The 144,179-nt window shown below is 43.4% G+C and overlaps 1 protein-coding gene across 1 annotated transcript; it reads right to left on the bottom strand.

Annotated features, from left to right (window-relative positions):
- Positions 1–34,947: 34,947 nt before the first annotated feature.
- Positions 34,948–134,853, bottom strand: LOC126267216 (peptidoglycan recognition protein 1-like). The gene is made up of 3 exons (XM_049972189.1): positions 134,748–134,853; positions 65,815–66,009; positions 34,948–39,237 (listed from the first exon to the last, which is right to left on the bottom strand). Exons 1-3 carry the CDS (start codon positions 134,782–134,784, stop codon positions 38,660–38,662), a joined length of 810 nt encoding a protein of 269 aa, XP_049828146.1. The 5' UTR covers positions 134,785–134,853; the 3' UTR covers positions 34,948–38,659.
- Positions 134,854–144,179: the final 9,326 nt, after the last annotated feature.

The following is a 144,179-nucleotide window of genomic DNA, read 5'->3' as shown; positions in this document are numbered from 1 at the left end:
AATTTTATGTTTTTTGTTTTTTCTTGTTCTTAAATTAATATTTCCTTTGCTAAAATTTCCAAACTTTTTAAATAGCTCAGATTTGTTTGTCATCTTTGTTTCCATTATATTTATGTAGAATTTAATTTTTGAATATAGGGAAATGAGAACTTTTGCTGGGGGGAGCTGGAAAATTGGATTTTGGTTGGCGTACTGGAAATTTGATTCAGAAATGCTCTTTGAGCCAGAATGCTCTTAGATATTCTTGTACTAGTACCGACAACTAATGCCAAACTCTGTCGATATCCATAGAGTGAAATTATTGTACCTGAGATCACTAAAACTTGAAGAAAAAAAAGAAAATGGCTGCAGAAACAAAGTGGTTATCAAAAACTTTCAGACTTTTAATGCTTTAGACTTGAGTGTGTTTCAGAATATGTAGAACATAAGTTACATCTATCTGCAATGGCATAACGACACCCAGTTCCTTAGTCCAAGGGTCAGCGACCAGTGACTGTGTGTGTGTGTTTGCATGAGGGTTCAAAAGATGAATGGAGTCTATGGACGTTTTAAAACGCTTTCTAATGCTGATAGGAAGACGGGAGTTGCACTACTTAGTAAGTTTTTATGTTTATATTTTGGAAGAATCATGTGTTATTAAATAATAGTGTTAATTTAATCACACTAACCTTACATGACAATCAATGTATCTCTTGTATCATCTGTTCAATATCGAGGTTTAGGGGTTGCAATTCAAATAAACAATAAGTCGTTTGTTTCTGGTGGCCTTCTAAATGCATTAAAAATAAGGATAACGTATCGTACGACAGACCCATTAGGGAAAAAAACGCTTGGAGGGTGGAAATGTGACTTCAGAAAGCAACACTGAGTCTGAGAGAAGGTATAGAAGCAGATGAAGACACTACAAAAGAACTGGAAATCCTGGGATATGATGCCACAAAAACGTTTGGGGCTGTTTTTGAGAGAGCAACTGAAATTTGTCAACAGCCAGACAATTAAATCTCGTGTTCCCAGATGGCTAAGATACAAAAGAAGAGACCAAACTGTTTGATGTGTAAGCCTGAACAGTGCTACCGAGGTGCAGTCTTTATTCCATGTTTTGGTTAACAGAAGGTAACAAAGTTCTGTCTGCATTTTTTCACTGTTCCCAGTTTCAGCCAGCGAAGTACTCTTAAGTAGTGGAGAACGAAAAGAGTTCAAGGCTTTAATTGAATTCTACATCGAAGATATGGTATGTAGAATTGAAGACCTTCTTGCAGAATTGCATTTATGGAGAAGGAAATATGTGAAAGGAGATTCCAGATCTTTGTGAGTCATGGAAGTGCTGTAATTGTACAACAGAGACATGTATCCAATAATCAACAACCTGAAAACAACTACAGTAGAGAGACCATCTCCGCTTTAGATTATCATTTATCAACATTTACAAGTTCTAAAAAAGAATATTGTATGCTTCTGTATCGATTAAATTAGGTTTATAAGTGTGTTTCATCCTTTCAGAGAAGACTAAATAGATTAGCATCCTTGTCTATTCATCGTTCAGTATCTATTACTCCATTAGAGGTGATAGACTACCTCTCCAAGAGAAAGAACTAACTGGATTGTCATTACAGGGAAGATGATTACTATATCCAGGTGCCTTTGTTTTACTTTTAACATCTGAAGCCAGAATTTATGTACTTATTCATTTGCAGGATAACATACTTGGTATGTAAGTCGTCAGTACACCGCACAATGCTTCTTATATTTAGTCTTAAACAACTTTTCAGAAACACTTATCCTCAGGCTGACTAATTATTTGCCCTTGTTTTCAGATGAGTGCCATGTTTTGTTAAGTGCTTTCCTTCCACATCAACTATGCTGAGAAAGAAATCATTTGAAGTAAACTGTGGTATAACACACAGTTCATAGACGCTAAATACGCGCTATTTAATGTCAACATCAATACGCGTCGTTATTTTTCTACTACAGTGCTATCATCTTCATTCATTTTTGTCTGTGACTTTAGTTCTGTCACGGGCCCGAGCCATTTTGAACACCTGTCCAACGGTTACGGTGTGCCCTGCACGCGCCGCCGCAGACGTTCACACGCTAGCCGCAACGCCCCTGATATATAGTGATAAGAGGACCCACTGCACAACCCATCAAAAACTGAACACATACCAAGGATGAAACAGGAAGATGGTGTACTGAAATATAAAAAAAAGTGAAACTGAAGCAGTAAACGGTCCAAGCACAAGCAGTGCAACATAGAGCAACGTTGCGTTGCGAAGTTCACCATCGTGTGGTAAAGTGGTTACGGTGTTGGGCTATACAGCGGGCGAGCTGTGTTCATAGCTCCCTCGTGCCTGTTTGTTTGTTTCCACTGTTCGTCGTATTCAAATTAGTGTTTGTGTCGTGGTATAACATCCGTTTGCAATAGGGAGGTATAAGGAAGGGATATTTACTGAAAGTTGATTCTGCACAATTACCAGGAAGTGGCTCTCGAATGGGAACCGCAAACATTTAATGAGAAGGCGACAAGTTAACCGAATCCTCCACCGGGAAACACGTCTGGCGTTTCATACACAGCATTAATGACAGTAAGTTCAAATGGCTCTGAGCACTATGGGACTCAACTGCTGTGGTCATCAGTCCCCTAGAACTTAGAACTACTTAAACCTAACTAACCTAAGGACATCACACACATCCATGCCCGAGGCAGGATTCGAACCTGCGACCGTAGCAGTCGCACGGACAGTAAGTGTGCATCTCTTATTGAAGCACCTAATTTGTACGCATGGTGAGTGACTTAGGTATTCAGATTAATGTGAATGTGATCACTCCAAGGAAATGATGAAAACATAGTAGTTTGTCACATAAGATGCAACAAATGAAAGCAACAGTTTCACAACCTCACAGTTTCTCTGTGTTCTGTCAAAACATTTGTTTCTGACGCTTCAGACGTTGCGTTCCGTTTTGACAGTTTTGACTGTTAAATTCCTTCCTTGTAACAAATTTCATTCCCGTTTATTTGTTGTTTTCATTTCTGTGAGACCTCTGTGTGGTATATCGCCTGCTCTCACTATTAATCACATTCACTTCCGACAGTAATGTATTCTTACCTCATGACTCACATTCTATAGCCAATGTATAGCTTGACAATTGCAGAGAGTAGAGAAGGAGAAGAAACATTTCAATGACAGCAGGGATGGTTGATAATGTAGTGGGTAAAAAAATAAATGGCGCGAGGGAGTTTTGAAGACGTCTCGTCCGCGTTGCAGTCCAACACCATGACCACTTAACCGCGACGCTTTGCTTCTGCCTTTCCGCTTGATGTTTCTCTTCTGGTCTAGGACGGTTCATTGTTTCTATTTTGCTATTTTTTTATTACAGTTCAGTACATTTTCTTCTTGTTTTCATGCTAGAATTCTGCTCAGTCTATGACGGGCTACTCACTGGGACTTTTTACCACTAAATCTGACGGGGATGCGATGGGGAGTTTCCTTTGTGAAGGGCCACTCCGGGGACAGTTCCGAAGGCCCGGCTTTCCAAGCGGCTCTCCGCTATCGAGCTGTCAACAAGAAAATATCGCCTGTCATCACACCGGCGGCCCATGGGTCGAGTACGCCATATGCCTCGACCTGCCGACGAGTTGGACTCACCAAAAAGATTAGCAGTCGACATGTTACCTTGAACCGGTGTCGGCACAGTCTGGTTTGTATGAAATGGAGCTGAAGTGTATCGGTCCACGTAAGACAGTGCGCGGTACTAATATGTTCCAGAAAGCTGCGGGCCAAAATGCGATTTTTCAGGAGGTAATACCTTTGGTTCTGTCGATCACAGAGGTAAGAGGTTAAGTATTTTGGATATCCTTCAGTCTAGCGATCATTTATACACCTATTGGAAGGACGAGGACACTCTAGCTACCCTACTGACTGGATCAAAATTTAAATATACTTGTCCCCCAGTCCAGGCAAACACAGCAAATTGGATCTTTTGCACAGAACAGCCAAGGAAACCAGTACACCTGCCCCGCGAGAACGCAGAAGTGCCACAGCACGAGGTGGCTTGGACTCCACTGATGTCTGAAGTAGTGCTGGAAGGAACTGACACCATGAATCCTGCAGGGCTGTCCGCTAATCCGTAAGAGTATGAGGGAGTGGAGCTCTCTTCTGAACAGCACGTGACAAGGCATCCCAGATATGCTCAATAGTGTTCATGTCTGGAGAGACTGCTGCCCAGCGGAAGTGTTTAAACTCAGAAGAGTGTTCCTGGAGCCATCCTGTATCAATTCTGAACGTGTGGGGTGTCGCATTGTCCAGTTGGAATTGCCCAAGTTCATCGGAATGCACAATGGATATGAATGGAAGCAAGTAATCAGACAGGGTGCTCTCGTACGCGTCACCTGTCAGAGTCATATCTCAACGTATCAGGGGCCCATATCACTCTAACTGCACAAGCCCCACACCGTTACAGAGCCTCCTGTTGACACGCAGGGTCCATGGGTTCATGAGTTTGTCTCCATACGCGTACACGTGTACACGTCCATCCGCTCGATATAACAAATCACTGATATTTTAACTAAATTTCTTTAGACATCATCTAAAAACGCCATTTTCCCGTTTTCATAAATCTGTGTCCGTTGATTTTCGCATACCAAAAGTACCTGTTGCGGTGTTGGCCATTTCTAAGACTTTTATTTCTGATAAAACGTCGAAATTTCACCATATCTTGTTCGGGTGATGTTCTTGCCGAATTCTGAAACACTTTTCGATATCATTATCCGTTACCAAGATCCAGAGGTTCAAAGTTACCATACTTATACACGTAAAATACGCACATAATAATGGATCTCTGACGTAAAAGTAGTTTTAACTGACGTGACGAACACATGGCGAGGCTTCTAGGGTCTTCGCAAGTGATCTGAGATGTTTGTGATGATGTCTGGATTGTGGGGCGCTCGTCTGCGCGGTTATCAGCGCACGTACAAATTCTCTATCTTTGCTCAGCCCAATCTAGACACTTTCATGAACGCTGATGAAATGATGAGGACAACACAAACACCCAGTCATCTCGAGGCAGGTGAGAATCCCTGACCCCGCCGGTAATCGAACCCGAGACCCCTCGCTGGGGAAGCGAGAACGCGACCGCGAGACTACGAGCTGCGGGCTGAGATGTATGTGTGTTTGCAGGTGGGATATTCAGCCTCCAATCAATAGTTAAAATTCATGGCGAAACCTTCAGCTGTCATTTATTTTGCACAGTTTGCTACCAGTTTCAGTCAATGACTATTATCGAGCTTCACTGGCATAAAAGGCAAAAAGTTATACCATAATCTGAACAAAAGAGCTAATTACTGTTGTTCAAATTAAGGTATAAGCTTCCTGCCGTTTATGCCAGCTAAGCTTAATAATGGTCACTGACCGAAACTGGTACCGAATTGTACAAAACAAATGACAACTGAGGGTTTCACAATGAATTATAACAAAGACCTCAGATAACCTAACGAAGCTTTCAGTCAGCGTTTTTTCACTAAAAAACGTCATGATGCACTGCCTCCGTATAGTGAGCACATCACGCCCATGCAAATGTGCTCACTGAAGCATTGCAGTGATAAACAGTGGACTAAAAACGGTGTCAATATGTCTGACAAAAACTTAAAATGACTGCCAAATATTATGTGAAACCCGAAACACTGCAAATTCAGTGAAATAGTTCTAATAACGCTTTCACTTTTTTAAAACATGAACCATAAGTTGAGCGTTTTCGATGAATTGCGTTCGATGAGCAAAGTATCCAGAGAAAATGTGAAACAAACGATTTTGTGGTATCGAGTGTTTCAATCGGTATATCAACACAGCGTACCGCCAGTGCAGCAGAAGGCACTAATCACGCGTTGCCACACAACATCTGAGGGAGGCAAGCAGATGAGCAAACACCGCAATACATCATGACAGGACAGTGAGCCGTGCTGGCTCTTATCGATATTGTGCGTGATTACGCTCTTTGGCCATTGCAGAGCGACGGCTTCGCATGTGGCGCGAGCGCGGCGAATTCCGAGCCTTTTACAGCAGCACCCGTCTCGCGGAGTGACGTCTCTGCCTGATAGATCGAAAAGGAAGGTTCCAGCTGGAAACAGGAGTACCGAGTCCATTCCGAGCGGAAAAGGGAGTGGGCGCCTCAGGAACAGCACGTGGTCGAGTGTACGATGCCTATGCCACCGTAACGACAGAAGGTGTAGTGGGTGGCTCTACATCTACATGGATACTCTAAAAATCACATTCAAGTGAATGGCAGAGGGTTCATCGAACCACCTTCACAATTCTCTATTATTACAATCTCGTATAGCGCGCGGAAAGAATGAACATCTATAACTTTCCGTACGAGCTCTTATTTCCCTTATTTTATTGTGGTGATCGTTCCTCCCTATGTAGGTCGGTGTCAACAAAATATTTTTGCTTTCGGAGGAGAAAGTTGGTGATTGGAATTTCGTGAGAAGATTCTGTCGCAACGAAAGACGCCTTTCTTTTAATGATGTCCAGCCCAAATCCTGTATCATTTCTGTGACACTGTCTCCCATATTTCGCGATAATACAAAACGTGCTGCCTTTCTGTGAACTTTGTCGATGTACACTGTCAGTCCCATCTGGTAAGGATCCCAAACCGCGAAGCAATATTGTAAAAGAGGACGGACAAGCGTATTGTAGACAGTCTCCTTAGTAGGTCTGTTACATTTTCTAAGTGTCCTGCCAATAAAACGCAGCCTTTGGTTAGCCTTGCCCACAACATTTTCTGTGAGTTCTTTCCAATTTAAGTTGTTCGTAATTGTAATACCTAGGTATTTAGTTGAATTTACGGCTTTTGATTAGACTGATTTATCGTGTAACCGAAGTTTAACGTGTTCCTTTTAGCACTCATGTGGATAACGTGGATAACCTCACGCTTTTAGTTATTTTCGCAGCATTCAGATATTTTTTTCTAAATCGTTTTGCAGTTTGTTTCGATCTTCTGATGACTTTATTAGTCAATAAACGACAGCGTCATCTGCAAACAACCGAAGACGGCTGCTCAGTTTGTCTCCCAAATCGTTTATATATATATAAGGAAGAGCAAAGGGCCTATAACACTACCTTGAGGAACGCCTGAAGTCACTTCTGCTTTACACGATGACTTTCCGTCAGTTACTACGAACTGTGTCCTCTCTGACAGGAAATCGCAAATCCAGTCACATAACTGAGACGATATTCCGTAAGGACGCAATTTCACTAAGAGCCGCTTGTGTGGTACAGTATCAAAAGCCTTTCGGAAATCCAGGAATACGGAATCGATCTGAAATCCCCTGTCAATAGCACTCAGCACTTCTTGTGAACAAAGAGCTAGTTGTGTTTCACAGGAACGATGTTTTCTAAACCCATGTTGACTGTGTGTCAATAGACAGTTTTCTTCGAGGTAATTCATAATGTTAGAACACAATATATGTTCTAAAACCCTGCTAGATATCGACGTTAACGATATGGGCCTGTAATTTAGTGGATTACTCATACTGCCTTTTTTGAATATTGGTGTGACCTGTGCAACTTTCCAGTCTTTGGGTACGGATCTTTCGTCGACCGAACGGTTGTATATGGTTGTTAAGTATGGAGCTAACGAATCAGCATACTGGGAAAGGAACCTAATTGGTATACAGTCTGGACCAGAAGACATCCTTTTATTAAGAGATTTGAGTTGCTTCACTACTCTGAGGATATTTACTTCTACGTTACTCATGTTGGCAGCTGTTCTCGATTCGAATTCTAGAATATTTACTTCGTCTTCTTTTGTGAAGGCATTCCGGAAGGCTGTGTTTAGTAACTCTGGTTTGGCAGCACTGTCTTTGATAATATCTCCATTGTTATCACGCAGAGAAGGCCTTAATTGTTTGTTGCCGCTAACATACTTCACATACGACCAGAAGCTCTTTCGATTTTCTGCCAGGTTTCGAGACAAAGTTTCGTTGTGGAAACTGTTATAGGCGTCTCGCATTGAACTCCTCTGTACATCTGGCGAAGGAATCAGGGCGCAGATAATTTGTTCTTCTGGTGGGAGGGGAGGTGTTGAGTTCTGTTGAAGAGCGAGCTATTCATTCAGATAAGTATTGCAAAATATCATCAGCTGAGCAGTCATAAACTGTTTCAACGTTTCAAAATTCGAACAAAGATTGCGTCTGCTGAAAATTCTGTTACTAAGGTGGTGAATGGTGGTGCCCGATTGAGACGCGTGCAACAACATTCAGGAAACATTTTCGTTAATCACATTAACTCTTAAGTGACAAATCAAAACAGAGAGACTCCCCTTACAGTTAACCGTAGAATACAACAGCGACGTCAAAACACACCGATTATAAGAAAAATTCAGAACAGAATAACTTATACAGAAATCTATCTCACTGAATTCTCACAATGACCATTTGCGACTGCCGCAATTAAAATACCCTGAAAATCTCATATGTATGGCGTCATTTACATTTGCCTTTTTAAAACATTTAGATAATGAGCATTATTAATTTTTGAGAATATTTTTCGTGGAGAAGAGCGGTTATCAGTAGTACTTTAAAATGAACATAAATAGTCTCGACCGCAAGAAACCTTTATTTTTGTGGTCACTGGCTGCAGTCAATTACTGACCATCTTCAGACCTCATACCATGAGCAGTGGACGTTTGTGGAGTTCGGCTTCTCCGTTCACTGCCGCCGCCTACCAACGTGATATGAGGTCTGAAGATGATCAGTAACTGACCGAAACAGGTAACCATAAAAATAAAGGTATCTTGCGGCCGAAACTGTTCATGTTCATTTTAAAATGAACAGTATTATTTCAAATCCAGTTAGATCCTTAAAAACAAAGCAAACCTCCTCAAACACTAACCATCAGATTTTTTGAGAAACACTGTGTAGTCAAAATAGGGCCACCCAAAATACTTAATACGCAAAACATTAGGAACAAGGACGGCTACCAATTATCACAGAGGGGCTTAGAAAAAAGCAAGCACTGCCTTTCAATTGACAACGTAAGTTAACGTGGAACTGGCATGATGTCAGTAATGAATAGCAAAAATTTGTACAAGTAACGAACAAACTCACGTTACTTGACGATGGGACGTTCGTAACCGAGTGCCCCTAACATTCAACAAGTTTCTAGCGAGATAAAAATGCAGCTAGCGGAAAAATGCTTCTATCAGAGCACAAAAAAGGCGAATATTTCCTCTTTAAAAGACTCTGACAGAAAAGTAGGCAGCCAACAGCTTCAATTCTCATTCCGCCTTTCTCACCAAAACTTTCGCTCTACATCTACATCTACACGGTTACGCTGCAATTCAAACTAAAGTGCCTGGCAGAGGGTTCATCGAACCATTTCCATACTACTTCTCTACCATTCCACTCTCGAATGGCCGTGGGAAAAAGGAACACCTAAATCTTTCCGTTCGAGCTCTGATTTCTCATGTTTTATAATGATGATCATTTCTTCCTACGTAGATGGGTGTCTACGAAATATTTAAACATTCGGAAGAGAAAAAAAATTTCAAATGGCTCTGAGCACTATGGGACTTATCTTCTGAGGTCATCAGTCCCCTAGAACTTAGAACTATTTAACCATAACTAACCTAAGGACGTCACACACATCCATGGCCGAGGCAAGATTCGAACCTGCGACCGCAGCAGTCGCGCGGTTCCAGACAGATCTGAAGAGAAAGTTAGTGATTGAAATTTCGTAAATAGATCTCCCCTCAAAGAAAACCGCCTTTGTTTCAGTGACTGCCTCCCCTACTCGCGTATCATATCAGTGACACTCTCACCCCTATTGCGCAATAACATGAAACGAGCTGCCCTTCTTTGCACTTTTTCGATGTCCTCCGTCAATCCCGCCTGGTAAGGATCCCATACCGTGCAGCAATATTCCAGCAGAGGACGGACAAGTGTAATGTAGGCTGTCTCTTTAGTGGGTTTGTCACATCTTCTAAGTGTACTGCCAAAAAAGCACAGTCTTTGTTTCGCGTTCCCCACAATATTATCTATGCCGTATTTCCAATTTAAGTTGTTCGTAATTGTAATTCCTAGGTATTTAGTCGAATTGACAGCCCTTAGATTTGTGTGATTTATCGTATACCCAAAATTTATCGGATTTCTATTAGTACCCATGTGGATGACCTCTCACTTTTCTATGTTTAGTACTAACTGCCACTTTTCGCACTATACAGAAATTCTCTCTAGATCATTTTGTAATTGGAATTGATCGTCTGATGATTTTACTAGACGGTAAATTACTGCGTCATCTGCAAACAATCTAAGGGGGCTGCTCAGATTATCACCTAGATCATTTATATAAATCAGGAACAGCAGAGGGCCTATGACACTACCTTGCGGAACGCCAGATTTCACTTCTGTTCTAGTGGATGATTTACCGTCTATCACTACGAACTATGACCTCTCTCAGTGAAATCACGAATCCAGTCACACAACTAAGATGATACTCCATATTAACAGTCGCTTTTGAGGAACGGTATCAAAAGCCTTCTGGAAATTTAGGAATATGGAATCGATCTGAGATCCCTTGTCGACAGCACTCATTACTTCATGGAAATAAAGAGCTAGCGGTGTTGCACAAGAACGATATTTTCTTGGTTATGCATCAATAAGTCATTTTAGTCGAGGTGATTCGTAATATTCGAGTATAGTACATGCTCCAAAATCCTACTGAAAATTGAGGTGAGTGATATGGGTCTGTAATTCAATGGGTGACTCATATTTCCTTTCTAGAATATTGGTGTGACCTGTTCTACTTTCCAGTCTTTAGGAACAGACCTTTCGACAAGTGAGCGGTTGTGTATGATTGCTAAGAAAGGCGCTATTGTGTCTGCATACTCGGAGAGGGACCTGATTGCTATACCATCTGGACCGGAAGACTTGTCTTTCTTAAGTGATTTGAGTTGTTTCGCAACACCTAAGGTATCTTCCTTTATGTTACTCATGCTAACAGCTGTTCTGGTTTCGAATTCTATTAACAAAGAACATTCTGTCTTTTTGTAATTCACCCAATCCGTCTTTGTAATTAAGGATTCATAAAAGCATCTCTCACTGCTGCTGTCTACAAACATCTTTCTTAGATTATCACCTTTTTCTTCCACTGATTTCCGATGTATGCCACTACCGCTGTCTCCTCTCTCAATTACAATCCCTCATTTTTTCTTTCTTTCCCACTGACACTGTCTCCTCCATACCTAGGCACCTCAAAAATTCTGGGAAGTACAACTTGTGTTTTTTCCTAAATCACATGTTAAAAATTTCGGTTCAAAATGCGCACTGCCCTACATCTATTTGTTACAGTTCGCCAGTCAGGGAGAGTCCAGACCCCCTAGCTCCTGTAGTGAGAGGATATCCGTGGATGGAGTGACAAGCACGTCCCCGCGACCCGTCGCGCACATTGGAACGGGTTGGGGACACGTACTGCAGCACGACCACATCACCAACCAACATCCATCAGTTGTTAACAGCGTTGGTGGGGTACTGGATCGACCTGTCACAAGAACAACTTCTTCGCAATCTTGTGGCCAGCCTAGGAGCACGTCACACAGCGTGCACTGTCGTCAATGGTGTTCACGCACCATATTGAGAACCATGTCCCGCCTTTTGTAATGCCCGTGGGACCAAAACAAATAGCGGTGACTTCAGTGTAATTATTGTCTCTGAATAAAAGTGTCATTCCAGTTCGTCTCACTGTGTATTGCTTTCGGTTACCTTCTGTACTACACTATAGCAGTTCTTTCTGTGGTCCAAATTTCATCGAGCTATGTTCCCTAGCAGTGACACATCATACGAAAGTCACTTTCGTCCTTAGGGTTTTAGAGCACAGTCCGTTCAGTCTTGGACTCAGTCTATGTTCCTCCTCAACTGCTTCGTGGTGCAGCTCACCAATGGAGACGGCTGCACTGTGTACGCAGTTCTCTGCAGTGCGCCACAGACTTCCTTAAGCCCGTTGCATGAGGCGATCTCGCTGTACTGCATTTTGAGAAGACATTGTGTAGCCCTTAGGATGAGGCTGGTAGCTGACCAGTGCAAGCTGCGACTAAGGAACTATCTGTTGGCGATTTCATCCACTGCACTGTCAGCAGGCCACTGGAGACAATTAGTTTGGTCAGAAGCCTCTTAAAACACTCGCTTCCGCCTGTTTGGTGGCCCACAGTGCCTGACTGGTGTGTTAACGGAAGAGAAACCTTGGCTAAATTTATTTATACGTTAAGGACATTTTATATAAAATTCTTTAATAGTCCAGATCGCAATATCTTAACAGTCATTGATTATCACTTTCGGCTGAGTAATCAGCCATTTTCAGATCAATTAATAAAACTGAAAGAGGACATGTCACTATTTCACTTATTTTGATATTCAAGGCTATTCTTTATTGTCGTTATTACATCCCAGACATGATTTTCTGTGGGGCGACAGGAGGTTATCAACATATGTTGGCACTGATGGGAGCATGTAAATTGTTAACGCATGCAGGTTCTTTATGATAGCTCTCCTTTAACACTATATCTTCAGTGGACATTTGGGCTTGGAAGTCAGATGCAACTGTTAGGGAGAGGAACATCTCACAACACTTGCTGGGGACAGAATGCAGTTCCTAAGAATTTCTCGCACTGGTTTGCAGACAATGCTTTCGGCCGAAGAGGTGGAAAACAGCCTACCTGGGTCTACCTGTAGGCGTTTCTGCCCACAGGAGCGACAGGGGCTCACAAGGGAAAGTAGGTTGCCCAGCTGAGGCGTTTAGACAGTGTCATAAATGCCCATTGGGTACAGCCTCCATAAACATCTGCGAATTTCCATGTTTACCTTGGACCAGATACTACTGACAGAGCCATCAGGTATCGTCCCTCTGCCTGCTGCGGTTTTTGGGAAGCCTCAGGCCTTCAAAGAATTTCAGGATGGAATGCAACATTTATGCCAGCTTTTAAAAGGTCTATGTTGGGACACAAAAACACTTCTCTTAGTTTAGGCAAGGCCCCTGGCTGGACATGCTGTAATGTTTGGCCCAACAAGATAATAATCTCTGTGACAAATGTATTGTTCGATTTAGGCCTAAATGAAAACTCTCGCCGGACGCTGTGAACGAGCGGTTTTAGACGCTTCACTCCGGAACCGCGCTGGTGCTACGGTTGCAGGTTCGAATCCTACCTCGGGCATGGATGTGTGTGATGTCCTTAGGTTAGTTAGGTTTAAGTAGTTCTAAGTCCAGGGAACTGATGACCTCAGATGTTAAGTCACATAGTGCTCAGAGCCATTTGAACCATTTTTGAAAACTCCCAAAACATGCTGCCTAAAGAGGCCATGGGAAACACAATTCGGGAGAGTAACGTCTTTTCCTTCCTTGGTGGAAATTTACGGGCCAGGGATTGCCTGCTTCTCCAGCAGGGAAAAGAATAGTATTGACTTTGGTTAGCACTGGCTAGGAGGTTGAGCAGATGAGCTGGAAGGGAGATGTGGCGCTCTTGGAGTCTTGTGATGGCATGAAACCCGTGTTGGGGCAGTTGCATTGGTGGACTTTTCGAGTTTATCGAGTTTTGATGGAAAGACAATGAGGGGAGAAATGGTCTTCTGATTCAGACTACGGTCTGGAGAGGAATTGCTGGTCTTGACTTTCTCCCCCGAATGCGAAAATATTTTGTTGACACCGGCCTACATATGGCGGAACGATGGCCACGATAAAATAAGGGAAATCAGAGCTCGTACGGAAAGATATAGGTGTTCATTCTTTCCGCGCACTATGCGAGATTGGAATAATAGAGAGTTGTGAAGGTGGTTCGATGAACCCTCTGCCAGGCACTTAAATGTAGATAACTCTTGTTATGAGTGGGTTGCATTTGGGACACTCGTCCTGAGCGTGGCTTTCCAGTGACACTGGTCTGGACTGGGGCGCCTGTGGTGAAGTCCGAGCTGTACCGACATGTTGGACTTCAGTCATCTCGGACAACTTGTATGAGGTCTGCCGCCTTGGCGAATGATCTCCTTGTGTGCACTGCCGTATATGTGAGTCACGTTGGTCCACGGTGTGACCAGTGAACAGGAGCGTCACAGGATGGGATCAGCCGAGATCTCAGGGTTCCATTATAGAATACTTGCGATACGTCTGACAGATCGCCTGCCCACGAGTTCGCACATTTCGTGCCCACGATAACGAATTACAGGCGCCGCATGTCGCTACTCTGGCAACGATTGCGCCACGACGTTCGCCTGGGACAGCTATATGCACCGAGAAAGGTGTATAGTACTGCTGCTCCCACTTGTTAGGGCAAATCAGAATCACAGTCTCGCCACTTGTTCTTAGCTGCACCAACACAGTGTAATTTCTACGTGGAACAAATCCATCAAAGTCCATTCAGCGTTAGATAATTTCAGATTGCGTTATCCATGTTTTGTGCCGGGGTAAATCGATTAAACAGATAAACCGTAATCTTTATCAACCATACGCCTCCCAGTGGAATGCTAATTGTTTGTTGCTTCTGTTTGTGTTGACAACAGTTCATGGTTTATTTGTCATCTCACTAGCTTTTATGATTAATAACTTTTGCCATTTTTATGAAAGATTAATCCCGTGTTGGTATATTAATCACCCATCACTAATTGAGTACGATTTTATTAATTTTTCTCAGAACTCAATTTTTATCTAAGATTCTGATTAAAGTGACAACCTCCAATGCAGGATAGCAATAATAACCACTGTCAGAGGGCAGACTTAATTCAGCAGACACACAGCCAGGTAGGCAAGTGGAAGGCTTACGAGTCGAAGCGACTGCTGTCCGGGTGTAAACTTGCAGCCGCCTGCAGTCTTTCAAATCAAACCACAAGACCAGCGTATTCTTGCAAACTGAATGCAGTGTCCAATCACAAGATTGGGTGAAGACACGAAGTCAATGATTAAACGCTGCATTCATTCAATTAATTGATCTGAAGATGGCTGACTGCTCGGCTGAAACAAGTAATCAGTGACTGTTCAAGTACTGCAATCTGAACTATTAAATGATTTTATTAAAAATAATCTTTAATCTTTCAAATCTTCATAGCCCGGTTGACCCCAGCCTGACCATCTCACGAAGTAACAAATTAATTGAAATTGCCAAGCTTCATTGGCTTCTTCTGTGTAATGGGAGTACAGTCTAGCCCTAATTGTGTTCTTAATATAATTTTCGAAGTTGCAAATGACTGCCATGCGGTTTGATATGTGCAGGCGCAAGATAAGTTAGATGTTATATGAATTATGTTCTAGATTCTTTGCTCGTTACTGACTTTTCTATGGTTTTTAAAAGTTCACTGAATAATACAGATTTTCGCAAATAAAATAATAGGTGCAGACAAGGCTGGCAGGGGTCGGAACCCGAGGCCTGGCCGCGATGTCTCCCCCCTTCCGTCCCTGAATCACTCCCTCAAAGGAGCTTTTTGTTTTATTTTTATTATTTTGTGTGTGTGTTTTTTTACCAGGAACAGGGTAAATGAACAAAATATCTTTATTGGTACAAACTTAAATACAACAGAAATGCCATTCTTCCGGCGAAAATAACACAAGACATTACACTTTTACAAGGCCAGCATTTTTTTTATGAACAACCTGTAGGAAAAAAAGGAATAATAATACTGATATAAGCTAAGAGGTGTGAAGCAATATACAGTGGAGTGGGGGGGAAACCAGTGTGTTCTGGTATAGTGCATAAAAGAAAGGAGGCGCGTGTCCATGCGCCTACTCCACTGTGGGTTACAACATAGAAAGTAGCGCGGAGAGTCTCAGATGTCAGCAGAGGGGGCGGGAGTGCTGTCGGCGTGTGGCACCATCCAACACAGCAGGGGTGACGTAAAGATCGCATGTAGGTAATTGGCGAAGAAGGCGCGGTAGCGCGGTCGGTGTTCGACTTCAGTGTGGGCGGTTTGTAAGTACTGCCAGAAATCAAGACGTGATTTGTCGCCATCGTTATACATGTAGGTAATCGTTCATCAGTTGACCCATACAATCGCATGATTTTTTGTGGCGGGGAAATAAGTATCCTCAGGATGGATAAAAGTTCATGGGTCAATCGAGTCCGGCTGAACGCGGAGGTAACAGGCAATGAACTGCCGGGCAAGTTTCCAGACGTTACTGGTGGCAGCACAAGTCAGTTGATGGACATCGTCATCCATGAGGATGCAAATGGAACAAAGTGGAGAGTCCGTTAGTCCGATGGTGTGAAGTCGTTGAATTTTGGCAATTTTTTCATTTGAGACTTGGCACCATATTGCCCGGACGTTGGAGGGAAGAAATGGCTGGTGGAAATGACGCCAAACCATGGGCCACCGCTTGGACGGATGTCTCAGTTCGATATTGTTGCTGGATATGGAACGAAGCAGTGGGGTGTAAAAATCTGTAGGTCGAGGAGAACGCGTCTGTTTTCGTGTGTCTGAGCATAACTGAAATCGACAATGAAATCAGAAATGCGCGTCAGATGGTGCTTGATGTGTCCGACTGGTACTGGTGGTGTTGTGGTCGCGGGCACAAGAATTTCCAGCAAGCTGCTCGTAAGGGAGGTGCCCCCGTGCCACTGCTTGTGCATGGTGGACATGTGCAAGGACGCCGCGCGGAGTCGCACATTGACAAGGCCGAGGCCTCCCGCTCGCGGGGGAAGGGCGAGCGTGTCGTAGCGGACCTTATAGACCATACCGGCCGTAAGAAAGTATCCGAAGGCAGCCTATAGGCTGCGTCCAATAGTTGATGGCAGCGGGAGGACCTGTGAGATGTGGACCATTCTGGACGCCACATATTGATTGAGGTATTGAACACGTTGTAAAGAATCGAGTCGTCGGAGAAGATTTTGTCGCACCGTCGTTCGGATTGTTTGGAGTGTACGCCGAAAATTGATGGCAGCGGAACGGCGCACAGTGGAGGTGAAAATGATACCAAGCTATCGTAGTTTCTGTACACACGGGAGAGGTGCTAAGTCGTCGTGTGAGAGGCCGCGTCCAATGGGCATCGCCGCGGATTTAGTCACATTCATGTTACTGCCCGCTGCAGTGCCGTACGTTGATATCAAATCAAGTACCGTGTGTCTTTCACTCCGTGAGAGGATCAAGAGAAGGAGTTGGTCCGCATACGCACGACATCGAAAACTGTGCTGTCGCAAAGTGAGACCAGAAAGGTGGCTCGTCGGACTCCCGATGAGTGGCTCCAGGCTTATGGCATAGAGTAGGGTCGAAAGTGGACAGCACCATCTGAGCTACCCAACACGATTCAGGCGCCGTCCTCAGAGCCTTACTTCTACCAGTACCTCGTCTCCTACCTTCCAAACTTTACAGAAGCTCTGCTGCAGACCTTGCAGAACTAGCACTCTAAAAGAAAGGATATTGTGGAGACGTGGGTTAGCCACAGCCTGGGGGATGTCTCCAGAATGAGATTTTCACTCTGCAGCAGAGTGTGCGCTGATATGAAATCTCATGGAAGATTAAAACTGTGTGCCGGACTGAGACTTTCGCGGGCAAAGGTCGCGAGTTCGAGTCTCGGTCCGGTCAGCACACACTCCGCTGCAGAGTGAAAATCTCATTCTGGACTTATCCAGAGTTCTGTAACGTCTGTCGTTTTACATTTTCTGTGTGTGATCTCAAGTAGTCTGTTTTCGTATTTTTATTACTGTCTGCTTTTTATTCATTGCTATGTTTAAAGAGAACTGCCTTCTGAATGTTGTAGCTACCATGTATCGCGAGTCAGCTGCGCGAAATCTTCAAGTGTGCCAGACGGAGTGCGCGTCCAGTTCTGGTGAAAGGAGCCGGTTCTTGATTGTAGACTGCCTGCACTGAAACTGTTGTTATAAATTCTTTTGTCTGTCGGTCTGGCATGTGATCATTTCCTTGTATTTACTGTGAAACCTCACAGCAAATAAGTTGTGCAGTTTTATCCTTTTATGCACAGTACTGGCTTCAGGAAATACTTCTTTTAAAATAAACAGCTCCTTGGCCCAGCAATTTTCACTGCAGCTCCTCGCTCTCAACCTTCCAGAAAACATAAATCTGGATGGCCAGGCGGGGAGTTCAACAGCGGTGCTCCCGAACACGGGTCCAGCGTCTTAGCACTAAGCCGCCTCGATCGCTGCAGTACCATGCGTATCCACGGTCACACTTTGGGCTGGCCGCTGCAGACGCACGAGGTTCGGCTTACTGTGTATAGGACGCTATGTAGGCTGTCTTGGTCCATCTCTCCATGGTCACACAAATGGACATGAATGAAATTTAGCACCCATTGCTTTTTTCAGTACATCACTATGAATAACAGTTGCTTTCGGTACTAGTTTAATTTCCACTAGAAATATGTTTATGTGAAACTGCTTCTGAGCGCGGAAACATCAACCTTCAATACAATACTAAAAATAATTGTGATGCAGCTATTTCCCTCAGTACTTTTACAAAGATTGCATATAGAAAAAAAATCCCACACTCCAATTTTGGTATGGCTTGCTGGCACTTAACTCGCCATTGGTCTGCAGTCTGTTTCTTACTTGCTGTTTGCTATTGGCGCTGGCAGACATGAAAAGATTTCCTGTTATCGTGGGTCATAATTAAATGTTATTTGCCCTAGGTTTAAATTGACCATTTGTTCCGTTTGAATGCCAGCGTGTAGGAGGAGAACAGATTTTAGAGGTACAGCTGGTCTAAACTTGCTCCGTGATAGAGCGCGGTTTTAAGATTTTTATTATGAGCGTATTGGAAGTTGTCCAAGTCCATGCTGTGCCTTTCGCTTAATCCTGTTCGAGAAGGCTTCCGTAATCATTACCGTTTCTAGCAAGCGTCAACCTAGCTTGTTCTAAGTTTTCCAGAAGTTGCTGTTAGTGGTTTATTATTCAACAGTTGGCACAACTTCGAAATATCGAAAGGTAATGATTACCCAGTTATTTATGAAGCGTAGTACGTTTCAAAATCTCATCATCAGACAGAAGTGTACAAAGAAATTAGCTATAACAGATACATACACACTAACATAAGTACGCACGTTAATGATACATACACTGAAGCGCCAAAGAAACTGGTATAGGCATGCGTATTAAAACACAGAGATAGGTAAACAAGCAGAATACGGCTCTGTGGTCGGCAACGCCTATAAATCACAACAAGCGTTTGGCGCATTTGTTAGATCGATTACTGCTGCTACAATGGTAGATTATCAAGATTTAAGTGAGTTTGAACGTTGTGTTATAGTCGGCGCTGGAGCGATAGGACACATCTCCGGGGTAGCAATGAAGTGGGGATTTTCCCGTATGACCATTCCACGGATGTCCCGTGAATATCTGGAATCCGGTAAAACATCAAATCCGCGACATCGCTGCGGCCGGAAAAAGATTTCACAAGAACGGGACCAACGACAACTCAAAAGAATCGTTCAACGTCACAGAAGTGCAAACCTTCCGCTAACTGCAGCAGATTTCAATGCTGGGCCATCAACAAGTGTCAGTGTGCGAACCATTCAACGAAACATCATCGATGCGATTTTTCGGAGCCGAAGGCCCACTCGTGTATCCTTGATGACTGCACGACACAAAGCTCCACGTCTCTCCTGGTCCATAAGCACCGACATTGGACTGTTGATAACGGAAAACACGTTGCCTGGTCGAACGAGTCTTGTTTCAAGTTGTATCGTGTGGGTGGACTTACACGGGGCTGGAGACAATCTCATGAATCCATGGACCCTGCATGTCAGCAGGGGTCTGTTCAAGTTGGTGGAAGCTCTGTAATGGTGTGGGGAGTGTACAGTTGGAGTGATATGGGACCCCTGATACCTCTAGATACAGCTCTGACAGGTGACACGTACGTAACCATCCTGTCTGATCACCTACATCCATTCATGTCCATTGCGCATTCCAACGGACTTGGGTAATTCCAGCAGGACACTGCGACACCCCACACGTCCAAAATTTCTACAGAGTGACTCCAGGAACACTTTTCTGAGTTTAAACGCTTCCGCTGGGTACCAAACTACCGAGACATGAACGTTATTGAGCATATCTGGGATGCCTTGGAACGTGCTGCTCAGAAGAGATCTCCACCTCCTCTTGCTCGTGCGAATTTATGGACAGCCCTGCAGGATTCACGGTGTCAATTCCCTCCAGCACTACTTCAGATATCAGTTGAGTCCATGCTAAGTCACGTTGTGGTACTTTTGCGTGCTCGCGGGGGCACCACACGATATTAGGCAGGTGTAGCAGTTTCCTTGGCTCATCGGTGTGTATAGAATTTTCAGTCATCATACTTACATTGAAATCAGTTAGTAAAAGGTTCACAGAAGTGAGCACATAGACAATATAATACAGATCTCATCTTGTATGGGCATATTTGGCAATGCCATTGTCTATTCGAAGAAAACCAGTGACAGACTGACTGGCGATTAAGGTATCTAAGTAGAAAACGACGGTCGATAGGTGGTGCTAGCATTGACCACAGAAATGAAATCAAAGAGTAACTTTACAAAGAAACCGTGAATAGCGGTGAACTACACGTCGCGAAAGTTTTGAAAAAGGCTAATGTCAATGTTTCGTTAAAAACCAGAGGTAAATTGTACATGCAATTAAAGCATGACATAGGACAGAAACCAGAAATACCTTTAATAAACCAGGTAAAAAAAAAATTAATGATCGTATGGCATTGTCGCCCGGGTTGTCCCTTTCGGGACAGTCGGCGCCACATTGGGCGACTTGCGGCCGATGATGATGACAACACAACACCCAGTCAACGGGTGGAGAAAATCTCCAACGCGTCTCGGAATCGAAGCCGGGCCTGTTGCATAGGAGGCAAGCGCGTTACCACTCACCTAAGCAGGCGGACAATAAACCAGGTGTATATAAGATACAGCATGGTGATTGCGATAATTTCTATATTGGTAGGGATGATAAGGATTTCATTACTGGATATAAGGAGTACTCATATCCCAGTAACAATAATGCTCTGGGACAGCATTTAAAAATGAAGAAGCATAGTTTGTTACCGACAGCTGATAGATACTAAACTTGGCTCCACTCTGTGGGCTGTGATTAGTGCCTCCCAGATGCAGACCCTCTAGCGCCTGGTCAATAAGGTTCTTCAGTGCAGTCTGCATGCCCCTCCTGTCATAACGGTAAATACACTCTACGAGGAAATGGACATGGCCACTCTCAAGAAGTCCATGCGAGAGAACGGACGATTAATCTGGTTTGGCAATAAACGTTTCCTAGTAAATTTACGGATCGATGCTTACTGTTAGTTGTCTCCCGCATCACACATCGCCAACAGTGCCTATGCTTCTGTGGCCGAGCAGTTCTAGGCGGTTCAGTCTGGAACCGCGCGAACGCTACAGTCGCAGGTTCGAATCCTGCCTCGGGCATGGATGTGTGTGATGGCCTTAGGTTAGTTAAGTTTAGGTAGTTCTAAGTTCTAGGGGACTGATGACCTCAGATATTAGGTCCCATAGTGCTCTGAGCCATTTCCACCATTTTTTTCTATGGTTCTGGCCACGTCCGTATTGGGGGATTTTGCGTGGTGCCGCAAAAATCCGAGAACAGTTTGGAAGGTTCATTCTCAGAGCCTCTCGCAGTTACACGGAGATGTAGTATTTCAGGGCGACCAGTGCAATAAGCCAGTAACAAAGGTGTGGTATTAATCACAAGAATACGAACATTGCGATTCTATATGAACGTAGGCTTCCGCCGCAATTGTCACAGTCAGTAAAATTTTTCTGGGTTTGTGACCACATTGTACGCTTCAAAATGGTTTAAATGGCTCTAAGCACTATGGGACTTAACATCTGAGGTCATCAGTCCCCTAGACTTAGAACTACGTAAACCTAACTAACCTAAGTACATCACACACATCCATGCCCGAGGCAGGATTCGATCAGCAGAGCTGTTCCAGACTGAAGCGCCTAGAACCGCCCGGCCACATAGGCCGGCGTTGTAAGCCATCCTGGGCTTACATCACAGCAAGATAATGCCCTCCACACACGGTGAAAGTTTCTATTGGTTGTCTTCGTGCTTGTCAAACCCCACTTTGCTCAGCAAGGTCGCCGGATCTCTCCAGAATTGAGAAAGTTTGGAGCATTGTGGCAGCGCTCTCCAATCAGCTCGGGATTTTGACAATCTAACGCGATAGTTAGACATAATGTGCTACGATATCCATCAGGAGGACCCCAATTACTCTATTAATCAATTCTAAACGAAGTACCTATTTGCATAAGGGCCAGAGACGGGTCACTGCGTTATTGGCTTGCTCGATTTATGAAGATTGTACATCACATCTACTAATTTCCAATCCATTTGCATAAATCCTTCGTGATGCTTCGTTTTCTTTTTTTCCGCAGAGTGTAGTACATTTGAAGAAATGAAAATCGTTAAGTGCCATTTTTTGCACAAAACGCATTTTCAGGTGATACTGTGTCTCGGTACTGTGTTTCAGGCACCTAGGTTTGTTCCAAGTGTCAAATCATGTCAGAAGGTTTCAGACGTTCATTACTAGCAAGTGCATTGTCGGTGTGCTAAGCATTACTTCCTTCAGGAGTTCCAAGCGCAATGTGTCGTAATCTTTGATCCGCAAGATTTACAAAGATTCTTAAGTCGCGTAAAGCTACGAACACATTCTATGCAATTCCAATGGATACAACAGATGTCTTTGATTTTCAGAGATACTGCTGAAGCTCTGTAACATGATGAAAGTATCTCATACTCGTCCATCTCAAATAACTATTAAAAATTGTTGCTATGCAGCAGAAGAATGGAAAAATGTGGATGTATTAGTAAGAGGAAAAATCATGGCACATATATGCCTTGCCGTACTTCATCTGAAAGACCAGCCATACTCACCAGCTACAAAACTGAAAGACCTGTTGGCGATAGCCGGCCGCTGTGACTGAGCGGTTCTAGGCGCTTTAGTCCGGAACCGCGCTGCTGCTACGGTCGCAGGTTCGAATCCTGCCTCGGGCATGGATGTGTGTGATGTCCTTAGGTTAGTTAGGTTTAAGTTGTTCTAAGTCTAGGGAACTGATGACCTCAGATGTTAAGTCCCATTTGTTGACGATGTTGCCATTTCTTCCTCAACAGTACAAGGAGTTTTACAGTAAAACGTGCAAATCTTATCCAAAAAACGAATTTATACAAAAAACAGAAATAGTAAGAAATTTTTCTCTTGGATCTAATTTTGTTATAAATGAAATGAGACATGATTTCTGTTGACGGTAGTTCCATTAGTTAAAAAATTTGTTGTATTTCTGTGCTTGTGTTATAACAAATAAAATGTAGTGCCTCTATCTTAATGGCACTGGAACATAAACATTTTTATGGGCACTTACAACCAGTCAGTTCCTGGGTTGACAGTTAGGGATGACTGTAGAAAGCATTTGACCTTGAATTAACACAGAAAATGAATTCAGATCAAGTTCAACTTTGAAATATGCGTCGTGTAAACGATAATCGTAGATAACATTGCCATTAATCACGGTCAACTTTGAGAGGATAAAATTCACGGTTCAGAGTTGGATTCAGTAACATCACAAAGAAACGATTTTGTTTTGTGCAAATACAATAATAAAGAATTGTCTGTAAACAGGTAAATACACTGATCAGCCAGAACATTATGAGCATCGACTCATTATCGATATAGACCCGTCCAGGCTATAGCAACTTCACCTGGCGAGGAATGACTGCTAGTCAGACACACGCACGGTGCATGTAGTATTAGTGAGCGTATTGTTCGCATGTAGAATGGGGAAAGCACGCGATCCATCTCAGTTTGACCCAGGACAGACTGATGACTCGGAGACTCGGCACGAGCATTTCGGAAACCCTCCGACTTGTCGGGTTTTCGAGGAATGCTGTGGTCAGCATCTTCAACACGTTGCGAAACCAAGGTGAAACCACGTCCAGATGTCGTGGTGGTGATTACACAGATTTGGCTGGATACTCTGGTAAAACAGGACAGACTGCGAACTGTGGCGGAACTAACATCAGACTTTAATGCTGGGCAGAGTACCGTTGTGTCTCAACACACAGTGCACCGAAGACTCCGAACGATGGGCCTCCACAGGCATGAGCCATTCATGTGCCAGTGTAAACACCACAACATCGGCAAGTACGACTGCAATGGGCACGTGACCATCGGCACTGGATGTTGACGCAGTGACAGAGCGCTGCTTCGTCTGCTGAATCCCGATACTTCATCATGCCGACGAGAGGACGCGAATCTATCACCTTTCACGGGAACAGCTCCTTGACACCTATACTGCGGAGCTGAGGAACGCTAGCGACAGCTGTGTTATGGTCTGGGGAATATTCACGTAGCCACTCAAGGGTTCAATAGAAATTGTGCAAGTCTGCCGCTGTGACCGAGTGGTTGTAGGCCCTTCCGTCCGGAACCGCGCTGCTGCTACAGCCACAGGTCCGAATCCTGCCTCGGGCATGGATGTGTGTGATGTCCTTAGGTATAAGTAGTTCTAAGTCTAGGGGACTGATGACCTCAGATGTCCCATAGTGCTTCGAGCCATTTGAACCAGAACTCGTGCAAGGCACCATGACGGTCCAGGAGTATCGTGCACTGGTTACAGACCACGTACACATGTTCATGGCGATCATGTTTCCCAACGTCAGTGGCATTTTCAACAAGATAATGCGCAATGTCACTAAGCCAGTAGTATGACGGAGTGGCTCGAGGAACACAGTGGTGAGTTCCAGTTGATGTTTGAGACCCCCAACTTGCCAAATCTGGACCCGATCGAAAACATCTGGGATGTTATTGAAGGTGGCGTCAGATGTCATCGCCGCCCTCTCCCCGGAATTTACGGGAATTAGGTGACTTGTGTGCGAAAATGTGATCCCAGCTCTCGACAGCGATCTACCAAGGACTCATTGCTTCCACGCCACTGGTATCCGTTCCAAAGGTGGACATGCCGGCAATTAGACAGGTGGTGGTCTTAGTGTTCTGGCTGATCACTGTATGTGACTATGCCACTCCAGCATTGTTAAAGCTCGAAATATATCTTTCAATCTGTAAGGTTAGTTTGAGGAAATTATCTTCTATGTAGGTCATGCATGACTGTAGGTAATAACTGATCTCACAACAACTCTTGTAGATGTCTCGTAATTTTATAGACACTGAGCTGCATCGCAAAGAACGGAAATTCCAAGTGATTGCCGATAACACTTAAGTATGTTCATTTGGCAGCCGCAACAATGATTTCTCTTAAATGTGCTCTGTCAGCGCTAGTAGTAGTAACTATATAACGGGTATTAATTTTGTTTAAACACCGAACACGTGCGTAAACTGCTATGACAGCTGAACGTGCGGTGATAAGTGAAACATAAGCAAATATTAGTAAGTTCTTTATCATCGTGTTTCAGGGGTTGTTTTTGTTATTTTTTTCGATAAATGAGACATCACATTCTCCTGTACAGAGATACTGTGTATCTACGATATACAACAAATGTCTACATTAGAAGTGCGATAATTGTGTCGATAGCCGATTTTAGCGATGTTGCCAAGCATTTTTTGTGTTTAGATCAACGCTGAACCTCCCTTGGTGAATTTAAGTTTAGTGTTAAGCAATACAGAGGAGCTCTGGACAGAGTTTAGTTTCCGAACTAAAGTAAAAATTGACCTCCAGTCAGCTTTGTTTATCTTTTTCCCACTTCCATTCTTCGTCTGTTTACAGTATGAACGGATAACAAAGTATAAGTGATTACGAATTAATAGCACCAAAGATGCAGAACTGTTTATTCCCTTCTTTATTTATTTCAACAGAGCGAAGTGGAACACGGGCGCAGCTTTTCCATTCGGCCGCAGTTTGGTCCCATAAGACCTTACCACAAATTTTCAATTTTTTTTTTCCATTCGCTGAAATGTGTTTTCTCGCATGTTGCAGGGCTTTTGGCTGTAGCATTGCCATAGTAGAGATTGTTCAGGAAGTAGTGTCTAATATTAAAGTGCTATAGCACAAACAATATTTATTGAAGTAACTTCTCCCATTTATGTATGAAAAATTATATCCTCCATATAACAGCCCCAGGCCACGTGGCAACGAGCAATGCGTTCATTGAAGTTCTCGATGACGCGTTCACAAACGTCTTGTGGGATGCCCTTAACAACCCTTTTCATTTCATTCTTCAGTTGGTGTATTGTCTGTGATTTGTTTACATGCAGTTTTGGTTTCACAAATCACCACAAAAAAGTCAGACGGAGTATGATCCCGCGATTTGGCAGGCCATTTCTGGTTGCCACGCAAAGAGATGATTTTTTGAGGAAACTTTTCATTCAGCAGATCAGTCGTTGCACGGGATGTGTGACATGTCGCAGCATCTTGTTAAAACCAAAAATCGTCATTTTCATCAATAAGAGTGAAAAACCAGTCAGAAGGCATGTTGTGGTAACAGTCGCCTTTCACAATGACGGCAGCTCCCTCATCATTTTCATAACACTAGGGGTCGATCATTCCTCCAGCCCAGAATCTACACCACACAGTCGTGCGTTGTGCGATGAAGTAACCACTGACGTGGAAGTGTGCCTCATGAGAAAAAAAATTTTTTGTGTGAATTTCTCGTTCTCCGCTTGTCGAGCGAAGATCCATTGATCAAATCGATGTCTCTTTCTATGATCTACAGACTTCAACTCTTGAGTAATCGAATCTCGTACGCATGCAGTTTCAGACATTTGAAAGGATTTCTTGGGGTGAACATGGTGATAAATTCAACTGTTGAGCTCTTCGGCAAACCGATTTTATGGGGCTTAGCGCTCACATTGGCACGCACGACATCAGGTTTTCTTGTGTTTGAAGCGAGCGTGATCGTCCTGTTTTCTTAGCGTTTGAAACAGAAACCGCGATGTCAAACTTCCAGATCAACTTCCGAATTGATGATTCGGTTGGAGCAGCATTACGTCCGAGTGTTCACTGTTCTTGTAATAATTTCTTATCACTTGGATACGTTACTCAGTTGTCATCTGCTCCATGACGAAGAATATACAACAAACAACAATACTCATCACACGAATGCTATCAGGTTACTAATGAGAATGATCGCAGGAAACAAACGCAAGAAACCACGGCTGCCAACTGTCATATGTAAAATGACGTAAAATTCAAATTCGTCCTTACTTCCCGGACACCCGTCAGTTCATATTTTGTGCACTAGATGCAGCAGGAGTCGACTTACAAGTCTACCTTTACTGAACATGTTTTGGTAACATCAAGAGACACTAGCTGTCGAAACTGTCCAGAAGAACAGAAAGAGCTTATATATAATGCGTAATGGAAAAATGAACGTGATGTACATTGCCTTTCTGCAAAACATCAGACAACCACGAATAAGGTTTTACATTAACAATAAAGCCAAACACTCATAGAGTAACATGAACAAGACTGGTATAGAGCGTGACAATCAGCTTTACATCTAATACCCATTCGCAAGACAACAATGAAGAGGTGGGAAAGACTTTTCGTTCAATTTTCCTATTCTCTACTGTGAATGATTTCAATTTGTACAAGGATGTCACCAAGCAAAACATATCTCTAGCGGAATTTATATAAAAAAAATTTTAACATGGACATGGTAGCTGCAGGAGGAGGTATTTGATCATTGGAAACAATGTTAACCACTGGCCCAGAAAGAAATTCTGGTCGCTATTTTTCAGAAATGTACTACCCACTGGCAATCAAGTAAACGCTACGCGCTATTACACTCCTGGAAATGGAAAAAAGAACACATTCACACCGGTGTGTCAGACCCACCATACTTGCTCCGGACACTGCGAGAGGGCTGTACAAGCAATGATCACACGCACGGCACAGCGGACACACCAGGAACTGCGGTGTTGGCCGTCGAATGGCGCTAGCTGCGCAGCATTTGTACACCGCCGCCGTCAGTGTCAGACAGTTTGCCGTGGCATACGGAGCTCCATCGCAGACTTTAACACTGGTAGCATGCCGCGACAGCGTGGACGTGAACCGTATGTGCAGTTGACGGACTTTGAGCGAGGGCGTATAGTGGGCATGCGGTAGGCCGGGTGGACGTACCGCCGAATTGCTCAACACGTGGGGCGTGAGGTCTCCACAGTACATCGATGTTGTCGCCAGTGGTCGGCGGAAGGTGCACGTGCCCGTCGACCTGGGACCGGACCGCAGCGACGCACGGATGCACGCCAAGACCGTAGGATCCTACGCAGTGCCGTAGGGGACCGCACCGCCACTTCCCAGAAAATTAGGGACACTGTTGCTCCTGGGGTATCGGCGAGGACCATGAAGCTGGGCTACGGTCCCGCACACCGTTAGGCAGTCTTCCGCTCACGCCCCAACATCGTGCAGCCCGCCTCCAGTGGTGTCGCAACAGGCGTGAATGGAGGGACGAATGGAGACGTGTCGTCTTCAGCGATGAGAGTCGCTTCTGCCTTGGTGCCAATGATGGTCGTATGCGTGTTTGGCGCCGTGCAGGTGAGCGCCACAATCAGGACTGCATACGACCGAGGCACACAGGGCCAACACCCGGCATCATGGTGTGGGGAGCGATCTCCTACACTGGCCGTACACCTCTGGTGATCGTCGAGGGGACACTGAATAGTGCACGGTACATCCAAACCGTCATCGAACCCATCGTTCTACCATTCCTAGACCGGCAAGGGAACTTGCTGTTCCAACAGGACAATGCACGTCCGCATGTATTCCGTGCCACCCAACGTGCTCTAGAAGGTGTAAGTCAACTACCCTGGCCAGCAAGATCTCCGGATCTGTCCCCCATTGAGCATGTTTGGGACTGGATGAAGCGTCGTCTCACGCGGTCTGCACGTCCAGCACGAACGCTGGTCCAACTGAGGCGCCAGGTGGAAATGGCATGGCAAGCCGTTCCACAGGACTACATCCAGCATCTCTACGATCGTCTCCATGGGAGAATAGCAGCCTGCATTGCTGCGAAAGGTGGATATACACTGTACTAGTGCGGACATTATGCATGCTCTGTTGCCTGTGTCTATGTGCCTATGGTTCTGTAAGTGTGATCATGTCATGTATCTGACCCCAGGAGTGTGTCAATAAAGTTTCCCCTTCCTGGGACAATGAATTCACGGTGTTCTTATTTCAATTTCCAGGAGTGTATAAGGTTTGCTCCGGTAAAAACAAGAAAGTGACTGGTAAGTGGATCTGGAAAGAAAGTGGATGGTTTACAAAGACTGCAATGTTGAACTTGATGTACCACCGTTTCAAGACTACCATTTGGAGGTAAATTATGTATAAATTACGAAGGTCACTCCAAAAGAAATGCACACTATTTTTTTTGAATCCATCTTTTATTCTACATGTTTGAAAGTTTTACAGTGTGTTGATACATCCTTTAGGAACAATATTTTCATTTCTCCACATAATTTCCATCCCTCTCAATTGTCTTACGCCATCTTGGAACCAGCGCCTGTATACCCGCATGGTGAAAGTCTGTACCAACCTATTGGATATAAATATCTTATTTTACGATATTTTAAACCAGCATCCGGACCATGTACCTGTATTCACAGATGGCTCTAAACAGGGGGACTCTGTTGGTTGTGCTGTTGTTTTCCCTGATCGAGTCGTCAAGTTACGGCTTCCTGCGGCGTTTACCATCCTCGATGCCGAATTGTTTGCAATCTTGCGGGCATTGGAGCAGATGAGATGTGTTCCCAGTCTTAAGTTCCTCGTCTGTTCTGACTCCCTGAGTGCCCTTCAGACCATGCAACACTTGTACCCAGCGGATACGGTCGTCCAGAACATCCATGATGCCCTACTCCACCTGCAACGGCAGGGGAAGGAGGTTTCTTTCTGCTGGGTGCCGGGGCACGTGGGTATTAGGGGAAACGAACTGGCGGATGTGGCTGCCAAAGATGCATGTTCCCTCCCTCACGTTGTTGAATGTGCCGTCCCCCTCCATGCTGTAACCTCCCTTTTGCGTTTTCGTGTTATGCATTAATGGGAAGAGGAGTGGCTGGCAGTTTCTGACAATAAGCTGCGTCTGGTAAAGGCCACTACGCGACCATGGCGTACGTCCTACCAGTCATAAAGGCGGGATGAGGTTCTCCTCACTCGCCTCCGCATTGAGCACAGTCCCTTAACGCATGGTTTTTTACTCCGGCGGGAGGACCCCCCAATCTGCAGTGCTTGTGGCTTCCAGATTACTGTCCGCCACATTTTACTTGACTGTCTTTTATTCTCTGACCAGAGGGCGGTGGTTTCTTTGCCACCGGACTTGCCCTCTATTTTGCAGCGACTGTGGTTAAGGTCTTACGGTTTTGTGTCCTGTCCAATCTGTTGCCTCGGATTTTAGGGAGAGGGTTTTAATGTGCTGCTGGGTGACTGGCTCACCCAGGTTTTAGGTAAGAGGTCCGCCAGTCACGATTACCTCCTTGATTCCCTTCTGTTTCTGTTCTCTTTTCCTTGTGTTTCCTTTCCTTTTTTAGTGTGTTTCTTCTCCTCTTGTTTTGCCTCTGTATGTGAGCATTTGGAACTGCGTCAGGCCTGTGTCTTTTAGCCGTTCTCCTTGTTTGGTGTCCGTCTTCGTCCCTTCACCGCATGTGTTCCTGTTTCTATGCGTTTAGGCGCTGATGACCACGCTGTTTAGCGCCCGTAAATCTCAAACACACACACACACACACACACACACACACACACACTGTTGGAGCCACTGTTTGGAAGCGTGCACAAGCGAGTCATCATCTTCAAACCTTGTTCCACGAAGAGAGTCTTCCAGTTTCCCGAAGAGATGATAGTCATATGGAGCCAGATCAGGACTGTAAGGCGGGTGTTTCAGTGTTGTCCATCAGAGTTTCGCTATCGAGTCCATGGTTTTTTTGACTGACATGTTGCCGTGCATTGTCGTACAACAGCAAAACATCCTCCTTTTGCCGATCTGATCAAACACGACTCAGTCGAGCTTGAGTTACTTCAGTGTCGTCACATACGCATCAGAATTTATGGTTGTTCCACTTGGCATGATGTACACAAGTAAAAGTCCTTCGGAATCGAAAACACTGCAGCCATAACTTTTCCAGCAGAAGGTGTGGTTTTGAATTTTGTTTTTTTCTTGGGTGAATTTGCATGATGCCACTCCACTGACTGCCTCTTTGTCTATGGTGAAAAATGATGGAGCCATGTTTCATTACCTGTCACAATTCTTCCAAGAAATTCATCTCCACCATTATCATACTGATCCAAAAGTTCGCTGCATACCGCTTTCCTTGTTTCTTTGTGAGCCACTGTCAACATCCTGGGCACCCACCTGGCACAAACCAACACTTTCAGTATTCTGCAAACACTTCCTTCCCCTATTCCAACGTAGCGTGACAATTCGTTCACTGTGATGCGCCTGTCAGCAGTCACCAATTCGTTAACTCTCTGCACATTGTCTGGAATGTGTGCAGTACGAGGCCTGCCGCTGCGAGGACAATCCTCAATATTCATCACGTAACCTGCTTGCCCTACCGACTAACTGTACTGCGATCGACAGCAGCATCTCCATACACCTTTTTCAACCACTTGTGGATATTTCCCACTGTCTCGTTTTCACAGCACACGAATTCTTTGACAGCACATTGCTTCTCACGAACGTCAAGTGTAGCAGCCATCTTGAAGACATGCAGTGACGGCGCCACTCACGGGAACAGGTTGAACTAAGTTTGAAAAGAAGCGGGAAGGATGTATTTACACACTGTATAACTTTCACACATACAGAATGAAAACTGTATTTTTACAAAAATAGTGTGCATTTCTTTTGGAGTGGCCCTCGTACTTGAAATCATTTGTTGTCAAAAAATATGAAATAAGTATGTACTTGTGAACCAAATTATTTGTTTTTATTTCCGAGGGAATGTAAACCTTTCTTCGGCGGGAGTGAGGGTTCAAATGGTTCAAATGGCTCTGAGCACTATGGGACTTAACATCTGCGGTCATCAGTCCCCTAGAACTTAGAACTACTTAAACCTAACTAACCTAAGGACATCACACACATCCATGCCCAAGCCAGGATTCGAACCTGCGACCGTAGCAGTCGCGCGGCTCCGGACTCGAGCGCATAGAACCGTTCGGCCTCAGCGGCCGGCTGGGAGGGAGGGGGAGGGAGTTATTTCATGTTTTTGGCAGCGCTTATTCATCAGTACTGATGCGAACATATATACTCAGGTGAGTAAAGTCATGAGATACCTACCAATATCATCTCGGACCTCCCTGTGTCTGCCGTAGTGCAGCAACTCGACGTGGCGTGGACTCAACAAGTCGCTGGAAGTCTCCTCCAGAAATACTGAGCCATGCTGCTTCTACACCCGTCCATAGTTGCGAAATTGTTGGCAGTGCAGAATGTTGTGCACGAACCAACCTCGCAGTACTGTCCCCTAAATGTTCAATGGTATTCACGCCAGGTGATCTGAGTGGCCATATCATTCGCTCGAATTGTTCAGAATTGTTCTTCAAACCAGTTGCAAACAATTGTGTTTCGGTGACATAGCACACTGTCATCCGTAAAAGTTCCATCGTTGTTCGGTTACATGAAGTCCATGAATGGCTGCAAAAGAAATGAGTCTAAGCACTATGGGACTTAACATCTGAGGTCATCAGTCCCCTATACTCAGAAATAGTTAAACCTAATTAACCGAAGGACATCACACCCATCCATGCCTGAGGTGGGATTCGAACCTGCGACCATAGCAGCAGCGCGGTTCTGGATTGAAGCGCCTAGAACCACTCTGCCACATCGGCCGGCAAATGGCTGCAAATGATTCAACTGGACCAGAAGACCCACTCCATTCCATGTAAACACAGCCCACACCTTTATGGAGCCACCACTGGTGCCTTGTTGACAACTTGTGTCCATGGCTTCATGGGGCCTGCGCTACACTCGAACCCTACCATCAGCTCTTACTGAGTGAAATCGAGACTCGTCTGACTCAGATACTGAGTTCCCTAACGATTTCCGAAATAGAATGTCCCATGCGTCTAGCTCCACCTACCACACCGCATTCAAAGACTTGATTACCGTCGTGCGGCCATAATCACGTCGGAAACTTTTTCACATGAATCATTCGAGTCCAAACGACAGCTCCGCCAATGCACTGCCCTAATATATCTTGTGTACGCAATACTACCACCATTGCACATTTGCATATCGCAATGCCATGATTTTCGTCACCTCAGTGTATATAAGCAAGCGTATTTCCTAATCTGTAATGCATGGGGTTCAAAGTCATGCTAGACATGCGGCTATAAGATACTTCACTATTTTGTGATTAGTCTTTAAATTTTCTAGAAAATCACCAGTCCACCTACGCGCTGTGTTAATAGACGCGACTCACATTCCGAAAGACGGCAGTTCAAATCTGTATTCGGTTAATCAGATTTAGATTTTCCGTCCTCTCCCTTAACCACATAAGCGCCTTTTGTAAAAGGTCATGGCCGAACTCGTTCCTAGTGCTTCCCCAATTTGAGATTCATGCTTCGCTTCGAGGACCTCATCAGCGACGAAACAATCTAAGTTTCCTTCCTTTCAATTTTAGTTGTTGTTGTTGTTGTTGTTTTTTCTTTTTTTTCAAATCAACATCACAGAATAACTGGTTATACCATTTGCGGTTCAGTTTGATAAGTGGTATGTGGTAAGTTCCAATGGGACCAAACTGCTGAGGTCATCGGTCACTAGTCTTACGCACTACTTGATCTAACTTAAACTAATTTACGCTAAGGACAACGCATACACCCATGCCCGAGGGCGGACTCGAATCTCCGATGGGGGGAGCCGCGTGAACCGTGGCAAGGCGCCGAAGACCATGCGGCTACCCAGCTCGGCGCTTGATAAGTTGCAAAATATGGTAGATGTGACGAGGAGAGCCTTTAGAATTGTATCGTATGCAGGATGCTGACTCAATTTCCATGGCAGCAATGGTCTGGGTATTGGTGTTGTCTCAGCCACCTGCCACAAAGGTCTTACACATGGGCGGATTTCGTGTGTTGGCAGCGTGTAGTGGTTTGCCGAGGGAATCGGCGGCGATCCGCAACGTCTTTGAGGCAACTACGCGCAGGCGCGCTTGTCATGAGTTTACGTGTCACACCAAGTGTGCGTATGCCGTGTACAACGTTCATGGTATCGCAGCAACATTTGAAGTGATGGATATCAGAAACGTAACGAATAAAGTGGAAGGAAAAGGAAAGGAATTTAATTGTGTCATTTCTTATTACGAGGGGCATTCAATAAGTAATGAAACTCGTTTTTTTTATCGACCAGTTTCGGTTAAAAAAGTGAGGAATTTGTAGTGGGATTCGCTGATTATTCCCGCTTCAGCCGCAGTAGTTTCATAAAGTTCCGATAGGTGGCTGTGCTTTATGTAGCCTTCAAAATGGCATCTGTAACGGAGGTGCACTCCAAGCAGAGAGCTGTCACTGATTTTCTTTTCGCAGAAAACCAGAGCATTGCAGGTATAGGCGCTTGCAGAATCTCTACGGAGATCAGGCAATGAACAATAGCACAGTGAGTCGCTGGTTGAGGCGTCTGTCATCATCGCAAGAAGGTGCCGTAAAACTGTCCGATCTCCCACGTGCTGACCGGCCGAACACAGCTGTGATTCCTGCAATGTCGAAAAGTTCGGACACTCTCACGAATGAAAGATGCACCCTGCAGGAAGCAGCCCGTGGATGATGGGGAGGTTATTGATGGCGCAATACGTTGGCTTCGACGTCGACCACTGGAGTGGTACTGTCCAGCCATACAGGCCCTCCCAATAACGTGGGGTAAGGCCATCGCATTGAACAGAGGCTATGTTGAAAAACAGGGTTTTGTAGCCAAAAGAATGGAGATAATATGGCGTATCGGAATCCTCAATAAAACCAACCTGCTTTAAGAAAAAATTATTGCATTATTTACTGTACGCCCCTCGTATAATTATTTTACCTGATGCTGATGTGATGTAGTGTGAATGTCCAGTATGAATTATACATTTAATTAATTACAATACTTCAGAATGCAAAGCATCAAACTGTTGTGGAAAGCACGAAGACTTCCTTCCAAATGATTTCCCTGAAAATTTGCCTGATGAGGATAGCAACATGATCCTTTTAAAAATAAATCTGCTCCTTCATAATTTAGAAAAGTCTGTTTTTTTTCTCATCGATGTACATAAAACTGCAGAAGAAATAAAGGTAACTGCATATTGTAACACAATGAAGGTGAAGACTACAATAAGAACTCTACACACAAAATGGACTAATTACCTTCAAACATAAAACTGACAGGTAAATCTGGAAAAATTGATAGTACAAATCTCTTACAACACATTGTTGCTGGAAATAATGGAGAATACGTGTCCAGCGCTTTTTTTATATAAAACTTATATATACAGACATGTATAGACATTATCACAGAACAACACAATACAAACAGGCATATTTTTATGTCATTTTAAAATGTTTATTACAATTAAACGAACACAGAACAAGAAATCATAAACAGTTCAACATTCTCAAACACCTACCAGTGATTAATGGAAACATAATGTTAGTTGTTACAAATTTGTGAACAAAATTCAAAAAAGGGGAAATTGAGCAATCAATTAGCATTCGTTGTTTAATGTACAGCAATATTAAGAAAAAATACACGACTATGGCATGGAATGGACATGATTTCGACAAAATTGATAGTTGCTCAGTTAAGACTAACATAAAAAAATATCAGATCTTAAATGAAAAATACATTGGAATTGTAATACAAATTACACATAGTGAATATGACAAACAACAGTAATACAATTTAAAAACTACATATGTGCACACACATGCTGGAAGGGCAGTATTTCATTACGAACATCAGGCAAAATTTCAAAAATTTTATATGGCTAATAAGTGCCACTACAACTACAACTTCGAAAGAACAAAATTTGTAATACTAAAAGGAAAACTCATATAGTAATACAAAATCAATGTAATAAATTTAAACGGGATGCTATTTTAGTATGTACGGGAACTTATCGAGGTGATTGTAATGTTTAAAGTGAAGAGTTAGTTTGTTATGGGTGACGGGCCATCGGCCGAGAATTCCTCTAGGGTCGACTACTCGCATTGACTGCATGCAAATGACTACCCCGAGAATCAGGGAAGTAGCTAACGTGAGAGGATGTGGGGTTTGGTGACAGCATACCATAACCACTCAATTACAAAATATTGTTTTCTCTCATCGCTTATTTTTTCATCTCAACTCCCACAGTAATTAATTATAACAGTTGTGACATAATGCTCTCATATGATCCCATATCAGAAACGTCTCGTTGGAAGAAACATTTTATCACTGGGATATGGTCTTTACGTAATACTGTTAACAGTCTCTTTCTTCTTTTTATTCAGATCTGCACTTGACAATGTAATTTAAATTACAAAACCGATCATGCGTTTTGTATGGGATTAACAACAACAACTGCAGCGCTTTTTATTCAAGATCCATGTGAAAAGTCTTGTACGTGTGACATGTCCTTACACGAACGCTCACTGAGTGTAGTAATGCTTGAGTAACATGAAGATACCGGCCCGGTTAGCCGTGCGGCCTAACGCACTGCTTTCCGGGTGGGAAAGCACACTGGTCCCCAGCACGAATCCGCCCGGCGGACTGGTGTCGAGGTCCGGTGTGCCGGCCAGTCTTTGGATGGTTTTTAGGCGGTTTTCCATCTTCCTCAGCGAATGCAGCCTGGTTCCCCTTATTCCACCTCAGTTACACTATGTCGGCGATTGCCGCACAAACACTTTTTCCACGTACGCGTACACCGTCATTACTCAACCACACAAACATTGGGGTTACACTCGTCTGGTGTGAGACATTCGCGAGGGGGTGGGGGGAGGGGACGAACCGCACAATAACCCTGGGTGCCATGTGGGGGCGGCGGAGGGGTGAGTGGACTGCTGTAGCCTGTTGTGGGGTTGTGTACCACTGAGGCTACGGCGAGGACGAAGCCTCTCCATCGTTTCTAGGTCCCCATTTTTATACAACATAATACAACACGAAGACGCTGAACTGAAACGAAAGACATGTGTAAGGAAAAGTTATGGCTGCATAAAAGTTATGAGGTACCACTTCGAACAATTGTGAATTTCGCATTTTGTATAAATTTTAGACACAAATGTAGTGTGGAAATGTTTCTACGTGGATTTTTTCATCAGAAAGAGCAGAGGAACAATAAACGTGAAATTTTTTTCATTTTCAGCTCGTTCGGTTCCGGTCCAATGTCTCAGTTTTGTACACCTGCCTTTCTTCTCCTTTTCTGAAAGTTTGTTCCGTCATCACGGAAATGCCCTGTGTTGCGAAATTGATCAAGGTGTCATATTATTTTGTGCCTGTTATTTAATGAGAACTGATTTCACTGTTTCATATTAATATCATAGATTAAATATTAGAGATTCAATCCATTAGAAGCATGCATAATCGGAATTTAAATCCGTGTTTTGCAAAGGACCCTGTGACTGTAAAATTATTTATCTGAAGAACCAGGTATTGAAATATCGGCCGTATGGCCGTTATTAAATGGAAGTAATTGAGCTTTACGCCAGGTCACTAACTAAAAATCGTGCGACATACGTGCATGTCGTCTTATTCTTTTGTTTTGTATTCAATTGTAACAATGAATCTATATTAGACGAGCGCAAAGCTACTAGGTATATCGTGAAAATAGCATTAATCACACATACTTTTATCGTTGTTAACATCATTTAGATATAAAAGTCAAATGTAGGAGCAGCCTTGGAGTTAAAGATTCAACAGACGAATGTCACGACGACATGCATGCATATCAGATGATTTTTAGGTCTTGACATGTGCTAAAGCACAATTATTTCAACTTGACAATGGTCACACGGCAGAAATTTCAATAGTGAGTTGTTCAGACGATAAATTCCACCGTTAAAAGTGACCATGGCGCCTTTTACAAAATTTTACACGACTACGAACACTACCTCCGAGACGTTACATTCGTATGTCATTTTATATTTAACCGTTTATCGATGACGACAAATGTACGGTGTGACGTCACATGTGGTTCGGAATCGTCCACCCGAGCGAGTTCCATTGTAGGATGAGAATGTAACAGACTACAGCCACGAGACTATTCCCGACGAAATAAATTACATATTTCCCATCCTTCTTTTGGATCCGCAATTTAGACCGGTACTGGCTATGTAAGAACTACCTATATATGTTGAGTGTTAGGTTTTAACTTGCAGATTACTGGTACTTATTATTACTTTTAATATGCAATATAATATTAATTTTTAATAGCAAATGCGTGTACATGTTACTAAATTTCGTTCCTGTAAGGTCACACTATTTCGTTTTACTATTAACCGACAGTGTATAAACACAAGAAGATACTTTAATATAAGTATGACCGAAAAATAGGTTGTCATAAAATGAATTTTCAAAAGATGGAAGAAACTGAGACTTTGAAAGGCTGTGTTACATTTAATAAGTACCTCTTCACAATCACGGAATATACTAAAATATTTGTTTCACTCGCAGTGTGGCAAACTTCCATCGGTCCCTCATATGACGGTTCTTGTAGCGAGGTCAGCTTAACGTTGGTTCGTCGTATGGCCTAGTGCCTAAAAAACTAAAGGGTTAACAATATCGTTTAAGAATGATGCGCTTCAGATCTGCTAAAAGTTTACGCGTCAATTTCGTCGTTCTCTTCGTAGATACACTGGACACCCACGTTGCATTCATATAGACACCGGTGTGGCCACGTATCGATGACTAGTAGTACGTTATTTCCGGGGCTAAGCGAAGCGTCCACCTGGTTTTGCGCCACCAACCGGTAGTTCGGATCCAGTTTGCCCAAACTCAGTCCCAGGTCCAGCAACTGTTGTAGCGTTTGCATCATCGTAGTCGTCACGTTGTCCGTCGTAAAGTCACCCATCAGAGTCACACCAAGGTTGCAACGCTTTGCCCAGGATAGGTAGTTATTGGTGGTGTCCCAGCCGCGACCCTCGTAGACATTGCCCTCCACGTCTATGAGAAAGTTGTACGTGATGTCCGGCTGTAACCACTTTGCACGGTGTTCATCGCGGTATATGCGCAACAGGACGAAGCACTCGTCTTTGCCTCTACAAACCTTATCCGCGGTGTGCCCGATGATCACATACGGCGTGGGGTGTCTCAGGGTTCTCCGATAATCTGGCGGCACGGAACTCCACTCCGACCTGCGTATAATTGGTCGCCCATCCGGCAGAATAAACTCTGCATCTGCAACAGAAAAAAAGTCCTCTTTCTTGCCTTACAACTCGCTGTCTCTTCTAAAAGTAGTATCTCTAAATCAGTAACTGAGTGAGCTGCTGTGTGATGAGACTCTAAATTTTATTTCATTCACTCCGATTAGCCAAAACATTACCACCACTACCGGCCGTGAGATTGAAAGTCTGCTGACGGCCTTGTGGGCGCGTGACGCAGTAGAGCAAGTGCAAGGTGGGTCAAAAAGGACTTTGCAATTCTGAAATGATATAGAAGTTCATTGAGATTCTTACAGAATTGGTAGACATGTCATTTGGTAGCAAATAACATCAATTTTGATTCACGTAGTGCATCAGTGCCCGTTTCTGCCACCAGGAGCGCCAGCATAGTGCACAGTTAAATGGCTACTTTCACTTGCGCAGTGTGTGCTCGCTCTGTGTTTTGGTTTCAAGAAATGAACACAGCAACAACTGTTCAGAGTAAATTTCGTTCCAGATATGCTAAAGAACTTCCAAGCATTCCTATAATTTACACTTGGCACAAAAACTTTGTTGAGACAGGTTTTGCACAAGTTATTCCCGATTTGCTGCAAAGAGCGTTGGAAGAAATTTATTACCAGTGGGATGTTTGTCGCATCACAAATGATAGTCACATCGAACCAAAACGACATTTGACACATGGGTGTGAAACTTGAGGTTGTTTACTACAAAATGGTACAAATGGCTCTGAGCACTATGGGACTTAACTTCTGAGGTCATCAGTCCCCTAGAACTTAGAACTACTTAAACCTAACTAACCTAAGGACATTACACACATCGATGCCCGAGGCAGGATTCGAACCTGCGACCGTAGCGGTCGCGCGGTTCCAGACTGTAGCGCCTAGAACCGCTCGGCCACCCTGGCCGGCACAAAATGACACATTTACCGATTCTGTTAGTTAGCTCAACAAATTTCTACATCATTCCAAAGTTGTAAAGTCCTTTTTGACCCACCATGTATAAGAAGCAGTCAAATGGCAACAAGAGAGATGGGAAAAAAGTAAGCAAACGGTTTATTATTTTTTTAAAGTAACCGCCATAAATGTTAATTAATTTATCTCACTGTAACATAAGATGGTCAATGCCTTCATGGAAAAATGTTTGTGATTGCCTACGAAATCGTAGTTGTATCCAGGCGTCCACGTCTTCATCTGAAGCAAATCGGCGGTCACGAAACTTCTGCAGTGCAGTCGAAACAACAGGCACGCCACCTCTGGAAAAGTCATGATGAATTTTATCTTTCACTGCAAGGGCCCACTGCGCATTTACTTCCTGCAATACGGCGCCAAAATTAATGCACAGCGGTACATGGACACTTTGCAAAAATTGAAGTGCACCATGAAGTCCAAATACCTAGGAATGTTGGGGGACGGCACCATTCTGTTGCAGATTGGGAAGCTTTTACACATACTCCGTACGGTCCCGATGTCTCCCCATGCGATTACCATGTTTTTGGGACGTCGTGCCTATTAATTTGCTTCGGACGAAGATGCGCACGCCTACGTACCAAGGTTCAATGGTTCAGGTGGCTCTGAGCACTATGGGACTTAACATCTGAGGTCATCAGTCCCCTAGAACTCAGAACTACTAAAACCTAACTAACCTAAGGACATCACACGGTCGCGCGGTTCCAGACTGAAGCGCCTAGAACCGCTCAGCCACACTGGCCGGCAGTGAAATCAATGTTCTGTAGTGTAATGAAGTATCACATGTTAACCGAAATGTTCATTTCCGTACAAATTTTGGCATGACTTGGGTTAATTTTCTTACTTAAATTACGTATTTCTCATCTTTAAATATTTCTAAACATGTTTGATGCCAAAAATTACGTATATCAATCCATGACATAATATCAGTCTTCTTCTATGAAAATCAGTAATCACAATTGTCACCTTAAATAATCTAAAAACAAATTTACCGTTAATACAATATTGTTGTGCTTAAGTTTTAATGTAAACATTATTTCTATCTACGTTTATAATTTTTCTAGTTTTACGATCGAAAATGAAATCGATTTTATAAAATAGCAGGATGCTACTATTTTTCATATTGTCAAAATCTGCAACAGTTATTATTAGCAATTAAAGTTATAAGGCAGAAGAATCAGCAATGATTGAGGCGGTGAGGCTCCAGAAGGCAATGGCAACTTCTGTATTAAAGGCAGGACATTTGGCCCGTAATTGAAATAGTGTCATGATGATCTCTCCACTGGCAAAAGATTCCCTAACAGTCCCCCGTTCGGATCTCAGGGAGGCGACTGCCGAGGGGAAAGTGACCATGACAAAAAGATTGAATAACCAACGAAAGAATAACTTTCTACGTGGCAGGGCATGGGATGTCAGACGTTTGAACGTGATAGAGAATCTAGAAAATCTGAAAAGGAAATGCTTAAGGCTTAGTCTAGAAATAGTGGGGGTCAGTGAAGTGAAGTGGAAAGAAGACAAGGATTTCTGGTCAGATGAGTACAGGGTAATACGAACAGTGGTAGAAAATGGTATAACGGGAGTATGATTTGTTACGAATAGGAAGGTAGGGCAGAGAGTGAGTTACTGTAAACAGTAAAGTGGTAGGGTTGTTGTCATCAGAATCGACGGCAAACTAACATCTACAGCGTAAGTTCGAGTATATATGCCGACTTCGAAAGCCGAAGATGAAGAGACGAGGAAAGTATATGAGAGTATTTAACAGATAATTCAGTACGCAGAGGGAGATGAAAAACCTAAGTCATGGGGACTGATATATGGTTATAGGGGGAGCAGTAGAAGAAAGGATTACGGAATAATATCGGCTTGGTACTAGAAATGAGGGGGGGGGGAGAAAGATTAATCGATTTCTGCAATAAATTTCAGCTAATAATAGCGAATATTCTGGTAAAACTCACAAGAGTAGGAGGTATTGTTGGAAGGGGCCAGGAGATATGGGAAGATTTCACTTAGATAACGTCATGGTCAACAGCGCATCAACCGGAGGAGGGTGGGCTGAAGGGTGGAATAGGCAGTCACCCACCCCCTCCCATCAAACTCTGGGAGGGGGGGGGGGGGGGGTGGGAGCGGGTGGGATACGGTTTCTGGCCTCCTCCTGCTCCTCCAAATTCACTTGGCGTTTTATTTGATCTATAGGCAGAGCCAGTAAATAAACTATGCTGCTGTCAAGAAGTATAGGATCATTATTTTTGTTGGTAGCGATTTTTGCTTTTGAAGGCATCTTATAACACCTTTGAAGTGGTCGGCACGAAAATAGGGCATCAAGATCATCTCGCCGTCTTACAGCATTGCCAGTTTTCTTCATAGTGATAATTTCAAATGTTTGTAAAAATTCCAAAAAATATTAGGCAACTCTATTTTTAGTCTAGAATTTGAAGAAATACTTTCCAAAAAAAGTTCTCAGTAGCTGCTAGGAAAAAAATGAAAACTAATGTTACAAAAATTTTTGAAGGAAAGTAATTTTTTACTTTAACCTGTGGTAGTAACAGAATCACTAACATTATTGGACTGAAAAAAATACGAACATCTTCAAAGTTTACAGATGCATATGCTGTGTCTTTTATTTCGGAAACATAAAAGTATTCTGAGATAAAAAAATAAAATATTATAAGAGATGTGAAGCTGTGCCGAGTGCGTAGCGAAAACTTTAGTCGCTTATGAATTTTCGTTGTGTAGGACTGCGAAGAAACTTCCCGCGAGAAAGTTGTTAAGAAAACGACAAAATTATTTTTGGTAACATTTTAGACATCATTACTGTATCGTAAAAAAATGTTCAAATGTGTATGAAATCTTATGGGACTTAAATGCTAAGGTCATCAGTCCCTGAGCTTACACATTACTTAACCTAAATTATCCTAAGGACAGACACACACACCCATACCCGAGGGAGGACTCGAACCTCCGCCGGGACCAGCCCCACAGTCAGTGACTGCAGCGCCTTAGACAGCTTTTTTATTTTAGAGTTTTGTTCGGACGGGTCGCTTTAATACGACCGAGAATATTCCCTACTTCCCGCAAATATTTTACTGGCTGCTAATACATATCCTTCGGCATTGCATCAATCACTCCCAATGCCAATACACGCTACGAAAAAGTAATTGTAGTTATTTTGAATCCAATATTTTCATTGAAGTCGAGCAAAATATTTGTTCGAAAGGTTTTGTGAAACCCAAGTTTTATCTAAATTTGCCGTAAGCCTATTATTGTCAGCACGCAATACGTGTTTGGTACACAAAAACCTCGTTCTTACTACTGCAATGTCCCTATCTTGTGTTACAAACTTCGTCCACCATTACAGTTTCTGAATTAAAAACCAAGTGAGCGGAGAAGACAGTCCACTGAAGTGACTGGCCAGAATAATCAATTTTATCGCGGACATTACGCTATATTTCTTTAGCCATCGGAAACTATCCTCTGTCATACTGAAGTAATACATTCTAGCTTTTTGTGAAAGTCGTCAGATATCATATATTTCTATGCTCTTCTCAGAGAATCAGAACAGGTCTTGGTACTGTTCTGATTTTACTGCACTGTTTATATATACAGTCGATACAGAAGCACCACAACGTTTTGTCATTTTATGAACTGCATTACCCTTACTACGAAATAGCCTGTAAATCCTTCTACGAAAAAAAGGAGCTGAATTTCGAATGTACAAGTAAGCCGAACGCAGTAAGATTAATCCCAATGTAAAGACATTCGATACAGATTTTTTGGAAAACTGTTGTTAATTAATGCGGAATTGACAATCTTATTTTAATTGACAGTTACTGTCGAGTAAACTAATCGCCACCACTTGTGATAAATTTATCAGACGTCTACTGTAAGGGGAAACATTCGCAGTATGTCCTCTATAACTGAAATGAATTGACAAACATTTAAATCAAGTGAGTTTTTTATATATACAGCACTTACCTAAACTGGTTTCGTTTCTTCAGATTCACTGTCGCTTGTTTGAACCAGATGTATCATCACAGATCCCGCTACGGTGTCTTTTAAACCCTGGTTCAAGAAATCAGTTTCTTGCAATGCTTCTGCGTGTTTTACGCACCTTTCTCAGTCCTGCTGAGTACCATTGTTAAGAGCTTCGTATGTTAGCTTCTCGACATCAGCATGTTTGAAACTAGTATTTATTTTCGCTACTTCTCGCTTTACTTGGGCCCATATCAATTCAGTGGGATTATACTGGCAGTAATACGGTGGTAGACGTACCACTTGCTGTCCCATTTCGTTTGCCAGTTGATCTAATTCGTGATTCTTTTTGGCACCTACAATTTCTTCCTTACACAAGAGTTCAGCTTTCGTTTCATAGACTGAAAATGAAACATTCTTTTTCTTTAGCCACTCCATAATATCTGCCTTGCGCCAATTTGAACGTGGCAGCTTTTCTATCTCAACGGAGAGGTAGCTGGTGTTATCCATCTTGATAACTGACCTTATTTTCAGTGCAGACAACAGTCGAATAAACCAATACTTAAGAAATTCTACATTCATTCCTGAACGGTAATCGGGTTGGCAAGAACTTGTCCCACCACGGAAAACAAGCTTCGCCTCTGGTATGAAGCCTGTGGTTAATGAACCAGCGTGGGCGAAGATTAATCGGCCACCTCTACCAGTAAGCACTTTCACACCGCCGATTCCTTTGGAGTCGTGCTATATATAGTTATTAGTGTGGTTCTGTGAAACCCAAGTTTTCATCCAAGTGCATTACAGGCCTGGTGTCTTCAACCAGAAGGAAGTGCACTGTGCACAAAACTTCGCTCTTGCTGCTGCAATGTCTCTGCGTTCCATTAAGAATTTCCGTCGGTCATTACACATCTTGAATCGGAAACCAAGGGAGTGGAGAAGACGAAGAACTGAGGTCTCTGAGCCCGAGTAATTAATTTTTTCACGGAGGTCAGCCTGTCTCTTTTTAGCCGTTGGATACTCTCCTCTGTTGTAATATCCACGTACAGTTCTACGCACGAGCTCTTTCTTAAAATCGTCAAAGTCGGTTGATTTCCGTTCGCGTTTGAATCTCCTTCTTGGAGAATCGAAACACTCATTCATATCTGTAGATTCTTCCAATGACACACTAATATGGCCTACAGTTGACTTGTGGACACCACATGCTTTAGCAGTAAGTTTATGAATTTGCGCGAAAATTAAGTTATTCCTCGCTTCTTCATTGTCGGGAAATCAGTAAAACACTTAAGTACATTGGATATCATAATTTTCGGTTGTTTACGAATGTCTTTCCGTCCTTTACGCACAATGATCGGAGGAGAACTACAAGCAGGCCGTTGCTCCTGCATTATTGTTCACCACTGAACACACGTGAAAGCACATTTCTAAAGACAGTAAGACACTCAGATTAGACGTCAACAATCGATATAGCACGGTAACACAGAGTATTCAGCTGGTCTGACCAACCGCACCGCTGACGGTACCTACATGACAACAAAGACGAAAGACGGGCGAATCACAGCCCGCAGACAACGCCACCTAGCTGTAGGCGGCGTTGCCGCAGCCCCTGCTGGAGGCAGGCAGCAGCCGTGACCTTGAGGACTTTACTTTCGTGCCGGCCACACTAATACGAGGGCCACGCCAAAAGAAATGCACACTGTTTTTCTAAAAATACAGTTTTCATTCTGCGTGTGTGAATATTTTACAGTTCCTAGATACATCCTTCTCGCTTGTTTTCAAACTTAGTTCAATCTGTTCCCGTGAGTGTCGTCATCACAGCATGTCTTCAAGATGGCTGCTACACTTGACGTTCATCAGAAACAACGTGCTGTCGTAGAAGTCCTGTGCTGTGAAAATGAGACAGTGGGAAACATCCACAAGAGGTTGAAAAAGGTGTATGCAGATAGTGCTGTCGATCGCAGTACCGTTAGTTGGTGAGCAAGCAGGTTACGTCATGGAAGCGGGCACGGCAATATTGAGAATTGCACACAATCCAGACAATGTGCAGAGAGTTAACGAATTGGTGACTCCTGACAGACGCATCACAGTGAACGAATTGTCACACTAGGTTGGGATAGGGGAAGTAGGTGTTTGTAGAATACTGAAAGTGTTGGCGTTAAAAAAGGTTTGTGCAAGGTGGGTTCCCAGGATGTTAACAGTGGCTCACAAAGAAACAAGAAAAACGGTATGCAGCGAACTTTTGGAACAGTACAAGAAAGGTGGAAATTAATTTCTTGGAAGAATTGTGACAGGTGATGAAACATGGCTCCATCATTTTTCACCAGAGGCGAAGAGGCAATCAATGGAGTGGCATCAAGCAAATTCACCCAAGGAAAAAAATTCAAAATCACACCTTCTGCTGCAAAAGTTATGGCTACAGTGTTTTTCGATTCCGAAGGACTCTTACTTTGGGACATCATGCCAAGTGGAACCACCATAAATTCTGATGCATATGTGACAACAATGAAGAAACTTCATCCTCAAATGAGTTGTGTTCGACCAAACCGGCAAAAGCAGGACGTTTTGCTGTTGCATGACAATGCACGGCCACATGTCAGTCAAAGAACCATGGAATCGATCACAAAACTTGGATGTACAACACTGAAACACCTGCCTTGTATACCTGACCTAGCTGCATGTGACTATCATCTCTTTGGGACACTGAAAGACTCTCTTCGTGGAACAAGGTTTGAAGATGATGACTCCCTTGTGCACGCTTCCAAACAGTGGCGCCAACATGTTGGTCCAGAATTTTACTGTGCGGGTATACAGGCGCTGGTTCCAAGATGGTGTAAGGCAATTGAGAGGGATGGAAATTATGTGGAGAAATGAAAATATTGTTCCTAAAGGATGTATCTACACACTGTAAATCTTTCGAACAAGTAGAATAAAAGATGGATTTAAAAAAAATGGTGCATTTCTTTTGGAGTGACCTGTGTACATTCTGCTTCTCCCTTCGTCCCATTTTTAAGTCTATGACTCCTCTATATGCATATATAGCAAATTCTGCAGGGCACTTTCGAACAGTACTTGTGACTGACCGAGGCCTCAGGGTCGGCTGTGGTGTACAGGCGAGCTACAGAGTCGCCACTACGCCAGCTTTGCGGCAGGAGCAGAAATCTTGACTGTAAAAAATTAGGTTTGCTGTCCCTTTACGTTGTTAACAGTTATCCACTGCACCTGCGTAATAATATACTGTTCAAAACAAGGATTGCCACCCCCTCATTACTTACTGTTCGGTTCCCCTTGATGTTAGTTCACACGTTTGCAGATCTGCAAGTGGTGCAAAAAACTTTTTTTGATTGGTTTAGTCTTGCGGTCAGGCGGGAACAAGCCACTTGCAGTCCTATCGAAAGACAAACACCGGCCAACAATACCCAAACAGCAGTCGGTACGTCGAACCTGGCTCGCCGCTACGACCATGTCTGCCGCACTCTACGAACAATCCAATATTTAAGAAAATAAAAACGACATGATAACCCAAAAATGAAGAGGTGCAGTATTCTAACACTCCCCTCTCTTATCTCCCTTCACGACCACCATGACTTCACGCCGTAGCTACATCGCTATGGATTGTTGCTCTGGTGACGAACGTGGAACGTGTACAGCGTAGCCAGTGGTGTTTCTCCAGTTTTCTACACAGAGATAAAGACACACACATTTGATTTGCAGTTTCGAGGCGATACGAATGACCCTTTGTGGTGAAAGGTATGTAATTATTTTAACTCAAATCGACTGTTCTCAATAGTTTATTGAAGAACGTAAAAGTAATTACACTCCCACACTTCCCAGTAAGACTTTTATGGGAAGGAGGGGGGGAGGGGAGCTATGGCGTACTCGAAAGTACTTGCAAAGGATATCAGTTATTTTCGATACAGCGGAAATGCTTTCCAGTTCTAGGCGGCAGCAAATCTCGATGCAAAGCGATAAACAGTGCCTGGATCTACGTTTGAATACTGAGAAATCGCTTGACTATCCTACCACTGCAACAGATCAAGTAGAGGTTCAGTCAACAAAGGTGTCGATAATCACTGTGCAATAATGTAAGTTGAACTCGTACTGAAAGGCGCAGACTACTTATTATAACATCGTATAGAGAACTAAGATGGGATAACTCTTGAAAGGTGCAAAAAAAAAAACAAAAAAAAAACGGAACAAAAAAGACTAGTATTTGACGCATTCGTTTCAGCTACGTGTGGTACTGCATGAAAATCTCTCCGTAACCCATTGGCAGCTTGTCCTGAAATTAGATATCATAACAGTGAACCCAGATCATCCTTTCATTTCACAGCAAGAGAAGGTCCACTTTTATTGCAGGATCAGAAAAATGAGGCGCATGTTCCGAAAAATTACTATATAGCAAGTTGTCATGAAGACCATAGTTCATGACACGCACTACATTCACATTTCACTATAAAATTTTAATTAATTTGACTATTTACAAATATCCCCCATTTATGTCTCCTAGGACTACATAATACATTCATGATTTGACACACGCTGCTTTGTTTAGGGGCAACATTTCTCATAGTCAACCCTGCGATAGTTGTTAAGTAATGCACTCCATCAGTCGTGGCAATTATTGCTTAGATAATGTCTTTGGCGATAAAAACAGCCCTCAGTTTACTAAGGCATTATAGATAATTTTATCGTGAAGTCTAATACGCACTGATTCATCACCAGACTCATTATCTCAATTCGTTATCTCTGGCCCATAGAGCCGGTATTATTGTTGCGGACTGACTATGGAAAACTCTTTCTCGCTCTGCAATACAAAAGAACCGAAGCGGAAAGCGAATTTTCATTCATTTGTGTCATTGTTTTATATAACTGCGGCAAAGGCCCCGAGTTCGAGTCTCGGTCCGGCACACAGTTTTAATCTGCCAGGAAGTTTCAAAATCAGCGCACACTCCGCTGCAGAGTGAAAATTTCATTCTGGGAAGCTATATCCTTTTATGAAATTAGTTTGTTTGGAACACGTTGTACTATTTGCACACAAAACTTCAGAAAATACTGTTTTTGGATTTTCGTGGGGTTTTTCTTTTCGCTATGCAACGTTTCTCAAGTGATTTCATAAAAAAAAGATATATTATAGCCGAACATTCGTGCTAGGCAGTGAAGTGTCTCCCTTTCCGTTATTAGTCGCAATTTTTACCAAGTTTATAAATGGAGTACCATAACACATTGGACGTAGTTTGAAGATTTTGAAGTGAAGAATGTCACTGGCTATGTCACGTTTTGTGCACTTTAGTTCATGTATTGCAGTGTACCAACTGAAGCTAACGTACCAAATGATTTTTTTTTTTTTTTGTAGTCGTAGGAAAGCTGTATCTTGCCAGTGACGAGTAAATGGATTGTAGGTGTTGGTTTTACGCCGCACATAAGTTTCTGCACGCCTTGCAGAGTGCAGCGTAACAAGTCACTACACATAAACGGTTCAAGATACTGAAACAAGGTATTCAACAAATAACAGTACGCAAAGAGATGAGTAGTTCTTTGTACGATACATACTGAGATGTTTTTATCTGTCATAACGAGGAAGTATATTAATGCCATTCGTAAGCTTATGAAAGGAAAAGTACAATGCTACAATGCAAGTCAATGTTGTCGCAAAAACAGCAGCAAGTAAAAATATACAGTCGCTGTGGGCAAGAACATTTAACATACTGTGAATGCAGCCACTGAGAAAAGCATTCGTACACAGAAAATGAGATTTAAGTTTTCTGTACTTCATACCAGTTTCATCACAAATGTTACATGTAACAGGACAAACATTGTTCAGTTTACTTAAATTGATTTAACAACTAAAAGTTGAATGCCAAATAACACAAAAAACAGTGCCTTACACCCCAGTTCATCTTCGAACACATTATCTTTATAGCTGAAAATATTTTATTTGCCATGTGAGTTTCCTTCTAATAAATCATCAGTCGCAATCGATTTGGCATGCACTGTGGAAGTTTGTTATGTCTGATGTTAATGTTGTTCCATTTACACTGCAGTACTGCTTTAAGGTCTGATTTTCACCCTCTTTTAGAATGTTCAATAATGTTTACAGTGATTCCTCTTACTTGCAATACATACAATCAGTGAGCTAAAACGTCATTTTTAAATTTCAGTATGTAACTTTTCGTTCCCTTTTCATGTGTACATAGTTTCATTGGTCATCGCTGATATTAATATGTGATTATTGCTATTTTAGGCGTGGTACTGCACAATGTCACAAAGACTATTAAGGAATTTTTTGGAGGCGGTAGTAGCACAAAAAAATCTCAGATCGTTTGTATTAGCGTTACCCATGGCAGTGGCCAGTCTCAGTCTGATAGTAGTAAAACTACTTCAAGATACTTACAAGAAAGCACACACATTGACACTGGTAAGACAACTCTTTTATGGTCAAGTATGAGTGTTTCTTCTTATGCTTGTGGTATTATACTATGTGCTCACCGTTAACATACTTTGCTTGTTGAAAGCTTTTTTTATGTTAGTGTGATGTGTGCGAGATGCGAGGTGTGATTGGCAAGTTTTAAGAATGGGTTTGTAGTTCTACAGTAGTGGTACTTACATGCTACTGTGATGCATCTCCTTCAAAATAGTCCCGTTCTCACTGAACACACCGACTCCAAGGTGTTTCTATTTTTGGAAACATTCCTGGAATTTTTTTTTCCTGAAGTGTGTTAAAGACGTTCTCCGTATTTGCCTGGATAATACAATCGAGTCAAATCGCTTCCCTTTCAATGAAAATTTCAGTTTAGAAAACAGGTAGAAGTTCACAGTGGCCAAGTCAGGGGAATATTGCGGTTGTGGAAGTACAGTAATTTTGAATTTGGTCAAAAATTCAACGATGAAGAAGGCACAATGAGCCGGAGCATTGCCATAGTGTATCACCCAATTCCTGTATTTCTACATTACAGGTCTTGTCTTCCGCACCTTTTCATGCAAACGCTCAAGGGCACATTTGTAGTATTCCTGGTTAATTGTCTGCCCTCCAGGGGTAAAGGGGTAAATTCATGATGCACAATACCGGTAGAATCGAAAAAAATCACCAACATTGTCTTTACCTTCGACCAGCTTTGTTGTGCTTTTTTCGGTCATAGCGAACCTGCAGTTCTGCGAAAACTGCACTTCGGTTTCAGGATCACATCCATACACCCACGATTCGTCACCTGTAATTACCCTATTTAACAAATCTGGGTCATTTTTAGTACGATTAACCAGTTCTTGGCATGCTTCAAGTCGGTATTGTCTCTGGCCACTTGACAACACTTTTGGAATGAATTTTGCGGACGCTCGACGCATGTTCAGACCTTCAGTTAAAATTGACTGAACTGCATAGAAACTTAAGTTAAGTTCATCAGCCATCTCCCTAACTGTAAGTCTACGATCAGAGCGCACTAAGTCGCGAACTTTCACAACATTTTCATTCGTTTTTGAGGTGGAAGGACGGCCAGACTGTGGTTCATCTTCAAATGATTTGCAGCCATTGCCATTTTTAAATCTGTTGAATCACACAAAAACGTTTGACTGGCTCATGCAAGTCTCCAAAAGCTGTTTTAATAGTTCATAAGGCACAGAAGCTGATTTCCCAGTTTTAAAACAAAATTTCACACAAACTCGTTGCTCCGTTTTTATGTCCATTTTCACACAGACAGAAACTGGCAACAAGCTCTAACAGACCTGCTCTCATCCTGCTCCCACAACGAACTGAATAAGTGAAACGCAGTTTCCTGTCAGAGGGCATTCAAGGACAAGGCAATGACTCATTCCCCACCCTTGGTGTACCTGCCCACCAAACCAGTAAGCAGTAGCGGAACCATTCTTAAAACTTTGCAGTCACACCTCGTGAGTCATGTTGCACGTTTTTATGCTTAACGATTTCAGATAGACGCCATAGACATGAAAGTTGTAGCATAGGACTGTCAAAGCATACAGACACACCATTCTCACGTGAAAACACAATGGGCTCTACTGCAAGTATGCCTGTTTTTGAAACAAAATTTCACCCACTACAGAAGCATAGCTTTCCACGAAAGAATGGAAGATCTTGTAAATCGGAAAGGTTTGTGGCTTATCCGTGGCTATATTAGGAAGAAAAGAGTGGCAGTATTTTCTGCTATGATTGCATTCGGTCCATCTGGTCAGTGAACAATAGAAGACCACAGAAAGAGACGACTTTTCTTAAATAAGGTTTCGGTAACAGAAAAAATACTATGGAAATGTTAAAGATACATGAGAAGAATCTTTTTCATCGAGTCTCTCACAATTTCTTCAGCATCGTGAAAATAGCACACCTGTGATTGCCTAGTCGCGCAACACCTGCTGACCGATCAGGTGAAAGCTAGAATCGCCTTACTTGTAATTATCAGTTCACTCAGGTTCCTGGGTCGAAGCGGAAATACATTGAGAGATCATTAAACAGTTTCTGGGAACCTCATGACATTTCTCAAGCCGCGCGGAGTGGCTGGAGGTTCGGGGCGGCCCCTCCCGCCGGAGGTTCGAGGACTCCCTCAGACATGGGAGTGTGTGTAATGTTGTTAGTATAAGTTTAAATGGTGTGTATGTATCGGGACCAATGATCACAGCAGTTTGGTCCCTTAGGAATTCACACACATTTGAACATTTGAACACTTGAACACTTCTCGACGAGATGAAGAATGCTGTACCAGAACTGGCGGTATGGCTGAAATGTCGTGACGCTTGATTGGCGCCAGCGATATAAAACGAAGTGTTGGAAATTATGGCTCAAATGATCCAGGGAGAAATTGTGCCACAAATAAAAAATTCTCCAGTTTACGGAATTATGGCATATTCAACGACGGACATGTCTGCCCAGGAGCAGTTCACTCTTTGTGTACGTTGTGTTGACCCTGAGACGCTCGAAACAAAAGAATTTTTTCCGAGTTTATACAGTCCGCCGGACTCCAAGGCGCAAACGCCGGCAACAATGAATCCCTGTAAGACTATAACTAGAAATAGTTTCTACGTGCCCACTGTTTCGGTGGTGCAGCTAATATATCCACACAGAACAAAGGTGTGAAGCAAATTCTTCTTCAAGACCAGCCAAAGAGTTGTTACACCCACTGCAGCAATTATTGCTTGGATCTGGCACGACAGAAAGTTTCAAGAAGCTGTGACCCAATGTGCAATGTACTTGTAACTCTGAAAGACGTCTCAAACATGCTTCTAGAGCCCACAAAAAGGAAAAACGAGTATTCAGATGTTGTGCTGCCATATGGTGTCCACGAGACGAATCCAGACCCAAAACCTCAATGACTGATTCCAACATGTCCCACCCAATGGGCTGAAAGAGTATAATCTTTGACACTTATTGGCGGGTCCAGAAAACGGTGACCGAAATATTCAATTTATTGAGCTCAGTTTTCGGGGCTATGCAAAGCAGCTAGAAAAGTCTGAAAGTACCTTTTATGTAACAATAGCAACTGCAGTGTTTTGACTGTGTGAGGAACTGGCCAGATCACTACAGAATCTAAAATTTAATGCAGTCAGAGTGAAACATTCTGTAGAGGTTCTAAAAATAGCTCTTGCACATCTTAGAATTACGGAAGCATTTGACATGCTTTTAGAGAAATTCAAAGATTATTCTAAAAAGCAAAATTTAGAGGATTGAAATATTTCACCGTCAAGGAAAATACCAGCGAAATTTAAAAAGACAGAAACACCGTCTGTTCCCAAAGAATTGTCTCAAGAACGAAAATTTAGGAAAGATTTGATTGAAATTCCTGATCTCCTTCTGAATGAGATTGATCGAAGGTTCAGCCAAGAGGATATAAAGCGACTATCCCATCTTGAAAAAATACTTCTTACCTCCTCCCAAACCCATGCCTCCATCTACACGACATTCGGAAGAATTGCTTGGAGTACACACAGCAGACATTTTGTTTGAAACGCCTGATCTCCTTCTGAATGAGATTGATAGAACGTCCAACCAACAGGATCTAAATCGACTATCCCAAATTGTTCAAATGGCTCTGAACACTATTGGACTTAACTGCTATGGTCATCAGTCCCCTAGAACTTAGAACTACTTAAACCTAACCAACCTTAGGACAACGCATCCTCCATATACACGACGTTCGGAAGAATTGCTTGGAGTACATAGAACAGGCTTTATTCGCAGCTCTAAATACTACGAGCCATTGTGACTGGTATACAACTATGTAATGTATCCTCTACTAGAAGGAAACTTATTTTTGAATCTGGTAGGGTTAAAGTGCTCTTTCAGGAAGTTATTCAGATCATCATTCTGATTCTGGCAGTGCCAGTATCGTCAGCATCCCCTGAGATGTCACTCAGCGCCTTCAAACGACTTAAAACTTGCCTCTGATCAACACTGACTCAGTCGAGACTCACCCATCTACTCTTTCTCCACGTTCTTCAAGAAACGGCTGGAAAATTTAATCTTCTGGATGTCATAAAAGAATTTTTTCCAGAACTTTCAAAGGAAAATTACATTTGGAAATTGCACGTAATTTTTTTTACTCTAAATAAAAAAGAAATAAATGGTTTCTTCAAATCACGTTTTTCTTTTTTTTCGTTAAGATGTGATGCAGTGTTTGTAAAACAGTAATAATAACAAAAGGTTTCTCTCTGGACGATTGACATTGCAGTCTACAGTAAATGTGAGATCCTTTTCGTGAATGGTCTCAAAACAAAGTAGAAACACTGTCTTACCAAATAAACGAAGTTTTTTAAAAAATTACAACAATGGAATTGTTTTCAAGAACACGACATATAAAGTAGAGTCCATATTAGTATTAATGAGCTGTTGCTCTCTGTAGAGAAACGTAGCGCTGATTACCTAAGACACCTCCCCACACTATCTGTATGCATGTATTCTTATCGGTTTTGCTGAAAGACGCAATCAGTAAATGGGTTTATATTAGAATATAAGGCGTGCCGAGGAGCAGATAAAGACCCAGACCAAAATCTAGGTTCTAGGCGCGCAGTCCGGAACCGTGAGACTGCTATGGTCTCAGGTTCGAATCCTGCCTCGGGCATGGCTGTGTGTGATGTCCTTAGGTTAGTTAGGTTTAAGTAGTTTTAAGTTCTAGGGGGCTGATGACCACAGCCGTTGACTCCCATAGTGCTCAGAACCATTTGAACCATTTTTGAACAAAAATCTAGTAGTGATGGAGAATAGGCTGAAGTATAAGAAATTAGTCAGGAAGAATCAGTGCGCAAAGAAGTGGGTTACGGAAGTACTAATGAATGAAGAGATACGCTTGAAGTTCTCTGAGGCTAAAGATATGGATAGCTCAATGGGCAGTTCAGCTGAAGAGCAATGAGCATCTCTAAAAAGGGTAGTCATAGAAGTTGGAAAGAAAACCGTTGATACTAAGGAAGTAACTACAAAAAATCATGGGTGACAGAAGAAATACTTCAGTTGGTAGATGAAAGACGAAAGTAAAAAAATCAGGGAAATTCAGGAATACAAAAATACAAATCATTTAGGAATGAAAAAGATACGAACCGCAGGGAAGCAAGGCGAAATGGCTGTATGAAAAATTCGGAGCAAATGAAAACGAAATGATTGTGGGAAGGCCCAACTTAGCATATAGGAAAGAGAAAACAGTCTTCGCTGAAACTAACAGCAAGGACGGTAACATTAGAAGTGGAATGGGAATGCCACTATTAAATGCAGAGGAGACAACGAAGAGGTGGAAGGAACACGTTGAAGGCCTTTACAAGGGCGGTAGTGTGATAGAAGAGGAAGCAGGAGTCGCTATAGAAGAGATAGGGGATCCAATATTAGAAACAGGATATAAAAGAGCTTTGGAAGACTTAAGATCAAAAAAGGCAGAAGGGATAGATAACACCCCATCAGAATTTTTAAGAGCATACGGACTATCAGACCAATTGTGTGATTGGATTGAGGAGTTCCTAGATAACAGAACGCAGCATGTCATTCTCAATGGAGAGAAGTCTTCTGAAGTAAGAGTGATTTCAGGTGTGCCGCAGGGGAGTGTCATAGGACCGTTGCTATTCACAATAGACATAAATGACCTGGTGGATGATATCGGAAGTTCAGTGACGCTTTTTGCAGATGGTGCTGTGGTGTATCAAGAGGTTGTAACAATGGAAAATTGTACTGAAATGCGCAGGATCTGCAGAGAATTGACGCATGGTGCAGGGAATGTCAATTGAATCTCAATGCAGACAAGTGTAATGTGCTGTGAATACATAGAAAGATAGATCCCTTATCATTTAGCTACAAAATAGCAGGTCAGCAACTGGAAGCAGTTAATTCCATAAATTATCTGGGAGTACGCATTAGGAGTGATTTAAAATGGAATGATCATATAAAGTTGATCTTCGGTAAAACAGATGCCAGACTCAGATTAACTGGAAGAATCCTAAGGAAATGCAATCCGAAAACAAAGGAAGTAGGTTACAGTAGGCTTGTTCGCCCACTGCTCGACTACTGCTCAGCAGTGTGGGATCCGTACCAGATAGGGCTGATAGAAGAGATAGAGAAGATCCAACGGAGAGCAGCGCGCTTCGTTACAGGATCATTTAGTAATCGCGAAAGCGTTACGGAGATGATAGATAAACTTCAGTGGAAGACTCTGCAGGAGAGACGCTCAGTAGCTCGGTACGGGCTTTTGTTACAGTTTCGAGAACATACCTTCACTGAAGAGTCAAGAAGTATATTGCTGCCTCCTACGTATATCTCGCGAAGAGACCATGATGATAAAATCAGAGAGATTAGAGCCCACACAGAAGCATACCGACAATCCTTCTTTCCACGAACAATACGAGACTGGAATAGAAGGGAGAACCGATAGAGGTACTCAGGGTACCCCCCGCCACACACCGTCAGGATGCTTGCGGAGTATGGATGTAGATGTAGCTGTAGATGTAGATTGGGGGAAGTGGCAACAAAACGACTATTCACGTTGGTGTGCAGACTGTATGAGTCCGGCGATGTACCATCTGACATTCGGAAAAATATCATGCTCGCAATTCCGTAGAATGCAAGAGCCAACAAGTGCGACAATTATCTCACAATCAGCTTAACAGCTCATGTATCGAAGTTGCTGACAAGAGTAATATACAGGAGAATGAAAAAGAAAACCGAGGATGTGTTAGATGAAGATTAGTTTGGCTTTAGGAAAGGTAAGAAAACAGAGAGGCAACTCTGACGTTGCGGTTGACAATGGAAGCAAGACTAAAGCAAAATCTAAATACGTTCATTGGATTCGTCAACCTGAGAAAACGTTCGACAATGTAAAATGGTGCAAGATGTTCGAAATCCCGACAAAAAATAGGGGTATTTTATAGGGAAAGAACCAAGAGGGAATAATAAGAGTGGAAGAAGAAGTAGGAAGTTCTCGGATTAAAAAAGGATAAAAGACAGGGATATAGTGTCTCGCCTCTACGTACATCTAGTAAACAATGACGGAAAAAGAAGGGTTCAACAGTAGAATTGAAATTCAACGTGTAAGTATATCAGCGATAAAATTCGCTGATGATATTGCTGTCCTCAGTGAAAGTGAAGAAGAATTACAGGGACTGCCGAATGAAATGAATAGTCTAATGAGTGCAGAATAGTGGACTGAGAGTAAATCGTAGAAAGACGAAAATAATGGGAAGTAGCAGAAATGAGAAATGTGAGAAACTAACATCAAGATTGGTGATCACGAAATAGATGAAATGAAGCAATTTCGTTACTTAATCACCACAATAACCCATGACCGAGAGAGCAATGATGACATAAAAGGCAGTCTAACACTGGCAAAAAAGGCATTCCTGGCCAATAAAAGTCTATTAGTATCACACATAGACCTTAATTTGAAGAAATTTTTGAGAACTTAAATTTGATGCCGCACTGCATGGTAGTGAAATATGGGCTGTGGGAAAACTGGAAAAGAAGAGACTCGAAACATTTACGATATGCCGCTACAGAAGAATATTGAAAATTAGATGGACTTATAGGGTAAGGAATGAGGAGGTTCTCCGCAGTATCGGTAAAGATAGAAATATATGGAAAACAATGACAAGAAGAAGGGACAGGATGGTGGGACATCAGATAAGACACCAGATACTAACTTCCATTGTACTAGAGGGAGCTGTAGAGGGTGAAAACTGTAGAGGAAGACAGGGACTGGAATACATCCAGCAAATAACTGACAACGTAGGTTGCAAGTGCTACTCCGAGATGAGAATGGCACAGGAAAGAAAATCGTGGCAGACTGCATCAAATAAGTCAGAAGACTGATGACTGAAAAAAAGGCTACAAATCTTTACTTACATAGTTATTTTCAGAAAACAATATGTAAATTAAATCTGAAAAAGATTTCAATGAAGACATTCATGTTAATGATAATTTTCACTGTATCCTGTTCTAGAAGGTACTGGAAGCTGTGTTCGTAACGCCTATAGAACTTTTGGACCCAAGCACATCAGACAGCTTCACAGTTGCTATAGAATAGGTAGCGTTAAGATGGAGCGAGAGAGTGGGTTTAGCATCTATTTAGTTTGCTCCATGCTGTTCTCTGATCGATTATGTTATTCGTATGGTTCAATATTTGAAAAGTGTCAAATATGTTATGGTAAATTATGTTTCAGCAACATGCAAGTGAAAGAAGAAAATGGTTAAAATCAACACAATGTTTAAGCGATTTTAAACGACCCTGGACAAAATCTTTTCAATAGGTTATACAAGAACAAAGAAACCAGCCCTCACTTTGAAAGGTAAGTACTATTTATCTGCAAAGATAAAGCATTTGCTCTTACAGTATATTTTAACGTAGTGTAAACTATGGAATAGTTTTTACAACATAATAATTGTGCTTCATAATATATGCAAACATAAGTAGAACGGATTTGCATTATAGTGGACAACTGCAAATATATTTCCATGTCTGTCTCATTGTGGGATAAATGTATTAACAGTTATATAGCTTGCTTTGGAAATAATAAACAGTCTACTTATGGGTGACATCATCTCAAATTATACAATCAAGTGTTAATGTGTCACACCACTATTGCAAAGTTTACTGAAAAGAATCTCTGTTGAAGTTCCACATGAATCCTCTACAAAACTTCACTATTAAGATTTTCTGATGAATTGTTAAAACGCTACAGACATCTCTAAATGAGAGTATTTGTGAAAAATCGTAACGAAATGGAAAATTGAGAGATACTTTGTTTCCAATTCTGTGAGACATTGATACATTCACACCTCTGAGCTTTACTTTTTTTTGTAACTTTTTGCAAATTTCAAATTATATTTTCAAAATATGAATATTCCCAGGATGTTAACTGTCTTCAGAAATGATAAAGTGTCAGCTATGACATTAATGCATGAAATTCTTAAATGCTGGCCGTTGTGGATGAGTGGTTCTAGGCGCTTCAGTCTGGAACAACGTTGCTGCTACGGTCACAGGTTCGAATCCTGTTTCGGGTATGGATGTGTGTGATGTCCTTAGGTTAGTTGGGCTTAAGTAGTTCTAAGTTCTAGGGGACTGATGACCGCACACGTTAAGTCCCATAGTGCTCAGAACAATTTGAACCATTTTGAATTCTTAAACTGTCAAAATATTTGTACATAAAGATGAAAGAATGAAATTTTTTGACTACTTAGATATTATTTTCTCCAAAATCCCATCCTAAATGTTCTATAATTTCGTGGTACATCAGCTGGTCACTGTACTTACAGAATGTACAATCAGAGTGGGCAATACTTATCTGGGCAAAATATGACAAATGTTTTAAGTAGACCTAGCTCTATTCTCAAGGTCAAAAACTTGTAGACACTTAAATATTTAAATTGATCGCTGATTTTAAGTAAATGTCGTGCAAAAATGGTGTTTCTGAATCTATACAATTACTGTACAACATTGTAATTGCGTGGGAAAACAATTCATAATTTTGAAACTTCCTGGCAGATTAAAACTGTGTGCCCAACCGAGACTCGAACTCGGAGTTCGAGTCTCGGTCGGGCACACAGTTTTAATTTGCCAGGAAGTTTCATATCAACGCACACTCCGCTGCAGAGTGAAAATCTCATTCTGGAAACATTCCCCGGGCTGTGGCTAAGCCATGTCTCCGCAATATCCTTTCTTTCAGGAGTGCTAGTTCTGCAAGTTTCGCAGGAGAGCTTCTGTAAAGTTTGGAAGGTAGGAGACGAGGTACTGGCAGAAGTAAAGATGTGAGTAGTGGGCGTGAGTCGTGCTTCGGTAGCTCAGTTGGTAGAGCACTTGCCCGCGAAAGGCGAAGGTCCCGAGTTCGAGTCTCGGTCGGGCACACAGTTTTAATCTGCCAGGAAGTTTCATATCAGCGCACACTCCGCTGCAGAGTGAAAATCTCATTCTGGAATTCATAATTTTGTTTGAAAGCATTTTATAACAAAAATGAGATGTAGAACATTTATACCCATTTCTCTTTTTATGATATTATTCACAAATTATTATTCTCTTCTTTCATGATTTTACTTCTTCGTAACTTTCCATGAATTAAAATTTCCTACAATGTTACAATGAACACTGCACTGTTGAAATGAGTTCATTTACCTCTTTTAATCTGCTTCTCACTGAATTTGAATAGGAGAGCTGAATTTGCTCATGGACAAGAATGACCCAACAAGAGAAGTACTTGAGAAATAGGAACTGCGCACGGACCTTTTGATAATGGCCATTTGAAAGTATTAGCAGGACCTTGAGGTGTTATAAAGGAAACGGGTATATCTTGCAGCTCATGACAGACATTTACTATCTGTCTCACCCATTACTGACTGTTGTACACACAACAAATGAAGTGGCTCACTACAAGTCTTCTAATGTATACTGTGATCTCTGCATTTCGCACATAGTAACAGGCTGCACTTTGTGGAGAAACGTTCTTGCAATGTATGTGTCGCTGTAGGATGTAACCCATTAGTGACTTGATTGAATTCCTACCACAGGCATCATAGCAAACCACTCTCCTCTGATTTTTAAATGGAATTCCCTTTTGTTGCTAATGTTATGTGTGTACAGATCCAATAGCATCTGTTATAACATCATCAGCTTCATGTTGGAGATTAAATTTTTTTGCAAGAAGTTTACAGAAACGTCTTACCCCATCACACGTACTTTTTGCATGACCTGTTGCTGATAATATCGATTTTTTGTCGTAATTCCTGTACTAAAGCTGACAAAGCTGAAAGCGGTTTTTAAAATGAGATGCTGCATCATCAGTCACATACACATGTTTAGGAAATGCAGGTTCTCTAGACGTTATGTCCTTAATTGTCATGCTGACAGCGTAGAATATATGTGTACTATCATGAATTAGGTCATCACTGACAATAGTAAAACAGTGTGATGTTTCAAGGAAGTGAGCAACATATGTGAATTTGATATCTGTGATGTGTGCCAGTGCTAACTTTTAATTTCGTTCTGCAAAGCAACAGGCAATTTCTCAGCAAATTCGAAATGAAGAAGTAATGTGTTAGTATTCATGGATGTGGCTATTTTACTTCTGCTATGGCATGTCTCTGAATCCTCCAGATATGATGGTGGGCTAATCGTTTCATGACCCAATGCCTAACCTCCATAATAAACTTCTTCAGCACTAGTATCTTCTTCACTAACTCTCTTCCAGCCCACAATGCATAGGTTATTTCATTGTCAGCACCAGGACACATTGCTCTCTCCTGCAACCAACATTTATCTTGCAGCTCTTGATATATACAGAAAAACATCAGGTCCATTTCTATTTACGTCTTTCCTGTGACACTGCTATAGCGAAACAAACAAGTTTCAAATTAGTGCAGTAAATATACTTCCTTCACTGTTGCAACTTTTTCCGATTTTGCTCATAGGGAGTAGAATTTTGTGAGACCAGTTTTTAAATTCGGGTACTCCTTTTTTTCCATTAGGAGATATATCCGCCACCGTAGCGTAGCGGTAGCGTTACCGCCTACCACGCAGGGGGGCCCAGGTTCGATTCCTGTCAGGGGACTCGTGTGTCTATAATTACTTTCGTCATCATTAATTTGCAAGTCGCCGAAGTGGCGTCAACCAAAAAGGACTTGCAACACGGCGGCCAACAATGACATACGATCATTTCCATTAACAGATATGCTTCTCTTATTGATCTTGTCACATGTATTTTTGCCTTGTTAACTTTTTCTCCATTTTCACTAACAGAAATAACATCAGCCTGTTGAGGACTTTGTCTGCTGCAAGTTTTGTTATCACTTAGGTAACACTCCAGAGTAACAGTAAGGGTACCATCTAGCAGCGGATGCCCAGCAGGACATAGCCGTTTCTCATTCTTTATTTTGAGGAAGTGGGTATGTATTTCTCTATCTGCTGCTTAGTGTAGCTACGTGGTAACAGTGTCAGTAACTGTACCTCCTCATCCTTGAAACATGCAAACACCAGTTTTTGTAACAAGTGCGCCTTGTCGTCTCTTGTATATCCGTATTTTTCCTTACGCACTACACGGTCATGTTGCTGCGGACTCACTCGAAATCTGTTCGTAATTATTGTTTTACTATGTTGTGGATGATCTTCCATGTACGTAAATTATGTTCAGTAGCCGCTCCTTGGACAACGATTGTCCTTTACTACGTTTCCCTGGCAACGGGATATGTGACTCTGCCCGACTAGGGTGATGAACTACTTGTCTCGACACCACTTTCAATATCATTTCCACTTGCTAAACACTTGTCGTCATCATTGTATTCCTCATGTACGTTGCCCGCACAGTCAAGCGTATGAGGCACCACACATTCCACTGACTCATCTTGCAAAAACCCTAATATTTCATCTGCCACTTCCTTCTCACTATGCGAAATTTCTTGGGTTCCTTTCTCACGAAACGCCAACTTCGGCAACTGTTGTTGTAGATGTAATGCAATGTTTGCTTTGTTTATGGTTGCCGTTGCTCTGCTTCGTACGAACACCACTAGCACTGTGGCACTGTTGCGAGTTTCTCGTCCTCTAAGCAACTCTCCTAGCTTCCGCAGCCCTCATCCTGTGCTCACCACTGGATACCTCAACTCCCGTCATATGTAGAACTTAGCAGCCAATATTGTGGTTGGATAGCGGAATACCGTAAACATCATTAGCCTTTTATCGTAACCAAGCGTAACAAGTCAATGTTGATATGACAAACATTGTACTTAGTTTGAAGTTCCTTAGTAAGCATGAAGTGAGTTACACTTACCTGTTAGTGTGTGTGTGGGTGTGGGTGTGTGTGGGTGGGTGGGTGGGCGGGAGGGAGGGTGTGTGGTGGTACGTTTCTGTGGGTCCAAACTGCTGAGGCCATCGGTCCCTAGGCTTACACAATATTTAACCTAACTTAAACTAACTTACGCTAAGGACAACACACACACCCATGCCGGAGGGAGGACTCGAATCTCCGACGGGGGCAGCCGCGCGAACCGTGGCAAGGGGCCTTAGATAGCGCGGCTACGCCGCGCGACTGTGTGTGTGTGTGTGTGTGTATGTGTGTGTGACGAGCATTGATCATAAATACTGATTCTTTAGTAAGTATGATCTGAAATTGGTTGTTAATCAACCGAAACAGGTAATCATAAATTTGTAATTTTTTATTCATTGGGATCAGGACGAAATATTTTTTAAGTAAATAATACTGATAGCTGTATCTTCTTTAGTCAACAATGTTAGGTCTTACAAAAGAAAAGTAATCGTAAAAAGTAATGCAAGGTAGTACATGAATAGATCTAAACGATATATCTTTGTAATACTCGATGGTTTCTTTGGAACGGAAAACATTGTAGTCCTTTGCATATGTTAAAAATTTTCTCCGATTTCCTGTCTCCACTCGTGGAGAGGATGTGATCTTCTGAAATTATATTTTCGAAACACCCTGTTCCTCCGAGTCCAGCTTGCAGCTATAATAGTGGATGACTTAGTTTTTAGTCTCTCTCTCTCTCTCTCTCTCTCTCTCTCTCTCTCTCTCTCTCTCTCTCTCTCTCTCTCACACACACACACACTTACACAGCCGCTGACAAGGAATGAAAATACAAGCACATCATTTTGGGATTTTTAACCTACTCTATGGCTCCTGAACTACCTGATGTACAGCACTACTTACGTACACTGAAAAACCACAGAAACTGGTACACCTGCCTAATATCGTGTAGGGCCCCCGCGAGCAAGCAGAAGTGCCGCAACAGACGTCGCATGGACTCGGACAAGTGTCTGAAGTAGTGCTGGAAGGAATTGATACCGCCGACTGGAGTGGCCGTTCGGTTCTAGGCGCTACAGTCTGGAACCGAACGACTGCTATGGTTGCAGGTTCGAATCCTGCCTCGGGCATGGATGTGTGTGATGTCCTTGGGTTAGTTAGGTTTAAGTAGTTCTACGTTCTAGGCGACTGATGACCTCAGAAGTTAAGTCGAATAGTGCTCAAAGCCATTTGAACCATTTTGAATTGATACCATGAATCCTGCAGGACTGTCCATAAATCCGTAAGAGTACACTGGAGTGGATATCACTTCTGAACAGCACGTTGCAAAGCATCCCAGATATACGCTGTAATGTTCACGTCTGGCGAGTTTGGTGGCCAGCGGAAGTGTTCAAACTCAGAAGAGTGTTCCTGGGGCCACTCTGTAGCAATTAGGGGTGTGTGGGGTATCACATTGTCCTGCTGGAATCGCACAAGTCCGTCGAAATGCACAATGGACATGAATGGATGGAAATGATCAGACAGGATGCTTACGTATATGTCACCTGTCAGAGCCGTATCTAGACGTATTAGGGGTCCCACATCACTTCAACTGCACACGCCCCACACCATTACAGAGCCTCCACCAGCTTGAACAGTCCCCTGCTGACATGCGTCCATGGATTCGTGAGGTTGTCTCCATACCCGTACATGACCATCCGATCGATACAGTTTGAAACGAGACTCGTCCAACCAGGCAATATGTTTCAAGTTATCAACAGTTCAATGGTGTTGACGATCCCAGGGGAGGCGTAAAGCTTTGTGTCGTGCAGTCATCAAGGGTACAAGAGTGGGCCTTCGGCTCCGAAAGTCCACATTGATAATGTTTCGTTGAATGTTTCGCTCGCTGACACTTGTTGATGCCCGGCACTGAAATCTGCAGCAGTTCGCGGAAGTGTTGCACTTCCGTCACGTTGAACGATTCTCCTCAGTCGTCGTTGGTCCTATTCTTGCAGGATTTCTTTTGCGGGCGTAGCGATGTCGGAGATTTGATGTTTTACCGGATTCCTGATATTCACGGTACACTCGTGAAATGGTCGTACGGGAAAACCCCCAATTCATCGCTAGCACAGAGATGCTGTGTCTCATCGCTCGTGTGCCAACTATAACACCACGTTCATACTGACTTAAATCTTGATAACCGCCCTCGCAGCAGCAGTGAAGTATCTAACAACTGCACCAGACACTTGTTGTCTTATACAGGTGTTGCCGATCGCACCGCCGTATTCTGCCTGTCTGCATACCTCTGTACTTGAATACGCACGCCTATACCGTTTCTATGGCGCTTCAGTGTATTTGTCACTGTGCTTCAGTCTTCAACATACTCGACGGAAGAACACTACGCTGAGAACTTGCGATGAAAGTTTTAGCATGCAAAACAGTGTCGCTACCCAACTCACACGCACCGTACACACACTTACCGACAGACACTCCCGTTGAATTTTCCGTGTGGTTGTGCTCGCCAGGGGCGTCAGACGCCTGGGCAGTGGTGAGCGTGATAATGACGATAAGAATGACTATCGCCAGGGTGGTGAGGCAGGCCGCGAGGACCAGGGCACCCCTCTGGCGCCACCAGGGTACGTGCTTGTCAGTGGCGCTGCACGACGTCTGCGTACCTGTCAGTGGCAGAGAACACAAGAGTCACTCTGCAACACCAAACTACAACGTTACTTTCTAATTGTGTTATTGAAAGACCCATATAAAATAACACGTTATAGATCCATTCCGTCTTCGTGCTACGACGATAAGTAAAAACAGAGACAACAGAAGATTCAGAGAGGTCTAAGAACAACGATTTTATAACTCGCAGCAATGAGACTATATCCTTGTCTTTTTGGTAGATAAAGCGTCGTACCTTAGTGTAACGTAGTATGTCGCCTAGATTAAAAGTGAGTATATGTAATGATCTCTTAAATGAATAGGCCTAATAGCCCATTTCAAGATCAACTATGTCGGAAAACTTATTCAAAATTACATTGCACAAAAACTAATGAAGGAAATAATCAGGTATCATAAATAGTGGCTCTCTCTGAAACGGAATCGATTCATTACATACGATAATGTTGAGTGTCATCTGGCTAGCTGGCCGATGTGGCCAAGTGGTTCTAGGCGCTACAGTCTGGGACCGCGCGACCGCTACGGTCGCAGGTTCGAATCCTGCCTCGGGCATGCCTGTGTGTGATGTCCTTAGGTTAGTTAGACTTAAGTAGTTCTAAGTTCTAGGGGACTGATGACCTCAGCAGTTAAGTCCTATAGTGCTCAGAGCCATTTGAACCATTTCTATCATCTGGCTCCAGTTCATTCACTACGATTTTAAAAATTGCACCTGAAGTCTGAATATTACAGTAAATGATATTTTCGTGTATAGAATACCATTTCATAATCAGGCGGTCGCGCGTTATTATTAAACGGCTGGAATCAATACAGACGTTGAGTCTATCTGATATTGCCTATAATAATTTCATAAAATCTGAATGAAAATCTTATTGATATTTAAAGAGTTTCATTTAAATGGAAGAATAGCCGCGACAGTCATTGCTCTTAGACTTGTTGTAGAGGCAAAGATTAATTTTATTTTTGTATTTAATATGGTCTGCTTATTCTACTGTAACTTTTATTAAGGAAAGGTGGAAACTACTCATTCATCAGTAGCAGTTGGCCATCACACACAGCCATGCCCGAAGCAGGATTCGAACCTGCGACCGCAGAGGCCGCGCGGTCCCAGACTGTAGCGTCTAGAACCACTCGGCCACATCGCCCGGCTAGCCGGATGAAACTCAACATTATCGCATTTAATGAATCGATTCCGTTTCAGAGAGAGAGCCACATTTAATGATACCTGATTATTGCTCTCATTAGTTTTTGTGCGACGTAATTTTGAATAAGTTTTCCGACATAGTTGATCTTGAAATGGGCTATTAGACCTAGTCATTTAAGAGAACATTACATGTAACTAACTTTTAATCTAGGCGACATACTACGTTACACTAAGATATGACGCTTCATCTACCAAAAAGACAAGGATATACTTTCATTATTGCGAGTTACAAAATCGTTGTACGTCCAGGAGTTGGGGTTGGGCGTGAACGGATGAGTGAGCTATGTAATACTTGCATTCGAGCAAACGGTGTAAATTTCGAACGCCTTTCGTAAATCTGATCTGTTGCAAACGAAGTTACAAAATTATTGCCCTCGCTGTAACGGAGTAGAACGCGTTCTTATTTTGTTTTTCTTTTCTTTTGTTTTAGTTTTGTTTACAGGCATCATTTAGTAAATAAACCATGGGTCAGATACTGGTAACGACGCAGTTCGGGAGCTTAGACTCATTTACGTATAACCCAATACGGTAGGTTTTTGCTGTACTGTTCTTTGCAGTATACCAGCGGAGATCGTGAGACTGGTAAATAAAACATTAAACCTTTCGTCAATATAAACACATAACTATCGAACGCAACGAAAAAAGTATGCCTGCCAGACGCAATACTCGAAGCCTCGGCCCCGTGCACTAAAGCTCCGCACGTGGACCAAGGGCCACACCGACTGGAATACTGGACGTAGTTTGGGATGATCTGGCGCGACAGACCGAAAGGCTCAATCGCTGCACGTAGGGAGAGGTGCGTCATTTGGTGACGTCACCTGTCCAACAATTGTCCACTTCTAGGGTGTTTCCCGACATTTGCGACCCATGCGTCTTATATTAAATTAATCGTCTCAGCGTGATCTACGTCACTTCGGTAATTTTTAAACGTTAATCAGAATCACCTTGTGTATAATTTAAAGTTCCCCGCCGCGTTTTCTGTCTCTGCGTGAGGGCTAATCTCAGTAACTACTATGGGAATTTTGATACGGTTTTCATCGATAGACAAACTGATTCACGAGGAAGGTTTTGTGTGTGTGTGTGTGTGTGTGTGTGTGTGTGTGTGTGTGTGTGCTGGCCGTTGTGGCCTAGCGGTTCTAGGCGCTTCAATCTGCAACCGCGCGGCCGCTAGAGTCGCAGGCTCGAATCCTGCCTCGGGCATGGATGTGTGTGATGTCCTTAGGTTAGTTAGGTTTAATTAGTTCTAAGTTCTAGGGGACTGATGACCTCAGAAGTTAAGTCCCATAGTGCTCAGAGCCATTTTGTGTGTGTGTGTGTGTGTGTGTGTGTGTGTGTGTGTGTGTGTGTGTGTGGTTGTCCACTGAAGTGCTACAAGCTTGGAGGCTGGACTTCCGGGGTGACAAGTAAAAGGGTAATTCACACTTTATAAGAAGGGCTGTGTGCTTGGAGAGGTTCTTATGCCCTTCTGGGGTGTGGCTTGAAGCAATGTGAGGTGTAGATTGACTTCATTTGAGTTTATTTAATGTTTTATTGTGGCGCGTCGACAATGGGTCGAGGTATCCGGATGCGGTGCCAGTATGAAGGGCGACGGTCCCCGTGTAGCCCAGGTGTCCTGTCGAAGGCTCTGTGCGTCCACTTTGTCCAAAAGTTTGCGCTTGGGGCATGATAAGCTCCTGGACAGTCGGCATGTCGAGTTCCTGGTGCAAGCTACGGATCCTGGCCCTCCTGGGTGTCCAAGGCGTCGATTCTGTGAACCCTGCAGTAATTTGATGTTGGATGCACACGCTGTCCCCCAGGTGGAGCATCCATACAAGAACTTGGCTTTATAGACACGGTGTTTGGTACAGACGTTGATACGCGTGACAGGACAAGTTGTCCGGCCGCAGAGTGCTATCTACAGCTACATATATATTCCGCTAGCCACCAACCGGTGTGTGGCGGAGGGCACAATTCGCGCCAAAGTCATATCCCCCCTCTGTTCCACTCGCGGATCGCGCGAGGGAAAAACGACTGTCTGAACGCCTCAGTACGAGCTTTTCATTTCCCTTATCTTTGAATAGTGATCATTCCGCGATTTGAAAGTTGGTGGTAATAATATATGCTCTACATCCTCGGTGAAGACTGGATTTCGGGATTTAGAGAGCAGCCTCTTCTGTTTAGCGCGCCATCTATCTGCAAGTGTGTCCCACTTCAAACTTTCTATGCGATTTGTAACGCTCTCGCGATACCTAAATGTACCAGTTACGAATCTTACCGCTCTTCTTTGGACCTTCTCTATCCCTTGAATCAGACCCAACTGGTAAGGGTCCCATATAGACGAACAATACTCCAAGACTGGACGAACTAACGCATAGTAAGCTATTTCCTTTGCTGAAAGACTGCATCGCTTCAGGATTCTACCAATAAACCGCAATCTAGAGTTCGCCTTACCCGTTACTTGTGTTATCTGATCATCTCATTGGAGATCACTGCTAATAGTCGCACCCAGATACTTGACGGACGTTCCAAAGACTGGGAATTTATTTTGTACTCGTACATTAATGGGGATTTTCGCCTCGTTATGCGTAGTATGTTACTAATATTGAGAGATAACTGCAAGTCATTAAACCACGCATTTATTTTCTGCAAATGCTCATTGATTTGTTCACAACTTTCGTGTGATAGTACTTTCCTGTAGACTAGAGCATCATCGGCAAACAGTCTCAGGCCCCTGTCAATGCCATCAACCAGATCGTTTATGTAAATCGTAAAAGCAGAGGACCTAATACGCTGCCCTGGGGCGCACCTGAAGTTACGCTTGTTTCTGTTGACGTCACCCCGTTCAGGACGACATACTGCTCCCTGGCTGTTAGAAAACTTTCTATCCAACAGCATATGTGCTGTAAGTGCTAGCTGTGCGAATCTGGGGCGGGTTGCTAGTCGTGCATAAACTGAGTGACCAAATATCACGAGAAGGGGCGTCCCGTTTGAAGACATGTCGTGTGTGATACTCGAATGCTGAGGCTAGATGTGGCGTATGGCACCATTGTAGACACCTGATAATTCACCAGCGGTGCAGTGTACATATCACCACTTTGCGAGCTAAGGTCCATTCAGACTGGGCTCCATGGGAATGGAATATGACGTCAACTGTCATGTAGTGAACACTAGCCAGAACGTCGGAATACGTTATCACACTTAGAGAACTAGCAATGATAAAATTTACTAACGGTCAAATCAGATTTCATAGCGGATGTTCCTGACAACGTTTGTACGGTAAACAGCTGAGAAATGAAACAAAAACAAAAGTGTCGTCTAAACATTGCAAAACATTGACATTTATTTGCTAGGGAAAATATATACAAAAACATGAAATAATATTTAGAAGGTAATACACTGACGAGCAATGACTACTGCCCACCGCGAGGTTTAATGCTGCATGATGACGCTCAGGGCACATGACGCGGTAAGAGAAGTAAACTTCTGGCCATTAAAATTGCTACACCAAGAAGAAATGTAGATGATAAACGGGTATTCATTGGACAAATATATTATACTAGAACTGCATTTGATTACATTTTCATGCAATTTGGGTCCATAGATCCTGCGAAAACAGTACCCAGAACAAACACCTCTGGCCGTAATAACGGCCTTGAAACGCCTGGCCATTGAGTCGAACAGAGCTTGGATGGCGTGTACAGGTACAGCTGCCCATGCAACTTCAACACTATACCACAGTTCATCAAGAGTAGTGACTGGCGTATTGTGACGAGCCAGTTGCTCGGCCACCATTGACCAGACGTTTTCAATTGGTGAGAGAACTGGAGAAAGTGCTCGCCAGGGTAGCAGTCGAACATTTTCTGTATCCACAAAGGCCCGTACAGGAACTGAAACATGCGGTCGTGCACTATCCTGCTGAAAAGTTGGGTTTCGCAGAGCTCGAATGAAGGGTAGAGCCACGGGTCGTAACACAAATAAAATGTAACGTCCACTGTTCAAAGTGCCGTCAATGCGAACGAGAGGTGATCGAGACGTATAAATAATGCCATCCCATACCACCGCGCCTGGTGATACGCCAGTATGGCGATGACGAATACACGCTTCCAATGTGCATTCACCGCGATGTCGCCAAACACAGATGCGACCATCATGATGCTCCAAACAAAACCTGGATTCATCCGAAAAAATGACGTTTTGCCATGCGTGCACCCAGGTTCGTCGTTGAGAACACTATCGCAGACGCTCCTGTCTGTGATGCAGCGTCAAGGGTAACCGCAGCCATGGTCTCCGAGCTGATAGTCCATGCTGCTGCAAACGTAGTCGAACTGTTCGTGCAGATGGTTGTTGTCTTGCAAATGTTCCCATCTGTTGACTCTGGGATCGAGACGTGGCCTCACGATCCGTTACAGCCATGCGGATAAGATGCCTGTCATCTCGACTGCTAGTGATACGAGGCCGTTAGGATCCAGCAGGGCGTTCCGTATTACTCTCCTGAACCCACCGATTCCATATTCTGCTAATAGTCATTGGATCTCTATCAACGCGAGCAGCACTGTCGCGATACGATAAACCTCAATCGCGATAGGCTACAATCCGACCTTATCAAAGTCGAAAACGTGATGGTACGCATTTCTCCTCCTTACATGAGGCATCACAACAACGTTTCACCAGGCAACTGCTGTTTGTGTATGAGAAATCGGTTGGAAACTTTCCTCATGTCAGCACGTTGTAGGTGTCGCCACCGGCGCCAACCTTGCGTGAATGCTCTGAAAAGCTAATCATTTGCATATCACAGCATATTCTTCCTGTACGTTAAATTTCGCTTCTGTAGCCAAAAATTGTCCAAATGGCTCTGAGCACTATGGGACTTAACTTCTGAGGACATCAGTCCCCTAGAACTTAGAACTACTTAAATCTAACTAACCTAAGGACATCACAAACATCCATACCAGAGGCAGGTTTCGAACCTGCGACCGTGGCGGTCGCACGGTTCCAGACTGTAGCGCCTAGAACCGCTCGGCCACTCGGGCCGGCGCTTCTGTAGCACGCCATCATCGTGGTGTAGGCAGAGACAAATGGAGAATAATTTTACCGACGATAAGTGGCGCAAATGCGGATATCCACCGACCTTTAGAGAAGCCAAGCTGTTGTGGGCCAGTGCCTGGGAGCGAGCATCTTGGAAAGGGCGAAGCCAGTAGTCTGTTCGCGTGAACATGTATGGAAAGTGGTTGAAGAATGCTGAAACCACGAGTAGGCGACAAGCTGGACGCCCATACCTCATCACAGAACACATGGACCGGAGGCTTGCTCGTTCTCTAATAAGCAGGACAGGCCGCGATCTGTAGCAGACCTGACGACAGAGCACAGGCCCAAGTGTTTTGGAGCTCAACATTCGGCGCACAGTGTTGAACAAGGTGTTGTGCAGCAGAGGACCATCTTGTTTCCCATGTTGATCCAACAACATCGTCAATTATGATGACAGTGGGTGTGATGTTATCGAGATTGGACCGTGGATCAATGGAATCGTCACGCCTGATCGGATGAATCCCGTTTATTGTTAAACCACGTCAATGGCTGTGTCCAGATACGTCGTCAGCCTGGTTAACGGCTGCTCGAACCATGCATTTCGCCACGTACGCAGGCCGGTGGGAGCAGCATTATGTTGTGGGGGGACATTCAGCTGAGGTTCCATGGGACCTGCGGTAGTAATCGAAGGCACCGTGACAGCTGTGGGCTACGTGAACATTATTAGGGATCACCTATACCCCCTGATGCTTGATATCTTTCTCAATGGGAATGGCACCTTCTAGCAGAATAACTGCCCGTTTTTCAAGGTCAGAATCGTGCTGCAATGGCTTGAGGAGCGTGACAGTGAGCTCACGTTCATGTCTTCGCCATCAAATATGGCTTATCTGATTCCGATGGAATCCATCTTGGAAGCTATCGGACGCCAGCTTCGCGCCTACAAACCAACCGCCCGTAAATTGCGGGAAGTCTGTGAGCTGTGCGTAGGCATCTGGTGCCACAAACCTCTGGAAACCTGTTAAGTACTTGTCGAATCCATGGCAAGCAAAATCACTGCTGAATTGCTTTCCAGAAGTTTACCAACACGGTTTTAAGTATTAAGTAGGAGGTCATAATGTTTTGGCTCATTATTCTACATAGAGCCTTATATTATCCTCATCACGTTTTTCTTTCTCTTTTTCGAAGTACCAAATATGAGTCGACTATTTTTTTCCTTCCATACAGCTAATATTTTCACAGTTTTTTAAAAAAGGTAATGAAAACAGTTTCATCAAATTTCTCTTCCATCTCTATGGTTCATCAGCGGACATCCACTTGGTCTCATGATGCTGCCACCCGGCTCACATTATCAGCGCAACCTGTAGCAAGGTACCTGGTTACATCAGCCTATTTCACTCCCGCTACACTATCAATGGTTAGATGAAAAAATAACGTTGTAAGACGACAAGCAGAAACACCCTCTTAATGTAACTACAGGTATGAATATGGTAACCAAGTTTATAATTATTTCCCAATGTAACAGCGTCATATTTAGAATACAGAGTGGAAATTCATGAACACATCTTCCCACCTGAACTGTGTCCTCTACGCTGCTATCACTGACTCAGACGAACTCATAGCTCCTCGCATCTCTCCATTGTCATTTGAGATTGGAACCCGACGATGGCGTCCGTCGCTAAGCGTAAGTTTTGTCTTCGGGTGCCTGGTAAGTAGATAATCACAGTATCCGATTGGAAAAGCTCTGATATCACATAGCAGTTCAAAAGTACCAAACAGCCCATCCTAAAGGAAAGACATTCAACTGCTTCAAAACACAGACCAGTTTAGGCATAGCTTCCCACATGTGTACGACATCGGTACTACCCAACCTCAACCAGGATACTGAATGACAACCCCTAAGCTTATGATCAACATGAGCAAATTTGAAACATCTGAAAGACGACATCTCGATGATCCCCTGAGGGTCTGAAAGGCAGATTACTGTTGTCTTTTCACAAGGTACAAAGAAAGCTAATAAAAATTAAACCTCCACTTACGCCATCCACGCACGAGAACTCTCAGAACCAACAGGCCAGGTGCACATATAATGCGGAAAAATGATGCTTATGAGTGTCGTTACAAGAGCCAGAGGGACTAATAAGAGTGGAAGACCAAGAACGAATAGCTCGGAGTAAAAAGAGTGTAAGATAGGGATGAAGTCTATCGCCCCTGCTGTTCAACCTATACATCGAAGAAGCAATGGAAATAAAAGAAAGGTTCAAGAGTGAAATTAAAATTCAAGATGAAAGGATATCAATGATACGATTCGCTGATGACAATGCTGTCCTGAGTGAAAGTGAAGAAGAATTACATGATCACCTGAATGGAATGATGAGTACAGAATATAGATTTAGAGTAAATCAAAGAAAGACGAAAGTAATGAGAAATAGCAGAAATAAGAGCAGCGATCAAGAAGTGGATGAAGTTAAGGAATTCTGCCACCTAGGCACCAAAATCACCCGTGACGAACGGCGAAAGGAGGACATAAAAGCAGACAAGCACTGCAAAAAGGGTATTTCTGGCCAAGAGAAGTCTACTAGTACCCAACATAGGTCTTAAACGGAGGAAGAAATTTCTGAGAATGCGCTTTAGGAACTCAGCATCGTCTAGTAGTCATGAATGAACTGTAGGAAAACCGTAAAACAAGAGAATCAAAGCATTTGTGATGTGGTGCTACAGACCAATGTTGAAAACTACACCAATGGCCATTAAAGTTGCTACACCATGAAAATGACGTGCGAAATTTAACCGACAGGAAGACGATGCTGTGATATGCAAATGATTAGCTTTTCAGAGCATTCACGCAAGGTTGGCGCCGGTGGTGGCACCTACAACCTGCTGACATGAGGAAAGTTTCCAACCGATTTCTCATACACAAACAGCAGTCGACCGGCGTTGCCTGGTGAAACGTTTTGTGATGCCTCGTGTAAGGAGGAGAAATGCGTACAATCACGTTTCCGACTTAAGGTCGGATTGTAGCCTATCGCAATTCCGGTTTATCGTATCGCGACATTGCTGCTCGCTTTGGTCGAGATCCAATGACTGGTAGCAGAATATGTAATCGGTGGGTTCAGGAGAGTAATACGGAACGACGTGCTGGATGCTCGTATCACTAGCAGTCGAGATGACAGGCATCTTATCCATATGGCTGTCTCGATCCCTGAGTCAACAGATGCGGACGTTTGCAAGCCAAAAACCATTTCCACGAACAGTTCGACGACGTTTGCAGCAGCATGACTATCAGTTCGGTGACCATGGCTGCGGTTACCCTTGACGCTGCATCACAGACAGGAACGCCTAAGATGGTATACTTAACTACGAATCTGGGTGCACGAATGGCAAAACGTCATTTTTTCGGATGGAATCAGGTTTTGTTTAGAGCATCATGATGGTCGCATCCGTGTTTGGCGACATCGCCGTGAATGCACGTTTGAAGCGTGTATTCGTTATCGCCATACTGGCGTATCACCCGGCGCGATGGTATGGAGTAACATTGGTTACACGTCTCTGACACCTCTTGTTCGCACTGACGGCACTTTGAACAGTGGACGTTGCATTTCAGTTGTGTTACGACCCGTGGCTTTATCCTTCATTCGATCCCTGCGAAACCCTACATTTCAGCAGGATAATGCACGACCGGATATGCAGGTCCTGTACTGGCCAGCACATTCTCCAGATCTCTCACCAATTGAAAACGTCTGGTCAATGGTGGCCGAGCAATGGCTCGTCACAATACGCCAGTCACTACTCATGATGAACTGTGGTATCGTGTTGAAGCTGCATGGGCAGATGTACCTGTACACGCCATCCAAGCTCTGTTTGACTCAATGCCCAGGTGTTTCAAGGCCGTTATTACGGCCAGAGGTGGTTGTTGTGGGTTCTGATTTTTCAGGATCTATGTACCCAAATTGCGTGAAAATGTAATCACATGTCAGTTCTCGGGGAAGATCAGTTTGGATTCCGTAGAAACACTGGAACACGTGAGGCAATACTGACCCTACGACTCATCTTAGAAGAAAGATTAAGGAAAGGCAAACCTACATTTCTAGCATTTGTAGACTTAGAGAAAGCTTTTGACAATGTTGACTGGAATACTCTCTTTCAAATTCTAAACGTGGCAGGGGTAAAATACAGGGAGCGAAAGACTATTTTCAATTTGTACAGAAACAAGTTGGCAGTTATAAAAGTCGAGGGATATGAAAGAGAAGCAGTGGGCGGGGAGGGAGTAAGACAGGGTTGTAGCCTCTCCCCGATGTTATTCAATCTTACTATTCAGCAAGCAGTAAAGGAAACAAAAGAAAAATTCGGAGTAGGTATTAAAATCCACGGAGAAGAAATAAAAACTTTGAGGTTCGCCGATGACATTGTAATTCTGTCAGTGACCGCAAAGGACTTCAAAGAGCAGTTGAATGGAATGGACAGGGACTTGAAAGGAGGATATAAGATGAACATCAACAAAAGCAAAACGAGGATAATGGAATGTAGTCGAATTAAGACGGGTGATGCTGAGGGAATTAGATTAGGAAATGACACACTTAAAGTAGTAAAGGAGTTTCGCTATTTGAGGAGCAAAATAACTGATGACGGTCGAAGTAGAGAGGATATAAAATGTAGACGGACAATGGCAAGGAAAGCGTTTCTGAAGAAGAGAAATTTGTTAACATCGAGTATAGATTTAAGTGTCAGGAAGTCGTTTCTGAAAGTAATTGTATGGAGTGTAGCCATGTATGGAAGTGAAACATGGACGATAAATAGTTTGGACAAGAAGAGAATAGAAGCTTTCGAAATGTGGTGCTACAGAAGAATGCTGAAGATTAGATGGATAGATCACATAACTAATGAGGAGGTATTGAATAGAATTGGGGAGATGAGTTTGTGGCACAACTTGACTAGAAGAATGGATAGGTTGGTAGAACATGTTCTGAGCCATCAAGGGATCACCAACTTGGTATTGGAGGGCAGCGTGGAGGGTAAAAATCGTATAGGGAGACCAAGAGATGAATACGCTAAACAGATTCAGAAGGTTGTCGGTTGCTGTAGGTACTGGGAGATGAAGAAGCTTGCACAGGATAGAGTAGCATAGAGAGCTGCATGAAACCAGTCCTAGGACTGAAGACTGCAACAACAACAACAACAACAACAACATGTCAGTTCTAGTATAATATATTTGTCCAATGAATACCCGTTTATCATCTTCGTTTTTTCTTGGTGTAGCAGTTTTAATGGACAGTAGTGTAATTAATATTGGTAGATACTAGACACTGGTTGTTGTGGACAAAGAATGAAGGAGACAATGGCAATGGACAGAAAGGAAAGTACAGAGTGGCAATGGTACGTAGTGTAAGTGCACTGATAAGGAATGAGGAGTTTCTGCGCAGAATCGGCGAGGAAACGGGAGAAGATGGTAAGACATCTGTTAAGACGTCAGGGAGTATCTTCTAATGTACTAGAGGGAGGTGTAGCCACCAGATAACTACTGAGGGCGGTGATGCAGTTGCTACTCTGAGGTGAAGAGGTTGGCTCAGGAGAGGAATTAGTGGCGGGCTGCATCATACCAGTTACAAGACTAAAAAAAAGTGCCGTTTATGGAATACTGGTGCTCGCGAGGACATGTGAGGAGCGCGTGTGACATGTGCTAATTGTCACGTACGTGGTTGGCACACTATTGTAGCAACAAGAACTGTCAGTGCAAAGACATTCCACTCATAATTATCTTATCGTAGCGGTGATTCAGAAGAGACCAATTAAAGACGGTTTCGTAGAAGACCGGCATCTTTAATCATACGATATCAGTAATTGATCTTAGGTTTATAGCTTCCCGAGTTACAATTCCTTTTGACTTGGATGTAATTCAGAGAACAGTTTTCTCTAACTGTAGTATAGTTACAAACGATTAATTTTCTTTACATATTGTTACCTGATACATAATCCTACTTCCTATCGCCCTATTTGAAAGTCCGAGTACTATTATTAATACAATCCCACAATTCGTAATGACTTCCGAAATAAACCAATAACCTGAACTCATTCGGTATTTCCAAAACTGTTTGTTCATCAACACAGTTGCAACGTAATTTCGGACAGTAAACGGTTTCGACCGTGGAACGGTCACTCCAGAACAGAACTTTTTGTAAAAGCACTTACAATGATTAGCCAAAACTCTATGATCACTGCCCACAGTGACGTCTCCTGCCGCCCGGTGGCGTTACGGGTACGTGGCGCGGTAACAAAATTATGCAAGCGGAACAGACACGGGCGGAGGATCACCCTAGGGAAGAAATGCGCTGCAAATGAGCAATACAGTGAGATAAGGGACTTTGACGAACGTCAGATTATTATTAAGCAGAGGCTGTGGACGAACATCTCGAAAACGGCAAAGCTGGTCGAATGTTCACGTGCTACTGCCGTCAGCACCTACAGAAAGAGGTACAAGGACAGTGAAACTACCCCTAGGCGCTAAATGGTTGGACGTCCACGACTCGTCACGCCTCGTTTCGGAGGCTTGTTTGTTCTATAAAGTGGGATAGGTGGTGATTTGTGGTATCTCTGCCGAAAGAGTACAATGCTGGTGCAAGCACAAGTTTTTCGGAGCACACCGTTCATCGTGCACAGTTAAACATGGGGCTCTGCAGCTGACCACCCCTACGTGCCCACATGTTGACACAACGACATCGTCAGTTTCGATTTCAGTGGGAACGGAACTATCGAGATTCGACCGTTGATCAATGAAAACGTGTCTGTGCTTCGGGTAAATCACATTTCTGCTACACTAGATCGCTGGTCGTCTCCAGAAAGGCCGTCATCGAGGTGAACGGCGGCTCGAAACGTGTGGGGCACCACGAACGCAGGCTGGTGGGGACATTATTATACTATGGGAGACATTATGCCGCGACTGCATGGGACGTGTGGTAGTAATCGAAGACACACTGACAGCTGCGCACCACCTGCATCCCTTCATGCTTGATGTCTTCCCTGAAAGCGATATCATCAAATATGGCTCTGAGCACTATGGGACTTAACATCTATGGTCATCAGTCCCCTAACTAACCTAAGGACATCACACAACACCCAGCCATCACGAGGCAGAGAAAATCCCTGACCCCGCCGGGAATCGAACCCGGGAACCCGGGCGTGGGAAGAGCGATATCATCTTTCAGCAGTATAATTGTCCTTGTCTCAGAGCCAGAACCATCCTACAGTGGTTTGAGGAGCGTCATAGTGAACTCAAGTTGATGTCTCGGCGATCAAATTCGCCTTATTTAAATCTTGTGGCACACATCTGAGTCGTTATAGAGCACCATCACAGCGTGCGCTAATCATAGGCCCGCTATTTACGCGAATTACATGGCCTAAACATGTAATGTCACGTACCTCCACAAACAAGCCAAAAAAATGTCGGATCCCTGATATGCAAAATCATTGATGTATTTCGTCCAAAGGAGGAAAAAATAAGTTATTAAGCATAATGTTTTGGCTCATCAGTGTGGACCGCCTAGCGTTGAACGTGCTTCTTACAACACATGGCATAATGAACCGGTGAAATGATCGTTGGTAGAAACCAGTGAATATGAAATTAGTTTATGAATGTCTCTGTGTGTAGACAGTTTTGAGCATTTATCAATTGTGATCGTGTTTTACTCTGCTGCTGTCTGCTATTGTTGCACTGCTTGCGATCTCTCATTGTCCGGAATTTTACTATTTCGAGTAATCAGCTTCATCCTCCTTTCATGGATTAATAGGAACGCTACTGGAATGAGATTTCCCGGATACCGATAGGTCCTTATCGCTTCTGACTACCGCATACGTATCGCCAGATTACGTTGCTAAAGAGCCGGTCTCGATTTCTTCAGCGTCTTCAATGCAGCGTCGCTGGTAGGTTGCTTCCGTTGTGAAAAGGAAACTCACGATTTTGAGTTAAACGGGTTGATTTTTTATTGCACCACAGACAGGAAAGAGAACTAAATCACTGATTTCTATACGAAAGACGCCTTATTTTCTGCCCTTTGAAACTTGTACATCTCCCACATTATTTTAAGGAGTGTCTTCTCATTTCTGGGGTGTCTTAGTTAGGTACAGAATGAGGTAGCGCAGTGGTTAGCACAACGGACTCACATTCGGGAGTCCCCGTGTAGATAAACTGATTTAGGTTTCCCGTGATTTCCGTAATTTACTTAACGCAAATTCCGGGATGGTTCCTATGGAAAGGGCAAGGCCAATATCTTTCCCAGCCGTCCTTAACCCGAGCTTGTCTCCTTGTCAACGGAACGTTAAACTCTTATCTTCCTCCTTTTTTTCCACTGTGGATGATAAAGGCCATGGGATAGAGATATGCGTACACAAGATATAAGAGAGCAGTGCATTGGCGGAGATTTCATTTGTACTACGGAGATTCATGTGAAAAGGTTTCCACACGACGAGAATTAACAGACTTTGAACGGACAACGGTAGTTGGAGCTAGACACATGGGGCATTCGATTTCGAAATTCGTTAGGGAATTCAATATTCCGAGATCCTCATTGTCAAGGGAACACCAGATTTCAGGCGTAACCTTTCACCATGGACAAAGCAACGGCTGAAATCCTTCACTTAACGACGAGAGCAGCAGCGTTTGCGCAGAGTTGTCAGTGCTAACAGACAAGCAACATTGTGTGAAATAACTGCAAAAATCAGTGTGGGACATCAGCTAGGACAATGTGGTGAAATTTGCCGCCAATAAGCTATAGCACCAAACGACCGCACGACATTGTGCCGCAGCGGCTTTCCTGAACTCGTGACTTATCATTTAGTTCTGCCCTAGGCAACTGGGAAACCGCGGCCTCGTCAGATGATTCCCCGTTTGAGCTAGTAAGAGCTAATGGTTGGTTTTGAGTGTGGCGCAGATCCCACGTGAGCCCAGCTTCCCAACAAGTCAATGTGCAAGCGGTGGTGGCCCTATAATGGTGTGGGCTCTGTTTACATGGAATGGACTGGGCCCTCTTGTGCAACGTAACAGATCATTGACTGGCAATGGTTGTGTTTGGCTACTTGGATACTACTTGCAGCCATTCATGGACTTCATGTTCTCAAACAGCGACTTCGTATCACGGGATCACAATTGCTCGCGATGAAGAACATTCTGGACAATTCGAGCGAATTATTTGGCCACCCAGAACATCCGATATGAATCTCAGGAAACATTTATGGGATATAATTGAGAGATTAATTCGCGCGAAACATCCTGCACCAGCGATTGTGGAAGGGTATAGAAGCAGCGTGGGTCAGAATTTCTGCAGAGGGCTTCCAACGATTGTAGAGTCCATTCCATGTCGAGTTGCTGCTCACGATATTAGGAGGCATCCCAAGACTTTTCACCTCAGTGTGTGATAGATGTTGTTGTTCACGTTGACGGGGTCTTCAGTCCAAAGACTGGTTTCATGCAATTCAAATAGCTCTGAACATTATGGGACTTTACTTCTGAAGTCATCAGTCCCCTAGAACTTAAAACCACTTAAACCTAGCTAACCTAAGGACATCACACACATCCATGCCCGAGGCAGGATTCCAACCTGCGACCGTAGCGATCGCGCCATTTCAGACTATAGCGCCTAGAACCGCTCGGCCACTTCGACCGGCTTGGGGTTTCATGCAGTCTATCTTGTGAAAGCCTCTTCATTTCTCCAAAACTATCGTGACACTGGTCCATTCAACTGAACTTACTACATCCAAATTTGGCCTCCTTTTACGATTTTTACCTTCCGCACTTCTTTCTGTTACTAAACTCATGTTCCCTTCATGCCTCAGGGTGCGTCCTTTAAGCCGACCCCTTTTTTGGTGAAGTATTGCAGCAATTTTTTTTCCTCTCTTCGATTCATTAACTCCTCATTCATTATTCGATGTAGCCATTTAATTTTTGACAATCTTATGAACACAGTATTTCAAAATTTTCTATTCTCTTCTTGTATGACGTGCTTATCGCTCTCGTTTCTAAATGGCTCTGAGCACTATGCGGCTTAACTTCTGAGGTCATCAGTCCCCTAGAACTTAGAACTAATTAAACCTAACTAACCTAAGGACTTCACACACATCCATACCCGAGGCAGGATTCGAACCTGCGACCGTAGCGGTCGCTCGGCTCCAGACTGTAGCGCCTAGAACCGCACGGCCACTCAAGCCGGCGCTCTCGTTTCACTTTCGTACAAAGCTACGCGCCATGCAAATACTTCCAGAAAAGATTTTCTAATAATCGACTTCCTATTCGTGTTAACAGATATATGTTGTCCAGAAAAGATGCTCTTGCTATAGTCTGTCTGTCTGGCTGTCTGCATTTTATATCCTCTCTATTTCGATCATCGTCAGTTGTTTTGCTGCCAGAATAGCAAAAGGCATCGGCTACTTTTAGGGCCTCATTTCGTAATAGAATTCTACCAGCATCACCTGATTTAACTAGATTATATTCCATTCCCCTGTTATACTGTGGTTGATATTCATCTTATACTATTTTCCAGAAACACTATGTATTGCGTTCAACTGTTCTGCTGAGCTCTTTATCGTCTCCGACAGAACTACAATGTGAACAGCAAACCAGAAACATTTTTTAAAAAATTTCTTCTCTCTGAGAAACGTAAACGTAATTTTCTGAGGGGTAAAAACAATTCCCCATTATGGTTTCGTCTCGACTAAATCATTTTTTAAATAATCTCTTTTGTTCTTACTATGTTAGACGATAATACTTATTGGATCACTGCCATCAGCCATTTTGCTACCACTGCTGGATTTGTGTTCGCCCACTCACATCCGATTACTTACCCATCCTGTTTCTTTTCTTGTTTCTTGAAAGAAGTTCTTTGGTTCAACTACCAGCCACTCGCCAGACTCAATGTCCCATCCATCTCAATTTTATTTTTATTGATGTCACACAGAGTCCCACTTCCATTTGTTAGTTTCCCTGTCTTTCCCAGTGATTCTGTACAAGCATCTTTCCTTTTCTTGGTGAGAAACTCTGTTTTGAAAGCTTTCCACGTTAAACGTCTGCTACTCTGAGTGAAAATTTACACTGATTGCAAACTTTCCGTTTCGCATACATTTGAAACTTCTTTTGGAAAAATCTATTTAGGCAACTGAAAGAGTCTCAAGCCGTTTTTATTCTTCCGTTTATTTCATTAGCTGTGCATCCGGTCTTAGCAAACAACACCTTCCATCAGTAATGAACTCTACTGTCATTTACAGGGTGGCCAAAACAAAACTGAGAGTCTTCGCTGCTTCCGATCTATGTAAACGCAGACCAGATGTTTGAATTCAAAGAAATAGCATCGACAGCAATAGACAGATATATACCAAATATGTTAATAAGTGATGATACTGATCCCCCATGGTACTCAAAATGGGTCAGAACATTGTTGCGGAAGCAACGAAGAAAGCACGACAAATTTAAAATAATGTAAAACCCTCAAGATAGGAAAAGTTTTGCGGAAGTTCGAAATTTAGCCCGTACTTCAATGCGAGATGCTTTTGATAGTTTTCACGATGAAACTCTGTCTCTAAACCTGGCAGAAAACCCAAAGGGATTTTGGTATTATCTAAAGTACAACAGCGTCAAGACGCAGTCAATACTTTTACTGCGCAACAACAATGGTAATGTCACTGATGGCTATGCCACTAAAACAGTGTTACTAAACACGGTTTTCTAACACTCCATCAAAGTTCACGAATTACATATTCTACAATTCTTATCTACAACTGCCAACATGAGTAACTTAGAAATAAATATCCTCAGTGCACCAAAGCAGCTTAGATCACATAATAAAGGTAAGTCCTCCAGCCAAAATTGCATGACTGTCAGATTCGTTTCAGAGTATGCTGATACATTAGCTCAATACGTAGACATCACATACAGTGAAGTAACCAAAGTCACGGCATACGAGGTGCGACAATAAAGTAATCAGACTGATTTTCTTTGCAAGATTTGGCAACCATGCAGGCTTGCATAGGCACAATACCTTTGACCGTGGGTCTATAAGCTGCTTCTAGTCCAAGCGCCACATCGATGCAACTGCTCGGTCGTGAGTTGTGTTGTAATGAGTCAACACGTGTTTATGTCTCTCGTCACGGAAATGGAACTGCATGATATTGCGCAACGGTATGCCATTTCCTTTTACGTTAAATTGGGTGAAAATGCGATGACAACTTGCGGTAAGCTTCAGAAGACTTTTGGAGAGGAGATTAAGTCAATAACTCAAGTTTTTTGTTGGCATAAAATGTTTAGTGAAGGCAGAACGAATATTGAAGATGAAGACGCAATGGACGACCATCAACCTCACGGGTGGATGTCAACTGTTCATAAATTGTTTATAAAGAGTGGGTGCCTCCTGAACAAACAGTTACCTAATATTACTACAAAAAAATTAGAAAGTCCTGTAAAAGAGTTCTTTGTGTCTGTGCCAACGTTGCTGATAATTGGATTCTGCATCACAATAATCTGCCATCGCAACTTCTCTGTCAGTACAGCAATTTTTAACATCAAAACAAATTTCAGTACTATCACAATCACCTTATTCACCAGATATCGCTCGGTGCGACTTTTTTCTATTTCCAAGAGTCAAAACGGCGGTCAAGGGACACCATTTTAAAACAACACAAGATGTCCAAAAAGCTGTGACGAGGGTCTTTGAGGATATTACAGAAGATGACTTCCAGAAATGTTACCATCAATGGCAGAAGCGCTGGACAAAGTGTGTGCAATCAGAAGGGAACTACTTTGAAGGAGACAACACTAAACTTGACTAAAATGGTAAGCAACATTTTTTTTTTCAAATCAGTCTCATTACTTTACTGTCGCACCATGTACCGATATGCACATATAATGACGGCGGAAGTATCGCATGCACAGGCTACAAAAGGGCAGCGCATTTAGGGAACTGTTATTTGTAGCCAATTGATTCATGTGAGGCCGGCAGCTGTGACCGAGCGGTTCTAGGCGCTTCAGTCTGGAACCGCGCCACTGATACAGTCGCAGGTTCGAATCCTGCCTCGGGAATGGGTGTGTGTGACGTCCGTAGGTCGGTTAGGTTTAAGCAGTTCTAAGTTCTAGGGGACTGATGACCTCAGATGTTATGTCCCATAGTGCTCAGAGCCATTTGAACATTCATGCGAGAAGTAGCAGATCTTGAACGCGGTATGGTAGCTGGAGCTAGATGCCGGAGACATTCCATGCAAGGAATAGTTAGGGAATTCAATAGTCGAAGACCCACGGTGTCAAGAGTGTGATGATAATATCAAATTGTACGTATTGTCTCATTACGCACAACGCAGTGGCACGACGGCCTTCACTCAACAACCGACGGCAGAGAATTGTTAGTGATGACAGATAAGAAACACTACGTGATACAACCGCAGAAACCAGTGTGGCACGTACGACGAACATATCTTGTTAAGACATTGTGGCGAATTCTGATGCTAATAGGCTCTGGTAGCAGACGACAGCGGCGAGTGCCTGCCTTTGCTAACAGCACGACGACGCGTGCAGCTACAGTCGGACACTACAGTCTACATACACCCTTAACAAAAACACTTGAACGCAAAATCAATCAAATTATGTATTCACTTTCTGTTACATAAACAGACATGTCAGGAACTGAAAAACAACATTTACACTGCATAATTAATAATAATTCCATTTACTGACATCTTGAGCATACAAATGAAACAGCGGTCAGGTAAAAAAGTAAACATGCGATTTTCTTCACTTTCAGGTCCTATTTATTATTTTATATTGCCACCTTCTGTTTCAGCCACGGCTTCCAAACGTCGAGGCATAGGTTCCACCAATTTTTTTTTTTTGTGTACGCAGGTGTAAAGTTATTCCTCTCTTTCACTAAGGCTGCTTTGAAATCATCTTTGCTTTTGATGTTGTATTTTTTTATCCTATGCTTTAGTTCTCCCCAAAGATGTTCCATTGGTTAATGTCTGGTAACTGGAGAGGCGAATGCAACTGTTTTGGTACATTGTAAAGCAGCCATTCTCTTACGACAACGGCCGCATTCTTGGGTCATTGTCTCGCTGAAACACCCTATCTACTCTTAGTCCCAGTTTCTCCGCAGATTGCATCAGATTCTCCTTTAAGATGGTGATATACTTCCATTTATCCATAATACCTTCAATAAATACTAAATTCGCAACTACAGCTCCAGATATGCAACCACACACAAGAATATTTCCACCACCATACTTCACTGATGGGACAAGATTTCTCTTCTTCCAACTTTCATTCCTTTTTCGCCACAACATTTGCTGTCCGTCACACTGTAACATGTTAGCCTTACTCTCTTCAGTGAAAAGTACTGTATTCCAAAATGTTAAATCTTTATTTCGGGGCAGAGTTTCAAAATTCTAGGCGCTTCTGTTCATTTAACCCGCTTATAAACGGTTTCTTCCTTGCAGTTCTACTTACAAATCCTTGATTGTGCAGCAGTCTTCGTACTGTTATGGGATGAACATTATTTCCACTAGTGTTTGCGACATCCAATGCCAACTCAGTGGCTGTAATTCTAGGATTCTCATTCACTTTTCTAATGATGTGTCGGCGCCCCCGCTAGACAATTTTGTTGGTCGTCCACATCCAGCTTTGTTTTCTACACTTCCTCGATCCCTGTAATTTCTAATTACGGTTTGGACACTTGCATGGCTCTTTCTAACAATTTCCTCCATTTTCCGCCATGAAAAGCCCTTTTCACTGAGCTCAATAAAACGTAATTTTCCTCACCTCCAATGGCATTTCGGTTCTTTTTGAATCCATGTTACGCGATCGAATTATATATTGCAATACACGTCTATTATATCAAGAAACCACACCACTTTTACTGTGCTCACTGCAACGTCTCTCTTGCAACCAACGATAGACTCGAAGTGTATGTTGACTTCTGTACCGCAGAACACAAACACTGTTGCATCTGTCACGCTTGCGAATCACGATACCGATCTAAAGACCTTAGTTTATGTTATTGTAGACGTGGACGCAGGCACAGAGTTCCATGTCACCTCTGTGCATCCAGGCTGCCGCAACATGCTACAAAATGGTGGTGTTTGCAGACTTTAGTGTTCGACTGAATGTTGGTTGGACCCTACACTACTGGAAAACCACGGCCTGGTCAGATGAGCACCGATTTCAGTTAGTTTGAGCTGTTGTAGTGTTCGAGTGTCACGCAGATACCACGAAGCTATGGACCCAAGTTGTCAACAAGGCGCTGTGCAAGCTGGCGGGGGTTCCATAAAGATGTGCGCAATGTTTACACGAAATGGATTGGATCCTCCGGATGTTCGTTTCTTGGAGACCAACTGCAGCCATTCATGGACGTCCTGTTTCCAAACAACGACGCCTTTTTATGGATGGAAATGGAAAGGAGTGTTTGGAGTCATTGGCCGGGAGGCCCTTACGGAGCTGGTCCACATTAGGCGACCTGCGCGCCGGATGGGGATGAAATGATGATGAAGACAACACAACACCCAGTCCCTGAGCGGAGAAAATCCCGAACCAGCCTGGAATCGAACCCGGGCCCGTAGCACTGCAATCCGTCATTCTGACCACTCAGCTATAGGGGCGAACTTTTTATGGATAACAATGCGCAATGTCACAAGGTCACAACTGTTCGCGGTTAGTTTTAAGAACGTTCTGGGCAGTTCGAGCGAATGGTTTGGCCACCCACATGGCTCGACATGAATCCCATCAAACATGTATGGGCCATAATCGTAGATCAATTCGTGCACAAAATTCTGCGCTGGCAACACTTTCGCAATTATGGACAGCTATAGCGACAGGAATGTTCACCCGTGATTTAGGGGCAACATCTTTGATTAATAATCAAAACGTCCTCGATCCTGGGTTCGAAACACGCCACCGCTCAAATTTTGATTAATAAACAGAATTGGCGGCCGAAGACATCCTGCAGAAGAAGTCACCCTCATTCTGCCAACGGTCTTGTCAAACAGGGCGGAGGAGCAGACAGAGGTTGAGCTCACTTTCTTGCCCTTGTGGTGGGAAAGTGCCCCTAAAGGCGGAATAATCAATAATGATCAACGGCATACGGATGTAGAAGGCAATGGAAACCATTGCATTAAAGACACGTAACGTTTATCTACAGGACATGGCCAGTAACTAAAATAGCGTCATGATGATTTCTCCGTTGTCCAAAGATTCCGGAATAGGCCCCCATTCAGGACTCCGGCAGTGGACTGCTAAGGTGGAGGTGACCATGAGCAAAAGACTGAATAACTTAAGAATTGAATAATCAACGGAAGCATAACGTTCTACTAGTCATTGCGCGGAATGTCAAAAGCTCGAAGGTGGTAGGGAAGCTAGAAAATTTGAAAAGGGAAATGCAGAGGCTTAGTCTAGATACTGTAGGGATCAGTGAAGTGAAATGGAAAGAACACAAGAACTGGGGGTCAGATGAATATAGAGTAATATCACCAGCAGCAGAAAATGGTAATATGAGAGAAAGATTCGTTATGAATAGGAAGGTAGGGGAGAGAGTGTTGTTACAGTGAACAGTTCTGCGATAGGGTTTTCCTAACAGAATCGACAGCAAACAAACACCGACGACAGTACTTCGGGTATACAAGCAGACGGCGCAAGCAGAAGATGAAGAGAGAGAAAAAGTATGTGAGGATATTGGGAACTGGAATGCAGTTGTAAGGGAAGGAGCACAAGAAAAAGTTCCTTGGGGCAAGGAATGAGAGAGGAGTTTTTAATCCAAGCCCTTCATTTTTGTCGTCATACCCCTATTTTTTCTCATAATCTGTGGCAACTCCCGTGGTATAAGCTTGTACCATTTTACATCTTGTACCATATTACATTGTCGAACGTCTTTTCCACGTCGACAAATACTTGCTTCGATTATAAACCGCAACGTCAGAATTGCCTCTTTGGTGCCTTTACGTTTTTTAAAGTCAAGCTGATCGTCATGTAGCAGAGCCTCAATTTTCTTTTCCATTCTTCTGTATGTTATTCTTGTCAGAAACTTGGATGGGTGAGCTGTTAAGCCGATTGTGCGACAATTCTCGCACTTGTCAGCTCTTTCAGTCTTCAGGATCGTGTGGGTGATATTTTTCCGAAAGTCAGATGGTATATCGCCAGATTCATACATTCTACACACCAACGTGAATAGTCGTTTTTTTTTGCCACTTTCCCAACGATTTTAGAAATTCTGATGGAATGTTATCTTTTCTTTCCGCCTTATTTGATCATAAGTCTTCCAAAGCTCTTTTAAATTCTGATTCCAATACTGAATCCCCTATCTCTTCTAAATCGACTCCTGTTTCTTCTTCTATCACATCAGACAAATCTTCCCCCTCACAGAGGCCTTCAGTGTACTCTGTTCACCTATCTGCTCTCTCCTCTGCATTTAACAGCGAAATTCCCGCTGTTCAGTCTAGAGCTGTTTAACTGTACAAACAAGTCATTAACAGACAGATTCCTCAGCTTTTCTTAAACATGAACTGGTGAGGAGATGAAACGCTTGGGAGCTGAGCTGAATCACCATTCCTGTCTTCAGAAAATGAGAACTGACAGACTGTGGCAACTACCGCGGTATAAGCTTACTGAACTCGGCATATCAAATTTTTGCCGGTACTATGAACGCATCATGAGTGAGGAACAAAATTGTTTTCGTATAGTAAGCTCATACTGTGATTTCTGTTTTTCATTGACATTACTAACAGAAAACTAGCGTAGACCTTTTAATCTAGAAAGACGTATCGCTTTCGCAGACTCTAAAAAAAAAAAAACAAAAAGGTATCCATAAAGTCAACAGAAGCAAATTATTACAGTTTCTGGTAGATTATCATGTTCCCTACCAAATTATCGATAGTATATATAAAATTTATAGAACAAATTCAATCTGTATCAAGAAACAGGACAAATTAGCAGAGTTGGCCAGAATCCAAGCAGGAGTACAACACGGATGCGATCTTTCACCACTCTCGTTTGTTTTTTATATGAATAAAATCACTCAAACGTGGAAACAAACGCCATGTGGTTGCATTCAAATCAACAGAGATATAAATCCAGGATCTTTACCTTTCGCAAATTATTTAACCCTTGCAACACCGTAAGTGGATGGCCTGCAGCATTCTGTACATAGTTTACAGATTACATTTGAGAAATACAGCATGGATAACGAAACAGAAAACAAAAGCGTATGTGGGAAATATCCAGGTCCAAGTTAAAACAGTCTGAAAAATAAAATCCTCGAAAGAAAGAACACATTCACATATTTAGGCAATAAATCATCATTTCTGGAAGAAGCACGTCTAGATGAAAAAGCCACCTGGCATACAAAAACAATCGGAGTCATTATTAAAATAATGAAACCTTCCCTAGTCAACAAACACAACAGAAAACGCATTTATATGTCTTTAGAAGGGTTTGCGCTGTGACTTGATAGTGAAGCTTCGACAAGTGACGCGGAAAGACTGACAGTCCGGAAATTAATTCTTGCAACTAACAGCTGGTTACACCACATGGGATCACAAAAGAAATGAAGAAGTTTTAAAGGAACGTAAAATGGAGCCCATGGCTCGTTGTATTCAGAACTACCGAAACAACTGGATAAATTTGCAACTAATGAGCTCAAAGCCGATCCCAAAATCAATGCTACACTGCTACCTCAACGATGGTCGAACAATGAAAAGATGGCAGGAGAACATGTCAGCGAGCCCATAACAGGTCAAGAGGCCTAATACTTCAAACATGGACACAGTGTCGACCGCAAAAACATTAATTTTGATAGTAACCGGTTTCGGTCAGTTTTGGACAACCTCAGACCCTCATACTGATACACGAACATAGAATGGATTTAGAAAGATACCTGATAAGAGTAATAAGCTATAAACACATCTTAAATAACAAATACTAAAAGAAAATAATTATACCCATGATGGTAGACGTTGGCTGTGAGTGGAGCGTGTTTTGTAATTCCACGAACCTCAACTGTTAAGGAGGGCAACGCCGCTGTTGCTTAAATACACGATACTCCCCCCACTTCATACCGAATTAAGTCAGCGATAAGGCCCCTATACACGCCAACCGACTGCTCGATTACAGCGCCGCCGTGTTATGTATGATTTATTTATCTTAAGTGCACTGTGTTTATGTTGTACGAAATCCCGCTTGGTTTTACATGGAAAAAGAAACGGGGGTTAGCATTGGCTCTTGTATAGGGGGGGAAAAATCCGAGAGAAAGCTGTGTCAAAGAAATGGCTAACGCAAAGAAAAAAATTCGCCCACTTTCCAATGATTTTCGCAGTTATCGAAGAATAGATTAATCATGCATTCCGGAGCTGCCGAACATCATCAAACCATTTTAATTATAAGTAATACAGTCATGAGAGAAGCTGTAAGCTTCGAGGAGAGGCTGTTAGGTACTTTATGATTTCTAGACGCTGGCAGAAGTTAAGAGGACCTCGAATTCCGTGTTGTTGTATGCCCACAATTATTAACTAACGATTTCTGAAAACTGCGACGTGGTATATAGTTGACTGAGGAAGTACAGAATGATAAGCAAAAGAAATACATCAAAAGATGTTCATGTAAACATTATTATTTTATTTATGAACGTGACATAAAATATAAACTGTAAGTTTAAGCAATTCATTTCAAATTCGAACAAGAAAAACTACACATGGTGGCTCTTCATAGCAGAGAGCTTGGATATCGTCTGGACTTTTTTAACACTTATAACAATGAAGCAAGTATATTTTAACGAATTAACGTACATTGAATGTCAATACTTCGGTTTTCAGATATCATTTCCGTAAAGTATCGGAAATAAAACCTAAAAACAGAAGTACAGGAAGTCGACGGACTTTTATTCCCACAAGTGCCACTTGAAAACATTCTGAACTCGTAAAAAAATGAAAAAAAAGTGCTTAATTTCTTGCATCTACATTGCTGTACTCCTTGCACGACGTGTATGACAACATCTGCTGCGTTTAAATTTCTCAAAAAATTCTGCCCTTAAAGTTTCGTCCGCCTCGCACCCTGTCATGTACATTAGAACAACATTTAACCCAGCGCACAGAGACAAAAGAGCAACTTTAACCGGGAGATTTGGCATGATAGTGCAAGGAATGTTCGTCGGTCGGACAGAAAGCCTTCAAACGTCCAACACGGCGGTCGATTCGTACCTGCGTGTAGGTAGGGTCCTATAGCCAATCAGGCACACAGGACGTAAAACTGTTATTAAAAGGTATATACAGAATAGTTTCACGAAAGCTAAAAACAAATAAAGAAATATGCGCATTGCATTATATGAAGGATAATCGGTTGTGAGAGTACAGACAGTCACTTGTAGGGATTTATCGAAAACTCGTAGACTGTGTTCCAGCAAAGACAGTGGTTAAGCGACGCCAAGCATATCCCATGGAGACGGCGTTGTCGTATCGATTGCGCCATCCAGCAAAAGACAATTTCAGAGCTGCGACAGCGACTGTATATTAAATACGCACTGGCATGCATATCGACATGTAGAAATGCATACCATATTGCTCCTACATTGTAGTGCCAGTGAAAACACTGTTTGAGTGAGGCCGTTATTTACCATGGAAGCGGTGTGGAGGTGTTCATGCGCACGTTTCACCAGAAGATGAATTCAAAGTTGAACAGCGACTAACTGCTACAAAATACTGGCATGCAAGTCTTAATAAAATGGCTGTAGTAAGATGTGTCAGGTCCTGAATTTGACAATGATCAAGTAACCAAAAAGATAACAAGTAAAGTAAGAAACGTAATGGCTAAAGCATGGAAAAATAAGTTACATGAAAAGAAGTACGGCACGAAATCTTACCGACCTGTTGCGGTAATCAAAGGCATAAAACAACAAGCATAAGAAATTGAAGTTAGAAGAACTGTGAACTAACAGTAAGTTTCATAAAACAGGCGTGCATAATGTCAGATGTACGGAAATATAGGTTACATCATTACGATATTATACGTCTTGGACCCATCTAACTAGTCATAAATGTAAAATAAACGCATAAGCAGACAAATGTTTGAAAGGTATTGTGAATATAGTGGTTTACAGTCACAAAAAGTCCACAAAATAGCAGTAGGCAGGAAGTTACAAATGTTATTTGGAGAAATAAAAGCGGATTATAAACAAATAGAAGTGAAATAGCGTTCTTCAGTTAGCCTAGAGAAAATCAACATAAAACAAAATCAACGGAGACACAGAAGTTGTCATGAAACAAACTGGACCTATTAAGGTAGTCATGATCAGATCTTAAAAACACAAGTACCCAGTAGTTTAAAAGAAAGTGAACAAAGTTTTTATAATAATGGAAACATTCCATAAAAAATAAAAGAGGAACGGAAGAGCAGGAACATTATATAGTCAGTCTTCAAACAGATCACAGAAATATTTTTCTCTGAAGTTTAATTTCACGTTGAGTATGGACGAAGGTTTATTTTTGTAGTGAGCATAAATTTCTGTCTCATCTAATGTGTTAAGTGACAATCCTTAAGGTGCATTGTGAAGAACTTTTAAGTTATTCATTTTAGATACTGCCGAGTGTCTGTGATGTGCTAGGTGTTGGCCAAATACTGACAATATTACGAGACGTACCAGAACTTCGTTCCTTGCAACGGGTAGTCACGTTCTGAACTTTCTGGCCAGTGTACTGTTTGTCGCAATCTTTACATAATATTTTATATATATTACTACAGTCTCCAGTTGTACGTTTCAACCTATTCTGCAAAAGGTTATTAGTAGTAAATGCTATTGTCAAATCGTATTCTCGAACAGTTTATTAATTTCGTCAGAAATTAAACCGATGTATGTCATCTTGGTAAATTTGCTATTGAAAGTCCGCCTGCTTAGCTGAGTGGTAATGTACTTGCCTCCCATACAGCGGGCCCAGGATTCGATTCCCGGCCGGGGTGGAGATATTCTCCGCTCGTGGATGGGTTGTGTTGCCCTCACCATTATTTCATTCTCATCAACGGAACGCAAGTCGCCCAATGTGGCGTCGCCTGGAATAAGATTGCACTTGCACTTGCACTTGAATTTGCTTTTTTTTTCTATTGGAAGCTGTAAGATTGTTGCCAGATTGCTGCAATTTACGAAGCAAATAATCATCTTCATTCGAGTTAAAACAGTTAGCTTTTTTTTTGTTTCTCGTTTTTTGTTTTAAAATATCTAGTTCTTTTTGAGTTGCGTCTGGTTCCAGAGGTACTTAAATTTTTCTGTAAGTAATAGATTTGAAAAGGCTTTTTCGTGTTTAGAAGGATGACATGAGTTTGCATTAATAATTACACCAGTGGCGGTAGGCGTTCTGTGAATAGTAAAACAATTTTTACCTTTGCAATTTAAAATGATTAGATCTATAAAGTTAATGATATTACTTGTAGTGTCACCGCCAGACACCACAGTTGCTAGGTGGTAGCCTTTAAATCGGCCGCTGTCCGGTAGTATACGTCGGACCCGCGTGTCACCACTTATCAGTGATTGCAGACCGAGCGCCGCCACACGGCAGGTCTACAGAGACTTCCTAGCACTCGCCCCAGTTGTACAGCCGACTTTGCTAGTGATGGTTCACTGACAAATTACGCTCTCATTTGCCGAGACAAAAGTTAGCATAGCCTTCAGCTACGTTATTTGCTACGACCTAGCAAGGCGCCGGTATCCGTACTATTGATATTGTGAATCATGTACCATAAAGAGCGACGTTCTCCATTAATGGATTAAAGTTAAGTATTCCACCAGCTACGTCCGTTTTTCTCAATTCTAATTCCCTTTTCATGTTCCAGACCTCACGCCAGCCTGCGTGAGCTAAAACGCGTGCATTTCTGCCTCCTCTAGGTATACGGGTTGGCTCTCCTGCCAACCACAACATTACTGTTTTCGTGTTCTATTATAAAACAAGATTAGGGTGAACGTTATTTAAAATGTTCCAGCGAGTGAATCCATCTCGTCTATGTTATTTTTGTATAATAATGTCATCTCTGGAACCTTTATATGGCAACAAAGTGCCAACAACGTATCTCTTACAAAATAATTTTTTTGTTTCAGTTATAAATTACTTTTTGCCAGAATACTGTTCTCCGCGAGAAATGCTCTCAAAAATTACAAGAGGCCTAATGATTGAGAGGAAGATGATGATGATGGTGACTTGAGCAAGGAAATGTCGGTATGTTTTTGATATGTTCTTAAACTACAGCCTGCGGCACGTAACATTGCGTTTCCCCGCATACAGCCAGAGCGGTAGGGAAGGGTGGAGGGGATGAGGTTTGCGTTAGCCTGGCGGCAGAGTGCCGGAGTTTCCAAGCAGCGTTGCTGCGGAGAAGAATTAAGTTCATTTGCGTACTGTACGTCGCATTACACATTTAGATCCACGAGAAGAATAATAACATTTGTAACTAATTTCTATCAGTCACCTGTATGAGAGAAATCTCAATTCAAATGTTGACGAAGCTGCGTCATACGCTCCACAGAAAAAAAAGTTAAAATGTGTGTGAATTCCTAAGGGACCAAACTGCTGAGGTCCTTGGTCCCTAGACTTACACACCACTTAAACTAACTTATACTAAGAACAACACACACACCCATGCCCGATGGAGGACTCGAACCTCCGACGGGAGGGGCCGCGCAATCCGTGTCATGGCGCCTTAAACAGCGCAGCTTCCACAGCTTTACTCCGTGTGAAGTCGGAGGCAAGAACCACTGACGCAGTTTTGTAAAGACGTCAAGTTCAATTTTTCTCAAAAAGACGACTGTCTAACGGCAAGGTCATCGAAACCTGTTACTGTAGTACTCATACACAGTCCCAGTAGATAAGAACCGAAAATGAAATTCAAACGTAACAGATCTCAAGCGTCCAAGATGTGCAACTTTTCCGTTATGGATAACAGCAGATTTTGTGTATAAAAGTTTCGAGAAGCTTACCAATTTTTTTCTACTTGTTCCTTAATTTGTTATGGTATCGCAACTTTCGCCAACTTTTCCTAACGGAAGAAAATGTTTGTCACACAGAAACGTGTAATAAGGATAATACTTAATATCCAATCTAGACCTTCTTGAAGGCAGTCCATTAAATAGGAGTTTCCGACGATCGATTGCAATTTGAAAACAACAGTAACATTTATCATTACAGTAATATTAAGAAAAAAATCTTTACACTAGGCAGCGCGGAGTGGCCGGCCTCGTGGTTAGAGGAGCCATCTCACGGATTGCGTGACCCCTCCTGCCGGAAGTTCGAGTCCTCCCTCGACCATGGGTGTGTGTGTTGTTCTTACCATAAGTTAGTTTAAGTAGTGTGTAAGTCTAGGGACCGATGACCTCAGCAGTTTGGTCCGGTATTCACGCACATTTGAACATACACTACTGGCCATTAAAATTGCTACACCAAGAAGAAATGCTGATGATAAACGGGTATTCATTGGACAAATGTATTAGACTAGAACTGACATGTGATTACATTTTCACGCAATTTGGGTGCATAGATCCTGAGAAATCAGTACCCAGAACAACCACCTCTGGCCGTAATAACGGCCTTGATACGCCTGAGCATTGAGTCAAACAGAGCTTGGATGGCGTGTACAGGTACAGCTGCCCATGCAGCTTCAACACGATACCACAGTTCATCAAGAGTAGTGACTGGCGTATTGCTCGAGCCAGTTGTTCGCCCACCAGTAACCAGACGCTTTCAAATGGTGAGAGAACTGGAGAATGTGATGGCCAGGGCAGCAATCGAACATTTTCTGTATCCAGAAACGTCCGCGGTGGTCTTGTGGTTCTAGGCGCGCAGTCCGGAACCGTGCGCCTGCTACGGTCGCAGGTTCGAATCCTCCCTCGGGCATGGATGTGAGTGATGTCCTTAGTTTAGTTAGGTTTAAGTAGTTCTAAGTTCTAGGAGACTAATGACCACAGCAGTTGAGTCCCATAGTGCTCAGAGCCATTTGAACCATTTTGAGCCGTACAGGACATGCAACATGCGGTCGTGAATTATCCTGCTGAAATGTAGGATTTCACAGGGATCGAATGAAGGGTGGAACCACGGGTCGTAACACATCACAAATGTAACGTCCACTGTTCAAAGTGCCGTCAATGCGAACGAGAGGTGACCGAGACGTGTAACCAATGGCACCCCGTACCATCATGCCGGGTGATACGAAAGTATGGCGAAGACGAATACACGCTTCCAATGTGCATCCACCGCGATGTCGCCAAACACGGATACGACCATCATGATGCTGTAAACAGAACCTGGACTCATCCGAAAAAATGACGTTCTGCGATTCGTGCACCCAGGTTCGTCGTTGAGTACACCATCGCAGACCCTCCGGTCTGTGATGCAGCGTCAAGGGCAACCGCAGCCATGGTCTGCGAGCTGATAGCCCATGCCGCTGCAAACGTCGTCGAACTGTTCGTACAGATGGTTGTTGTTTTGCAAACGTCCCCATTTGTTGACTCAGGGGTCGAGACGTGGCTGCATAATCCTTTACAGCCATGCGGATAAGATGAATGTCATCTCGACTGCTAGTGATACGAGGCCATTGGAATGCAGTACGGCGTTGCGTATTACCCTCTTGAACCCTCCGATTCCATATCCTGCTAACAGTCATTGGATCTGGACCAACGCGAGCAGCAATGTCGCGATTGGCTACAACATGACCTTTATCAAAGTCGGAAACGTGATGGTACGCATTTCTCCTCCTTACATGAGTCATCACAACAACTTTTCACCAGGCAACGCCGTTCAACCGGTGTTTGTGTATGAGAAATCGGTTGGAAACTTTCCTCATGTCAGCACTTTGTATGTGTCGCTACCGGCGCCAACCTTGTGTGAATGCTGTGAAAAGCTCATCATTTGCATATCACAGCATCTCCTTCCTGTCGGTTAAATTTCGCGTCTGTAGCACGTCATCTTCGTGGTGTAGCAATTTTAATGGCAAGTAGTGTATTTACACCAATCATCAATGATACATAATATTGGACACAGAAGGGAGTGAGGTATTCATCCACAAAAATCTTTGACAACTTAATCATTAAAGCGAAGAATTAAATGGATAACAAAATTAACTTCAGACACAAACAGAAACCATTATATTTGCTTGACAAGTCCTCTCCTCCATAGAACTTTTTGAAAATATTTAATTGTAAATGCGTTTGTGTGGGCGTGTTTCAATGTAGTTAAATGTTGATCACTGTGTACAAAAGAGAATTACTGGTAGCAAAGTTTAATGCAAAAGACTAAGCTGTAAATGGTCAGCATGTTGTCATATTTTTCGCTGATAAAGACCATTATGAGTGTAAACTAACACCTTCCACAGTAAAGTTGGAAACAGCATTTATTATCCACAGAGCAAGCGAACGAGTTCTTCGAAAAACTCGAAGGAATATTGCCCGATAAGAACGTCGAAAACGACTGATATCTCGACAAGTAATCCTCTCTGTTAAGAAATTTTCGATTCGTGCCTTGAAAATGACAGGTTGTTACCTATCTGAAATATCGGAGTTTTTGACAATTTTATCCGACTGCGTTCTCGCGAGTGCATCGTGAACGCTAGGAAAAGCTTAAAGTTTACAACTAACTAACTAACTTGCTGATTAGTCTTGGGCAATACATCGAAAATTATGGTTACATCACTCATAAAAAATGAATGTCTCTGTACTTCTTAGGATGCAGATTCCCAATCAACAAAAGTCAGGGTATTTTCATATGGCTACTATGCAACTGGTATTTTGTCACACAGGAATATGTTTTTAATCATGAGTCTTTAAAAACAAAAACTATTATTACCTTTCCTTGTTCCAGAGACTATATCGTAATATCATCGTCACTGCTATCTGAGTCTATGTCGGAATCATCTAACTATAAATTTACGATGATAGGTTCAAGGGTTCTATCCATCTTCATCTCCCAACAAAGTCCACTTCCTGAAGCTTTTCAGAAAGCCGCACACAGTCTGCCCGCACTGAAGGGGGGATGATGTCTATTGCTTCATACACAAGCGATTAATTGTCTGCTATCTAGAATGTTTTGTTTCTTTCTGTCACATAGCCTTTGATGTGTGCCCAAATTAATTCGATCTGGTTATACTGGCAGTGGTATGGTAGTAAACGCAAAACTGTGTGACCACATTCAGGTGCAAGAAATTCAAGTACGTACGTTTTCTCAAGCGACTTGTTTAAATTAACGAGCTGCAGGAATTCTGCACGAGTCTGGCTAATAATGTGCTCAATATTTGTATTTTTAAGCCGGGGCATAATATCCGCTTTCCTGGTGTTTACACTTGGTGCTTCCCCTGTCACAACTGATCCATTACAAAAACTTTTTTCGAAAGTCACAGCGTTCATTTCCGAATGGTAGCCACTACTCTTAGAAACAAAATTAGGAGAACAGCCACCATGCAGAATAATAATTCGAGAACCGTTTCCTATGGGAACCTTAAAACAGCCAGTACCATCACTCATTTTACAATTCCCAGCAGCTTTTCCTGGAATGATTTTGAATCACCCATGTTTCATCCAGGCAATACACTGTTAAACTACTTTCTCTTACTTCTTGTGTCGTTCTCAAGAATGCGGTTCGTGCTGCAGCTATGTCACATCAAATGGTTCCTATGGCTCTAAGGACTATGGGACTTAACATCTGAGTTCATCAGTCCCCTAGACTTAGAACTATTTAAACCTAACTAACCCAATTACATCACATATCACACACATCCAAGCCCGAGGCTGGATTCGAACCTGCCACCGTAGCAGCAGCTCGGTTCCGGACTAAAGCGCCTAGAACCGCTCTTCCACAGCGGCCGGCTATGTCAGATCTTTCCTTTAAAAACTTTCTTCCATAGTTACTTTTAACATATTTGAAGCCAATGTGTTTTAAAAAAAAATGCATCGGCAAAGCGCTTCCTTTGAAGCCAATCATCTTATGTATAATTAAAACGAGCTTTTGTGAAGCCGAATACTCACCTTTCATACACATTTCGAAGACGGAGGCGCATTAAAAGTTCCTTGCGATTTCGATGCTCTTCAGGTGACACGAAACCAGCTTTTGATAGCTCCTACTGCTCTGACATTTTCATTTATAATTCGCTGTATAGTTCTCTTGTCTACACCACACGCTTCTGCAGTCTGTTCTTTTGTCTTCAAAACAATAACGATGGGAGTCCCACTTCCAGATTCACGTTTGAAGCGCTTGACTTTTTTTTTTATTTGGAAGTCGCACTAACTCGTTGAAAGATGCACATTCACGGCTATACTGCTATAAGCAAATAACATCACAGTTTAATAAATAATTCGTCCACTCTGTGAATGAAATTGCATTGTCGCGGAGTATGGTAACTGCAGTTTGCAGGACAGATGTTCTCGTAACTCTCGGCTAGCTACTAGGAAAAAGAATGAATGTTATTGGCTGCCGGTGGTTCATGGAGGGGGATGCGCAGATCAGCCTTCCTACGTGAGGCGCAGTGCAGTACATCAGTTACCAGTTACGTCACGCAGGAAGCAGCAGTGTTGTAAAGTCCGCCGATGCACGCGTCGTCCATGGGAAGTGCTCGTGGCGAAACCACAAGTAATCAGATTGCGGTTCCAGTCTGATTATGCTTCCGTTGAAAGAGTCGCAATTCGTAGGTCCATTCACGCAGAAGTGGCGTGGATCGAATGTCTGGCGGGAAAGTGGCATTGTTTCGCACCACCTCCACGTTTATAAATTAATCAGCTCACACAAAGATGGAGTGGCGGCGGCGCTTCGCTTCCTGGTCTGCGCAAAGTTCGGTGATGCCACAAGTGGCCAACCGTAGGGACGAGTGGCGCATACGTCCAAGTGGCGCGATGCTGTTTTCATTCATTTTTTAAGCCCCAAAAAATTGTTTTATGCTGATGAAGGAAAGCTAAATTCGTGTCTGTAGATAGTTGCTCAGTAAAACTTTTACTTTCGCGTAAAAAAATAAAAAGAAACGCTGTTCTGGGATTCGTGTGTATGTTCTCCGCTATGCAGTATCTCTCATTCGATTTTGATGAAACTAAAGTGATTTTTCGATGTCTTAGTATGACATCCCAGCTTGATAGTAAACTGGTTAGACTTCCGTTGTCGCCCGCAGTTATTGTGATACTTCTCAAATAAGTAAACAACTGGGCATATTTTGAGAAGTTTGCAAATGGTTCAAATGGCTCAGAGCACTATGGGACTTAACATCTTAGGTCATCAGTCCCTTAGAACTTAGAGCTATTTAAACCAACTAACCTAAGGACATCACACACATTCATACCCGAGGCAGGATTCGAACCTGCGACCGTAGCAGTCCCGCGGTTCCGGACTGAAGCGCCTAGAACCGCACGGCCAACGGTGCCGGCTAGAAGTTTGCAATGAAGAATGTAGTCGCTGACGGCTTCATGTCTAGTGCGTTCCTTCCCTTAAGAGTAGTAAGGTTGTCGGGTGAAATGTGTTGCCAGACATATTCATTTATTTCGAGTAAGTCTATGTGCAAGTCGTGGGTAGTGTGCTCAGATACTGAGAAATCAGTACCCAGAACAACTACCTCTGGCCGTAATAACGAACTTGATACGCCTGGCCATGGAGTCAAACACAGCTTGGATGGCGTGTACAGGTACAGCTGCCCATGCAGCTTCAACACGATACCACAGTTCATCAAGAGTAGTGACTGGGACGAGCCAGTTGCTAGGCCACCATTGAACAGACGTTTTCAATTAGTGAGAGATCTGGAGAATGTGCTGGCCAGGGCAGCAGTCAAACATTTTCTGTATCCAGAAAGACCCGTACAGGACCTACAACATGCGGTCGTGCATTATCCTGTTGAAATGTAGGGTTTCACAGGGATCGAATGAAGGGTCGAGCCACGCGTCGTAAAACATCTCAGATGTAACTTCCACTGTTCAAAGTGGCGTCAGTGCGAACAAGTGGTGACCGAGATGTGTAACCAATGGCGCCACGTACCATCATGCCGGGTGATACGCCAGTATGGCGATGACGAATACACACTTCCAATGTGCGTTCACGGCGATGTCACGAAACACGGATTCGACCATCATGATGCTGTAAACAGAACCTAGATTCATCCGAAAAAATGTTTTGCCATGCGTGAACCGAGGTTCGTCGTTGAGTACACTATCGCAAGCGCTCCTGTCTGTGATGCAGCGTCATGGGTAACCGCAGCCATGGTCTCCGAGCTGATAATCCATGCTGCTGCAAACGTCGTCGAACTGTTCGTGCACATGGTTGTTGCCTTGCAAACGTCCCCATCTGTTGACTCAGATATCGAGACGTGGCTGCACGATCCGTTACAGCTATGCGGATAAGATGCCTATCATCTCGACTGCTAGTGATATGAGGCCGTTGGGATGCAGCACGGCGTTCCGTATTACCCTCCTGAACCCACCGATTCCATATTCTGCTAACAGTCATTGGATCTCGACCAACTCGAGCAGCAATGTCGCGATACGATAAACCGCAATTGCGATAGGCTACAATCCGACCTTTATCAAAGTCGGAAACGTGATTGTAGACATATCTCCTCCTTACACGAGGCATCACAACAACGTTTCACCAGGCAACGCCGGTCAACTTCTGTTTGTGTATGAGAAATCGGTTGGAAACTTTCCTCGAGTAGGTGTCGCCACCGGCGTCAACCTTGTGTGAATGCATATCACAGCATCGTCTTCCTGTCGGTTAAATTTCGCGTCTGTAGCACTTCCACTTCGTGGTGTAGCAATTTTAATGGCCAGTAGTGTATTTATGTGAGTAAATAGCATTATAAATAAGAGCTAGTTTCTGTTATCTTCTCTGCAGGAATCTACATGTACTTTACAACTTCACTTTCATATAAAATTGTATTAAGATGACTTAGACATTTCCACGGCCTCAATATGTCAGTCTTCGGCAAAATAACATGAAGCTGTAAAGTCGTTTCTAGTTTTGGAATAACCTTATGTTAGACATGCCATTAAAAACGAAAAAAATCGGTACACTGGCCGCTTTAGAGAGATTAGATGGTGTGCAACTAGTGCAACCCCTAGCGCAGGTCATAGGAGTTGAAGTGATGTATACAGGGTAGGTTCTAAGGTAGTCTGTGCTGAGAAATGATTGTTAAGAAAAAAATTCGATATGTTGAGCCGTTTCTGAGTTAATTAGCGTTGAAGGTAGCCAATCAGGCCGTTGGGCGTGCAAATTCAAGCGGGCCGCCAGAGACGGTGTGTTCAAACGTATTCGTCATTTGGTTTTCTAGAACCGGACAAGAGAGCAACACAAGAATTGGACATGCGACGATAGTCAGGACTGAGGCCAAGCCAAAGACTAAGCAGTCCAGTGCGCTATCGTCAGCGCTATAATAACTGGCACTTATTCCTTCTGACGGGTCGCTTGAAGTCAAGCGCTCAACGGCCTGATTGGCGCGTGCGACGCTCTGATTGGCTAACTCCAACGTTAATTAACTCGGAAACAGCGCATGTATAGAATTTTTTTCTTATGAACTATTTCTCAGTACAGTAACACCCTTACATGTTTTTCAAACTGGTTTTGACGATTCTGTCGATGCCAGTGGGTTGTAAGGAAGCGGCTCAGTAAGATGAGTCAACGTAGACGCATGACAGGAAAGCTGAAAGTAGTGTCATCTTTGGATGTGTCCATCACCACACTCTGAATGAAAGTCTTCCAATTTGTATACTAGGAATGGTCTAAAACTCACAGCCAGTAACAGTGGCCATAAAACGGTCCTAAAGAATATGGACGAGAAAAAATTGCCATTCCTTGTCAACGACAATCGGTTTCAAACCTGACAGAAATTTCTGCTGGCTGTAAAGGCATGTTTTCAATGGGTATACAAAACACAAACTGGACATTGGCTCACGAAGTGTATCGAGTGGTCCGACGAGTTGCACTTCGTCTCTTTTCAAATGATACGAGTGAGGTTCGGAAAGTAACGCGCAGTAGTTTTTCTCAAATGGCATTACACCTGGAATGTCAAAATTTCACGACGATATAGCTTGAAGCTCGCGCTACATAGGGTATTTTGTTTTCATGGCCAGCTCTAGTGAGAGAATAATCCTGAACTACTAAACAAACATGGTGCGCTCGTTACTGCCGTCTACATGTGAAGAGCAGCGAAGTGTTGTTCGATATTTGTGGAACAAGGGCCATAAACCGAGTGAAATTCACATGGACATGCGTGGTGTATATGTGAACGACTGTGTGGACCGTAGCAATGCCTCCAGATGGTCGGCATTCTCCTAAGAGGGCAGTGTGAACTTTAGTGATTCGCCACGATCCAGGCAGTCGGTAACATCTGCAATCCCACAGAATGTTGGAGCCATTGACGTAGCAACAATGAACGACTGGCATATGCAACTGCGAACTTTATCGTAGCTGTTCAACATTTCCTACGGTGCTGTGTACAATGTTGTTCATAACACGTTGAAGTTTCATAAAGTTAGTGCTCGTTGGGTGCCTAAGGATCTGTCAGACGACTGCAAGATCCAGCTAATGATGACTAACTTGGATCACTTGACGCGTTACGACGCAGAAGGAAAGGACTCGTCATTGGTGATGAGTTGTGGGCGTACCACTATACACCTGAAACCAAGCAGGCCTCTATGGGATGGAAACATGCTGGTTCTCCAGTAGGAAAAAAATTCAGTCTCTTAGGAAAGTGCTTGTATCAGTGTTTTGGGATATGCAAGTCGTGTTTACGGTGGGTTCTGCTGAACAAGGACCACTGTGAATGCTGAAGCCTACATCAAAACTTTGGTTTAAGTTGGTCGTGCCCTTCATAAAAAACGCCACAAAATTAATTCTGACAGTATCAAACTTCATGATGACAATGCTCACCCCCGTGTTACTGCTCTTGTTCGTGAGAAAATTTGGGTGGGAGGTACTTCAGGATCTTCCATACATCTGGACCTTACACAGTCGGACTTTCATCTGTTTGGTCCCATGAAGAAATTCCTGGCCCGCCAGCACTTTTCGACGGACATGGAAGTGAAACCACCAGTCCGCAGACAGCTAAATGCTAACCAAATGGGCTAGGAACAGGGCACATTGGAAGTGGTACCATGACGGGAGAAATTTGTTGAGAACATTGGTGACTATGTGTAAAAGGAGGTAAAAGATGTAAGTTCATTTGTGACGCTTTTTTGTTTTTCTAGTTATTAAATTATTTGGTAGTAAAATTATTGTGAGCTGCTTTCCGATTTTCCCTTGTACAAGGAGGCGAGTGCCCAGGAGGCCCAACGAGGCCTCCAACCCATTGTGTGTGGAAGGCATAGTTCAAGCTGGAAGTGGTTCCCTGGTGTTTTGGATATGTTTCTCGTACCAAGACGTGGTTCCACTCCTTTAACTTACCGGGTACACGAGCGCTGGCGATTATTTCGGCATAGTCGATGCTCTGTCTTCCACATCTTCATGATCAGTATGCTGTAGTCATTTCTGTCTTCCAAGATGACAACACCCGTTTTCGCAGAGTTGCATGCATACGTTCCTAGTTTGATGAACACCGAACCCCGAGTGGCCTGCGAAACAATCCTGTCATAACCACATACAAGATACACTACTGGCCATTAAAATTGCTACACCGCGAAGAAATGATGATGACAAACGGGTATTCATTGGACAAATATATTATACTAGAACTGACATTTGATTACATTTTCACGCAATTTGGGTGCATAGGTCCTGAGTAATCAGTACCCAGAACAATCACCTCTGGTCGTAATAACAGCCTTGATACGCCTAAGCATTGAGTCAAACAGAGCTTGGATGGCGTGTACAGGTACAGATGCCCACGCAGCTTCAACACGATACCATAGTTCATCAAGAGTAGTGACTGGCGTATTGTGACGAGCCAGTTGCTCGGCCACCATTTACCAGCCGTTTCCAATTGGTGGGAGATACTGAGAGTATGCTGGCCAGGGCAGCAGTCGAACATTTTCAGTATCCAGAAAGGCTCGTACAGGACCTGCAACATGCGGTCCTGCATTATCCTGCTGAAATGTAGGGTTTCGCAGGCATCGAATGAAGGGTAGAGCCACGGGTCGTAACACATCTGAAATGCAACGTCCACTGTTCAAAGTGACTTCAATGCGAACAAGAGATAACCGAGACGTGTTCACCAATGGCACCCCATACCATCACGCCGGGTGATAGGCCAGTATGGCGATGACGAATACACACTTCCAATGTGCGTTCACCGCGATGGCGCCAAACACGGATCCGACCATCATGATGCTGTAAACAGAACATGGATTCATTCGAAAAAAAGTTTTGCTATTCATGCACCCAGTTCGTCGTTGAGTACACTATCGCTGGTGCTCCTGTCTGTGATGCAGCGTCAAGGGTAACCGCAGCCATGGTCTCCGAGCTGACAGTCCATGCTGCCGCAAACGTTGTCGAACTGTTCGTGCAGATGGTTGTTGTCTTACAAACGTCCCCATCTGTTGACTCAGGGATCGAGACGTGGCTGCACGATCTGTTACAGCCATGCGGATAAGATGCCTGTCATCTCGACTGCTAGTGATACGAGGCTGTTGAGATCCAGTACGGCGTTCCGTATTACCCTCCTGAACCCACCGATTCCATATTCTGCTAACAGTCATTGGATCTCGACCAACGCGAGCAGCAATGTCGCGATACGATAAACCGCAATCGCTGTATGCTACAATACGACCTTTATCAAAGTCGGAAACGTGATGCTACACATTTCTCCTCCATACACGAGGCATCACATCAACGTTTCTCCAGGCAACGCCGGTCAACTACTGTTGGTATATGGGCATACCTGAAGTGGCTCGGGCCATTAGCAGGGCTATAGAGCTACAGGGTTACAGGGGTGTTGCCCAGAGATAGCGTGTTGTCCCCTGTGGGTGAGAACTTACGACGCTACCCGGTCGGATACCCGAGAACTGCTCAAATTGACTGATTGTTTACTTGGTGTGCGTGTGTGTTCAAGCTTTGCAATCGGTTTCAAACTTGTGCTTAAATTTTGTCCATGAAAAGCGTATTGTAATATTAATACTGCACTGCCGGCTGTTCTGCCGACTTGTTGACTCCATTAAGTGCTGCTGTTATGTGTTCGCGCTACCTAGGTTCCAACCAGGCTGTTAACTATTGTTGGTCCGGCACCGCTATTTGCGACAGAGTTCGATTCTCGAGGGTAACCCTCATTTCACAAGACTCCCTGCAAACGTGACGTCATTTGACGTCATATACAATATCGGCAACTGCAGAAACTGCTTTCGACTTTTGTTTGCGTTCGATATGTGGCTCTGTCGCATGGATAACAGATCACATACGTCGTTAGAGGCAGGAATTTTGCCAGTGGTTTTCAGTAAATCTTGTGATATGGTTGTTACCCGTGAAATATTTGTGACAGCAATTTTAGCTCTCCTCATACATTCCCCCCAAGCCACACTCTCGGAAATCGCCACACATTCAAACATTTGTGAAAAGGATGAATATGGATGTTATTGCTTAGGTTTATGCCTAACCGCACTACAGCAAATCGTCACAGACACTGCCAGAACAAAAATTAGTACATCATTCTAGAAATTTCCAATTCATGGTTCTGAGGTCATCAGTCGCCTAGAACTTAGAACTACTTAAACCTAACTGACCTAAGGACATCACACAAATCCACGCTCGTAGCAGGTTTCGAACCAGCGACCGTAGCTGTCGCGCGGTTCCAGACTGTAGCGCCTAGAACCGCTCAGCCATCCCGGTCGTCTTTCAAATTCTCTCAAGATTTATTGTTGTAACAGTGTATATGTAGTACATGAGATGATTACACAAACCTATCAATAGCACAAACGGTTCAGAGGTACTAGGGAGCCGACCGCTGTGGCCGAGCGGTTCTAAGCGCTTCAGTCCGGAACCGCGCTGCTGCTACGGTCGCAGGTTCGAATCCTGTCTTTGGCATGGATGTGTGTGCTGTCCTTAGGTTAGTTAGGTTTAAGTAGTTCTAAGTCTAGGGGATTGATGACCTCAGATGTTAAGTCCCATAGTGCTTAGAACCATTTGAACCATCAGCGGTACGAGGTATCGACGCACACTGAAACTCCCATATTACCACAAGGTGTAGGCACCAAAGGCGGCAAGGCGGCAATGCAGGCGCGACTCGGCATCAAGTCGATTGTACAGATGACGAATATTGCCTTGATTACAGTATTCCACGCCTACTCGAAGTGTTCAAGCAATTCTGTAAGCGTTGTTGGTTCACTTCTCGACCCATCATACAACAGACGTGCTCGAATGCACACTAGTCTGGTGATCGTGCTGGCCAAGGAAGTTGCTGCACGTCCGGAAGAGTGCGTTGAGTTTCATGGGCAGTGTGTGGGCTAACAGTACATTGTTGGAACAACACATCGCCTTCCTGTTGCAAGAACTGCAGAAGAACGGTTCTAACGACATTTTGCATGTACTGAATGCTGGTTTGTGTCTCCTCTAGAAACATCAAAGGTGAACGTGAGGTGTAGCTTATACCACCCCAGACCATAAGGCCTGAGGTGGGGTCACTGTATTTTGAACAAATGCACTCTATGAGGCAGCCATCACAGTCTATATCGTACACGCAAACTACCGTCACTTGGTTGTAATCAGAATTTGCTTTCATCGCTGAATACCACAGTGCGTCAGTCAATCTTCCAAGTAAGAGGGGCGTTTGAAAAGTCGGTGCAAATTCCGAGAGATGGCACCACCGGCGCTTATCGAGGTCATGTTTAGTTAGTAGCATCTTTGGAAAGAACGCAGATCGAGTTTCAGCCATATTGGTCAATTTCTTTGTGTTTGGCGTTCGTGTAAATCAAGGAAGTCGAGTGACTATCAAAAAGTGGACGAAGAAGAATTTCGTGTGGTGATTAAACATTAATTTATGAAAGGCAAAACGCGTCAGGAGACTAAAGAGAACCTTGATAAACATTACGGTGACTCTGCACCTTCGATTAGAACCGTTTGTAAGTGGTTTCGGAGTGGCCATATGGGTACAAGTGATGCTGAACGTTGTGGACGCCCTGTAGAGGTTACGACTCCAGAAATCATTGATAAAATCCATGATAGGTGATGGATGACAGAATGGCTAAGGTGCGTGAGATTGCTAGTGCTATGGGCATCTCTAATGAACGGATACATAATATTTTGCATAAACAATTAGACATTGTAAAGCTATCCGCAACATGGGTTCCGCTATTGCTCACGCTTGACCAAAAACGGAATCGTGTGAAGTGTTGCAAGGATGGTTTTCAGCTGTTCAGAATGAATCCACAGGACTTTAAGAGTCGTTTCGTCACTGCGAATGAAACATGAATACATTACTATACTCCTGAGACCAAACAACAATCCAAACAATGGGTTCCCAAAGTAGAATCTGCATCAAAAAAGGTGAAGACCTACCCTTCGGCCGGAAAGGTTACGGCCACTGTCTTTTGGGATTCGCAAGGGATAATCTTCATCGATTATCTGGAAAAGGGTAAAACTATTACAGGTTCATATTATTCATTGTTATTGGACCGTTTGAAAACCGATCTGCAAGAGAAACGTCGGTGATTCGACTGCAAAAAGTGCACCAGCAGAAACCACAGCAGTTGTGGTTGCAAAATTAATGGAAATAGGATTCCAACTCGTTTCACATACAACTATTCTCCAGGCTTGGCTCCGTCGGACAACTATTTGTTCCCCAATTTGAAGAAATGGCTGGCGGGACATAGATTTTATTCAAACGAGGAGGCGATTGTAGCAACTAATAGCTAGAATGAAATTTTCACACTGCAGCGGAGTGTGCGCTGATATGAAACTTCCTGGCAGATTAAAACTGTGTGCCGGTCCGAGACTCGAATTCGGGCAAGTGCTCTACCAACTGAGATACCCAAGCACGCCTCACGCCCCGTCCTCACAGCTTTAATTCCGCCAGTACCTCGTCTCTTACCTTCCAAACTTCACAGAAGCTCTCCTGGAAACCTTGCAGAACTGCAAGAGTGCGAAATGCAAAGGTCCCTAGTACGAGTCTCGGTCCAGCACACAGTTTCAATCTGCAAGGAAGTTTCGTATCAGCGCACACTCTGCTGTAGAGCGAAAATTTCATTCTAGAAACAACCCCCAGGCTGTGGCCAATTCCTTTCTTCCAGGAGTGCTAGTTCTGCCAGGTTCGCAGGAGAGCTTCTGTGAAGTTTGGAAGGTAGGAGACGAGGTACTGGCGGAATTAAAGCTGTAACGACGGGGCGTGAGTCGTACTTGGGTGGCTCAGATGGTAGAGCACTTGCCCGCGAAAGGCAAAGGTCCCGAGTTCGAGTCTCGGTCCGGCACACAGTTTTAATCTGCCAGGAAATTTCAAATAATAGCTATTTTGCAAACCTGGGCGATTCCTATTATTCGGAAGGGGTCAACAAATTAGGACAGCGTTGGACGAAGTGTATAGGTCTAAAAGGAGACTATGTCGAAAACAAAAAAGGTATATCCCAATCACGTAAGTAGTTTTTATTTTTGCACGGACTTTTCAAATGCCGCTTGTAATATTCTGACGCAACAGGCGAGCTGTGCACGTCGATGCTGTGGCGTGAGGACGGGATAGAGGTGTGCCTTCCCGTAGTCCCACTGCTAATAACCAGGCCGCCAACAGTTCGGCCTACACACACAAGCCCTCCTATTTGTGCTGTGGCAGCTGTGCGATCTGCCGCAGCTGCCCTTATCAATACGACGATGCTGGCAAGCGTCTGTGCTGCGTGGCCGTCCGACTGTATGAAGCACGAGTTTGTCTCTGTGGCATGCTTGCCCACTTGTTTCACAAGTTTGCACCACACTGAGTCTTCTGATAGTGAGCATTCCCCATTGAATGGTAGGCACAGATGGTGCTGTGTTAGCCGTGCCACTTCGCTATCTGTTAGCGGACGACGTTAAAACCATAATCAGCGCAACAGTTATACTCTAGGTGGCGTATGATGCCATCGAATCAAAATCAATGTCGTCTTCCCAGGTGTACTAATTTGCTTCTCCGGCAGTGTATTCGGAAATGCATGGAAATTCATCCATCGTTCTCTAATGGGAGGGAAATGTAAGATCGAAGATTGCTTTATTGCTGTTAACAATGATAAGAAGAAGAAAAATATTAATATGTGGTGGGAGGCGATCCTAATTACTTCAGCTCTTATGTTGGTCTTCTTATGCAGCTAATCACAAAACACAGTATATATTTTTCGAAAATATTATTTGGAGCCGGCCGAGGTGGCCGAGCGGTTCTAGGCGCTACAGTCTGGCACCGTGCGACCGCTACGGTCGCAGGTCGAATCCTGCCTCGGTCATGGAGGTGTGTGATGCCCTTAGGTTAGTTAGGTTTAAGTAGTTCTAAGTTCTAGGGGACTGATGACCTCAGAAGTTAAGTCCCATAGTGCTCAGAACCATTTGAACCATTTTTATTATTCGTAAACTTCCATTTGTTACAAGACAATATTACACATGCAAACAAAACAACTGGTACCTACACCTCTGTGTATTTCAAAATGTCATTTGTTTTCGAAGAAAATAAAGTCAACACAAAAGGAAGAATTGTTTACAGAAGTCTAGGTCATAAACATAAACAGAACCCTACATCATCCCTCCTCTTCAGTATAGTATACTTTTTGGGGAATTTACAACTCGACCAGGTCGGGTAACTATCTTTGGTGAAGATGAAGTGCTCTTTTGGTTAAGTTGTAGGCCACTGGTTGCGTTCACAAGGATATAGGCAGATTTCAGTCTGTCAGGAGAGATGTTAGTTGGCGCACCCTTAATTTTTAAGAGTGGAAGATTTCGTTTTTCGCTCCAGGACTTCATAGGGCCCTTCAGAGGGAGGCACTAGTATGGTTTCCACTTTTCATTTCTCCCAAATACATGAGTTTACATTACGCAGATCTTTACTGAAGAATAAGGTTTTCTTCATCTTACGGGAACATTCTGAAGGGCATAATTTATACATATGTTGGATAAATGTGAATGCTGGTAGACCTATTTCTTGTTTGTTTTCAGCCCTTACAACGGTATCTCTAGTTAGAGTTATGCATACAACATCTCAGCAGCTGTTGAGTTACTTCCTTCTTACACACAGCAACGTAGTCCTAGGAGAATTATAGGAATGATTATCACTCTTTCTGTTTTTACCATGTGCTTTAATGGCTGCCTCCAATGTTCGATGAAATCTCTCATTTCCCCACTTGACTGTGGATGACGTGGTGTAATTTGTGTTAATTTAGAACCAAAAATCTCAGCTAATGCACTGAATGCACTGGTACGCTGTTACACTGTCACTATTTGGTTAGTTGTTTCAAATCTAATGATCTAGGAGCAATAAAACGCCCGTGCCACTGTTTCTGCTCGAAAATCACGTAGTGGAATGACTTCTGCCCAAGTACTGAACCGACCAATACACGCTAAACAGTACATGACTTCATCTGGGACAAGCAGCGGGGCAATCAGATCTTAAATCGTCCATCTGTGCTTGGAAACTGGGCAATAGCAGATTAGATATGTTTGGTCACTTTGTTCTTTTGGAGTGGTATACATGATTTCACCCATTTTTGGATATATTTTTTTATGTTTGACCAGATAAATCTGCAAGTCGGTGACTTAATACCAGCGAGTGTCATATTGTTGTAATGTTTTAAAACAGAATACGTAAATTGCTGAGGAATGTTAAAACGGATGTTACTTGTTGATACATTGTTGTTGTTGTGGTCTTCAGTCCTGAGACTGGTTTGATGCAGCTCTCCTTGCTACTCTATCCTGTGCAAGCTTCTTCATCTCCCAGTACCTACTGCAATCTACATCCTTACGCACCATAATAATCTTCTAGCGGGCGTTTCATGCTGTTTAAGTTTCAATGAAGTATGAGGACTAGAGCGAAGTTTTTAGTGCTCTTCATCATTCATTTGAACATCTACTATCTTCTCGTAATCAATTGGTACTACTTCTTCTAGTCTAGATAGGTTGTCAGTCTCACTATTTTCTTTTCCAGAAATGTGTCTGATATATGTCGTAAATTGTGATATGAATTGTAGGTGACTCAGTTGTATAGGTGTTACCTTATCGTTTCGTTGTTTAAAACCATGCGTCAAGGGTGCATGGTGACAGAACGTCCCTCAAGGAAGTACTTCAAATACCCGATTCCCATGTACATGCTGAAAAGTTCCCTATTGTACGTTGATTATTTCTTCTGGTATGGCGAGAACTTTTTGCACTAGAAACCAGATGATTTCCACTTTCCTTCTTCTTTCTGTTGCAGCATTGCATCAGTTGCGAAATCTGGAGCGTATACAAAGAATGCAAGGAATACAAACGTCTCAAAAATGAGATCGACAGGAAGTGCAAAATGGCTGAGCAGGGATGGCTAGAGGACAAATGTAAGGATGTAGAGGCTTATCTCACTAGGGGTAAGATAGATACTGCCTAGAGGAAAATTAAAGAGACCTTTGGAGATAAGAGAACCACTTGTATGAATATCAAGAGCTCAGATGGAAACCCAGTTCTAAGCAAAGAAGGGAAAGCAGAAAGGTGGAAGGAGTATATAGAGGGTCTATACAAGGGCGATGTACTTGAGGACAATATTATGGAAATGGAAGAGGATGTAGATGAAGATGAAATGGGAGATACGATACTGCGTGAAGAGTTTGACAGAGCACTGAAAGACCTGAGTCGAAACAAGGCCCCCGGAGTAGACAACATTCCATTAGAGCTACTGACGGCCTTGGGAGAGCCAGTCCTGACAAAACTCTACCATCTGGTGAGCAAGATGTACGAGATAGGCGAAATACCCTCAGTCTTCAAGAAGAATATAATAATTCCAATGCCAAAGAAAGCAGGTGTTGACAGATGTGAAAATTACCGAACTATCAGTTTAATAAGCCACAGCTGCAAAATACTAACACGAATTCTTTACAGACGAATGGAAAAACTAGTAGAAGCCGAACTCGGGGAAGATCAGTTTGGATTCCGTCGAAATGTTGGAACACGTGAGGCAATACTGACCTTACGACTTTTCTTAGAAGAAAGATTACGGAAAGGCAAACCTACGTTTCTAGCATTTGTAGACTTAGAGAAAGCTTTTGACAATGTTGACTGGAATGCTCTCTTTCGAATTCTGAAGGTGGAAGGGGTAAAATACAGGGAGCGAAATGCTATTTACAATTTGTATAGAAACCATATGACAGTTATTAGATCCGAGGGACATGAAAGGGAGGCCGTGTTGAGAAGGGAGACAGGGTTGTAGTCTCTCCCTGATGTTATTCAATCTGTATATTGAGCAAGCAGCAAAGAAAACAAAAGAAAAATTCGGAGTAGGTATTAAAATCCATGGAGAAGAAATAAAAACTTTGAGGTTCGCCGATGACATTGTAATTCTGTCAGAGACAGCAAAGGACTTGGAAGAGCAGTTGAACGGAATGGATAGTGTCTTGAAAGGAGGATATAAGACGAACATCAACAAAAGCAAAACGAGGATAATGGAATGTAGTCGAATTAAGTCGGGTCTGGTAATATTTGGTACGTTCTGGAGTAATCACATGACCTAAAAAATGTTTTTCTTGAACTCCAAGCACATATTTACCAACATTAATCCTCACCCCAAAAGTCTTCTTAAACGTTGATTATTTTCTTATGGACAACTAGAAGATATCAGTACATCATCTAAATAAAATCAAAACAGAAATCTAAACCTGTAAAAACTTCATAAACAATTCCCTGGAAGCTACTTGGTGCATTCCTGAGGCCACATGGCATGAAATCGAATTCATGAAGCCCAAAGGGTGTGATGACAGCAGTCTTTTTCTTATTCCTTTAGCTAGTGGGATTTGGTAAAATGCTTTGAGGAGATTGACTTCAGAGGATATTTTCCTGTGCCCAAGATGGAATTTACATAATTTATGTGAGGAACTGGATAGCGGTCGAAGGATCCGGTCATTAAGACGTCGGTAGTCTCCACAAACGCGCCAGTGGCCATCCGCCTTTTCTGCCGCGTGCAGTTGGATTTAGAGAGGCGAATTATGACTTTTTAGGAACTGGAGTTCTTGAACAAAATTTTCACTTTGCAGCGGTGTGTACGCTGATATGAAACTTCCTGGCAGATTAAAACTGTGTGCCGTAAAGAGGCTCGAACTCGGGACCTTTGCCTTTTGCGAGCAAGTACTCTACCACGTGAGCTACCCAAGCACGACTTACGAGCCGTTGTAACAGATTTAATTCCGCCAGTATCTCCTCTCCTACCTTCCAAACTCCACAGAAGCTCTCCTACAGAGCACTTGGTCACGAAAGGCAAACGTCCCGAGTTCGTACATTTCTGCAGGATGCTGAGAGGAACCATAGTACAAGCCGCGCGGGATACCCGATCTGGGGCGCCTTGCCACGGTTCACGCGGCTTCCCCCGTCGGAGGTTCGAGTCCTCTCTCTGGCATGGGTGTGTGTGTTGTCGTTAGTTTAAGTTAGATTCAAATGGTTCAAATGCCTCTGAGCACTACTGAGGTCATCAGTCCCCTAGAACTTAGAACTACTTAAACCTAACTAACCTAAGGACATCACACGCATCCATGCCCGAGGCAGGTTTCGAACCTGCGACCGTAGCGGTCGCGCGGTTCGAGACTGAAGCACCTAGAACCGCTAGAACACTTAAAGTTAGATTAAGTAGTGTGAAAGCCTAGGGACCGATGACCTTAGCAGTTTGGTCCCACAGGAACTTACCACAAATTTCCAGAATTCCTAGTACAAGCTCCAGGCAAGTGCCCCGAAAACATGGTGCAAGCCAAAGTACGATTATGTGTATCCTACATCCCTATCATCTGCAACGGATGAAAGGATTATCAGCAGCGAATTTCTATCCACGGGAAGGATTTTGTCGATGTTTTTCCATCAGACCATCACCAGTATGGGATTTCTGTCATCAGTCTCTTTACCGACGAAGAAACCTTTGCCAGAATTGGCTTCATCAGTCTCCAATATCGCCATCTGTGGGCTACAGACAATCCTCGGAGCATAGCTGACGTGTCTGATCAGCACTGGTTCAGCAGGAATCAGACATTCTCGGTGGCCACATACCTGGACAGGTTATTAATTCCACAACGCCTCGAAGGAGGAATCTACCTGGACTTCTTGTGGAATACTCTAGGTGGGCTTGTCGAGAATGTGCCTTTTGCAATTTCGACAGGTTATGCAGTTTCTGCAAGACAGAATACGACCCCACTTCCTCATTACAGTTCACCAACACCTAAACTACAACTTTCCCGTTCGTCAGATAGGATGCGGAGGCCCTGTAACACGGCCTGCCAGATGACAGGACTTACACTATGTGATCAAAAGTATACGGACACCTGGCTGAAAATGACTTACAAGTTCGTGGCGTCCTCCATCGGTAATGCTGAAATTCAATATGGTGTTGGTCCACCTTAGCCTTAATGACAGCTTCCACTCTCGTAGCCAAACTTTCAATCAGGTGCTGAAAGTTTTCTTGGGGAATGGTAACCCATTCTTCACGGAGAGGTATCCACGTCGCTCGGTGAGGCCTGGCACGAAGTCGGCGCTCCGAAACATCCCAAAGGTGTTCTATAGGGCAGCACTCTGTGCAGGCCAGTCCACTACAGGGATGTTATTGTCGTGTAACAACTCCGAAGCAGATCGTGCATTATGAACAGGTGCTCTATCGCGTTGAAAGATGCAATCCCCATCCCCTAATTGCTTTTTAATAGTGGGAAGCAAGAAGGTGCTTAAAACATCAATGGAGGCCTGTGCTGTGACAGTGCCACGCAAAACAACAAGGGCTTCAAGCCCCCTCCATGACAAACACGATCACATTAAAACACCACCGCCTCTGAAGTTGATAGTTGGCACTACACACGCTGGCTTCGCCATACTCACACCCTGCCATCGGGTCGCCACGTTGTGTACCGTGATTCGTCACTCTACACAACGTTCCCCCACTTTTCAATCGTCCAATGTTTACGCTCCTTACAGCAAACGAGGCGTCGTTTGGCAGTTACCGGCATTATGTGAGCGCCGGCCGCTGTGACCGAGCGGTTCTATGCGCTTCAGTCCGGAACCGCGCTGCTGCTACAGTCGCAGGTTCGAATCCTGCTTCGGGCATGGATGTGTGTGATGTCCTTAGGTTAGTTAGGTTTAAGTAGTTCTAAGTCTAGGCGACTGATGACCTCAGAAGTAAAGTCCTATAGTCCTCAGAGCCATTAAACAATTTTTTTTTTAATGTGTGGCTTATTAGCAGCTGCTCGGCCATGAAATCCAAGTTTTCTCACCTCCCGTCTAACTGTCATAGATCTTGAAGTGGATTCTGATGTAGTTTGGAATTCATTGTGTGATGATCTGGATTGATGTCTGCCTATTACACATTAAGACGCTCTTCAACTGTCGGGGGCTTCTGTCAGTCAACAGACGAGGTCGGCCTGTACGCTTTTGGCTGTACGTGCTCCTTCACGTTTCCACTTCACTATCACATCGTAAACAGTGGACCTAGGGATGTTCAGGAGTGTGGAAATGTCTCGTACAAATGTATGACACAAGTGACACCCAATCACCTGACCACGTTCGAGGTCCATGAGTTCCACGAAGCGCCTCATTCTGCTCTCTCACGACGTCTAATGAGTACTGAGGTCGCTGATTGGAGCACCTGGCAGTAGGTGGCAGCACAATGCACCCAATATGGAAATCGTATGTTTTGGGGCTGTCCGGATACTTTTGATCACATAATGTACCTCTGCAGGCATCCAAAAAGCGTTGTGTGTGCTGAACAAGTTCCTGACATGCAGACCTTTCAACAGTCGTTTTCATGACGCCTTGTGACTATTCGGAGAGAGGCCGAAACGTGCGAAAGAAAACAAGACGCGACGTGTGAACGCCTACATTGCTTCGCAGCGAGGCCATTTTGCACATTTGCTGTGAAGTGGATACGATGTATCTCTGTACTTTGTTCCGGTACGGCCTGTTGTCGTTGCACGCATACCGTCCATTTCCGGACACATGTTCACAGGACCTTTTTTTCTTCTATTTACAGTTGGGAATCCGTCCTTGAAGCTCGTCGGTTTCATTAATGTTCACCGTGTATAACGTCCGCCCCAATATCTGAGTGGAGGCCGGCACGGGAGGTCAGCGTGTTAGGTCAGAGAGCTGGTTGTCCTCTGTAATGAAAAAACAGAGTGGAAGGATCAACAAACGAACTTTAACGGATGTCATGTGACGTTCGCAACGACGAAACCCAACAATCAGCGACGAACAAAATGAAGAAAAAAGTGATCAGCGTGAGGGATTGCCGTCTTACGGGACCGGGTTGGATTCCCGGCTGGGTCGGGGATTTTCTCCGCTCAGGGACTGGGTGTTGTGTTGTCTTCATCATCGTTTCATCCCCATCCGAACCGCAGGTCGCCCAATGCGGCGTCGAATGTACTAAGACCCTCCCGGCCAATGACGCCAAACGCTCATTTCCATTTTACCGTGTATAATTTTGAATAACATGCTTAATTTCTATCGGCGTAAGGATGGGTTTCGTCAGGTCAGGAAATTTGCTAAGTGGTTCAGAGTATTTGCAAATTAGTATGAAGTGAACTAAAGGTATCAGACAAATCAACTGCACACTGTATTGCAGCCGCATGTAACTGTTTATTCATCATCATCATCATTTAAGACTGATTATGCCTTTCAGCGTTCAGTCTGGAGCATAGCCTCCTTATAAAATTCCTCCATGATACCCTATTCAGTGCTAACATTGGTGCTTCTTCTGCTGTTAAACCTATTACTTCAAAATCATTTTTAATCGAATCCAGGTACCTTCTTCTTGGTCTGCCCCGACTCCTCCTGCCCCTACTGCTGAACCCATGAGTCTCTTGGGTAGCCTTGCTTCTCCCATGCGTGCGACATGATCCCACCATCTAAGCCTGTTCTCCCTGACTGCTACATCATTCCCAGTTTTTCTTTGATTTCCTCATTGTGGACACCCTCATGCCATTGTTCCCATCTACTAGTACCTGCAATCATCCTAGCTACTTTCATATCCGTAACCTCAACCTTGTTGTTAAGGTAACCTGAATCCACCCAGCTTTCGCTCCCATACAACAAAGTTCGTCGTAAGATTGAACGGTGCACAGATAACTTAGTCTTGGTACTGACTTCCTTCTTGCAGAAGAGAGTAGATCGTAGCTAAGCGCTCACTGCATTAGCTTTGCTACACCTCGCTTCCAGTTCTTTCAATATGTTGCCATCCTGTGAGAGTATACATCCTAAGTACTTGAAACCGTTCACCTGTTCTAACTTTCTTCCTCCTATTTGGCACTCAATCCGTTTATTTTTTTCCCCACTGACATTACTTTCGTTTTGGAGATGCTAAACTTCATACCAAAGTCCTTACATTTCTGATCTAGCTCTGAAATATTACTTCGCAAACTTTCAATCGAATCTGCCATCACAACTAAGTCATCCGCATATACAAGACTGCTTATTTTGTGTTCACATATCTTAATCTCACCCCGGCAGTCTATTGTTTTCAACATATGATCCATAAATAATATGAACAACAGTGGAGACAGGTTGCAGCCTTGTCTTACCCCTGAAACTACTCTGAACCATGAACTCAATTTACCGTCAACTCTAACTGCTGCCTTACTATCCATGTAAGCACCTTTGATTGCTTGAAAAACTTTGCCTCCCTTTCCATAATCTCGTATAACAGACAGTAACTTCCCCCTAGGAACCCGATCATATGCCTTTCCTAGATCTATAAAGCGTAGATACAATTCCCTGTTCCACTCATAACACTTCTCCATTATTTGCTGTAAGCTAAAGATCTGGTCCTGACAACCTCTAAGAGGCCTAAACCCACACTGATTTTCATCCAATTGGTCCTCAACTAATACTCGCACTTTCCTTTCAACAATACCTGAGAAGATTTTACCCACAACGCTGATTAAAGAGATACCTCTGTAGTTGTTACAATCTTTTCTGCTTCCACGTTTAAAGATTGGTGTGATTACTGCTTTTTTCCAGTCTGATAGAACCTGTCCCGACTCCCCGGCCGTTTCAATTATCCTGTGTAGCCATTTAATACCTGACATTCCACTGTATTTGATGAGTTCCGACTTAATTTCATCCACCACAGCTGCTTTATTGCACTGCAATCGCTTGACCATTTTCTCCACTTCCTCAAATGTGATGCTATTTCCATCATCATTCCTATCCCATTCTACCTCGAAATCTGAAACATTACTGATCGTATTTTCACCTACATTGAGCAACTCTTCAAAATATTCCCTCCATCTGCCCAAGGAATCCACATGATTCACCAGCAGTTTTCCTGGCCTGTCCAAAATACTTGTCATTTCCTTCTTACCTCCTTTCAGAAGACTGCTAATTACACTCCAGAATGGTTTTTCAGCAGCTTGACCCATAGTCTCCAACCTGTTTCCAAAGTCTTCCCAAGATTTCTTCTTGCATGCTGCAATTATCTGTTTGGCTTTGTTTCTTTCTTCAACATAACTTTCTCTGTCTACCTGAGTTCTAGTATGTAGCCATTTTTGATACGACTTCTTTTTCCTTTTACAGGCTGCCTTGACTGTGTCATTCCACCAAGCTGTTTGCTTCATCCTACTTTTACACACTACTGTTCCAAGACATTCTTTAGCCACTTCTAGTATTGTGTCCCTGTACCTTGTCCATTCCTTTTCCAATGACTGTAATTGACAACATTCAACTGACTGGTACCTTTGTGAGATCGCTGTTATGTACTTGTGCCTGATTTCCTTATCCTGAAGTTTCTCCACTCTTATCCTCCTACATATGGACCTGAACTCCTGCACTTTCGGCCTCACAATCCCAATTTCACTGCAGATTAAATAATGATCAGTGTCATCAAAGAATCCCCTGAATACACGTGTGTCCCTCACAGCCTTCCTGAATTCCTGTGCTGTTATTATATAGTCAATCACAGATCTGGTTCCCCTGCCTTCCCAAGTATACCGGTGAATGTTCTTACGTTTTAAAAAAAAGGATTTTGTGATTACTAAGCCCATACTGGCACAGAAATCCAAGAGTTGTTTCCCATTTCTGTTGGCCTCCATATCCCCTCCAAATTTACCCATAACCTTTTCATACCCTTGTGTTCGATTTCCAGTCCTGGCGTTAAAATCACCCATGATCAGAACACTGCCCTTGTCCTTTACTCTAACAAGTACATCAGTGAGTGCCTCATAAAAACTATTCATCTTATCTTGATCTGTCCCTTCACAATGCGAATATACTGACACAATCCTAATTTTCTTGCTAGACACTGTCAAATCTATCCACATCAGTCGTTCTTTTACATACCTTATTGCAATGGCGCTGGGTTCCATTTCTTTCCTGAAGTAAAGCCCTACACCCCATTGTGGTATTCCTGCTTTGACTCCTGACAGGTAGACTTTGTATTTTCCCACTTCCTCTTCTTTCTCACCCCTCACCCGAATGTCACTAACAGCTAAAACGTCCAGCCCCATCTTACTTGCAACCTTTGCCAGCTCTACCTTCTTCTCAGAGTAGCCCCCATTGATATTAATAGCTCCCCATCTCATTACAATTTGTTTGCCAAGTCGTCTCTTAGGAGTCCCTGGTATGTCAGTTAGAGGTGGGACTCCGTCACCTCCAAAGGTCTGAGGCATTTTGCTCAGATTGTTGCCAGCATCATATTTAAAGTACCAGGGAAGCAAGTTGCTAGCCTTACTTGCCTCGAATCCCATTGGGTTTTACCCCTAACGGTTGAGGGACTAACCGGTGGATTTGGTAGTCTTTGCCGTATGAGCACAAAGGTGACCACGACTCAGAATATGTCCGAGATGCTCAGCCTTATTCCAAAGTAACTGGTATCCCGACTGTCGGGACCACTTACTTGGCCACTCATACGTTGCCCGTGGTTCATGAACTAGGACATGACTACAGGACCCCACACCATGAACCACTGTTTATTACTATCAACTAATACTTTTCTATTCAGGTCTATTAATAAGCCAAACTGATGAAGAAAGTATGCAATGACTACAACGTTTGTTGTACTAGCTACGGTGGAAGGCCACTAAAAACTGCGTTTTAAAATTAAATCAAGTTTTAATAACTTTGATCTGTAAGTTTTAATCTCAGATTCATTTGCAGCGTAAAGTTTTTAGTCTGCCTCTTTAACTTTATCCTTGGTAAACGCTGCTGTAATAGAAACAATCAGCTCTGCTGTGAACTAGGAAGCGTAACTCTGAATTTTATCTCTACAAAACAATCGATGTTGGCGGCCTGGTATAACTGTTGTGGCAGAACACTCAGCCATTGCCGCGTCTGCGGTTAGACTTCACCTCACTTTTGCATCGGTAAGGGTGGACACACTTCTCGGGTCTGCCGTTTGAGCCGTATCGAAAATGGAAATAGAAGTACTTTCTTGAACTGTCGTACCTCGGCTAGCTGCGACCTCTGCTACCCGAAACATCGTCGTGATTGGTACTGTCGCCCCGTAGAGCTGGATCTTTCACTGACATAGAAGAATCATACGCCACAGGGGACACTTGCGCTGAAGATGATTAAAGTTCCTGAGTGATTCGCATCTCCACCATTCCATCAGCCGTTTGCGCTAGTTTTCTCACATTTTCTTAGAAAATTATTAATATATTTCGGAAGCTACCGGTAAGTTTGTCTAGCCAGAGAGTATTTAAAATTTCATCTGAAAAAACCGGGGCTCTCGCTGTACTAATAAGTAACTGAATTTGGTTGCTTCATTCCGTATTCCTGCGATTGCATATTCTACTTAAGCCGGACAGAACGGAGGAAGTTTCACACTTTGTCCACTTCTATTATCGTATCACTGTCTGAAATAAAACTGTTCCTTCTATCTGCCATCATATTTGTTTCTTGTGTATTTCACGCCGGTGTCACCAGTTTTTGGTCTTCTTGTACAATTTATCACAAAACACAGTATTTTAGAATGGAAAATATTATTTGGAAACTTCCATTTGTTACAAAATAAATATCGCACACTCAGACAAAACCTAGACTTCTTGTTCCGTGCATTTCAAAATAACATTGGTTTCCAAAGAAAAATAAAGTCAACAGAAAAAATGGTTTAAATGGCTCTGAGCACTATGAGACTTAACATTTGGCGTCATATTATGTCCCCTAGACTGAGAACTACTTAAATCTAACTAACCTAAGGACATCACACACATTCATGCGCGTGGCAGGATTCTAACCTGCGACCGTAGCAGGCGCGCGGTTCCGGACTGAAGCGCCTAGAACCGCTCTACCACAGCGGCCGCCTTGTAACTATATTTTTGTTACATGTTTCGAATAACCAAGAAGAGAAGTATGTGACGTGAAAAGGTTGCTTCTTTAATGGAGCATATTTCTCAATACGGAATGACAAAACTGATGTTCCGTTTATGTCCACGTCCGGAATATGCTTCGAAAATATTTTGCTATGCGCGGCGTTCAACCAGAGCACTCTTAGAGTTGCACTGACAGGAAATCTAAAGTCAGATGACAGAAATAAAACCGGTATATTAAAAGTAAACAGCGCAACAGAAATTAAGGTGCATAAAAAAATCGCTTGATTGACTCCAGTTTCAAGTGAAACGTGATTCCTCTGCACTTCATATTATAATCAGCACGACTAGTACACCTGTAAATGATGTAAGCTGGCATTTTATTTTTCTTTTATCAAAACACTTCCACCAGAAGCTAATGTTTGGTCATACTAACTTGGCGGACGTTGGCTTCAAGTTTATGACGTCATGACAATTCCCCTTATTATTCCTCCATGATTGTGTTTTCTAGCTCTGGTGGATATGATGGCCAGCGAGATTTTAATAAATTGAGCGCCAGGCCCTCAAGAATTATTTACAGTGAATTCTCCATCCCCGTTTATTACGTTTCCTCATATCTATTTCTCGACAGACTCCTTAATGATGCTGCCCCAGAAACTTGACATTTGCACCACGGTGCTGGTCGCATCGTATTTCGTGGTTATGTTCGAGGTAGCGCTCAGCGACTCCTTATTTACGCGGTGCGTCGCTGATGTGCATTGTCGCAGTGGTAACACTGGTTCCCGTCAGATCACCGAAGTTAAGCGCTGTCGGGCTTGGCTAGCAAGTGGATGGGTCACCGTCTGCGTGTGCCGAGTGCGCTCAGCCGTCATGAGGCCTATTGATCAGCTAGGTGACTGGGAAGTAGCGGTGCCGGTCACGAAAGGTGACAACGGCCGGTAGAGGAGTGTGCTGAGCACGTGCCCTCCGTATCTGTATCCGGTGACTCCTAAGGGCGGAGAATGGCACGGCGGCTGGTTGGTACCGTTGGGCCTGCTCGTACACTGTTTGTTTGTTTCTTTTGTGTCGCTGATGCAAGGCATCTCTCCTCGACCATTATCATAGTCTGACCAACGCAAGACGTGTCACACCCACATGGAATGCGATACACATCCTGCTTTCGGAGACCTAGATCGCCTTTAACATTACAAAGAATACTTTTTATCTTAAGGGGGCGAAATACAATGGATGCCATATTTCCCTGGGAGTCTATCGATCTATCTAGACCTTGGGCCAGCATAAGGAAGATAAGCGATTTTTTGTTTCTGTTCCACCATCTCAGTCTCTGCCTCTTTCTCAGGTGTTCTTAATTTTGATTGCATCGCTCGTTCATTTTGACGGGCTTAGTACCCGTTCGCATTGTTCGTCAGTGTTGCAATTATTCGACAAGGGTATTATTGTCTGAAAGTGTTCGAGCTCCATGGATCAGAGTCTTAGAACCGAATTTCCATGTGACGGGTGGTAATGGCTCGATATATGTCAGTGTGCATAAGTTTTCTTATATACAGTGTGGCCCAGGAATCCTTCCATTTCATTCTTAACTACTGGACACTCTTTTTCGAGTTCCATCGAAGAGGGATAGAAAGAGCGGTACAAGCGACAGACGTCGTTCTACGTCTGCATCTGCTTAAATATTCTGCAAGCCACTGTACAGCGCATGGCAGAAGGTGCAACGCGTCAGTACTGTCAGTTTTCTTTCCTGTTCCATTTAAGTACTAAAAGAAGGAAAAAGACTTTCTGAGTGCCTTTGTACGCGTCATAATTTTTCCATAATCCCCATGCGAGATATACGTTGGTAGCAACGTCATATAGTCGCCTGTGAATACATTTTCACTACATTTACCCAACAGGAAGTCGTAAGAACTGTCGTCTTTATTCCAAAGACTTTTACACTGCCAGAGAAAAATGCAACACCCTGAGTAGAATGCCACTTTATTGACAAATGAGACAGTCCATCATTGTAGGAGTACATGATAACAAATTCAGACCAAATGAAATACTCATCGCAGTAAAGGATGGCCACACAGTCGCACGAATAGACATTACACGCTGCTCTGGCAGTAGCGGAGGCGCATATTCTCACATGCAAACGATCAGAAAGGTTCCGAAGGACGTCCTACAATACATTGTCCCAAACATCTTGGGGCTTTTGTTGCAATTCGGCAATGGTTCTTATAGGCCTTGAAGAACGAGTAAACTTCCGTTTCATGATGTTCTTAAATGTTCAACTGTCGAACACCACAAAGAGCACGATGCGTCGTAGCATCCGTATGTGGACGTGCATTGTCCTGCTGAAAAAGCACATTAATTTTCTGTCGTCGAAATGACAGTCGCAAGAGAATAATATGACTGCAGATTGTAACTGATTGGCCGGCCGCGGTGGTTTCGCGGTTCTAGGCGCGCAGTCCGGAACCGTGCGACTGCTACGGTCGCAGGTTCGAATCCTGCCTCGGGCATGGATGTGTGTGATATCCTTAAGTTAGTTAGGTTTAAGTAGTTCTAAGTTCTAGGGGACTGATGACCACAGCTGTTAAGTCCCATAGTACTCAGAGCAATTTTTTGTAACTGATTGGCCTCCCACACCGTGGAGCCTTGGATGGGACCTGTGTTCCGTGAGAGAGTGCGCTCTGGAGCCGGCAGCTCATCAGTGGCGTACATTCAGAACCTAGCCTCATCTCTGGAGACCAGATTCCACTGAACAGTCAACTCTTTCAGGACATAAGAGCAGTAATGCTTATTGGTGTTGTCAGTGACAGTTTCGCGAGATGCAACTTGCTGCAAGCAAACGGTTCCCAGTAGCCCCTGGCGATACAGCAGGTGCAACGTGTGCCCGGATCTCACCCCTGTATGACGTTCGGTTGGCCACGCTGCTCGCACAGTGCGCCGACTTTGGTGTACTTCTGTACTCCGTGGACATCCAAAGTGTGGTCTACAAGTGTGGGAAAGTTCCGCATACCACTGCTGAAAGTAGTAACACACCATCGATACATTGCGCCCAACATGTGCAACAGCTTCTCGCAGACCGACATTGCGGACCCATTCAAACGGTTGAAGCTGTTCAGCAGTAATACGTAGTCGCCGATGGGGCACGGATTTACCTAGCTGTAAATATCTCCAAGCTCAGTACAGTTATTCCCTGCAGAGTCAAACCAGGGTGTCCACAGGCAGGTCTCCAGAGCTCCTTTGTGTCACCGATGAAGGTGACAAATGAATCACCAACACTACACCCCTCAGTATGCACATATTATAAAACGAAATGAAATGATCGTGTGGCATTGATGGCCAAGAGTTCGGCCGCTGAGTTGCAAGTCTTATTTCAGCTGACGCCACACTGGGCAACTTACGTGTCGGTGTTCACGAAACAATGATGAAGACAGCACAACACCCAGAATCATGAGCTAAGAAAATCTCCATCGCTGCGGGAATCGAACCTGGGCTCGTTGGGTCGTGGGCAAACACGTTACCACTCAGCTAAGCGGGAGGACAGCACATATTATACCCTGGTGCCATTGAACACAGTCCTTAACGGTGTTGTATTTTTTCCCGACAGCGCACGAAAGTTTCCCTGGCATCTCTGTCACACTTTCATGTAGACGAAACCGACCCGTTGCGATCCTTGCAACGCGTCTCTGAATTCGTTCGGTGTCCGTTGTCGTGCCTACTTTATGAGGACTCCAAACACTGGTGCAATATTCTAGAATTGGTCGCACCAGCGACATGTAAGCGGTTCACTTTACAGACGCACCACACTTAAATGTGGTCACACAGCTCTGGAATTAAGAATGGGATAACCCACTGGTTACAATTGATGCCGATACTGTAGTTCTGAATAACAGGTGTTTTTCGGTATTTGTTTGGCCACGGTTACAACAGGTGGTTTCTATTTTTTACTAATAATCGGGTAAAAAGCGAATTATCAATTAGCCATAAAAGCAGTGCTAAAAGTTGTGGTTTTTAGATGAACCTTTCTTAAACAAACGATTAATTTTTATTCGTAAGGTTACCATTGCTTTGAAATGTTGCTTTAACATAGAAAACGGGAAAAGCGATCAGTGCAATTTTGAAAAGAATGCCGACAGAAACGAGGAACAAACGCATAGCATAAGAATTGGTAAAGCATTGTTGAGACAATACTGAACCTTTTATCACTTAGCATGACCTGTTGGATGGTACGAGTGTGCACGCAGTGTGTGAGACTTACCCCATTTGGTCAATATGGTAGTTTCATGCTGTCGTCTTTGGACATTCGTTGTGTTGAAGGTTGGCACCATCGCTAGTCTGGAAGTATTTTACAAAGTTCGGTGCAAGTGAAGTACAAGGTTCCATTTCCCTCAAAGTATTAAGCATGAGACGAGCCACTACAACTGCTGTGTTGGCAGAAGAGCCAACGCCGTGTTACGAGAAAAGGCCGAATTGCACGCGTTTTAGCTCACGTAGACTGGCGTGAGGAGGGAAGAACTATACTGACGTGAGGTCTGGAGCATTACAAGGTATTATAATTCAGAAAGGGACGTAATTAGTTTGATACTTAACTTTAATCCATTAATGATGAACGTCGCCCTTGACGGTACACGAGTCACAATACTATCTGTTCAGAATACGTTCTTGAAGTAGTAACTGAATATGGCGCCTTGCTAGGTCGTAGCAAATGACGATGTCCATCCCTTGCGCCTTACGCTGCGCTGGCAATTCTTTCGGTACTCATCTTGTACACACTATCCGAAAATTTAACTTTTCTGTAAGATGGGACACGCTCAGTCATGACTGATATGTAAAGTATTACTGATTTCATCTATTGTTGTTCGTCGGTTTTCCATCACCATATCCGAAAGAACAGACACCATTGATGACCTGCAGCCGTCTATAACAAAATTAGAATTATATATTAATACCTTCAGCTGCTGACGGGCGTTGATACATATCAAGGACAGGGGAAAATGTGTGCCCTGACTGCGATTCGAACCCGGGATCTCCTACTTGCATGGCAGACGCTCTATCCATCTGAGCCACCGAGGGCACAGAGGACATTGCGACTGCAGGGACTATCTCGTGCACGCCTTCCGCGAGATCCACATTCTCACCTTATATGTCCACATACTACATTCGTAGTGTCGGACATGTCCGAAAGAACAGACACCATATCCATATAAGCATATCGTTCTGCCAATACCGACCATGACCTTCCTCTTCTGTGCGGATGCTCGCATATTACCCAAACTCTACGAGACTTGGTAAGAATGTCTTCCACGAGTAATGAATGTGTTGGGTAGGGTCGCACTGTCACCTGTGCACTCGGTGGCTCAGATGGATAGATCGTCTGCCATGTAAGCAGGAGATCCCGCGTTCGAGTCCAAGTGGGGACACATATTTTCACCTGTCCCCGTTGATATATATCAACCCCCATCAGTAGCTGAAGCCATGTCAGTGACATGTCATCCATAAAAATTCCATCCTTATTTTGAGACAAGTAGGCCAATTAACTACTTCCAGTCAATCATCGCTTCAGCTGAATCAGAGAACCCAATACATACTATGTAAACCAGCCCATACCATTATGGAGCCACCATCAGCTTGCACGGTGCCTTGTTGACAACTTGCCTTCAGTTAACGACCGAGAGCAGCGCTGTTTATGTCGAGTTCTCGGTGCTAACAGACAAGCAACAGTGCGTAAAAGAACCGCAGAAATCAAAAATGTTCAAATGTGTGTGAATTCCTAAAGGACCAAACTGCTTAGGTCATCGGTCCCTAGACTTACACACTACTTACATTAACTTATGCTAAGAACAACACACACACCCATGACCGAGGGAGGACTCGAACCTCCGGCGGGAGGGGCCGCGCAGTCCGTGCCATGACGCCTCAAACCGCGCGGCCACTCCGCGCGGCGCCGCAGTAATCAATGTGGGATGTACAACGAACGTATCCCTTAGGACAGTAAGGATAAATTTGACTTTAATGGGCTATGGCAGCAGACCATCGACACAAGTGTCATTGCTAACAGCACAACATCGCTCTCAGCGCCTCTCTTGGGCTCGCGACCATGTCGATTGGACCCTAGACGACTGTGAAACCGTGGCCTGGTTAGATGAGTCCAGATTTCAGTTGGTAAGAGCTGATGGTAGGGTCGAAAGTGGCACAGACCCCGCGAAGCCATGGTCGCAAGTTGTCAACAAGGCACCGTGCAAGCTGATGGTGGCTCCATAATGGTATGGGCGGTGTTTACATAGTATGTATTGGGTTCTCTGATCTAGCCGAGCCGATGATTGACTGGAAATAGTTATTTTGGGCTACTTGTCTCCAAATAAGGATGGAATTTTTATGGATGACATGTCACCGGGCCACAACTGGTCGCGACTGCTTTTGAAGATCATTCTGGACGTTTCGAGAGAATGATCCGACCATCCAGATCACCCTACATGAATCCCATCGAACATTTGTTTGACATAATCGAGAGGTCAGTTGGTGCATAAAATCCTGCAATGGCAACACTTCGCAATTATGGACGTCTATATTTCTGCAGGGGACCACCAACGACTTGTTGAGTCCATGCCACGTCGAGTTGCTGCGTTACACCGAGCATAATGAGATCCGACACGATATTAGGAGGTATCACACGATCTTTGTCAATCCAGTTTATACCTAGTATTGATGGCAGGAGAGCCGAGGCACTACTGCTGAGAATGGACCATTTTATATGAGCTCAATGAGCACTGAGAGAATATCGAAAGAAGCAGAGTCGCTGACCCGGTACGCATATACCGGATAGTTATAAATATACTTTCCCTATTTAACACGTTATAACTCGAAAAATAATTACTGTACGAGTACCAAACTTGGTAGCATTAGTATCAAGGACACGGGAAAGAAAAATAACGCAGAATCATTCAATTGAAACACTTTTAATGTGCTGCTACAGTACATAATACCATTACATACCGTTACCATTACTGCTGCAAAAGGAATTCAATATGGCGTCCAACAGTGATCAGAAGAGCCTGAAAGCGCAGGATTGTATTCTGCACAGCTGAACGAAGAATGTCCGTAGGTGTGCTGACTACCTCTCTTAATATGCTGCGCTTCAAATCAGCACTTGTTTGAATGATCCCGTGGTAAACCCTGTCCTTCACGTAGGAGGAGCCACAAAAAGAATGTCGCAATGATGAACGTAGCTGTGAAGTCACACCATACTCTGACACGTTCACCATAAAGAGGAACTTCACGACAGTGACTGGAGGTGAAGACTCCCACACTCGGCAGTTCTGTGTGTTCACCTCATCTGTCAGAGAAAAATTAGCTTCGTCAGTCGATAGGATGGTCCAGGGCCAGCCCTCCTGAACTTCAGTCCCCGCGACGAAATGGAGAGTGAAGTCAACTTCTACGTCTACGTCCGCGAGATTAAATTTTTTTGTGCGAGCCCTGATTTCTCTTATTTTATCGTGATGATCATTTCTCCCTATGTACGTGGGTGCCAACAGAATGTTTTCGCAATCAGAGGAGAAAACTGGTGATTGAAATTTCATGAGAAGATCCCGTCGCCAAGAACGCCGTCTTTGTTTCAATGAGTGACACTCCTATTCACGTATAATGTCTGTGGCACTATCTTCCCTATTTCGAAATAGTACAAAACGAGCCGCCCTTCTATGAACTTTTCCAATGTCATCAGTCAGTCCCACCTGATGCGTGTCCCACGCCGCGCGGCAATACTCCAGAATAGGGCGGACAAGCGTGGTGTAGCAGTCTCTTTAGTAGACTTGTTGCACCTTCTAAGTGTTCTGCCAATGAATCGCAGTCTTTAGTTTACTCTACCCACAACATTATCTATGTGATCGTTCCAATTTAAGTTATTTGTAATTGTAATCTTTAAGTGTTTAGTTGAATTTACAGCCTTAAGTTTTGTGTGACTTATCGCGTAATCGAAATTTAGCGAATTTCTTTTAGTACTCATGTGAATAACTTTTCTTTATTCATGATCAAGTGCCACTTTTCACACCATACAAGTATCTTATCTAAATCGTATTGCAATTCGATTTGGCCATCTGATGAATTAACAATATTGTAAATGACAACAGTAAATGACAACATCATGTGCAAACAATGTAATAGGACTACTCAAATAGCCTCGTTTGTCGTTAATATAGATCAGGAAAAATAGAGGGCCTATAACACTTCCTTGGGGAACGCCGGATATTACTTCTGTTTTACTCGATGACTTTCCGTCTATTACTAATAACTGTGACATTTCTGACAGGAAATCACGAATCCAGTCGCACAACTGAGGCGGTATTCCATAGGCACGCAGTTTGGTTAGAAGACGCTTGTGAGGAACGGTGTCGAAAGCCTTCTGGAAATCTAAAAACATGGAATCAGTTTGACATCCCCTGGCAATAGCACTCATTACTTCACGAGTATAAAGAGCTAGTTGTGTTTCACAAGAACGATGTTTTCTGAATCCTTGATGTGTCAACAAATCGTTTTCTTCGAGGTATTTCATAATGTTCGAGTACAGTATAGGTTCCAAAAGCCGCTCGCGATAGCCGCGCGGTCTCAGGCGCCTTGCACGGTCCGTGCGGCTTCCCACGTCGGAGGTTCGAGTCCTCCCTCGGGCATGGATATGTGTGTCGTCCATAGTGTAAGTTAGTTTCAGTTAGATTCAGTAGCGTGTAGGCTTAGGGACCGATGACCTCAGCCACATGACCTTACCTTCCGAAACCCTGCTGCAAATCGACGTTAGTAATATGGGCCTAAATTCAGCGGATTACTCCTATTTCCCATTTTTGGGTATTGTTCTGTACATAGTTCCGCGTAGTCAGCGCGTATACAACTTTCCCACTAGACCGCGCCCCGCTAAGCACAACAGCGCAGGCGCAGCGTTCGTCCGTCTCCGCACTACGAGATGGCGCTGCCATAGAGGCGGACCAAATTCTGCTTCCGCCGATACGCATATTAATATGCAACGCAGCCAATGAAACTGATGCTAACGTAGAACCTTTTATTCTTGTTGATCACACTCGCTTCACTGATACATGAACTCGCGAGGTATTATAATGAGTGTACAGACCTCCGCATTTGTCTGCACCAGTCTACAGTCAAGTTTCAGTCTGCGCCTAATAAGATTACCATATTCCTCTACATAGCCATGAAGACAAATGTATAGACACATTGTCAGGTATTAGAGATATATGTGAGAATAAGATTAACGTACCAATACCAAAGGAACTTCAGATTGTCCATTGTAAATAGCATCCAGAACCAAGTCAGATAACTTTTATGCTTCTTATTACTTTAACAAATGTGTGTGAAAATTAATCAAGTTCTGTTTAAAGTTGGTCACCGTTAATCTGCTACTCTAAGCGTGCAAGTGGCATTTCTATCGTCTGACCTAACGGCAGAAGATAAACACGCCACGATAAGACCACGAGACATATTGCTGACACTCGCCTACTTCGTTAGAGCGACAAGTCAAATAATCTGATGGTGTGTGTGCTGAAGGTCTTACAGTACGCACACCACAGGTATTGGTGTGACTTGAGCAATTTTTCAGTCTTTAGGTACGGAACTTTCTGCGAGAGAGCGGTTGTATATAATTGCTAAATATGGAGCTATTGTATCAGCATACTCTGAAAGGAACCTGACTGGTATACAATCTGGACCAAGTGATTTATGTTTCTCATCTTGGCAGTTGTTCTTGACTGAAATTCAGGAATACTTACTTCGTCCTCTTTAGTGAAGGAGTTTCAGCAAACCGTGTTTAATAACTCTGCTTTAGTGGCTCTGTCATCAGTGACTTCACCGTTGTTATCGTTCAGTGAAGGTACTGATTGCGTCTTGCCACTGGTGTGCTTTATGTATGACCAGAATCTCTTTGGATTTTCTGCCAGACAATCTATCGTTTTGAGTCCTGTAGTGCAAGCTACATGGATCTTGTACGGATACCATTTGAGAATGGTTCGAAGCACCTTCTGTACAGTAGACCACGAGATGTTCAACTGTCGTGACTCAACAAGTGCACTGCCTGACGGTTGCGAAATGTGTAAAGCGCTGTCTACCACAGCAACAGCGATTTCATCAACCGCCTGTGGTTGCACTCTTCCCGGAGCGACGCCAAGTTCTCCCCACAGTCGACAATTCTGTGTTCATCTCAACCATCAGCGAAAAATGAATTTCGTCTGTCCATAGGTTGGTCCAGAACCAGCCTTTGTCAACTCCAATCCTTGCAAGAAAGTAGAAAGCGAAGTCAACTCTTAGTTGTGCGTCCTGTGATGTTAGCTACTTTACGATATGGAGCTTGTACAGATACCATTTGAGAATGGTTCGAAGCACCTTCCGTACAGTGGACCACGGGATGTTCCACTACTGTGACGCAGCACGCGCACTGCTTGACAATCGAAAATTGCGAACAGTGTTATCTGGCATACCAACAGCGTTTTCTCGTCCTTTTTGTGGTGCTACCGTTGTTCGACCTCTTCCCGGAGAGACGTCCAGTTCTCCAGAACTTCATAATGCTCCGCACAGCAGGTGGAGAAAGCGAACCCTCCCGTAATCCTTTCTAACTGCTATATTCCCGAAGTGCAACTGCAGCACTGCTGCTTTTTTGATAATAGAGCTTCACCAATAATGCCCTGCTCCGTTTGTCCAAGCTCATGTTGACACGTCAGCAAGTGCACTGCAACTGTTTAGGTGCGGGAGATTATGAGTTACGATGACTGATCACGGGGTCTGGTGACCACAGTTGGAACTGGACGGTGGCGCTGAGACGCACGGAAATCATGCACCCCATACTCTGGCATTAATGCTACCACGTTTAGTACTAAAGCACTCCGTTTTCAGGCCACGAGTGGCCTACCGGGACCATCCGACAGCCGTGTTATCCTCCGAGGAGGACGCGGATAAGAGGGGCGTGAGGTCAGCACACCGCTCTCCTGGTCGTAATGATATTCTTGAGCGAAGCCGCTAATATTCGCTCGAGTAGCTCCTGAATTGGCAGCATGAGGCTGAGTGCACCCCGAAAAATGGCAAGAGCTCATGGCGGCTGGATGGTCACCCATCCAAGTGCCGGCCGCGCCCAACAGCGCTTAACTTCGGTGATCTCAAGGGAACCGATGTATCTAATGCGGCTAGGCGTTTAGTACTCGTATAGTAATTAGTTTCCGTGTTATAACATGTTAAATAGGGAAAGTTCAATCAAAACCACCCGGTAGCTTACCTTTTCCGGTGCCCCTGCCGCCTTCTGGAGCCTCCATGGTGGCAGCGACGAAGATGCCGGCGGACTGCAGCTGTCGCCGGCGTCGCAGCTGGATGAGAGTAGAAGGAAAACTGCGGTATATCCCTGCGGCCGTGGTGTTGACGGCTCATATTTCGCCTGAGGTCACGTATGACGCGAGCACAAGAGCCAATGCAGATTTCACTCACGTCCTGCAACATGGTGCTTTCGTGGGAAAAACTGAAACGTGTCACGCTGGCGAAGTAATTTAGCGTCTGTCTGCGCATGACGCCTGGCGGGAGCTATCAGCCCTCCGGCACAAACAAATAAGCAGAAGCCAGTTCATGTAAGACCTATTTTTCACTTTTTTTTTGGGGGGGGGGGGGGGGAAGTAATACAGTGTTTTGACTGTGTCAAACTCTTCATCTCAAAGTACCACTTGCACCCAACGTCCACAATTATTTATTGGCTAAATTTTAATCTCTTCCCCTATTGTTTTTACCCTCGAGTACAGTGGAAGTTACACTAATGCCCATTAAAATTGCCACACCACGAAGATGGCGTGCTACAGACGCGAAATTTAACCGACATGAACAAGATGCTGTGATATGCAGATGATTAGCTTTTCAGAGCATTCACACGAGGCTGGCGCTGGTGCCGACACCTACAACGTGCTGACATGAGGAAAGTTTCCAAGCCATTTCTCATACACAAACAGCAGTTGACCGGCGTCGCCTGGTGAAACGTTGTTGTGATGCCTCGTGTAAAAAGGAGAAAAGTGTACCATCACGTTTCCGACTTGGTAAAGGTCGGATTGTAGCCAATCACGATTACGGTTTATCGTATCGCGACATTGCTGCTCGCGTTGGTCGAGATCCAATGACTGTTAGCAGAATATGGAATCGGTGGGTTCTGGAGGGTAATACGGAACGCGGTGCTGGATCCCAACGGCCTTGTATCACTAGCAGTCTAGATGACAGGCATCTTATCCGCATGGCTGCAACGGATCGTGCAGCCACGTCTCGATCCCAGAGTCAACAGATGGCGACGTTTGCAAGAAAACACACATCTGTACGAACAGGTCGATGACGTTTACAGCAGCATGGACTATCAGCTCGGAGACCACGGCTGCGGTTATCCTTGACGCTTCATCAGAGACAGGAGCGCCCGCGATGGTGTACTCAACGACGAACCTGGGTGCACGAATGGCAAAATGTCATTTTTTCTGATGAATCCAGGTTCTATTTACAGCATCGTGATGGTCGCATCCGTGTTTGGGGACATCGAGGTGAACGCACAATGGAAGTGTGTATTCGTCATCGCCATACTGGCGTATCACCCGGCGCGATAGTATGGAGTGCCATTGGTTTCACGTCTCGGTCACCTCTTGTTCGCATTGACGGCACTTTGAATAGTGGACGTTACATTTCAGATGTGTTACGAGCGGTGGCAAATGGCCTAAATGGCTCTGAACACTATGCGACTTAACTTCTGAGGTCATCAGTCGCCTAGAACTTAGAACTAATTAAATCTAACTAACCTAAGGACATCACACACATCCATGCCCGAGGCAGGATTCAAACCTGCGACCGTAGCGGTCGCTCGGCTCCAGACTGTAGCGCCTAGAACTGCACGGACACACCGGCCGGCGACCCGTGGCTCTACCCTTCATTCGATCCCTGCGAAACCCTACATTTCAGCAGGATAATGCACGACTGCATGTTGCAGGTCCTGTACGAGCCGTTCTGGATACAGAAGATGTTCGACTGCTGCCCTGGCCAGCATACTCTCAGTATCTCTCACCAATTGGAAACGTCTGGTAAATGGTGGCCGAGCAACTGGCTCGTCACAATACGCCAGTCACTACTCTTGATGAACTATGGTATCGTGTTGAAGCTGCGTGGGCAGCAGTACCTGTACACGCCATCAAAGCTCTGTTTGACTCAATGCTTAGGCGTATCAAGGCTGTTTTTACGGCCAGAGGTGGTTGTTCTGGGTACTGATTTCTCCGGATCTACGCACCCAAATTGCGTGAAAATGTAATCACGTGTCATTTCTAGTATAATACATTTGTCCAATGAATACCCGCTTATCATCTGCATTTCTTCTTGGTGTAGCAATTTTAATGGCCAGTAGTGTATTACGTGATGTCATAAACACTTCCTATCATCCTGTGTCTTCATCCTGTCAGTGTTTTCCGTATCTGCCTTTCAGCGACGATCTTGTGGAGAACATCTTCATTCCTTATCAGCCGACCATATTTTTAACATACTTTTGTGGCACCACATCTCAAACGCTTCGATTCTCCACTATTTCATTTTCTTTGCTTGTACACGAAGATGAATATGGAGAATAGTCAATTCATCGACACCAGCAGTCAAACTACAAAACGCTTTATCTATTAGAAAATGAAACTTATCTTTCTCGCTCTCCACTGCTGCAACTGGAGTAAGCAGACTTGGAACAGTATATCTCTCACTAGTCATACGGGACTCGAGAGTCCACCACCGCAGCCATCTGTCCCTATCTTGGGCTATTTCCTTCCATTCACTTTCGATACCTAGGCTCCTCAAATCAGCATTCACATTGTCCTTCCATCTACGCCTCGGTCTCCCTACAGGATGTTTTCCCTCTAAGTGAACTACCAGTACTCTACGCGCTGCCCTGTCCTTATCCATTCGAGCTACGTGACCCGCCCATCGCAGCCTACGTGATTTAATAATACTGATTATGTCAGGGTTTGAATAAAGTTCGTGAACCTCTTCGTTACGCGGTTTTCGCCACTCTCTGCTAATGTCATCCCTTTCTGCTTCGAAGATTTTCCTCAAAATTTTGTTTTCAAGTACTCGAAACGACTTTTCATTTTGCACAGAGAGAGACCAAGTCTCACACCCATACAGCATAACTGGTAGAATAATTGTTTTGTATATTCTAATCTTTAAATTCCTAGACAATATCCATGATGAGAGTAATCTATTCAGTGAGAAGTAGCACGCATTTCTCGCCCGTAATCTCTTCTTCAGTTCGGATTAATTTTCATTTCTCGAAGTGATGTCCACGCCTAGATACTTAAATGTGTTAACTTTTTCAAACTGCATGTCTCCAACTCTTAACATTTCCTGATCTACTGCTGTTGGCATTCTAGTAGTAACCAGGTATTTAGTTTTTTCTTCACTTGTCCTTAGACCTACATCTTCACTAGCCTTGATTAACGCATTCGCATTTGCTCTTATAGATTCTTTTCTATCGCAATTATGTTTAGATCATCTGCATACCCTAATATCTTAATATTTCCATTTAACTCCACACCCACTGAATTATCTGCTGCCATTCGTGCGATATATTCTAGGACTAAATTAAAAAGTCGCGGAGACGGGGCATCTCCCTGCTTAAGTCCGTTATTTATTAGAAATTCCCTACGCGTACTCTACCTTTTGTGATTTTCAAACTCACTTCTGTAAGTCTAACATACTTCTTTGGTATTCCAAATTCCAAAAGAGTTCTGTACTGTTTTGACTTCAATTTTGAATGATATGCTTTTGTAAAATCTATGAAAAGATTATGAACTGGTTTATTGTATTCTCATTTCTTTTCCAAAATTTGACGCAGGGTGAATATTTGGTGTATAGTGGATCTGTTCCTCCGAAAGCCACCTTGGTAATCCCCCACAATTTCATCTGCATATGGTGTAAGCATGCTTAGCAGAATATTCGAGAAAATTTTGGAACATACTGGTAATAGCGATATTCCTCCATAATTACTACAATCCATTTTGTCGCCCTTCTTAAAATTTGGGATCAGAATCGACTCCTGTCACTCTTCAGATATCATCTCTGAGCTCCATACTTTACTTATGACTTTGTGAACTACTTCCACCAATTTCTGTCCCCAATATTTAACTAATTCTGCAGTTATGCAATCTGATCCTGGTGCCTTATGGTTTTTCAATTTGTTGATTGCACCTCTTACTTCCTTTAACGTTGGCTCAGGTATCTGGGGTTCTGCTGTATGTATTTCGTACGTCTGCTTATTTCCTGCTTCCTGGTGTACATGTAATAGATGCTCAAAATACCCCCTCCATTTACTTAATATGGCACTGGGGTCTGTCAGCATTTCCCCGGCATCCCCTCAAAGTGCATTTGTCCTAGCCTTGAACCCCTTCCTATACTCATTTACGTCTAGGTAAAGTTCCCTAACGTTTTTTGTTTTACTGTTTGTTTCCATTTTTTTAATTTGATTGTTCATATAATCCCTCTTCTTTGCCCGTAGCCTACGACCAACTTTGCTTCTCATGTTCAAGAAATCCTCTCGTTGTCTGTCTCCCATTCTATCCCAATCTAATCGCGATTTTCTCCTTTCCTCTGCCAATCTCTTGCATTACAAATGCAATTCTTGATAGACAAGATACAGCCGTAGGCGCCAGAGCTGCGTAAGATGACCAGTCTCAAACCTGAAGTCGGATGTCTTCATACATGAAATATATTCGCAATTTCTTACAATGTCGTCAACCATGTGTCTACAATCTGTACTGGAACATCCATTACGTATATTCCCGAACAGGCGGCGGATAAACACGATATTGGAGTGCCAGTGTTGTTCAGACGTAAGATGCAACGTTTCTTCTGAAATGCTTGCATTTTGATTGTGGCCCTGAAGCGTACTTGGATAGCCTAACATTGGTAAGGCGACTGCTCACTATAAACGGGAAATCTGGGTTCGAGTCCTGGTCTGGCACAAATTTCCAGTGTCGTCATTCCACTACATAGCTGATAGTTGTCCATATTCGCAGTTACGAATATATTTCATGTCTTTCATAACAGCTGTAGACGCCACAGTGCCTGTTCCTTTGCATTTGCATGCATGTCGAAAGAAACATTGCATCGTAATTCGGAATGACACTGCAATACCGTGTCGTATAGTATGTACAAGGGTTGGAATTTAAATAGTGGCAACTATTTATTCACAACCGATACAAAAGAGTTACATGTTTGAACCTGTTACTGTCCTTCAAAGTAGTCACCAGCGTTGTGTAGAACCCGTTGCCAGAGATGTGGAAGGCCTAGTATACCGTTATCAGAGCCTGTTCTGTTGATGGTCTTGTGACTTTGATTTGATTCCGAAGATGAAAGAACCACTTCGTGGCATTCGCTTCAGAACTATTCCAGAGATTCGACAGCAGTAGACCGCTCCATTCGCACCATCAACAGAACAGGCTCCGCTAACGGTATACTACGCCTTCCACATCGCTGGCAACAGGTTCTACACAACGCTGGTGACTACTTTGAAGGACAGTAACAGGTGCAAACATGTAACTCTTTTGTATCGGTTGTGAATAAATAATTGCCACTATTTAAGTTCCAACCCCCGTATGAACACAGTTAAAACACTAATTGTCATCAGGACACAAGTTAACAAACTCTCTAAACACCAGTCTGTCAATAGCTCAGCAGAGTGGTGAAGTGTCGACTCCGTACTGTGGAAGCGGAAACAGAATGCTCATTGGAGACGTACCCCAAGTCCGAAATCACAGAGAAATCTCTCTCGTGGCCCTTGTGGCCTTGTTTCATAGCAGGTGCATTGCGGTGGCGCTTGGCGACTCAGGAGGCATGGCTTTAGCCTCGCTCGGATTGGTCCCGCCGTTGATGCTGCGATGTGAGGCATCTTTTCGATGGTCGACCTCAGTGCGACATCATCGGCTATGGACGACAGCCCACACAGAATCTATGATTCACTTCCGTTCCGCGCTGTGCTGCCAACGTACATTGTCAGAAATTTCTCCTCAGAATAAGGCCGGTCTTAGATACTAGCAGACTTCTTTTGGCCAGGAATGACCTCGTTGCAACTCCACTTGTTACGTGCTTGTTGTATTGCCCGAATCAAGTTTTCTACAAGCACAGTGGTCTAGGGGTAGCGTCTTTGATTCATAATCAAAACGTCTTGGGTCCCGGATTCGATCCCCGCCACTGCCTAAATTTTGATAAATAGTCGGCATTGGCGGCCGAAGACTTCCGGCATAAGAAGTCAGCCTCATTCTGCCAACGGCCTTGTCAAAGAGGGCGGAGGAGCGGATAGAGGTTCAGGGCACTCTCTTGTCCTATGGGTGGGAAATTGCCCCTAAAGGCGGAAGAATCAGCAATGATCAACGACATGAGGATGCAGAAGGCAATGTAAACCACTGCATTAAAGACACGTAACGTGTATCCACAGGACATGTGGCCTGTAGTTGAAGAAGTGTCACGATGATCTCTCCATTGGCTAAAGATTCCGGAATAGTCCCCCATTCGTATCTCCGGGAGGGGACTGCCAAGGGGGAGGTTACCATGAGAAAAAGGTTGAATAATCGACGAAAGGATAATGCTCTACGAGTCGGGGCGTGGAATGTCAGAAGCTTGACCGTGGTAGTAAAACTAGAACATGTGAAAAGGGAAATGCAAAAGCTCAATCTAGATATAGTAGGGGTCAATGAAGGGAAGTGGAAGGAAGACAAAGATTTCTGGTCAGATGAGTATCGGGTAATACCAACAGCAGCAGAAAATGGTATAACAGGTGTAGGATTCGTTATGAATAATAAGGTCGGGCAGAGGGTGTGTTACTGTGAACAGTTCAGTGAAAGGGTTATTCTAATCAGAATCGACAGCAGACCAACACCGACACGATAGTTCAGGTATACATGCCGACGTCGCGAGCTGAATATGAACAGATAGAGAAAACGTAAGAGGATATTGAAAGGGTAGTGCAGTATGTAAAGGGGGACGAAAATCTAATAGTCATGGGCGACTGGAATGCAGTTTAGGGGAAGGAGTAGAAGAAAAGGTTACAGGAGAATATGGCCTTGGGACAAGGAATGAAAGAGGAGAAAGACTAATTGAGTTCTGTAACAAGTTTCAGCTAGTAATAGCGAATACCCTGTTCAAGAATCACAAGAGGAAGAGGTATACTTGGAAAAGGACGGGAGATACGGGAAGATTTCAATTAGATTACATCATGGTCAGACAGAGATTCCGAAATCAGATACTGGATTGTAAGGCGTACCCAGGAGCAGATATAGACTCAGATCACAATATAGTAGTGATGAAGAGTAGGCTGAAGTTCACGACATTAGTCAGGAAGAATCAATACGCTAAGAAGTGGGATACGGAAGTTCTAAGGAATGACAAGATACGTTTGAAGTTCTCTAACGCTATAGATAGAGCAATAAGGAATAGCGCAGTAGGCAACACAGTTGAAGAGGAATGGACGTCTTTAAAAAGGGCCATAACACAAGTTGGGAAGGAAAACATAGGTACAAAGAAGGTAGCTGCGAAGAAACCATGGGTAACAGAAGAAATACTTCGTTGATTGATGAAAGGAGGAAGTACAAACATGTTCCGGGAAAATCAGGAATACAGAAATACAAGTCGCTGAGGAATGAAATAAATAGGAAGTGCAGGGAAGCTAAGACGAAATGGCTGCAGGAAAAATGTGAAGACATCGAAAAAGATATGATTGTCGGAAGGACAGACTCAGCATACAGCAAAGTCAAAACAAACTTTGGTGACATTAAAAGCAACGGTGGTAACATTAAGAGTGCAAGTGGAATTCCACTGTTAAATGCAGAGGAGAGAGCAGATAGGTGGAAAGAATACATTGAAAGCCTCTATGAGGGTGAAGATTTGTCTGATGTGATAGAAGAAGAAACAGGAGTCGATTTAGAAGAGATAGGGGATCCAGTATTAGAATCGGAATTTAAAAGAGCTTTGGAGGACTTACGGTCAAATAAGGCAGAAGGGATTGATAACATTCCATCAGAATTTCTAAAATCATTAGGGGAAGTGGCAACAAAACGACTATTCACGTTGGTGTGTAGAATATATGAGTCTGGCGACATACCATCTGACTTTCGGAAAGCATCATCCACACAATTCCCAAGGTGGCAAGAGATGACAAGTGCGAGAATTATCGCACAATCAGCCTAACAGCTCATGCATCGAAGCTGCTTACAAGAATAATATACAGAAGAATGGAAAAGAAAATTAAGAATGCGCTAGATGACAATCAGTTTGGCTTTAGGAAAAGTAAAGGCACCAGAGAGGCAATTCTGACGTTACGGCTAATAATGGAAGCAAAGCTAAAGAAAAATCAAGATACGTTCATAGGATTTGTCGACCTGGAAAAAAGCGTTCGACAATATAAAATGGTGCAAGCTGTTCAAGATTCTGAAAAAAGTAGGGATAAGCTATAGGGAGAGACGGGTCATATACAACATGTACAACAACCAAGAGGGAATAATAAGAGTGGACGATCAAGAACGAAGTGCTCGTATTAAGAAGGGAGTAAGACAAGGCTATAGCCTTTCGCCCCTACTCTTCAATCTGTACATCGAGGAAGCAATGATGGAAATAAAAGAAAGGTTCAGGAGTGGAATTAAAATACAAGGTGAAAGGATAATAATGATACGATTCGCTGATGACATTGCTATCCTGAGTGAAAGTGAAGAAGAATTAAATGATCTGCTGAACGGAATCAACAGTCTAACGAGTACACAGTATGGTTTGAGAGTAAATCGGAGAAAGACGAAGGTAATGAGAAGTAGTAGAAGTGAGAACAGCGAGAAACTTAACATCTATATTGATGGTCACGAAGTCAATGAAGTTAAGGAATTCTGCTACCTAGGCAGTAAAATAACCAATGACGGACGGAGCAAGGAGGACATCAAAAGCAGACTCGCTGTGGCAAAAATGGCATTTCTGGCCAAGAGAAGTTTACTACTATCAAGTACCGGCCTTAATTTGAGGAATAAATTTCTGAGGATGTACGTCTGGAGTACAGCAGTGTATGGTAGTGAAACATGGACTGTGGGAAAACCGGAAAAGAAAAGAATCGAAGCATTTGAGATGTGGTGCTATATACGAATGTTGAAAATTAGGTGGACCGATAAGGTAAGGAATGAGGAGGTTCTACGCAGAATCGGAGAGGAAAGGAATATGTGGAAAACACTGATAAGGAGAAGGGACAGGATGATAGGACATCTGTTAAGACATGAGGGAATGACTTCCATGGTACTAGAGGGAGCTGAAGAGGGCAAAAACTGTAGAGGAAGACAGAGATTGGAATACGTCAAGCAAATAATTGAGGACGTAGGTTGCAAGTGCTACTCTGAGATGAAGAGGTTAGCACAGGAAAGGAATTCGTGGCGGGCTGCATCAAAACAGTCAGTAGACTGATAAAAAAAAAAAAAAAAACAAGGACCGATTGCGTATATATGTATGTGTGTGTCAACTTGGTCTGTTCATCGATGAAATCCACACATTACTACATACTGATAATCTCGTTGAGGCTGTTTCTTGATTTCCAGAAAGACTATGAGACGGTAATGCACTGATGCCTAGTCCGTAAAATACGGCATACAGAATATCAGAACAGCAGCTATGCGAAGAAGACTTGCTTGTAAACCGG

The sequence above is a fragment of the Schistocerca gregaria genome, chromosome 4 (assembly GCF_023897955.1).
Source record: "Schistocerca gregaria isolate iqSchGreg1 chromosome 4, iqSchGreg1.2, whole genome shotgun sequence".
Classification (NCBI taxonomy): Eukaryota; Metazoa; Arthropoda; class Insecta; order Orthoptera; family Acrididae; genus Schistocerca; species Schistocerca gregaria.
Note: the sequence above shows the minus strand (reverse complement) of the source record. Positions and strands in the feature narration are given on the sequence as shown.

What these genes read in the sequence shown, in the direction of transcription:
- LOC126267216 (XM_049972189.1), bottom strand. Translation starts at nt 134,784, where the DNA reads ATGGAGGCTCCAGAAGGCGGCAGGGGCACCGGAAAAG. An exon ending in CGGCAGGGGCACCGGAAAAG is followed by an intron (nt 66,010 to 134,747) that starts GTAAGCTACCGG and finishes TGCCACTGACAG; the next exon opens with GTACGCAGACGTCGTGCAGC. An exon ending in TTCAACGGGAGTGTCTGTCG is followed by an intron (nt 39,238 to 65,814) that starts GTAAGTGTGTGT and finishes TTTCTGTTGCAG; the next exon opens with ATGCAGAGTTTATTCTGCCG.